This window comes from Topomyia yanbarensis, chromosome 2 (assembly GCF_030247195.1).
Source record: "Topomyia yanbarensis strain Yona2022 chromosome 2, ASM3024719v1, whole genome shotgun sequence".
NCBI lineage: Eukaryota > Metazoa > Arthropoda > Insecta > Diptera > Culicidae > Topomyia > Topomyia yanbarensis.
The window spans coordinates 63981428-64125606 of record NC_080671.1 but is presented as its reverse complement, the minus strand read 5'-3'; the positions used below and the strand labels follow the sequence as shown (position 1 = coordinate 64125606).

The following is a 144179-nucleotide window of genomic DNA, read 5'->3' as shown; positions in this document are numbered from 1 at the left end:
AATATTCCTGAGAGTAAATAAATGAAATGAGAACATTTTTTAAAAGCATTCATCAAGAGTGGTACTGTACAGTCGTAATCATCTCACGCTAATCATTAAAACATCAGACAAAGCAAAATGTTATTAACCATTCAGTTAGCACTTCCTATTTACGGTTTATAATAAGCATAATTTCTGCCATTACGAATGCATAAGGACTCTTCGAATTCAGAACGACAGCAGAAAGCAAAGAAATCTTTTCAAAGGCTAATTAGTAGCAATGGAAAAGAAAACTCTCGCCGAACCGGTTGGTTGGAGCATTTTTTTTTCTCGAAATACAGCTCAAACTGTAATTCAAAAGCTTGTAGTAGCAGTTTGATTTCTTTAGAAAAGTACACGGGTCAGACTAACTGAATCCAAAAATAGCGATAAGAAACGAAAACTTCCCCATTAATCAAACTGTTCAAACTTTAGTCTGACTGGCTGAAACAGATTATTCACTTGAGTTGAGCTCCTCGACGCAGCTGCACGCATCTATCATTTGGCAAATTTAACTGCTCTGCCAGTTTTCATTATCCGCCAGACTAAAGACTTAACTTAGGATGACTTAATGCAGTTTCAGTCGCGCTCCTAATGACCCAGCCGGCGAAGCAGCCCAGTTCATTATCTATTTCCCTATGCCAGCTGCATTTTTCCATAAAGAATGGCTGCCGCATTCAGGGGAAATTTAATTTATCCCATTTAGCTGAATCTGCTACGGCTGGGCTCTGGGGCCCGGATTCGCCCGCGGTGCAAACAGATGGTCCGCACATTTGTTTAAATTAAAACACACAAAACGGCAACGGAATGTCCCCCGAAATGGAGTGCGATTTCCGACAAAGTAATACTTTTACTCAAATGGTACCTTCAACTTGTTAATTCGAGCTTTTAGCACAATTTAGTACCCTTTGTTAACAGGTCGGCGGATGGCGATGACAACGCGCTGAACCATCCCCCTGCCCTAGCCCTTAGAGATCGTCTGGCTGGTTTGGGGCGCTGGGGGAGATACGCGGAAAAATATGCTCCAGCAGACGAGACTGAGTAGAGAATATTCTAAGCGGGTAAGCCTTTCACTGTTCTACTTTCATTTGAATTGTCGCCGTTTCTCAGCTTCCGCGGTAAAGCCCGGCGGTGATCAGATACTGACGGCAATAATATATGACCTAGCGATGCAAAACAGAGCGGCGAGGATGTAGAATCATTTAATATGATTACATTTATCGCACAGAGAGCATTTATCTCAATTTTGAACTTTTGTTAGCTTTAAATGTTAAGTGAACCTTACGGGCAGTGGGTTTGGTAAAGGACTTTTCTGTCAATAATTGCTGAGCTTTATTGTTAGTTATTACATTACAAACATGAAAACTTGAAATTTGTTGGTTTAAAGTTTTTTTAAACAACGAAATCCACTTTACGCTAGAAAAAATAATCTGCACAAATCATCGCTCCCGTTGCAAAATAATTATTTAAACATCTGCAGACTACATACGAAATTTTATTACAACGGTAAGTAGATAAAATCACAATAAATTTTGTTTATAGATTAAAGCAATAATGAGCGAATGCATATACAATGAAGTGCATCGGGAAAGAAGCTAAGAGATTCAAAATATGCAACCGACAAACTAACAATATCCCACGATTATTCGGTTCTAAGTGGACCGTGCCAATTACACACAGTCACAAACGGAGCACGGCGACCGACCAACCGTGCGATTTCCAATCTTACAGCAGAAATGTTCCGTTCCTTCCACGGTACCGGCCATTGCCGTCGCACCTATATCGAGGGAATTGTTGCTAGCTCGGGGCAATCGTTTCGAATCTGCTAAATCTCTCCAGTCGGAGCTTCGAAAGCTTCATTTACACTGGCACGATTCATTTACATGATTCGTTCGGCACACCCGAGCTGCATCTGATTATAAGATTGGAAATATTTACACATTTCTACAGCTGGAGCTAGCGTAGCCCTCTACGCCAGACACGATCCGGTCCTCTTCACTCTTTGCATTCTTGTAATTTGAATAAATGTCATTTTAAACTTCCTCTCCGGCAGTCCCCCAGTCCAACCCTTTGCTGATTGTACTGGATTAGAGAGGGAGAGGGTGCCTGTTGGAAAATTGGATAATCTATATGGTAATGAAATTTTCGCTTTTCCTGTAGTGCGTATAGCTGTTCCGACAAAGGAAATAAACAAAAGCCTGGTTCATTCAGATTCACGTTAACTGTTGGTTGGGTTGAAATGGCAGTCTGTGATGTGCGAGCGGTTCCGGCTTCAATTCGAATCGTTGGGTGTTGAACTTAATGCGTTTATTTTTAGTATCCCTGACCTATTTGTGTGGGAAAAAGAAATCTAGTTCCTCTGGAAGGCACCATCTTTATATTGATTTTCTATTATCTCTGCCATGTCCAGGGCATGCAATATAAAGCTAGAAAATTATTTTTTCGTTACCACGCTCTGGATCCAGAAGCATATGAAACTTTTGATTAAATAAAGTGCTTCTTATGTGCACGGAAAAAATCCTTTCATAAATTCATGACAAAAAGATCACAATTTCTTGAACTGAACGATTTACGAAAATCGTGACTAAGTTCCTGAAATTATGTATAATAAACCTCGTAGTCATGAAACTGTTCGTGTTTCTAAGAGACAAGTTTTCCCCAAATATATACAGGGCGTAGCAATCGAATGTTTGGTTGGGTTACTCTTCTTGTTTTCTGGATATGTTTGCCTTTTGTTATGATTCTTATTCATAATTTGGGTATGCAATGCATAGATAACAGTCAAACGATGTTCATGATTTCAGGTGTTTATTCGTGATTTTTGTGATTTCCCATCGCGTTACCGTCATGTCATGAGTTTATTCTCCGATTTTTCTGTCGGACTGACTGTGCGTGATTTCAAGATCTTTGTCGCGATTTGCGTAATATCCATTCGCGTTAGGGGCCGTACACTAATTACGTAAGGCTTTTTTAGAGCTTTTCAACCCTTCCCTCCCCCCCCCCCCCCAGATAAGAGTTCGTAAGATTTTGGTGAACTCTCCCTCCCCCTACATAAGATCTTATCATGATTAAAAATCGAATTGTTGATTCATCAAATAATAAGATAGCGATAGCGATATGTATAGAATTATTACATGGAAACTCATGACAAAATTTAACTGTAATCATCTGCAGAATTTTAAATGCATGCCAATCTCGCCCAGTAGAAAGAATAACTGTTGTCAGATATTCAGTAACTCCAATTTGGTCCACATGATCTGCTTTACTATATTCCACTTTTTTTGTTGGAGACGAATCACTGTGACCAGTATTTAGATCTATGTGCTATATTCCACTTCCTTTGAATCTATTTTCTTGTGATGTAGAATTTAAAAGAGTTTATAACCTTTTCTGGCAAGAATTTATTCTGAGTTCCAGCTGTGACGCTTATCGTACGCATAGCTCCGAGTTAACCATCTTCGAATTTTCTGGAATTAAAATACAGTTCACACTCTGGAAATATTCGACATTCAAGATCTTTGACAATCGCATGTTAGAACATTTTCCAGATACCTTGCGGGTTTGAATCGAACGTTTGAAAAGGAGTAAAGCCATGTCAAGTGATCCTCGAATTTTTCGCAAAATCACCGATTTTCATGAGATATATTTTATTGTATAGGGATTATGGTAAATAGCTTTTGGTATAAATATTTCGTTAAAACTCCATTTTTCTTTTGAGATATTAACCCTTAAACTTTATTGCATGATAAAATTGTAAATTTCATATCTCAAAAACTACTGAAGGTAATTGAATGAATTTTTGTATACTTGTGGAATGATATTTATACTATCTCATAAAAATATATTTTCTGTATTATTGTGTGGATAACGGTACTTTGCATCTACTTAAAAATTTCAATTGTACTTTTTCTTGTGTTCTTCACGCTAAAAAATTTCAAAAAGTATTTCAAATTACGCGTCAATCTTTTACCTTTAATAATCTGTATTGATAATTTTTCATTTTTGTTTCTGTCGAGAGTTATGGATGATTTTGTAACGGTGCGCTCTTTCAACGCACGGCCTCACTTTGATGCAGACGGCGAGAACTTACAAATTGGCAACGCCGCACGTCTCAACGTCAGAACGCGCATCGCGTAGGAAGTGTGCATCGCATGACTAAATGAAACCACATCTCTAGATTGGTGAAAAAACAAGCTTTTCTATACGGATTATCAAAGGCTAATATTTTCCGGATATTTTGAGATACTTTTAGATTTTTTTGACCGAAGGCCGATTTTTTTTGACATATCAAAAACAATAGTTGTCAAATGAATACTTTTTTATTATAATTTAATCTTACTAGAAATTAAACTTTATCGCAAAGAACCGAAACATAACTTATATAATACGCTTATGTTATTGCCATCTTCAAAGACACTTTTGTTATGGCATTTTCGTTTTTGACAGTGCACTACACCAGTGTAGTCGGGGCTATACTCATTCAAACTTGGGTGTAATCAGGTTATCTCATTTTTTGCATTAAACTGGTGTAGTGCCAGGTACAAACGAAAACGTTATTAGTCAATGTTATGAAACATTCATTATTAGTCTACAACATTATACAGGGAAATGGAACATTTTATGAAAACAGCATTTTACTGCACATGTTTATGTCCACTGAGTGATCTTACTTATAAACAACGAAGTGTCGTGCGAAAAAAAAAATTATTTTGAATCCGTTTTTCAATTGCATTGGCGTGTTTTCTTTATCGTTATTGCTTCTGTTAATTCTGTTAATTAGTGATTCTCCAAGTTCTAGTAAGATATTATTTACTTCATCAAATTTCAGTGAATCATCAACGATTTTTAATTCAAAATCAACGATTTTTAATTCAAAATCATGTTTTAGCGCAATACAGTATCCGTTTGGTCGAACCATACTTATAACAAAAAAAAAAACAAACGAATGTATTTTGAGCAAATATACCGTGCTAACATCTAGACAAAACCAACTGACGATAAATAGTGGTAAAATATGTCAATTTGCAAAAAAGTCATATCCATGCAGATTCAAACATGTCCACTGCTCAAATTTGCACAGCAACTGCCTTCATCCGAGCACGCCGGTTTGAGAGATTGAATGACAGAAAATTAAATAACTCCTGAAAAATATAACGCAAAAAACCATGCAACCTACTCGGAATACGTTCACCTTTAATAATCCGTACAGAAAAGCTTATCTTTTTGCTCTAGTATCAGAGATGGCAATTTTGGACATAAGATACGCTCTTCCAAAGCGATGCGCGGTAGGACATTGCGACATGCGGCGTTGCCAATATGTAAGGTCTCGCAGGCTGTATCAAAATGGGCCGTGCGTTGAAGGAACGCACCGTTACAAAATCATCCATAACTCTCGATAGAAACAAAAATGAAAAATTATCAATACAGATTATTGAAGGTGAAAGATTGACGCGTAATTTGAAATACTTTTTGAAAGTTTTTAGCGTGAAGAACACAAGAAAAAATACAATTGAAATTTTTAAGTAGATGCAAAGTACCGTTATTCACACAATAATACAGAAAATATATTTTTATGAGATAGTATAAATTTCATTCCACAAATGTACAAAAATTCATTCTATTATCTTCAGTAGTTTTTGAGATATGAAATTTACAATTTTATCATGCAATAAAGTTTAAGGGTTAATATCTCAAAGGAAAAAAGGAGTTTTAACGAAATATTTATACCAAAAGCTATTTACCATAATCTCTATACAATAAAATATATCTCATGAAAATCGGTGATTTTGCGAAAAATTCGAGGATCACTTGACATGGCTTTACTCAAAGGACAAAGTCGGTCTAACAACACGAAGGGGGGTATCAACACTTCTTAACTTGTAAGGCATATTGTGACTCCAGTTCCCGAACAGAACAATGTACAACCAAGGGCCAAAAAATTACTCATATTGTTTGATATACAAGGATTATATGGTACAAATGAAAATAGTTCCCTTTTCTTATGAAAAAAATATTTTCCTAATGGATTTATTGTTTTAAACTTGTTTTATGATATTACGTAAGAAAGGACAAACCCTCCCTCCCCCTCAGATAAGAATTTGTAAGATATTTTGAAACTCCCCCTCCCCCCATATGCCCTTACGTAATTATTGTATGGCCCTATGGGGGTTAATCAATTCCCAATATTGGTTCGAACCGGACTTCGGATAGCACTTATGGCGAGAAACGATGAAGCGACTATCGTCTTCGAGTGTCTATTTAATACTTGCGTTATATACATTAAACTATATACAGAATGCGTGTGCTATCTTGTGAAAGTGATGTGTGATCGTATCATATGCTACCTGGGATGGTTGATCGTGTGGTTGATTGTGTGATCGGGTTGAATACGATCTAATTATGGCAATGGTGCCAGATGCGCCACAATACTCCCTCCTTTAATTTTTTCAGTATCTTGGAGGGATTTTTACATGACGTCCTGATTTCGTCCGATAGACAGGGTGTTGGCAATCATCGATGGCTTTGGTGCTCGGGACATCTCTGGTTACCGTAGTATTGGTTTCTGTTGCTGGGAGAAATGCAACCTTTAGCCGATCGATTGAAATCGGGGAGTGTTTTCCGTTGATGTCTATGATAAAGACTTTCTTCTTACGGCGCAACACCCGAAATGGTCCTATAAATGGATGTGTTAACGGTGGTTTGATTGCACATACCTTTACGAACACATGACTGCAGTTGGCCAGTTCCTTCTGAACGAATATTGCGGCCTTCGAGTGATTTGTTGTTGGTGTTGGTCGTAGCTTTGCAAGGGTTGCCTTTAGATCCACGATGAACTCGGATCCAGGCTTCTTATTGGAGCTCTCGGCCAAAAATCACCAGGTAGACGTAGCGTGATTCCGAGTGTTGCTTCGGCTTAGGATGTTTGTAGATCTTCCCGGATTGCAGACCGCATACCGAGAAGGACGAAGGGTAAAGATTCCATCCATTTTGGGTTTGCGTGGCACATGATGGCAGATTTCAGCTGCCGATGAGTCCTTTCGATTTGCCCGTTGGCCTGGGGGTGATATGGCGTCGTTTTCAGGAGATAAATTCCTAGGATGATGGACAGCTCTCGAAAGAGCTCGGACTCGAATTGCCTTCCTAAATCGGTTGTGATGTTGACTGGTACTCCAAATCTTGCGACCCAGCCACTCATGAAAGCTCGTGCAACGGTGATTGCAGTCATGTTAGGGATAGGTATGACTTCTGGCCAACGAATAAATTTGTCAATCATGGTCAGACAATATGCGTTACCATCCGATGATGGTAGTGGACCAATCAAGTCCATGTGGATGTGTGCGAACCTTTCACTCGGCGTGTGTATTTGGATGATCGGCGACTTGTTGTGGCGGTGTATTTTTGACTTTTGGCAAGGTATATATTGCACAACAAAGTTCTTGCAGTCCCGATGAATAGAGGGCCACACATACCGATCAGTTACCAGACGTGTTGTTGCACGCACACCAAGATGTGAAGCACTGTGTAGTTTCCGAATTACCTCCGTACGGAACTCTTTCGGAACGAATGGACGGATTGCATCTGTTGAGACGTCACAGTACATCGATATGGTGCAAAGTGGTGATTTGAGTGTCTTCAATCTCAGTGTGGTGTTTAGCGGTGGGCTTTCTAGAAAAAAATTTAGTTCTGGGTCTGATTTCTACTGCTCTGCCATTCTTCTGAAATCAATTGGTACCTCTGTGTTGGCGATTGTTTCGATGCGACTCAGCATGTCGGCAACTTGGTTTGCCTCTCCTGGTACGTGGCGAATATCCGTCGTGTACTCGCTGATAAACGCGAGCCGGCGTTGTTGGGTCGGGTTTGCTCGTTCCGGACGCTGTTGTTAAAGGTTTGTGGTCGGTGTAGATACAGAAGTCGCGGGCGTCTAATGTATCTCTGAAGTACTTTACCGACACATATATGGCATACAGCTCCCTGTCGTATGTACTGGCCTTCTGCAGGCAGTTGTTCAGCTTACTTGAGAAGAATCCTAGGGGTTGACGACCTTCTCTGGTGATTTGATTAAAACCGCACCGATGGCAATTCCTGATGCGTCAACTTCCAATGCGAGTTTGGCTTCGGCAGAGGGGTGCGCTAGCAACACGGCATTTGCCAGGTCCTGCTTACATTTATCGAAGGCGGCGCTCGTGACTTCGTTCCAGACAAGTGGTGTCTGGTCGTTGCGGAAGTTTACTGGGATCATGGCATGCAGAGTTTGTTGGACATCAGCGGTGTGAGGAATGAACCGTGGATAGAAATTTATGCTGCCCAATAATCGTTTTAGCTGTTTGGCGACTATTGGGCGAGGGAACTGCAAAATAGCGGCGACCTTGGCCGGTTTTGGGTTGATGCCATTTTCCGTGATAGAATTCCGAGAAAGTCAACTTCTGGTTGACCGATTTGACACTTGCCGACGTTGATGGTGAGTCCGTTGTCCCGGAGGCGCTCGAATACCACTCGTAAGCGAGATTCATGTTGTTTTATGTCATCCGATGCGATGCAAAGGTCGTCGATGTACGGAAATATAAAATCCAGGTCACCGAAGATGTCGTGAAGAAGTCTCTGAAGCGTTTGGCCAGCGTTTCGTAGTCCGAATGTCATAAATTTGAATTCGAATAATCCGAAAGGGGTCGTGATGGCCGTTTTGGGGATGTCTTCGACTGCAACGGGGACTTGATGATACGCACGCTGTAAGTCGATACAAGAAAATATCTTTTTACCGTACAAAATGTTAGAGACATCCTGTATGTGTGGTACAGGGTAGCGATCAGGCACGGTCTGTAATCACCGCAGTGACGCCATTTTCCATTGGGTTTTTTAACCATATGGAGGGGACTTGCCCAGCAGCTTTTGGATAGCTGGCAAACTCCCTGCTCCATAAGAAACCTGAACTCCGCCTTGGCTTCAGTCAGCTTTTCTATCGTTAGTCTGCGAGGACGGCAGAAGACAGGTTGGCCAGTCGTGACGATGTGGTGAACGGTTTTCGCTTTCGTCGGGAGGTGGTTCATATTAAGGATCGTAATGTCCTGATATTCCTTGAGAAGGTCTGCAAATGGTGCGTTCACGTTGAAAGTGGTTATCATGGGTTCCGTGGCGGTCTGGATATTGTTGACTTCCAGAAGGGTAGTCCGCCGGAGACCAATATCGATAGTCAGACGTCTGGTACCGTAAGTGTTTATTGGGCTGCCGTTAGCAGCGAATAGTTGGTTGTATTTTGTTGGGTTTAGCTGTTCTCTTGGTGAGGGTGGGATCACTGAGATATCTGCACCGGTGTCGATCAAGTATCTGATGGATGACTGCTGATCGTGCACATGGATTCGTTGAATGTTGACTGTTTCGTTCTGGTTTGCAGTGGGTCTGAATCCAGGTGGTGAATTTACGTTCTGTGGTCGGGTGTACACATTGACTTTTCCGTCGAAAAAAATGCACGGGTTCTCTTCTTTTTGTTTTTCACATTTTTGTGCTTTTGTGGCGGTAGTGAAACCAGCAAATCCATCTGCGAGGGGCACGCGACTGCGATGGCGTCGGTTGTCTTTGACTGTGATGGCGGCTATGCGATGGCTGTCTTCTGTAGCGTTGTCTGCCACGGTTGTCACTGGACAATGCTTCATCCAAACGGCGGGAGAGTGCTTCAATCTGCTGTTCTAATCTTGAAATGGACGATGCGGATTTGGTCGAATGCACGGCTGCTACTTCTCCTCTCGGGGCTTCCATAATTTTGTCAGCTACCACTGCCTGCTCATCGAGGCCAACTGACGGCACGGCGGCGATGATCGAACGGACGGTGCTCGGTAGGGCGCGAAGCCACAAGTTGGACAATACGCTGTCGGAACAGCCTACTCCACCGAGACGACGCATCTCAGATAAAAGTACAGTCGGTGTTTGGTCACCGAGTGTCATTCCGGACAACAAGCTGGTCAGACGCTGATTTTCTGACGGACGAAAATGCGCAATGACAGCGGCTTTGATAACGTCGTATTTATCATTATTGCACTGGGCGATCACGTTGTAAACGTATTTAGCCCGTGATCCTAAGGCGACGATGACAGCGTTGAACCTAAATTTATCGTTCTTAATCTGGTTGACGCTAAAAGCGGCTTCCAGACACATGAACCACGTGTCGATGTCATCAGGGTCGAAATGTGGATAGTTGATTTTCGCGATGACGGTGGTTTCCATTGTCTGGCCAATGCGTTCTTCAGCATCACTGACGCCACTGCCAGCCATTTTGTTCTTGTCTTCACTCGTCATCACGAGAAGTTTTTTAATATGGTTCGGTAACAACCGGAGCTTTTGATGGACAAAACGTTGTCCGATGTGCACGGATTTATTCACTCGCGACGTTAAATACCAATGCTCGGTCGGGGTCACCAGAATATGGGGGTTAATCAATTCCCTATATTGGTTCGAACCGGACTTCGGATAGCACTATGGCGAGAAACGATGAAGCGACTATCGTCTTCGAGTGTCTATTTAATACTAGCGTTATATACATTAAACTATATACAGAATGCGTGTGCTATCTTGTGAGTGTGATGTGTGATCGTATCATATGCTACCTGGGATGGTTGATCGTGTGGCTGATTGTGTGATCGGGTTGAATACGATCTAATTATGGCAATGGTGCCAGATGCGCCACAGCCCCTTATTCATGTTCATGAATTTAAGGTCCTCAGTCAGGAATTTTGATATTTTAATCACGAGTAATGTGATTTATGTTCATGATTTCAGAAACTTTTTCGATGATTTTCATAATTTTTATTCACGTTGTCGTGAAACTTTAGTCATGAACAGCGGCGGATCTAAGGGGAGGGTCCTGGGGGTCCGGACCCCCTCCGAAATTATGTTACATGTTGAAAAATGTTAAATGAGTTTACAAAGAAATAGACAATGATTAGAGATATCTTCTAAGTACCACAAGCACGCAAAACAGATCGTAGATCATGTACTAGAAATCATGAACTAGTTCACGAATCCTTGAATAATATTTCATTATTTTGCGAACCATTGTACGAGCCCGCATGGTCAGACTAATATGTCGTGATTTCGTGAACTATTTGACGAGCACGGATATTGAACAGTAACTAATACATTAAGAATTATAAACCAGTTCACGAATACATGAATATATTTTACAATTTTGTGATACATTTCGCAGGCACGCATGGTCAGCTGTGACTGTTATACTAGGAATCATAAATCAGTTGACAAATTCATGAATATTTTATGATTTCGTGAACTATTTCACGATCACAAATGGTAAGTTTTGACTACTATACTAGGAATCATGAACCAGCTCGCGAATACATGAATAATATTTCATGATTTTGTGAACAATTTCACGAGCATAGATATTTGCTCGTTACTAATATATTGGAAATCATGAATTAATTCACGAAGATTGAACGGGATCATGAATAAAATTCTGAGTTTGTCCACAAGATAATATCCTTAATATTTTGATTTTGTGAACTAATCTTTCTAAATCTATGAATAACATCACGAATCAAACTTTGGTTTTATGAATAATGAGCATAAGCTTGATCAACCGTATAATTAGTAATTGATACTCCATTAGTGAACAGGACAAGCGAAAATTCACAGAGAATCAACGAATGCGGCCAGGGTGTAGATATCCATCATCAATTACGAGAGTTCTATACTTTAAAATGCCAATAACGGCGCGGGTCACGCCTTTGCAGTCATCGGGATGGGAAGGAATTTTAGTGTAGAGGAATTCCACGAAGATCCGTCTGAAAATAATTAACATCCTGATCGACCATCTTGGATTCCTATGAAACTTTACATATTTTATCGGCATGGAAGACTAAACATTTTCCACAATCAGTAAGATTATTTTGACTCAAGAGCAATTTTTTAAAAGAGCGTAAAAATTTCTACGTGCATTAATTTAATTTTTTTTTTGTTCGATTACTGTGTTTTATACAGCAAAACTTTATGAGGACGAGTTTGAGAATGAATATTTATGTGCGAAAAAATATACACTGCAAAAATTTTGTGTCATTTTTCACAAAAACAAAAATTTGTGTTAAAAATTTAAATTGTAAAAAAACTCTTTTTTAATTTTTTATATTTTGTCAATAAAACCTAAAGAGAAAAGAAACATTTTGAATGTGATTGGATGATGGAGAAGTTATCTGTAAAAAAGTTTTTCTAACAATAACTTTATAAATGTTTTTAAATTTCATGCTAATTGACATACAAAACTGTAATTTTATTACAGAATATAATTCTAACTCTCATTTTAAATCAAAATGCGTTTAACAAAAATCTTCCAATATGCTATAGTTTTCGAGATATGTGGAATTTTGTTCCAACAAAAACAGTTAATTCGTGCAATTATGCTCTTTTTAAAAATTATTCGTGTTACCCAATTATAAAATTTCAAGAATCTAATGTTTATCGTTCTAAAGACGTAAAAGAAACGTAAATTTTCAGTGTATTTGGATCATAGAGAAGCTTTCAATAAAAAAAATTTCCTAACAACAACTATTGACATATTTTTATAATTCATATTATTTGCAGTCAAAAATACAATTATCTTTTTGAATAAGATTCTAAACGCTATTTTAAATCAAAATGCTAATAAAAAAAATTTTTTGAAATGTGGTAGTTCTCGAGATATTGTAAATTTTGTTTTAACATATTATATATTATTGCATTATTGCAGTCAATAGAACATTTTTTCGGGCGTTTGGGGGGTCTAGAATTAACCTCCTCTCAAATTTTAACCTGCCTCAAAAATAGCTTATATACGAGTTATTCCGCGCAAATTAACCTAAACAAACCAAAACTTGGAATCGACCTTCATGGATTGGAACCAGTTTTGAAGAAATTGTTCATTTGAAACAAATATATAATAACCTAAATTATTGTGTCGTTTGAACAGCCCCTCAGTCCATGGGAACACTCTTTATTTTAACGAATTGCTTAAAAAATTAAAAAAAAAGTTTTTAGCGCCACTATTGCCAAATATGCACCTTTTTAATTTTACACTAAAAGTACATTTTTCTCGTTGTACACATATCAGTTACTGCAGGCCACATAAAATGTCATCCCAGCAAACCAGCAATCGTATATAAAAGTTTACTATAAATTACAAATAATGACAGACTAAATCAAAATTACAAATAGTGCTAGCAAAAATTATGTTTTGTTGTAAAAAGTTCACATAAAATGCAAATCTGTGATCGAAATACAATGTTGACTTGAAGTTATTTATTAGTCCACTACAACTTAAAACAAAATTGTACAGGCGGAATAATAAAGACAATTTTAAAACATTGTATAGAAATTAATTTGCAATTGGATTAAGTTGCAAAATCGTTTAAAAAAATAGTCACCTCCTTATAGCACTTCGCAAATTCTCCACCAGACTAGTTCAATATTTGAACAAAAAACAATAGGTTGTGATTTGACAGGTGTAGAAGGTATCATTGGAGTGCCATATTTAGGTTGGATTATGGTATTTTTAGATCGTAATCACAAAGTGATAAAAATGATCAAATATAATCGTTGTTTGACAGTGTATAAATAGATGAGTACATAGCGGCTATGCTGGGAATACGAAGATCTCAGGTTCAAAACTGGAAGTAAATCGTAGCAGGTAATTTTAATAATTGATGTTCCAGTAACTCCAACCTCACCCATGAAAAACATATCTACCAGTGTGGGCGGCAGAACTGTGTCTTATAACAGAATTATGGAAATTTCATCATGTTTTTTATTTTTATAATATTAGTTTTTAAAAAATATTTCTTGTTACCACATTGGAGACCTTAAGCTGCATAAACCTTCATGTGTGATTGTAAAGTTGATCATATCTAAACTCAAAATGATAAGCTAGATGATTGTATAATGCTTCTGATGAGATCAAAATTCGTCGTAAATCACATAGTTCTACTATACCGATTTGTTGTACGTATATGGCCTCCACTTTTGTTCACATAGAAGAGATCTGTGCATTTTATACAATCAATTCATATCGTTGAAGAGTGCAGTTAATCAAATTGCAACTTATTAAAGTGAATCAAAATGTTGGCTGGGATTATACATACATACATTGCTTAGTTGGTATCTGGTTATCTCTTGGGATAATGATGACATACTTCTCAGGATTCTGTTTGGATACCTTCCAGTATTCTGATCCAAGTTTTCTTAGCATCCCAATGGAATCTGTTTCAGATTTTCGATTCAATTTTTATCCGTATTTCTACGGTTTTTTCTCTGGATTTTGATGCAGGATTCTAGAGAAAAGCTTCTTAAATGTCTGATGGAATCCTTCTCAAGATATAACTCCGCTGAAGATTATGATTTGTTCCAGATACTGATAGAATCATGGTCCTATTTTCATTGAAATTCGGTGTAAATATCCTGCTCTGAGTTCCAGTGGACTTTGACACAATATTGCTCTTCTCATATTATCCCCTTCAACAATTGATTCCTGCTCAGAATTCCAATGGCATCTTTAACCCCCTGATGCCCTCTTGTTGGTAAACAACCACGTTTCTAAATGACTATAACTTTTGGTTTACACAACGACAAGTAAGGCTAATAAAATCGACTAAGATCTTTCATTTTAGCATTAAAAGCTTTAATTATTAGCAGTAGAACAGAAGTTATTACAATTAATCTGATTACGTTCCGCTGAAGCAGTGCTGCCAGGGATAGTTTCTGTTAATGGTTAAAATGAAATTTTGGAATATTTTCTTAGCCTGGCAATATTGTTGAAAACTGCTAAAACTTTCTAATTTAGATTTCCCTTAATTACCTTTTTCATGCAATAGGACTAGATCGGAAGGTAAATATTGAGCAGCTTCTAGCACTGCAAAAGAAGTACCTCTCTTTATTAAACCACGTGTTTCGTGTTTCTTGACGCCAACAGTTCTAAGGAAAAATAGTTTCGGGACCCTATACGTGGTAGAAAAACGTTGGTCCAGAAATGGTTAACGAGATTCTGACAAGAGACCCGGCCGTGACTAGAGGTGATTTCAATTTTTGGGTAGCTCAAGCAAAGATGGATGATAGGCTATGTAAAGAACCCATCATCTACGTACCCTGTAGTCCTTCGCTAGTGATAAGGATGAGTGGGAGAGTTTGGGAAGACTACACGCGAGATATTTCGATGACGAAAACATCCATGCTGAAAATGTCAGAAGGGACGTCTCGAACAGCGTTGTCAATCACCTCAGGCGAAGCCGAATCTCGAGAGAAGACGCTCGAAAAGTGCCGTGCAAAACAGCTGCACTTATCTTCAGCAGAGAAAGCTTCATCGTTGTCGAGAAACATTTCTGATGGGAGACCAGTTTCCTTCCTCTTAGTGTTAACAAACGACCAGAATCCCTTGGGGTTCCGACGTAAGTTCAGTTGTATGCGATTTACGTAACGTCTATAGAGAAACTTGTTATAACTGCAGTAATTGTTACTGGCGAGCGAAAAAAATCGCTTCGATAAAGTACATCGTCGATTAGTAAAAGCACGAAGTTCTTTACTACGCAAGCGTTTTAGTCTGCGTAGAGTTCCATTGGACCAAGGTGGTTTCTTGGCAGGTTGATATTTCGGGACTGAAGCTGCAACACATTCCAGAAGTAAACAGTTGTAGTGAGTTACAGCATAGTCGCAAAACGTTGCAACTCATTCCAGTTGATCCGCATTAGAGAGCGTCGAAGAGCGGAATAATCTGTCTTGCGAAAATTGAATTTATCAAAAATCGGTTCGTCCTCGTAACGAAGACATCGGCGGAACTTCAGCAAAACTTCCAAAGCAGGATGGCGATTGTCAAGGGGTACTAAAATTTCGGGCGCCTCCGCAACAGACCATTCACTTACTGCACTTTCACTGACAAAAACTAGGTCCAGAAAGCGGGACTGATGATTGGAAATTAGACTAACCTGTTTCAGTCTATGAAAGGCTATTCCGTCAATTAGGAGACGACTCGCAGGAGTGGAGGTCGAAGCAGTCGGGTCGAGGAATGCAAAATCGTGACCAGATGGAGTCCAAATGAGCCCGGGTTGGTTGAAATCTCCAAACAGGAACAATTCGTCAATAGAATCTGCGATAGAACTCAATATTACAGTCATGTTGCTTTTCCGGAGGTATGTAGGCAGCTCCAATGAAACAGTTTCTAGATGCTCTGCTAAGTTTCACCTAGACACTCTCAATGGAAGAGAATCTTCCTTCCGCAATCCGACAAGAGATGAGAATGTTCGAAACAGCCACAAAAACCCTACCGCCACGCGAGCGGGCACTGTTAGTGGTATTGCGATCAGCTCGGTACACAGTGAATGAATCGCCAAATAGCTGTACAGAGTTAATCTTAACATTCAACCAGGTTTCAGTTAGAACATAAACGTCATAGTATCCATCCATAACAGCCAAATATACATCGTTCACCTTCGTTCCTAATCCTCTCGTATTTTGATAATACACTCGTATCGTGTTGTTTGCATCAACCGCGCTTGGTGCACATTTTCCGGGGACGGTGGAAGTAACGAGGCAGGGAACAGCTAACCCGGTTTTTTGGCAGCATAATGAATTCACGGAACCGCATTCCAGCCGGCCATGACGCAGGATCCAATGCTAAATCCTTCAAACCGGAATCAAGCCCAACTTTGTAGGACACAAATGTCAAGTTGGTGATATCTTTTCCTTTGGGAACAACGACAGCAGGGTCCTGCGAGTTTAGGCAACGTGATACCATCTGCTGTATATCACTGTCGGTAATTAGCGGGTTTAAACAGGACAGACACAACCAGAACTTTTCCGGTGAAGCAGCTTGCACGATAGACGGCACTGACAAATCGCTTAGATCAATTGGCTTAGTTCCACTAGCAGCAGGTGTCACAATATCTGGCCTGCGGTCTTCCCGGCGGCATTTTACACCCAGTCGGGGCCAAGCTGGCTACCCAGAGATAGTTTTTATCGGTTGTGACTTACCAGCAAAATCATCTATTTTCCTGCTCAAATCAGCGACAACATCAAAAAGTTGTTGCACTTGCCCAGGCAAATCAGCTAGCGGCGGTTGATCGTTATTGGTGTCGGCAATATAAGACCGAATTGAACGGCCGTTCAACTCTGTCCTAGATGGGGGGCAATTAAACAGTGCCTTCCCAGCTACAAGTGCTTCCTTCATAAGACGAGCGTTAACACCACAACATTGTTGGCTAAATACGCCTCACAAAAACCACAGCAGATAGGTTCAAGGTCGCAGATATCACGTTTGCACATTTCTTCTCATGAAGAAATATGGTTAACTTGACAGTAACACAGTGCATATACTATTCCAAAGCATATGCAAGTACACAATAAGATATGAACAATTAAAAGGTTTAAAGATGATTTAATGTTTTATGAAAACCATTGAACATGTCAATAAAACATTTGTTCTTCGTGCTGATATGACTGCCACAAATTGGGTTTGAATTGTTCTTGCGAATTGTCAATTCTGAAGCCTCATATAGAATTCAAAAAGTTATCCTTCACTCAGACAAGACCTTGCGTATTCCCCACGCACATTATAAACCCAGTGGTTTAGATTGGTCAAATAAGCACTAAACAAACAAAGAAATTAGTACATTGTTTTGACGCGCGTCTTTGTTTTTTCCTGTTTTCAAGGATTTTTCTGAACGTGTCCACTGGAACATTGACAGAGAAAGGATGACCGGAACGGTGAGATTGAAGAAACAGTGAAAATTCACCTTTTTTATTGGAAACACTGAGAAAAGATATGTCCTCAAGCAGGAATCGAACCTGCGATCTCCCAGTCTCCAGTTGGGTGCGTTAACCACTCCGCCATCGAGGAACTGTGATGATGTCATCACATATTCCCAACAGTATCGTGATCACCGCCACAGAGTTAGCGTAAGCGAAGGCAAAAACTCGTTTATCCGCGAGAAGACATAAACACTTCACAAATACAACATTTCATTGTATCGTTTTCCTAACCTTGCTATCAAAAGCAACAACTAGAGATGGGTATTGTCAGAAACATATCCGTTAGGACTACATCATGATTCACATATGTTGTGTGAACTGTTTGGATTTAGTGTCCAACTGGCGCCGATTTGGTGTTATTTCGGATAGTTTAACTGACATCAAGTTGGTGTTAGTTACTGACGAGTGGAACACGAAACATTCAAATCCAACTTTTATAATGTTCAATGTTCATTGTGTGTGGATCGTGAAATGTTTGTTTTGGTAGATTGCAACCATTTCTACCGGGTTTACAGTGCCGAGAGAAATAGCTAATGTAGTCAACGGTTGATGATACGAATCCAAACAATTTGGTACGCATTTTAATGAGACTTGGAATATGCGGTCAAATCTGATTCTGTCCACTCCTAGTTTTGTCAGCCACATATGATAATATGTTTTATGGGTTCTAGCAGATAAGCCAAGTCAAATTCGAGTAACTCCTTTCTAGGGCATACTCTCCCAAAACAAACAAAATCCACAATAACATTCACCAAAACATGCACATCCAATGAATTTTATAAAAACATTCTCCCATAATTTGTGGCCTGCATTGACTGCAATCGATTCATGTATAAATATGTACATGTCATCACTTTGAAATTAAAGATATAGACTGAATAAATGCCAGCAGAAGCCAAAAGATTCCTCACATTTCCTTTCGATCATGTCCATATGAGTCTGTCTAGCTCTAGTTTTGCGTTCTAAGATTTTGTGTGGTTTACTCCAGAATACCTATCTGTCTTTCAATTTCAAATTCTCGTTTCCCTTTGTCATCAATTTGCCGAAAAATTCCAACAAAATCTATATCGAAGTACTCTGCTGAGTCTGCTGAAAAACAATTTAATTATCTTTGTTTATCATTTTTCTACCATCGGTGAAGCACTCAATCTAGAAGCTGAATTCAACAATGCCAGCCATACGAAACTGCACCATACTGTTGTGAGGAAAAAGAAAACTGGCAGATGACGAACATCGAGTAGATTTTCTTCCCTTCGGAGGCACAATCTCGTCCAGATGCATAGGTTTTTAAAATGACGAACAAAGGCTTCGTCTCCCAGCGAATTAACTAAAGAAGTTTTCCTCTTCTGGTCTTCAATCTGTCTTCTTCGACGAATCTCCATTGAATGTAGAAGAAGAAACTTTCCTTTCGATAGGATGCCAGTAGCACCATAAGCCTTGCCTTCATACAACATTGGTTTACGATATTGCTTCCGATCAGTGTAGCTTGAAATTATCAGAGATGACTACAAAGTAAAAGATTATTGCTTTAGTTCCAAGGACGACTTCTCGAAAATGAATGAAAAATATTGCCGCATCAAGACAACCAAAGGATGGAAAGATGATGACCTACTTACCTGCAGAGTAGCTTCCGTCAATACCCATCCCAACACATTCGACTCAATCACGAGAAAGAAAAAAAACAGACTAATTTAACATTCGTAATTTGATTGACAACTTTATTCAATCAATCTCGGAATCTATTCATCTGCGATGAATTCAGCCGATTTCCTCTAATTGATTGAGACGATATTGGCGATGGGTTTCCTCTTTCTGTTTTTTTTCTTCCCTCCTCGAAAAAAAGGAATAAATAGAGAGCCCAAACCCACCTACGTTGTGAATGCTAATGTTCCAGCTGGAAACCGAAAATTCTACTCACAGCACACGTCACAATTCCTATCGCTTCACTGCGCTGCTGCTACTAAGACAACCGTGCCCGAGTGGATGGGAAAGCATGGAGCAAATTTCGTCTCGAAGAGCACCACGTTTTTGCCAGCTCACCCTCACTCATCCATATTCATATGGATATAATTCATACAATCCAGTTTTACTTCAACAACCCGATTTTTTTACATCAAATGCTGCTACTGCTGCGAGAAAGGACGGGATGTAATCAACTCGGCTCTGTGGAGTGCTTTGTAGAAATCCTCCTCCGGCAAATCTGTCCGTCCATGGATGGGAAAGAGTTGGTAAACTGAGGCAGGCCAGAAACCAAAGGAACGTGTCTCGTGAGCAGGATTTTCAGAGTTAAATATTTTTAATGCACGTATGGAAATGCCACGGAGTGTGGCTTGAAGCCACGAAATAATGGTAATCCTTTTAATTCTACAGGAACTGGATATTTCGGGGTGCATGGTTTTTGATGTACAAAACCAACTATGTATTGAGTTACATTGAAGCTTTATTTTACACAATAGCCGAGATTTTGATACAACAGTTGTAAAATTGCTAGTTGTTTTGTTTAGAAAATTACTATGGATACTTATACGAATCAAAAACTTTTCAATGCTATGAACGCAGATGTTGCGCACTTAACCCATGCTATTACATTCCTCTATCTGTGATGTGGATATCAATCAAGCTAAAATCAATATCAATGCTAATCTGATGGTAAGCTGCTGGTCTCTCAAGCAGAACCGTCCACATCGGTATATTTTTGAGAACTCAAATAGTAATCGGGGGTAAGCATTTTTTTTTTAATTTTCTATATTAATGGTAAGATAACGAAAAATAAATTTTGGCGTGAAAAATTCCAGAAAAAAATTATAGTGCTCAGTTCGGTTTGGCTTAACGCAGGCCATTTTAAGTTCCTAGGCACAAGTGACATTTACATTTCTAATTAAATTCACTGTAGTAACTAATTGTTCTTGTTGTTCGAAAACAGTTATTTGCTTTTTTAAATGACGTCAGACATTGGATTTTATTTTGTTCGATTTTTTTTAAGCATACGCTCTTTATGATTGAAAGTCTTTATTGCTTACATAATACATCGATACAGATCAACTTTCTAAATGCAACAACAACTATGCCCAATTCTTAAAACAACTTTTACTTAACTTTATTTGAAAATGTAAACGATTTCTTGTTTGAAACTATTGGACCTGTTTAGAAATGGTTCGGTATCGGAAAATACCTAAAACAGTACATGGCTTAATTATATAATCAATTAATTAACTTAATCCTTTAAAGCTATCGTCGCGAATAATGTATGAAAAGGTCGTAATAAAATAAAAAATTGTGTTGTTGAAACTAAATTCAAAATGTCTCCAGATGTCGTATTTCAGAAAATTTTAGTTGTGAGCATTTTGATTTAAAATGGAATTTGGCATTTTCAAAAAAAGATAATTGAATTTTTGACTGCAAATAGTATGAATTATAAAAATATGTTAAAAGTTGCTGTTAGGAAAACTTTTTCATTGAAAGCTTCTACATGATCCAAATACACCGAAAAGTTTATAAATAAATATAAATATATAAAAATAAAAAAAAAATTGCTATTTAAATTTTCGACATAATATATTTCTGTGATAAATGACACAACATTTTTTTCAGTTTATATTTTTTTTCGTACAGAGTATTCATTTCCTGTAACTCCTCAGACAGTTTTGCTGGGAGTGGGCGTAGCGTATTGGTAAATCGATTGCCTTGTACGCAGCGCACCTGGGTTCGAGTCCCGACCCCGCACATAGGGTTAGAAATTTTTCATAAGAGATTTTTCTAACCCGAAGAGGCGAATGACCTTAAGGTTAAAACCTCTATAATAAAAAAAAACAGTTTTGCTGTAAAAATATAGTAATCGCACAAAAAATAAAAATAATTCCACATAGAAACGTCCACGCCCTTTTGAAAAATTGCTCTTGTTTAAAAATATTGCAATTGGCGGAGAAAATCATGGAGATTCATTAACCGATTAAAGCTTCGTTCAAATCGACGATGGTCATATTTTGCGGTCGGCCGGTGTCTCATGGAATCCCGCACATATCACTGTTGGTTTATTTATTAGTTTGTAGAGCTAATGCGAAGTAGGCACCCAACTAGAGGTATGATGAACATATTTTTAGTTCCGCACAAAAAAACCTGTTTTAATCCACCTAGCGGTGCAATTGTGACTTTCTCATCTCTCTAAACTATGGCACGGAGGCTTTTTATGTTCAACATAATTGTGGAAATGTCCATTACATTCTTAGTACACTTTTCACTTATACACAATGGCATGCCAGCCACGAACTTGATGAGCTACGTGTCGACGGTGAAACACTTGAAACAAAAAAATATCATACTCCATTAGCCTAATCAGCATTAGATCAATGTTATCTGCTTGCTAACTCATTTTGTCATGCAGGGGTGGGTATGTGAGGAGGGCGAAAGTCCCATGAACGAACGACTCCCCAGCTTAAATTGGTATGCTTTGTGATACAGTGGTGGTTTAAAGATGATGGGGTTGAAAGGGAGGGGTATGAGGGCTGGATGGGGTGGTGGTCTGAGAAGTGATTTAAGGAGATTTTTAAAGGAGGGGCGCGAACAGTAGAGGGGGGGGGGTGTAACCCCTCTCCGTAAACCATCAACTACGCCCCTGTTAAAATCCAGAAACCCTAAACGAGTCGAAAAAAAAAATTATTAGGTTGACGTTTTTCAGAGTGATTGCATAACCTTTCTATATGAGAAAAGCAAAAAGATTACAAAGATAATTAAACAAAAAAATAGAAAAAATGTGAAAAATCATTATTTGAAATCAGATAAATAAAACAAATGAATTAAACTAGTAATTTAATATGTGAAAAATAAGAAAAGTTCAATTAAATTAAATCGAGCAAATTAAAAAATTTTATGGAATGAAAAAAAGAAATAATTGAACAAACTAGGTAGCAATATTAATAAAATGAAGAAACAGAATATAATGCATTAACTGAAAAAAGAATGAAATGAATATATATTCCTTGTTTAGACGTAAGTTTTTGTTTTTTTTCCATTTTCAACAATTTTTATGAACGTGTCCACTGGAAAACAGATAGAGAAAGAATGACCGGAATGGTGAGAATGAAGAAACGGTGAAAATTCACCTTTTTTGGAAACACTGGGACAAGATATGTTTTCAAGCAGGAATCGAACCTGCGATCCCCCCAGTCTCTAGTTGGATGGAGGATCAAGGAACTGTGATGATGCTATCACATGTTCCCAACCATGTGTTTCATGCTCACCGCCGCAGCCTCCAATACCTCCTAACTGACCCATCGACCCTCAATGTCTCCTATAAGCAGATCGTCACCTCTCCCTCTCATCGATCGGGTCAAATCTCTCTCGTTATCTATTTTTAGGTCCAGTGGACTGCCCTCAAGGCTTGAGATATTTATTATCACTGTTTGCCCCCTTTCCTAGCTCAGTCACCGCCAGACTTTTGGCAATGAAAGAGCTATGGAGGGGCATGTTGATGTCTGCCCTCAAAGCCTAGTGGCAGATGCTAACGACAAATCCAGCCGTTGATGGAATTTATATATTCCTTGTTTGGGCGTGAGTCTTCGTTTTTTCCTTTTTCAAGGATTTTTATGAACGTGTCCACTGGAAAACAGATAGAGAAAGAATGACCGGAACGGTGAACGAACCTGCGATCTCCCTAGTCTCTAGTTGGGTGCGTTAAAACCAAATGAATGAAATACACTTATTTATTTTAATTATTTAATTAATTAGCTAGAGATTGATAAGTAGAGAAAGCTGTGAAATTTTTTAGACTCGTAGTATTCAAGGGAGAGCAAGGATGTGAAATATACAGATCAGAATACTAGAAGTAGTAAGGCCATTTGAAACAGGCTTAAATCTTACGTACCAATCTTTTGGCTTCTACTGGCAGGAGCCGAGTTTAGGCAGAGTCTGTTCCGATGATAAAGAAGGAAAAGTCTGTCTTTTCCGTGAGATATGTTGGTAAACTCGAGCGATTCGTAACCGATTCTGCCTCAGCTCGACTCCTGCCACTAGAATAAAAATAATTCGATTGTAAGGAGGTCTCCAATGACCCTGCCACTTCTAGTTTTCCGATCTGAATATTTTACGTCCTTGCTCTCACTTGAGTACCATGACAATAAAATTTTCATAACTTCCTCTACTTAGTAATCCCTAGCTAATTGAATGTCATTAAAAAGTAAAAAAGAAAATGTCGAAAAAAGGAAAAAATAAATTAATAAAAATGATAAATTCAACTAAATAATTGATAAATTAATTAAATTAATTGAACCAATAATTAAATAATCCAAATTAATTAAATAAAGAAAACTAACATAATAAATAAAATTATGAACTTACTGAACTGACTGAACCGACTGAACTGATTGAACTGACTGAACTGATTGAACTGATTGAACTGACTGAACCGACTGAACCGACTGAACTGACTGAACTAACTGAACTGACTAAACTGACTGAACTGACTGAACTGACTGAACTGACTGAACTGACTGAACTGACTGAACTGACTGAACTGACTGAACTGAATGAACTGACTGAACTGACTGAACTGACTGAACTGACTGAACTGACTGAACTGACTGAACTGACTGAACTGACTGAACTGACTGAACTGACTGAACTGACTGAACTGACTGAACTGACTGAACTGACTGAACTGACTGAACTGACTGAACTGACTGAACTGACTGAACTGACTGAACTGACTGAACTGACTGAACTGACTGAACTGACTGAACTGACTGAACTGACTGAACTGACTGAACTGACTGAACTGACTGAACTGACTGAACTGACTGAACTGACTGAACTGACTGAACTGACTGAACTGACTGAACTGACTGAACTGACTGAACTGACTGAACTGACTGAACTGACTGAACTGACTGAACTGACTGAACTGACTGAACTGACTGAACTGACTGAACTGACTGAACTGACTGAACTGACTGAACTGACTGAACTGACTGAACTGACTGAACTGACTGAACTGACTGAACTGACTGAACTGACTGAACTGACTGAACTGACTGAACTGACTGAACTGACTGAACTGACTGAACTGACTGAACTGACTGAACTGACTGAACTGACTGAACTGACTGAACTGACTGAACTGACTGAACTGACTGAACTGACTGAACTGACTGAACTGACTGAACTGACTGAACTGACTGAACTGACTGAACTGACTGAACTGACTGAACTGACTGAACTGACTGAACTGACTGAACTGACTGAACTGACTGAACTGACTGAACTGACTGAACTGACTGAACTGACTGAACTGACTGAACTGACTGAACTGACTGAACTGACTGAACTGACTGAACTGACTGAACTGACTGAACTGACTGAACTGACTGAACTGACTGAACTGACTGAACTGACTGAACTGACTGAACTGACTGAACTGACTGAACTGACTGAACTGACTGAACTGACTGAACTGACTGAACTGACTGAACTGACTGAACTGACTGAACTGACTGAACTGACTGAACTGACTGAACTGACTGAACTGACTGAACTGACTGAACTGACTGAGCTGACTGAGCTGAATGAGCTGACTGAGCTGAATGAGCTGACTGAGCTGAATGAGCTGACTGAGCTGGATGAGCTGAATGAGCTGAATGAGCTGAATGAGCTCAATGACCTGAATGACCGCAATGAGCTGAATGACCGCAATGAGCTAAATGATCTCAATGAGCTAAATGAGCTGAATGAGCTGAATTAGCTGAATGAGCTGAATGAGCTGAATTCGCTGAATGAGCTGAATGAGCTGAATGAGCTGAATGAGCTGAACGAGCTGAACGAGCTGAATGAGCTGAATGGGCTGAATGAGCTCAATGAGCTCAATGAGCTGAATGACCGCAATGAGCTGAATGAGCTCAATGAACTGAATGAGCTGAATGAACTGAATGAGCTGAATGAGCTGAATAAGCTGAATGAGCTGAATGAGCTGACTGAGCTGAATGAGCTGACTGAGCTGAATGAGCTGAATGAGCTGAATGAGGTGAATGAGCTGAATGAGCTGAATGAGCTGAATGAGCTGAATGAGCTGAATGAGCTGAATGAGCTGAATGAGCTCAATGATCTGAATGACCGCAATGAGCTGAATGACCGCAATGAGCTGAATGAGCTAAATGAGCTGAATGAGCTAAATGATCTCAATGAGCTAAATGAGCTGAATGAGCTGAATTAGCTGAATGAGCTGAATGAGCTGAATGAGCTGAATGAGCTGAATGAGCTGAATGAGCTGAATGAGCTGAATGAGCTGAATGAGCTGAATGAGCTGAATGAGCTGAATGAGCTGAATGAGCTGAATGAGCTGAATGAGCTGAATGAGCTGAATGAGCTGAATGAGCTGAATGAGCCGAATGAGCTGAATGAGCTGAATGAACTGAACGAGCTGAATGAGCTGAATGTGCTGAATGAGCTCAATGAGCTCAATGAGCTGAATGACCGCAATGAGCTGAATGAGCTCAATGAACTGAATGAGCTGAATGAACTGAATGAGCTGAATGTGCTGAATAAGCTCAATGAGCTGAATGAGCTAAATGATCTCAATGAACTAAATGAGCTGAATGAGCTAAATGAGCTGAATGAGCTGATTGAGCTGAATGAGCTGAATGAGCTGAATGAGCTGAATAAGCTTAATGAGCTGAATGAGCTGAACGAGCTGAATGAGCTCAATGAACTGAATGAACTGAATGAGCTGAATGTTCTGAATGAGCTGAATGAGCTTAATGAGCCTAATAAGCTGAATGAGCTGAATGAGCTGAATGAGGCGAATGAGGCGAATGAGCTGAATGAGCTGAATGAGCTGAGTGAGCTGAATAAGCCGAATGATCTGAATGAGCTGAACGAACTGAACGAACTGAACGAATTGAACGAACTGAACGAACTGAATGAACAGACTGAAATGAATGAAGGAATTTTGAGATTTAACCAAAACTAAACCGTTTATCCTTATTATTTGTGGAAAAGTTTTCGTAGTTTGTGAACATTTTCTTCTGTTAAAACAATAGTTAGGGTGGTTCTTATTTTGCCAAGATAAAGTATTTAACTTTTTAATCATTTTAGATGGAGTCATATGACTTTCAGTGAAGTTATAGAACAAGCTTTAGAAAAAAAAAGTTCCGAAGACATGTAAGCTCTCTCTATCATAATTTTCATTTCGCAACAAATTTAAAATCATATGCTAGGGTATTTCTTAAAAAAATGTTTTATTCGAATAAGTTTTGTGGTAATGATATAAAACTGAAATAGTCTTTAGTCACTTAATACTGTTTTAAAGCGAATAATTTGTTCCATTGCCCAAATATCTCACTCATTGGGGCAAACAAAAGGTAGCTCAACTTTTTCAACTAACATAATTCGAGGTATAATTGAGCAACAATGACGACCGCGATATTCTCCCTTTATCTAGCTCATTTAAAGATTGAAATATTTTGAAACAGACACATTACGATTTCAATTTCTATGAAATATTTGTTGATAATATTTGAAAAAGGAAAACCGCGCATCACAATGGAATGGGCTATAGTGACGCGCGGTATTTTACTATTTAAAAAATACCAAGCGTCACCATCAAATTCTGAATCGTACTACGTATAAAATGCTTATTATATGAAAATAACTTAAATTGTTTCAGAAAATTACTTCGATCAGTCAACAAGTAATTTTGTTTCAGTTAACCCTTAAATGCACAATATTGTTTTAAAATACCATTGCGAAAACCATCTCTAAATTATCACAGTAACGTATTGAAGCTGTGGGACAATTTTCACAAAATTTGTAAAAAAACAAGTTGATTTGCGCCTTCAAGGGTTATCAGCGATACATTCACCCGACTATACAGTTATATCTTCCGATTCCGGTCTGCAAGTATTTCGTAGGTAGTACATAACACGCCCGTTCTTAATTTCTGGTTATATATCACATAGTATTTCATCTGTTCCACAATTGAGCGAACGAGAATAAAAGTCGCAAGACTCAGTCTACTTTCTACTTCTGCCCAAGTCAGACGTACAGTCGAACCAAGTGAATAAAAACTAGCAACATCTCGATCTAGTGTGCATTGTCTCGAGAACAAAGGAAACTTTTATTTTATTCTTGCCATCATGAGTAAAGTTGACGAAAAATCTCTGCTCCGACCCAACACAGCGGTCGTTGACTTTAAATTCTGTTCAATAAGATTGAGTTTTCGTGAAGTGGAATACCTGCTGAAGGTGAAGATGCAGCTTAAGCTCAAGGAGGTTATGTATCTACAGTATCATCATCTTCGTAATGTCGTACTCATATCATTCAACACGTTAGCACAAGCTGAACGTTTAGTTTTGCAGAACAACTTGAAGCACGTGGCTCAAAGTGATAAAGTTGGAATTAAGATTCCCGTGTATATAGAAAAAGACTATGTAGATGTAAAGTTACATGACCTATCACCACGTACCCCTCCTGATCTAATCGCAAAATACATGTCGCAATACGGCGAAGTAGAATCAGTTACACGTGATACGTGGAGAAATTTCTTCCCGGGTACACCTAACGGTGTTCTTGTGGTGAGAATGCGGATCGAAAGACCTATCCCCTCCCACTTGACTATAAAACTCAAAACCCACGAAGCCACTACACTAAGGTTTTTGTTTTACACGGGGGATACGTACCGTGTAAAAAAACCGTGCAAAAAAAACCGCGTTAATTGCGAAATCCGTGTAAAAAAAACCGCGTTAATTGCGAAATCCGTGTAAAAAAAACCGCGTTAATTGCGAAATCCGTGTAAAAAAAAACCGTGTTAATTCAGAAAACCGTGCAAAAAAACCGCGTTAATTCCGAAAATCGTGCAAAAAAAAAACCGCGTTACATTCAATGCAAAAGACTTAGACGATTTTAGGAAAAGGGATGATTTCGGAGTTTTATCAAAAATGTTCTAAGTCCTTTTGAAGGCAAAAGACTTAGACGATTTTTGAACAGGTTTTTTTTGCACGGATTATGCAAGTAGCACGGTTTTTGCTTTTTTCAATTCCTTAGGTTTTTGGAAAAGTGGAAACGTCGGATCTTGAGGTTTCCTTTTGTCCCGCACTTTAACAATATGGTTGTTTTCGGTACAGTGTTAACGAGATCGATATCGATGCCTGAGGCCATTTGGAATACCAAGATGACGACTTCCGGTCTAACAGAATTTTCAATAACCCAATCAGTATGCATATTTTCCGAGCGGGCCTAACGAGCGCATGATAGAGATCAATGTCTGAGACCATTTTGAAATACAACATTGAGACTATCGGCTTAGCGATATTCTGTATAACTCACAACATGGAGTGTTTTGGAACTGGATTGACAAATATGCAGTTACCAGAGATCTGAGTATAAATATCCAGCGTAAAACAAAAAGATACATTTATTTTTGTATATTTTGCATTTATAAGATAAGAAAAATGTGCTCATGAATGGATTTACTCGAATTTGAATTGGTTCGTCCGCTAGAGCTCATCGAGCGAATCTTCATGCGAGACTCAAAGTCGAATCAAAAAGCTGACATAATCAGAGGGAAATAATAAAATCAGGTCTTCGCTGTATTATTAAGGGGGCGTCTGGTGTAAAGTGCTCAAACCGAAAGTTATTTTGTTTTACGATTTTGAAGGCAAGGAAACAATGCATCTTTTATGTAATGTTAAGCTTTAGATTTGTACGTTTATTCTGTACGAAAAAAATATTTGCGCGGCCTTATTCTGCGCGGCGTTTGACGTGAGACGACGAAACTCACCTCACTTTACGTGACTTTTCTCACCCGATTCTGAGAGTCGACTCGGGTGAGATGAGATTCCTCATTGCGGTTAAATGGGAGTCTCACGTCACCCGAAGTGACTCTTCAGAATTGGATGAAGTCACGTAGAGTGAGGTGAGATTAGTCGTCTCACGTCACACGCCGCGCAGAATAGGGTCGGCAGCCACGCAGAGCCACACATACGAGCGTTCCAGGAGTAGACATCCAACCATTTCCACGTCGAGGAGCGCCGCGGCTAACACGATGACTCTTGATAAAATTGTTTGACACAGGAAATTAAGTAAAATTTGTAAAGCTTAGACTTGTAGTTACTCGATGAACCCAAAAAAAGTTCGAGTTTAGGAAAATGGCTTCATGTAAACCGAAAAATCTCATATTTTTCTGTAAAATTCATGCTCTTTTCTTCAAAATAATAGAGAGAACAATTTTTTCATTCTGTTTTCTGTGGTTCACCGACAGGCTACACATATTGTGCATTTTCATAAAAAAATCAAGTCAATTCTTTGATTAGTTTTTGAGTTATCGTGCTCACCAATTTGAAAAACGCGGTTTCGAAAAAACGCTATTAAAGGGTACTCCATATCAAATTGCATCACGGAAAAAATGACGTGGAAAACAATCCATTTGGTATTTTGTGTTAAAAATTTGGGTGGAAGTAGTTTAAAGTGTATTGTTCACACTGTATTTTTATCGCTGTCAGTCTTAAGAAAATTGTTGCCGATAGATTGAAATCTGCGTGTGTCACAGCAAATACGTGCGAGGAATGCATGGCTGTTTAAAACAAAAGAAGTCACCGAGATTGCGGGAGACTATTCTAGAGGCTCAATACTAACAATTAAGCGGATAAAAAAGAAGTCGATTTTTTTGCCCACTACACCAGACGCCCCCTTAAGATGAATTAGATGTACACTAAAGCAGAGATGATGCTTATAGAGATGCGCGAAGACTGAAGCCAAAAGTTCCAATCGAACCCAAAACAACGGTTCCAAACTAGCAATGTAAACAAATATGGCGGATTTAGGAAGTAATGCGTGGGGAGTATTGAGATTGAAATGAAAAGAAATGCATGTCTGCATCCTGCATCCTCGACACATTTTTTCTAGTGCAACGAAAAACATGTAGACAGGCTCAGTAACGTAAATCAATGCGTTTCCAAGTTACATGATTGAGTATTGTGGGAAATATTTCAAAAAAGGAATTCGCCAAGCATTCATTAAAACTACAAGTCACTCGCTGTTTACACAATATTCCTGGTTGCCAAAACTAGCAGACAAATAATTTGTAAAACCGTGCAGCCAAATTTACTGTTTTTCTCGCCGCGTGTCTTTATATTTAAAACATCGTCTTGGCACTAAAATAGAAGTCACCATCTTAGATGAAAACATGACTTCCGGAATTGACATCCGGTATCTATTCATTAACGCTATTACAAAAATTCTCACATTGTTGTGGTAATTGAAAATTTTACTAAACCGAAGCAGCCATCTTGATTTTCGAAATGGTCTCAGACATTGATATTTGGCACCTACTCGTCAATCCCGTTCTAAAAATACTCATATTGATTGGGCTTTGGAGAATTCCACAGAACCGGAAATCGCCATCTTGAATTTCAATATAGCACCAGACATCGATATCTAGCGTCTATTCGTCAATTCCATTCCAAAAATACCCATATTGATTCGATTTTAGAGAATTCCAATGAACCTGAAGTCGCCATCTTGGCTTTCCAAATGGCCTCTGACACTGATCTCTATCATGCGCTCTATTAGGCCCGCTCTGAAAATATGCATGCTGATTGGGTTATAGAGAATTCCACTGAACCGGAAGTCGCCTTCTTGGTTTTTAAAATGGCCTTAAACATCGATATCTGACGTTCACTCATCAATTTCGTTCCAAAAATACCCATATTGATGGGGTTTCAGAGAATTCCACTGAACCGGAAGTCGCCATCTTGGTTTTCAAAATGGCCTTAAACATCGATATCTGACGGCCACTCATCAATCCCGTTCCAAAAATAGCCATATTAATGGGGTTTCAGAGACTTCCACTGAACCGGAAGTCGCCATCTTGGTTTTCAAAATGGCCTTAAACATCGATATCTGACGTCCACTCATCAATCCCGTTCCAAAAATAGCCATATTGATGGGGTTTCAGAGAATTCCACTGAACCGGAAGTCGCCATCTTGGTTTTCTAAATGGCCTCAGACATGAACATTTGGCATCTACTCGTTAATGCTGTTCCAAAAGCAATCACTTCCACTTTTCCAAAAATCTTCGAAATTCTTTGCATTCAAAATGGAAAAGCAGAAACCGTGTAAATTTCAAAATCCGTGCAAAAAAACTTGGTCAAAAACCGTCTAAGTCTTTTGCCTTCATAAGGATTTTTGCTAAAACCGTGTTAATTGCGAAATCCGCGCAAAAAAAAAATTGATCAAAAATCGTCTAAGTTTTTTGTCTCCAAAAGGACTTAGAACATTTTTGCGAAACCCGTGCAAAAAAAATTGTTGAGAAATCGTCTAAGTCTTTTGCCTTTAAAAGGACTTAGAATATTTTTGCGAAAAACCGTGTTAATTGCGAAAACCGTGCAAAAAAAACCGTGCTAATTGCGAAAACCGTGTAAAAAAAGCCGTGTAAAAAAAGACCGTGCAAAAAAAAAACCGTGTAAAAAAACCTTAGTGTATTAATCAAACTACGTTATGCACCCATGAGGGGCAAACTCCCACGTGCAAGTATTGTAATCAAACAGCACACCACGGACAACCTTGCGCGGAAGATACAAAGGAGAATGCATCTCTACCGATTGCCAACGAATCCACGGTAAACCAACCCAAAAAAGAGTTTTCTATACCAATACCTGAGCCATAAAGGGTTGCCAAATTTGTGGCAGCTGTTCAGTCCATATTGACAACTGCCAAAGCAGAATCCAGCACCCCAAAAACCACTGTAAGCAACATCGGAGATGAAGATAATAACAATGACGACGGATTTACATTGATCCACGGCTCCGTTAAGCTACCGCTATGGGCCGTGTCAAATAAACGAAATAAAAAAAAAGTCGCAAGACTAGAATATGCCTCGTGAAACTCGCTTTTAATATATTATAGTGTTCAAATCGGATAATAATTTCAAAAATATAAAAAATGGAGGCACGTGGAATACATGTTACTTTCGTATATCCCTAGTATAATGGGCACTGGGAGCATATGGGCAGGAATCGCAATATGTTCGAGGGACTCACTGCAAGAAAAACTAAATTCATTTCAAACTGTAAAGTGAATGCATAGATTGGTTATATTTATAAGCCTATTGCTGTCATCAAGATAGCAATAACTTACGAGGTACAAAAGAGATTATTTTCAACGGCAAGCAAAAAATGACCGTCGTCAAAAACTATCACCGTATATACAGTATACACGACAAACTTTAGATCCAAATTAAATTTTATCCTATTGATTCTCCAGCTCGTGTTTTGATATGGCTGCTACTGCCTTCAACGAGAGCAGGACATATTTATCAATCGTAGAGACGTAATCAGATAATGACACGTCAAGAAATACTTTAGAATCACTCGCAAACTGTTAGTAGCTCTATCATACCTAAACGTGAGCAGTCACTAGGAGCAAATACTGCTATCGACATATTGTCTTTTCATAATATTGACTCAGCTCTCGGGAGTGTTCTGTTGATTTTTTCATCACAATTTTTCACAGTAGATTTCAAACTCTTTCTAAAAAATTCTTTGATCTAACAGGATCTACACGACGCAGGTTTCCCACACAGCGACACATTTTATACTGAGTGAAAACAATAAAGCTGAAATTCCCAAACGTTGGGTGATTTGGAAAATACCTGGAAAGCAACAGCAGCAGCAGCACCATTGTATCTGTTGATTTCCTCCGAATCCGGTTGCTTGCATCCCCCAGACGACAAAAGCTGTGAACTTTTGTGCGTTCGTTCGAACAAAATGGCAAGATTCAAAACAAACACGAAAAAGCTCTTAGGAGAAAATATATTGGAAAAATTTATACATTTTATCGCTTGTGGTATTTATTACCAGCAAGTTTCACTGGTGCTAGGTGCGTGGGCGGTTGGATTACGGAGACGAGCTTGCAGGAAAAGGATGGTGACATACGAGTTTTAAGTGGTCTCAGACGCCGAAAAGTCAGAAGTTAGTAGGTCGGGAGCAAGCTAAAACAATAAAATATACCAAAGTTCCGCTTAACGATAAATATGGGATTGGTGGATTGAGCTGTTCAAACGTATTACTGTTTTAATTTTAAGGTTGTTTTACTTTGGAAAGAAACAACTCTTGAAAATAAAAGCAGCATTTGGGCAATAATGTTCGGCGTGGTAAGGATGTCTGCAAAAAATGAATTTACCACAATTTAAACGTGAAAGTATAAAGTTTATTCACGATCGGGCAAAAGGATTTCAGAGTATTGAAAAAAACTTTTCCGGACATTTGGCAAATCACACTTCTCTGAATCCATTACTGCGCTAGATTTAGCCCAGAGAAGAGAAGTACAGCTGCGCACAAAAAATCACGAAAGTCCTCACGAAACGGATCAGATTTATTCTTGGTTTTCTTTGCTTTGATATGACAGCGCATCCGAAAAAAAAAGAAACAAATCCAATTCATAAAATGACTAAACTATAATGAACATTAAGAGGGATTACAAATTAAAATACTGAATAAAAATTACTGAAAAAATGGTGAAACGAATAAAATAAAAAAATGAGCAGAAAACAAGATAAAAAACTTAACGATAATAAAAAGTGTAAGACTAAATAGAATAAATTAAATTATGTAAAATTAAAAATTTTAATGAAATGAATAAAATAAATGTGTGAGAAAACCGACTTAATCCTTCTAACAGTGAGGTTAGACATTTCTAACACTAAACTCTGTTGAATCATTAATTAGTTTGCAGAACTCATGCGAGCTAGGCACCCAACTAGAAGTGGGATGAACACAGTTTCGAGTGCTGCACGAATAAAAATACAAATAAACTGAATAGATTATAAAAAAATCAATAGAACAAATGAAATTTAAGAAGTATTCAAGCAAAAAATGATACAAAGTTACAATTTTCATAAAATGAATAAAATGATTTTTATAAATCAAACAAATGGAATAAAAAACTCAAAGTAGTTCAGCGAATTAAATGAAAATTAGATGAAATAGAAATGTGGTAAAATTAATAGAATAGATTAAACTGAATAAAGCAAACAAATTGGATGAAATGAATAAATGGAACAGCTGATCAGAATCAAAAAAAGTTAATAAAATGGAAAAACTGAGTATAGTGCATGGACTGGAAAAAATAAAAAAATGCATGAAATAAATAAAATAAAAAATATAATACATAAAATAAATAAAAAATAAATAAAATTAATTGAACATATAAAATAAATAATAAAATAAAACAAACAAAACGAATAGAGTTGATAAAGTGAACAAAAAAACGAAATAAAATTAATGAAATGGTTAAAATGAAAAATTGAGCGATGTTAAAAAAGTTATGAAATTTAGAAATTAAAATAATTTGTTTCAAATTATTAATTTGGATGAAATGAATAAAATGAATGATTGAAAAAAAAGTCAGATTATTTAATTGAATTAAATGCATAAAGTCAAAACAGTAAATAAAAGAAGTCGAATATTTGATATGAATATGTGATGAATAATCTGATCAGAATGAATGCAAAGAATGAATCGAATAAAATATATATAATGAACTCAAATGAACCAAAATAAAAAAGAATGCCAAATTAAATAAATGCTTTAATGAAATAATAATATATTAAAAATTAGTCAAATGTTCAAAATGAAAAAAAAACATCAAACGAATAAAATCCATGAAATAAATAAACTGTAAAAATGAAATGAAGAAATTGAAAAATGAATGAAATTTAAAAAGAAATAATGATTTAATTAAAGTAAATGAATAAAACGAATTGTACGAATTTGAGAACCACTCTTTCGGAGTTTCAGAGAAGGCGATTCGTGAAAGAGATAGGTGAAATATCGAGACAATGATGGCGATTATATTATTGTCGATAACACAGAAGCCGTGCATTCAGTCGATTACATTTCAGCCTCTTTCTAGTTTTCCTTGTAGCTTTCGGATGGTTTCGTTCAGAATTCTCGTTCCGGAGATATGGATTAATAAGTCCTATATAAACCAGTTCCATGAAAAAGAAACTTTGTTTAAGGAGGTCCTTCCATTTCTAAAACCATTTTTAAATTCAACAATATACCAATATTTTGCTTCGCTATCTTATGTAATGGTTAATTTAGAGTAACTGTATTAAAGGTACTATTTATCTATCAATTTGTACGTCCGATATATATCTTTGCGTTGGTGAGGGTTCGAGATTTTCAGGATAAAGTTTCTGCAATTCCACTGTTGAACAATGATCAAATCCGTGACCTAGTTCGATGAATCACCCATCAAAGGATTCATTCGCTAAAAGAAAGAGCATTTTGTAGGCAATCGCATTAAGAAGTTTTCTACTGCGGGGAGAAAGCTTATCAGGATGCTTTTAAGAGGGTCAGGAATACTTATAAATATAAAAATACGGTCACTGGTTTCTTTCTCCGGATACGACATGAGAAAATTTAAAGTTTATGTGTCCCAGGAATTTGGAACTCCTTTTTTGAGCTCTGATTTGTGAGATCAGGAGCTTCTTGCTTCGGTTTTGCACCAGTACTTTCTGTAGTTGTTATTTTTGGGGTACCATGAAGCGACACCTTCTGGCAGTTACAAAGAAGTTTAGGAGAAGAAGTGTTCTTCCTCCTATCATCAATTCTAAAATGTTCCCTCCTAGTTGTTATCAGAGACGCATTCGTCAGCCGGCAGGTTAGTATTGATATTTGTAGTGGACGGTGGCGGAACTCAATTTAGTATTGTTGCAATGATCGATTAGAAGCGGGCGCTTCAATTTCTCTTCGCGCTGTTTGTCACTCGGTACGTGTCGGAAGACCATTTGAATTTCCCTCATAGTACAGAACCTTTTCAACATCCCTTCCCCAAAGATCATCAACATGATTCCCACCGCATTTCCCACAACAAACCTTATCGCTACAATGGGAGGCTGTCTGTCCCAGTTGTTTGCAATTAGTGCAGTTCATGACCCGCGGCACAAAAAGGCGAACAGGTAAACAAATCTTGTCAAAGAAGAGTTAGCTTGATACAACAGACTCGCTGAAGGTCACCCGATAACAGTCTGAGTCTACATCTTAGCATCAGCTGCGACTGATGCTGAATGTAGATGTTTTCGGTCCAGTATATTTTTTTTGGCTGAAGCATAATGGCTTTACAACAGCCAACCCCGTGTTTCTGCTGATCCGCACAATTCAAACTCGAATCGGGACACGACGCCATCTCTTTCGTTCAAGTTTGCTGGTACATATACTCTGCACTCCTTAGTAAAATGCTTAGCAAAATATGTCTGTTTCAAACTATTTAGCACACCCTAGCTAATCAGGGCGAATTTTCTACATTTTTGTCGTGGGCAAACCTCGCTGCGTCAGGACTCTAGAAGTCTGCAATAGATTTTAATAATTTTGTGTTTGGCCCGGAAAAAAATTACAAAGGCTCCTGCTGAGGAGCATGGCTACAGCTTAAGCCGGGGAGCCGATTTCATTTCGAAAAGCATTAAGGTGAATCCTTGTCAACGAAGTTATGTTGTACGAACCTATTGGCCAGTACGGAATGATAGAATAGACAATAATGGGGAAATTAAAATAATTGAGGTACTTAACATGTATCTATAAGGCCCACAAGAAAAAAAACACCAATAGAAAAAAAACCAGGTCAAAGCTTCGAAGAGGCGGAAAACACACAGCATAACCTTGAAAGCAGGTCAGCATGCTCTTCACTATAGTTCATGGCGTTGCGCTACACGGACAGGAAAAAACGTTTAAACGGTTCCAGGGTCACCATACGTTTGAAAGCTAGAGACTTAAAAATTACATCCGTATGAACATGCGCTAGGGGAACTGGGGGGTAAGCCGGACATATTAAGGATATATTGAAATACAACATAGTAAGAGCATGTTTTTGTCTACATGTAATACACTATGTTGTAGCTTGTATGTTGGCTTTCGAGTGCCCAGGGGGATTATGTTACCAAAATCAATAAGAATTATTTTTAAAGAACTACAAAAGGACGAAATATCTGCACTTTTGCCAGACTGCGGGTGAAACGGATATATGGTGGGGATAAGACGGACATGTCGCAGAAAGGATGATCACAATACAAAATATTAAAATTTACTGTTTATAAAGGATGTTTTGGATATATTGTTTAATTCGAGGTGAAAAATCATGTTTTGGTGTTCGATTTAGAGTTTAAGCAAATGACTTATTTTCAAATATCGTTTTGCCGTTGCCATAAAGAGAGTTTTACAATCAGATTCAATGATCAGTCATAGTCACTTATACAAAACAGAAGAGTTATATATTAAATACTGACTTGGTAACATCAGTTCTTCGATTACACACAGCCAGAGTAGAGGACCTGCACAACGTCATCTATCTTTTCCATATTCTATAAAATCTGTATTTAACCTCACATTATCGTACATCCGTGCCTGAAGTTTGTATGGGATTTTTTGACAATTTATATGGAGAAAACCCGCTAGCTCGCATTTTCGCCGCTAGGCGGCACTGTATGCATCGTATTATAACTGTAAGTGAAAATAAGACAGATAATTTAATTGTATACAACTTTGCCGAAGACTTCTAGTCAATCCGACTTTGTTAAAACAAGTTATTAATCTTTCAGCGAAATGATGTCTGAGTCAGTTTTGCATGGGGCCTAGCAGTGCATGGTTGTGTATTAGGGTGACAATAAAACGACCATTTTTGAAATCACCAATCTACACCCCCTAGCGTCGTTCTAAATCATGAATAAATGCCACTGTCCAAATTTGAGCGAAATCGGTTAACTTTAACCCCTCCCCCAAATAGTTTAAAGTTTGCATGGGATTTTTGGCCAAAATGTATGGGGAAACACTCGCAGTTCACAAAATCGCCGCTAGAGGTCGCTGTATACTTCCGATCACTGACCTAGGAAGGAGTTAAGCTTTTGAAGATATGCTGAAGAAGTTTGTCGAAGACTGCAAGACAATTCAACCAACTGTTAAAGAGTTATTAACGTTTAAAGTTGGATACTGCTGCTTAACATTTGCAAAGGGCGTACTCTGCTTATCTCATGTATGTGAACCGCGAGTGAAGGTGGAACAAAGTTAGGAAAAACTCATATATCTCTGAAACGATAAGAGATAGAAAGTTATGATGTTCCACAAAGTTGTAGAAGAATAAAAGGACTTTTTGGTTTCACTAAAAAGTTTCAGGATTTCTCCGCAAGGTGGCGGTAGTGAGCCAAGCAATTTAAAGGGAATACTCCTATCTGTACAACGGTAAGAGATGGAGCATTTGGATGTTCTACAAAGTTGTAGAGAAGCAAAAAATATTTTCTTTTCTCATTTGAAAAATGCAGAATTCTACCACATGGTGGCGCCAGTGATCAAAATTTATTCAAGGTAATACTCCTATCCATACAATGGTAAGTGCTAGTGCAATCTGATGTTCTGCGAAGTTATACAGTATTTCAAAGGCTTTCGTGTCTCATTATTAAAATTGGAATAAGGACACATATATACTGTGTGTATGAAGCTTAAGGGGCTACATACCTTTTTTTATTTTTCAAAAAATCGAATTTTTTATTACTTTATCTGAAAGTACAACTCCTTGAGAATATTTTTCCAAATTTTATAGAGATCCGAGAAATAGATCGAAAGTTACAGCGCTTCCAAGCGTGCTTCGTCTACCAAGCGCAGTGGCAATTTTAAACTCGATTATCTCGAAATAGCGATTTAAAAAAAATGGTTTTCCCGTGATCACGATTCCTGAAATACCACTCAACCGATTGTCTTTATTTTTTTTAAATTGATCGTAATTAATTTTTCTCATACCTTAACAATTCCTTTTTTATGTTTGTTTTGTAGATGAGAATTTTTTAATACAATTTTAAAAGCCTAAAACAGCGATTTATTAGGAAAAACGTTCAAGAATGCAGGAAAAATGTTGAAATGTAGTCTCCGGTTATTCAACTAGGTCGACTAATAGAACCGACTAAAATTACAATTATTTTGTTCAAGATGTGTGGTTCGGTGCACGAAATTAGCGGTAACCAATCACGAACTGGTTTTAGTTGGGTGTTGTAAAATCCGTTTTTTCGGCTCGGTGCATGAAGCTAGCAGTAAAGAATCACGAACTAGTTACGGTCGGGTGTTTAAAATCCGGGTTTTTGTCGTGCATGCTACTCTCTAACTATCAGAAATGAAAATAATTTCCCCTGCTAGTAGTAGGTAACGACACAAATTGATTCATCCACCAGCCGTGCACAGTTCACAAATATTTTTTCCCAGTATTGTACAGCCCTTGGAGAACCCTGTACGCTCTAAACAGCTCTACACAAAAAATTGAAATAAAACTGTAGCGGACCTACATTTAAAATTTCTCATCATTTCAGTGTTCGGTTGGTGCATCATATTGAAGGCTCTGACCGAGATGAGCTGAAACTTTTCCCCATTTCCAAGTAGTTTTTTTCGAAAGATTTTTCAAAACAGGTTTTCGTTATTAATGCATGTCATACATACCTCAAAATTTTATACAACATTGTTGAACTTATTTTCGACAAATTCCGAAAATTGATTAATTCCATGCAGTATGATATGAAAAGATATGAGCGTTCCAAACCTTACACGACTTTCATCCCGAAATTTTGAAAAGGGCCCATATATTGAATGATAAGTCGTTAGCCACGACAAAAAGCGGAACAGCACTTCATAGTATAATGGGTTCCGCCGCGGTACAATTTTCGAAAAAGTCCACTTTTATTGGCTTACTTTGAAATAATGTCACTGTTGAGTTACTTAGTACTTTGGAATAGACAGGGCTCCAGAATGTAAATTTAGCAGGAATTTTATCTTTTTGTTAAAATTAAATGATTTAGCCTTACAATATGTTTGGCAAAGTTGTTGTACTTTACAAGCCCTTTATTTTTAGACAGAAGCTAGGGTGGTTCTAACTTTAGCAATATTTAAAATGAAACTTTTGAACTGTTCGAGATAGAGCTTGACTATTATCGATGAAGTTGTAGAACAACACATTTTAGCCAAATTTGCTGAAAACACGCAAGCTCTAGCTTTTATACTTTCCATTGCCCGACAAATCCAAATGTAAGCTGAAAGGTGTTCCTTAAAAACGGTTTTATTTCTATAAAAAGTTTCATTTTACACTAAAGTACCCTATGGACAGGGGTACAAGATTATTTTAAGGTGCATAATTTTCTTTAAAACTCCAACTACCAAAGATTTGTCGTTTGAAAGGTATGAAAACTTTTTTATAAACAAAATATAACTTTTTCATATAGCATTATCTTCGATTAGGATACTTAACATTAAATACCGTTGTTGTCATAAGATATAGCATGCTTTGTAGTATAGATCGCAAAAAATGGCAAATACAATATTTTTTACGTCTTACAATATTTACTCATAAAAGAGTTTATTTTTAGTAAAAAGTATATATAACTTTCTAAGGAAAGATGCTAGAGGTTCGATATATTGAGACAAAATGCTCTCCTTCAAAATATCTGAAAGTTTTTCTTAGGTGATCCTTATGAAAAATTAAAACTGCAAAAGTTATACAAAGAAAACCATTTGTAAGGAACATCCTATTTTTTTGGTAAATTTCTTGTAAAATGGAAAATACACGACATAGAGTTCCAGTGTCTTCGACCAAGTTTTTTAAAATTTTATTTTCTACGAAGCTCTATCTCGAACCATTTAAAAGTTAATCTTAAGATTTTAAAAAAATAGAACCACCCACATTAAAACGCTAGGTTCTATTATTCAAAAGATATAAGAACTTATAATATCAAAAATAGAATTTTTGTAATCAACTTTATGAACTTTTAGAAAATAACGTATTCGTTATTTTTTACTCAATTATAACTCTAGTAATGACCTTAGTTATACTTGAAAAAGAATTATTATTTGTTTGCCCCAATGAGTGATATTGTTATTGTTGGCGAAAAAGTGCTCATAACTCATCAGCAAAAATATTTGGATATAATAGTTGCCATGAAACAAGTTATTTTCCTTAAAACAATCTTAAAGTTGTCTGTAGACTACTTCACTTTTAAATCAATACCGCAAAAGTTATTTGACTAAAACAGTTTTTCTGATAAACACTAAGAAACACCCTAACCTTAAATTTTAAAATAAAAGTATAAGTTGTAAAATGAAAAGTATGATAGGTAGAGCTCACGTCTTCAGCAAACTTTTCCAAGATTTGTCGTTCTACAACTTCGTTGAAGATTATTTTGCTCTAGCTGGAATAATTAATAAGTTATTTTCTTGATCTTGGTACAATTACCCTATCTGTTTTTTTTTTTAACAAAAATAAGAAACCCACAAACTACGAAAACTTCTCCAACGACTTATTAAGGCTAAGTTGTTTAGATTTAGAAAAATCTCAAAATTCCTGCTAAATTTACATTCTGGACCACTGTGGAATGGTAATCCTTATTTCTATGACCTCACATGGACTACAATTCCAAAGGATTGTTTTGAATTGTTCAGTTTGGAAGTTTTGTGTGGTATCAGATACGACGAAAACTTGACCATCGGGTCTTCAAATGGGCGTAGTATCTTTTGCCTACTACCAAAATATCAGTCCTGTTCTCGTATAACCAATATCATTTGAATTGGGTTCGCAGCATATGGCACGCCTTGAGGCGACCAACGAGCACCGACGACAACAACATACACTATATTCCTCCGGCGATAGCGAGCAACATGCGCGATGAACCGCATAAAATATCCAGCTGTCGAGACGATCCACCCATTCTAAAAGATCTGCAAAAGCAAAATTCAAATATCTGGTGATGTGGTGATCTGGTGGGCAGGTAGCGCAATTGGCATGCACGCTTTGCTTATTAGCAAAAAAGGAGGATGCTGAATATAATAGAAGCATAGCGCGAATTGGATTGTAGCCTACTTAGGTATTTATCCCAGGCTGGCAATATTCTAGCACATTATAGTACTTGAGCCCTGTATTTCGAGCAGCCTATTTCTATGTTATAAGTGAGGCTAGATTTGATGAAAAAGTCACTAATTGGCATTCGAATGACCCTAGTAGTTCTCATCTATCACCAAATTATCAGCCCTGTAATCGTGCAACCAATGCCAGTCTAACTGGATTCACAGCGCATTGTGTACGCTTCTTCTGCGAGAGGTAATAAACGAGCACTAATGCGCGGCACTATATACGACATCTCTGAGACAAGAGCGCTCTTAAAGTTAGTCAACAGTTAGTTAAAAAAATTAAAAATGCTATATAAATGAATGCAACAGGAGAAATATAAATGGGGTTACGAAGAAATTTAAGAATATAGGTTTTATCATAGCATGATAGTCTTAAGAAAACTTTGTTACATGTTATGTATAATAAAAGAATCTCTGCACAAGAAATAGGAGTAAAAATTCGAAAAAATTAGAAAGCATTCAAAAGGTGTATTAAAATATATTCATACTCTATGCTATTTGCACCACTAAGCGGCCTAAATTATCTTTTTACAACGAGACACGAAAGCCTTTGAAATACTATATAGCTTCGCATAACATCAGATTGCACTATCTCTTGCCATTGTATGGATAGGAGTATTACCTTCAATTAATTTTGATCACTGGCGCCACCATGTGATAGAATTCTGCATTATTCAAATGAGAAAAGAAAATATTTTTTGCTACTCTACAACTTTGTAGATCATTCAAATGTTCCATCTCTTACCGTATACAGATAGGAGTATTCCCTTTAAATTGCTTGGCTCACTACCGCCACCTTGCGGAGAATCTTCAAAAGCTTAACTCCTTCTTAGGTCAGCGATCGGAAGTATACAGCGACCTCTAGCGGCGATTTTGTGAACTGCGAATGTTTCCCCATACATTTTGGCCAAAAATCCCATACAAACTTTAAGCTATTTGGGGGAGGGGTTAAAGTTAACCGATTTCGCTCAAATTTGGACAGTGTCATTTTTTCATGATTTGGAACGATGCTAGGGGGTGTAGGTTGCGAAAAAAATTTTCATATAAATCATTGTCACCCTATTGTGTATCAGTACTCGATTCTCACGAACTATACATTTTTGTGAAATAGTGGTTAAATTTAGTTCAATAGTATGTTCAGAAGAATTGTAGTACATGATACGAGTTATCTTTTAATTTTAGTTCCACCTGGCGCCAACATTAACTTTTCAACGGAGAGAGATAGAAATAAGGTGTCTTCTACAAAGTTGTAGGACAGGCATTTTTTTAATAATTCTTCCGTACATCTTGATATTCTATCACACTTCTATAAAAAGTGAGTGTTGGCACCCTCTATGCGATCACATGTGGAACTAAAATTTTCTAACCAAAGAATAACTCGTATTATGTACTACAATTCTTCTGAACATACTATTGAGCTAAATCTAACCATTATTTCATAAAAATGTATAGTTCGTGGGAATTGAGTACTGGTATACAACCAAGCACTGCTAGGCCCCCTGCAAAACTGACTCAGACATCACTTCGCTAAAAGTTGAATAACTTGTTTTAACAAAGTCGGACTGACTAGAAGTCTTCGGCAAAATTGTAGGCAATTCAATTATCTATCTTATGTTTACTTACAGCGATAATATGATGCATACAGTGTCACCTAGCGGCGAAAATGCGAGCTAGCGAGTTTTCGGCCTACTGAGTGTTTCATAATTCAAGGTTTTCCATAGTGATAGAGTACACATAAAATTCATTTGATTTTTTAAAGTTATATGCCCAAAACAATCCTACGTTCGGTGGGTGATGGAAAAATTCCTGTTTCTATCTCCGACTCTATGATCTGCATTATTGAACTAGAACAATTCAGTACCATTGTTTACGTATTGCCTTAAGTTATATGCATTCTACCCTTCCTGATTTAGATATTCAACTAATGGAATAACTATTAAACCATCTTATCGGGACGAAGGTTAACGTTTTACACTGACTCCGTGTCAAGCTCGAGTCGAGAACTTTGTCATATATTACAAACTCATCTGGAGTATCACAAGGTAGCATTCTCGGCCCACTATTGTTCGTGTGGACTTCAATCATGTAATAATGTTTTATTGTGCGAAATATCGATAATTCCGTTCACCTCCAATCACCTCCAGAGGAATTTGGGAACAAACTGTTGATTAGCGAAATTGATTAATCGAAACTTCTATCGATGTTAAACATACGTATACCACCGAGAGCGCCACGAAAAGGTTTTCTTAAAATGAAGATAATAAGTATAATAACTTAAATTTCTAGAAGATTCATACCACTCCTCTCAGTGACAAGAAAAGGATTATCAACTCCGCCACACAGCTTTTCCAGTTAACCCACCATCGGATGAGCCGTGTGTCCATCAACCCATTTACAGGAAATTTAGCAAGAATTGGTTATAAGGGAAATTGGCGCTTTTTTTCTCTCGCTGCCTGTCAATCTGTTGTCTGCTTTAAAGCAGCAACCACCTTCCGGCGTAGAGTAAGTCAGTCATCCGAGGAAGAAGATAACGGCACAAACAAGTTGGTATGTCGATCAAATTACTTCACGAGGGGAAAGTTAGTCGCGCTATGATGGAATTAATTTAATCAACACCGTTTCCGGAATTCGATCACCACTTTATCGCACTCAGAGAGGTTTTTTTGTCCTCTTTCTATGGCTCAACGGCCAGATTGCCAAATTCCATGTCAGGGGAAAAGTTTGCAGGGACGGGAGTTTAGATAAATCTAAAAGTTAAAACTTTGGTTGGTATACTCCGTTTCCTAAATTTTTGGTAGTAATATATGGAATGGAAACACTGGAGGTGTGGAAAAAAGTTCGATTACGTATCTTTAACGTCAGCTGCATCTGAAAAAATAGAAAACAGCATATGGCTTATTGAGCCAATTGCGTTTGATTGAGCTTGATAAAACTGATCGTCAGAGATCAATTTATCATTAAAATAAATGAAACAGGAATTTTCCATATAATTGGAAGCCAGCATAAGGATCGAATTTTGAATTTAAGAAAATATGGTTGCTACTATATTTACTTAGTGCAGTGGATTTAGTGATTTTATTTCATCTACGGAATTGGTAAAACATCTAAACAATAAATCAAATATTACTTCCGTTATGCACGTGTTAAGAATAGATTACGGTTTTCAGCACACCAAATCCGACAAACAAATGTCCAAAGAATGGAACAGGATCATCCACCGGAAAGCGTCACGTGCATTGTCAATTTTTCTCTGGACGATATCGGCAATACTACCAGTTTACTACCGATGGCAAGACGACTGTCAATGTTGGTAGCACCTGTTCGGAAGGGAGAATTTATGAATACCTAGCAAGAGATTTATTCCTGGTGATAAAAATTGTCCTCCATCCGTTTCGTTCTGCCCTGTACCAAAATAGAAGACAATCCCGTTCGCTGATATTCACGTATTGCTTACTCAGACTTTCCACATGGTTTTCCGACTGTTCGCCATCGTATGTGTTTCAACAGTGAACATAGTTTATACTAACAATAGATTTTCGGTCTAACATCCGCGCTCTGTGCATATGAGCAGAGTCAAAGCTGCCATTTGTTTGTATAAATATGTCGGTTTTAAAGGCTTTTTTCCCTACAAGGCATATTTCAACTATTGGCGAAAATAAACTTTTGCCGCCCTATCTTTTTAGCTATAAGAAAAAACCTCAATTTTGATCGATGCTGGATCGGAGTTTGAGAAAACAATCGAGTTCCAGTACCGCACACTGCAGATTTACAATCAATTCCACCAGATTCTGAAAGATTTGACTTGAAGCCTGCCTTCTGGCAGTTGGAATCAAACAGGCATCCAACCAGCACCGGCAACGTGATCGAACGAAATGAGCCACTATGGAGTTTGATGATGGCATCGGATGGCGCAGACACGCACACGCATTATGAGGATGGCTATGTAGCAAGCCATATACACATCGGTTGGATGGCTCGAATATGTCAAAAGAAGGTTGTTTAGTCATTCATGGGTGAAACGTGACATTCGGTTCAGATTGGACTGGAATACGTGGCTGTTAGATACGTGATTCTTACGCACGGGAGCATTCCCTGTAGGTTGGCTGATTTTATACCGTGATAGCCACTGATGCTATAACGAAGGCAAACATCGGGATTTGAAGCAGCGGCTGGTGGTTGTTGAATAGGTATTTCATAAAAACATATTCAACAATATTTTTTTAGCTTCATTTATTTGATAACTCGGAGCGTAAGATTAACCGAAACGTGGCAGAGTGGTTTGAAATATGTTTTTGAGGAATTTATTTGGAAGGAGCTTAGCACCCACATTAGCGAATTTATATGTTCTTCAACCTACATGGGTATTGAAAGAGCCATCTGTTACCGATATTCCTTTTCAATGAAATTGATTATAGTAGGCTATAGAAAATCTAGATTTAAAACAAAAAGAGATTGTGCATGAGTGTCTTAGAGAAAGTTGTAGAGGACATTTACATAATTTTTGCTGAAGAGACCTTTTCTCTGTCGCCTATACTTATTGATTTCTGGTACGTTTCCTGTGGCGAACTCCTTAAATTCAATTTTTAAGCCTAACATTTTTGTTTCTAATTTCGCGCGATTAAAAGGTTCAGAAATATTTTTCAGTGTGGCAAAATACACAAATTTGCTGAAAAGACAAAATCGCTGTGACTCATTGCAAAAGACTTGCGATAAATTTTGTTTTTATTTTTTCCTGTTTTTGGACCTGTATAACTGTATTACTAACTGTGAAAATTCCAACATTGAAAAAGGTGCTTCGTTCGCGGTATGAGAAGGGGATGCGGCGCGGTTGGTCTTCTGTGCCGGTGCAATGTTACGATTGCGCATACGTCAGAGCGAGCCCCAAAGAATGCTCATAGATGTTTCCCTTGTAAATCCGTCAACGAACCGGCGCCAGTAGCCACGTTTCTTGTATTTTATCAAACTCTTCATTCGCGTTTCTAACGTCGCGTACTGCCAATAGCTAGCCGGTGTGTCGTCCCGGAAGGCCTTATACACGATGATCTTCTCCGAGTATAAATCTTTGCCTCACTACGGATTGGGAGAACGTGTTTGGGTGTTCGCGACGGATGCTTGTTTAGTCTTTGCTTGGTTCGCGCTGTCGAGAATCAAGCCTGCCAAAAACCTGTACTTTTCCTTCGGAGAAAGTTTTTCAGTGGATTCGATTTGATCAGATATTCCGGCAGCATAGCACTTCCAATCAATGCTTCGTGTGAGGTCATATGAAATATTTATAGATTTCGATGGCTTTAAGCCGTTTGTGATTAACCGTTATGTGTCCGACGCGGTACCCGGGTACCTTTTTAAGTTTCAATTAATGCAATTCCCTTGTTTTATCTATAACTGGAAATTGAAACTTTGTGACATCTTAGAACTTCACTAACTCAAGCTTCGTGACATCTTAGAACTTCACTAAGTCAAGCTTTTGGGTGAATAATACTGTTGACATAGTAAAGGGGAGTGAGGAGGGGCTCCTGATTTTTTTTACTTCGTAACAGGCCGACGTGGGTACCCGGCTACCCACAAAACTGAAATACCAATAACTAAGGTAATTTCCAACCGATTTGATACTTTTGGGCGTTTTGGATTCAGGAATTCATCCACTTTTAGATTTGGTAAAAATGAATCGGGTTACTTCACTTGGTTCCCATAAATCCGGATTTCCAGAAACAGGTTCCAGTGCTGAGATACTATTTGTGAACTTCAATGAAATACTAGCAATATGGGTATCAAAATTCTTGCAATTGCATCAGTAGGCTGTATCTCGTGGTTTTGGAACCATTTGGTGATTTGACCCCGGAACGGACATTCCGGAGCGGGTTCCCGTGGGGCCGTGAGTGGCCATTTTAATTCCATTTTTCAAATTACCATAGGGTCCCGTAACAAGAAATAACATACTTCCGAGACAATTTGAAGAGTTTTGATACTCATATTGCTAGGACACTATTAAATCATTCCCTAGTACTGGAACATTGCTCCGGAAAATCCGGATTACCAAGAACCAGATCCATTCATCCGGTTACATTTTACAGAATCAAAAAGTGGACGAGTTCCTAAATCCAAAACATCTGAAAGTGTCCAAATCGAATAAAGGAAGTCAAAGTTATGAGAATTTCAATTTGTGGCTACCCGGGACCCACGTTGGCCTATTAAAGGTGTTTTTTTTTGTTGGACACCATAACTGTTAAGACTACAATCGATCATGGATGGCCACTAACGTGTCGATTACAGATTACCTTCCACGTGTAATCTAAGCGCAGCGATGTCGTGCAGAGGTACAAGTCTAAAGCGCTCGGGCGCGCTGGTGGAGATGGAATCCGTGTCATTTCACCAGTATTTAAAATTGTCGAACTTGGGTTATCGCAAAGATCGTGAATTACAGAGGACCGGTTATCATCATAGAAACAATCCCATGTCATACCGTTTCCTAAAGCTAGTCGTGGTGTAGGTAAGGATTCTATAATGTCGTGTAGCCGTCGGTTCCCAACCGAGGCGTTAGGGGGAATCTATGTAGAAGTCTTGGATTTTTACTTGACAAGCGACAACTTTAATACCTACTATCGAGAAAAGGATAATTCTGTAAAAGGAATAGCAACCACTCCTCCGTAGGGTGTATCTCTATCGCAGTTAAAATCGTGGAAGTTGAGGTTTACATCGAAAGTTAACCAAGTTTGACATAATACAAATATATGGCATCGCAAGCTATTTATTAATATCGCAAGATATAATTATTGAAAGAATCCCTCGTTAGGAGGCTGGAGTGCATATAGGTTCGTTGAGAGTGATGGCGTAGTTCTCTTTAACATTTATGCGAAAGAACACCATTTTAGCTTATCCCGGCGTAGTTTGCAAACGGAACATGCTGAGATATCAGGCACACTATCATCACAGTAAAGACACATTTCAGCATTCTTACTGCTCGAATCGTCCATGTAGTTTGAATCGCACTTTCCACAGTGGGCCTTATTGCTGCAGTAGGTGGCTGTGTGGTCCAATTGTTTACAATTTGAACAATTCATGACCCGCGGTGCAAACCGACGAACAATCAGATGAACCTTGTAAATACAAGAAGATGTAGTTGGTTAGAGCAGTTCCAGCGAAAGCCATCCGATAAGAGTTTGATCGGGGGTATGTTTTTGAACTATCTCTCGCGATTACCACTGAGTTCAAACGTTTGCAATCAAGTATTTTCAACGGCTGAAGTAAGCGGTCTCTACAATAGCCAATCCTGTCCTGCAGCAGATTCTCACATTTCAAGTTCTCATCGTTGGCCACACCTTCAATTCCTACCCTTACAGCAGGAATATATACATTAAAATTCCACGTAAAGTACTCACAGCAAGTAATGTTAATGTAAAACAAATTGAAAAACGAATAAAACAAAAAAACAAACAACTGAAAAACGGAAAAATATTAGTAAAAAATATAACGATGGGTAAAAGTGCAATAAAACAAAAATAACAACCAATGTACGGGGACGTAGTGTAGTTGGTAAATCGATTGCCTTGTAGGCAGCGCACCTGGGTTCGAGTCCCGACCCCGCACATAGGGTTGGAAATTTTTCATAAGAGATTTTTCTAACCCAAAGAGGCGAATGACCTTAAGGTTAAAACCTCTATAATCGAAATAAAAAACAACAACCAATATATATAGGAGCCTGGGGATATTAAGACCTTGGGGGTAATTCGGACCCCCTCGATTGCTCAGAAAATCGTAAGACTTTCTAACTGTCGTATGTATTCATGGAACCGCTATTCTAAAACATAATTTAGTCTGCTGAATCTCATTCCGCAGTTTGTTTAGAAAGGAGATATAACGTGTTTCATTTTGTTGCCATCCTCAAAACAAAAATAATTATAATGCTTAAACCGTGATCAAAGCAACAAATAATGGTGAAGAAATAACAGGTAAGTATTTTGAAAAGCTTAAGGGTCCTATTTCATGGACTCTGCACACACGGTTGCACATGCCACAGAAAAGAAAATTCACGTCGCACCATTCGACAGCTGTGACTAACGAGATTAAGTTTTTTTCAATGCCATTTATCTTTTCGCTTCTTAATGAGTTTCTCCAAATATATATTTCCTAGGTAAACATAATTCCGTTGTAAAAATATATAACGGTATGAATTTGATAAACGAACACAGAAAACTAGACAAAAAAAATTCAAAGATTGCAGAAGCCGAAAATTATAAAAACCTGTTTTAATCCTGGCTGGTTTATGTTAAACTTAATTTTGGAAATGTCTATTACATTCTTAGTACACTTTGCATATATACACAATGGCTTGCCAGCCACGAACTGGATGAGCTACGTGGCGACGGTGAAACATTTGAAACAAAAAATATCATACTTAATTAGCATAATCAGCATTAGTTCAATGTTATCTGCTTGATAACTCATTTTGTCAGGTGGGCGTGTAAGGAGGGCGAAAATCCCACGAACGAAAGACTCCCCAGCTTAATTTGGTATGCGTTGTGATATAGTGGTGGTTTAAAGATACACATACAGACTTTTTTCTGATCTTGACGAACTGAGTCGAATGGGATATGACACTCGGCCCTTCGGGCCAGGATTAGGTTGGCGTGTTTCAGAATGATTGCATATAAGAGAGGCAAAAATGATGAAAATAATAAAAAATCGGTAAACACGGTATGTTTGGTAGAACAACAACAATCAAAAAAAAAATCGGCATCTCTAAAACTTCTGCATGTGATATAATGGGCTTTTCCCTTTGATTTTAAAGTATAATCAAAATATTCTATAGCGGGCTCCAGAGAAACTTTTTATTTTAAAGTTTTTTTTGTTTGAAATCGTAGATTTTTCAATGAAACTGGTTCACCTTTTTGCCCCTAGGTAGTACTATAGACATTCAAATAATACCAAAAGTAAGAATCTAATAGAAAATCTCAATGTCTACACTTTAGTAGAAACCTTCAACTCTATCTAGAATCGCCAGAGAAAGCTATTAAAATTTTATCAATGTTTCCAGATTTGCTCGGGTCCTACTGGTTAAGAAGCCGATTTCCAAAAACATTTTCGTTTGTGAAAATATGTACTTGTCGCATTTTAACAGTGTATGCAGAAGATCTTGAGTGGTTATAAAGTCCCACCTTTAAGTGGAAAAACATAAGTTCAGGATCTACCGGTTTATGCACACCAATGTTATTATAACAACAAGGAGATATAGAGAATTTGGTTCAGTGTATTCCCTCCGATTAGTTGTTTACATAAATCGCTTGAACTATTTTTACTTTTTGACGAAAATTGTGTAGTTTTTATCGTTGTTTGTCGTGTTAATCGACTTAGAATTTTGTTTTTAACATTGTTATTGTGCAGTGTGAAAGTGTCTCCTGTTTGCTTTTGTGTTGCGAAAAAACCAGCGAAGAACGCAATTGAGTGAACTTCTGTGACTTAACCACTAAAACTTTCCACTGAACGCAGCGCCATCTATATTTCATTGTTCGCATTCTCAGATCGGCACGCATTATGGCAAGTGCATGCGATCACTGCGCGAAAACCGTCAAATCGGATGACGACTTTATCGAATGTATGGGTTTTTGCAAAAATGTGGTACATATGCAATGTGGGAAACTACTTAATAAGCCGTTTTTGAAAAAACTTGCGGAAAAGCCAAATTTATTTTGGATGTGCAATGAATGTGTCAAGCTGATGAAGTTTGCTCGCTTTCGCGACACCGTTTCTTCACTTGGATGTGTAACCGCTGGGAAAACGGATAACGTCTGTGCTGGAATAAACGCCGAGTTATCCAAAAATAACCAGCAAATTTCGCGCCTCGCTCGAAAGGTTTCAATATTTACTCCAGTCCGGCCAAACTCCGGTTTCTCTCGACCACCTCAGAAACGTCGTCACGAGGATGGCCCTGATCCGAGCAATATTCTTGTTGGTGGTCGAAAGCTAGTCGATAATAGAAACATTGTTACGGTTACACCTCCCGCTTTCATCCTAGCGTTAGCAAAGAGACTGTCGAAAAAATGTCTAAAGAAGGACTAAATTGTAACGAGGAGATAAAGGTTATTCCGCTTGTTAAAAAAGGCATAGACGTCAGTACTTTGAACTTCATATCCTTCAAAGTTGGAGTTCACCCAAAGTACCGTGATGAAGACAGCCGTACCCAGAACATTTGGAGCCCGCCGACTGATTTTTCACCGCCTCCAGAAGAAGCATGTACTACTCTAATGCAACCCGGCCCATCAATGGTCCTGCAGAGGACTCCGCAACGATTGGCCATGCCACTATATCAAGCTACACCGCCCTTGTGAAAGAGTATCGATGCCGATCGCATACTGGGATGCAACGCAGTTGGCACTATGGAACTAGGGTCTTCTAAGCCGCCTTTCTCGGCAAGTATTATACAAATTGTAACGATACAACGGTTGAACCGATTCACGCTTCTAGCTCATCGTACGAGTCTCGCCGTAAGCTGCTACCACCCCGTTCCTGCTCTCCGCATTCCGCCATCGGGTTTCAACGCATACTGGGACGCACCGCAGTTGGCACTATGGAAGCCCTCGATCCCCCCGCCACAGTCGAGCACTTGCAGCCAGCGATCATCAGTCGCCCCGGTCCTGTGTATGGGATGGGTGAAAGGGTCTTCCAACCTTGTTCCGACATCTTGTTATCAGATGCCAACCATTTCTCTCGACGACGACGATAGTCGTATTTTGTGGCGCGACGCAGTTGATTCGGGATGCCTCGAATCCCTCACCACAGTTGACCAAGCGACCGTGAACCGTTCCGATACTGTTCGTGGGATTGACGAAAGGATCTTCCTACATGGCAACATGGCTTCGCTCTCTGCTGTACCTGATCCGTCCTCCAACAACATCGAGGTTTACTACCAGAATATTGGTGGCTTAAATTCATCAACCTCTATTTGCTCGCGACCACAAGTTGCTGTTACGACGTTATCGCCTTGACCGAGACGTGGCTCGACAACCGTACTCTGTCTCGCCAGGTCTTTGATTCAACATTCGATGTCTACCGCTGTGACCGCAATGCCCTCAACAGCCACAAGACATCAGGCGGTGGTGTGCTTATCGCCGTTCGCCGTGGTATAAAAGCCCGAGTGATCAACGATGACCGGTGGGCGAGCTCCGAGCAAGTGTGGATATCAGTGAAACTTGCCGATCGCAATCTGTTCCAGTGTGTTGTGTATTTTCCACCTGACAGAATTCGTGATTCCAGCCTGATCGATGTACATCTTTCCTCCGTTTCTTTTATCGCCTCGATCGCCGCCCCGTCTGATGATATTGTTATACTGGGCGACTTCAACTTACCTGGCTTGACGTGGTACCAGGTAAGTAATGGTTTTCTACGATTGGATATCGAAAAATCTGCGCTTATTAACAATGCCAGTTGTATTTTGGACAACTACAGCAGTGCAACTCTTCGGCAAATTAATAATGTCACCAACGAGAATGGACGCACAATTCACCTTTGCTTTGTCAGTGCCCGGGACTACGCTCCGTACTGCTGCACTGCACCGACTCCTTTAGTCAAGCAGGTGCGTCATCATCCCCCACTACACCCAAAACGCGAACCGTATGAATTACATGCGAATAAGCATAATTCTAATGAGAATTTTGCATTGTAACTGGTATAATGCATATAAAGCGATATTGGTCCGGGACAAAAATGCATTAAGGCGATTACACCACAGAAACACAAACCCACAGTTGGGAATGTATTAGTGAATTCAACGATATCGGAGTATTAGTATTAAAATGACTCCGCACTAATACACATGTAAAGGACATCTCCACTCGGATACATGTTCGCTCTGAAAATACTAATACACGCTCAAGCAACAGTTTCCATTTCATCTTTCTACTGATCACATGCTGCATATTGGAGAGAACAATTTATAGCATCATTAAATTGGTGGGGTGTGGGTGATGATTTTGTTTTGATAATATGTTGAGCTTTCGGCGTTCTCTAAACCCTAAATTTACCAGCGATATGCGACTTCTAGCCACTAGATAGGTTCATAAATAATGATTAATGATTATTTAAGCGCACTATACGCAGGAGAAAGTTATCCATATGGAAACATTAGGTTAACAAGTTAATTCAACATTTGTCGGATAGAAGCAGTCCGCCAATCATTTCTGGCATTCCTCATATTAACAGTACTTTCAGGTGATATCATATCAGTATTTCGCAGTAAAAGTATCTAAGTTTAAAGTATCATAAACTATAAGGGCAGTGATGACATGGTTTTGCACTTTTGAGCTGTAGTGGCAGTTACTCATTTCAGTTTGTATTATTTCCCGAACATGCGAATCCAGCGCACATCATCGCCCTGGGCAACGATCATCGCAAATCAATCTGAGCACAAATCATTTTCTTCCACTCTTCTCTGAAGCACAGAATGAGAGAGCGATGATTTTACTGCAAACACCATTCGCTATGGGAAAATAACGCGTATATCACACACTCTCGTGAACGTAAACTGTTCACGCGTTTAGTGTGGTTGGAATTGAGCTGTTCGCAGACAAAAAAGCGTAACTGTGTATGAAGACAGAAGTTCTTACAAACACCACTGAGGTATTCATGTATAGAATACACCACCTTTTTGGCAGACTCAGCAAGCAAAACCAACTAATACTTTTACATGCGGGCAGATAATATGGTAGCGTGTATTCTCAATCAATTTATTTCATCATGAATCAAGCTGTGTTGGTGTAATGCAGTAACTATGATTGGTCTACAATGCGAAGAAGGCATGATTCTAATTCGGAATATGCACGAAAGGATGTAATGCCTTTTTTGCATTGGGAAATTGTTTTGGGTGTACATCTTGTATTCGCCGGTAACCTAGGAGTGAATTTTGAAGACGTCTCAAGCTCTATTGTCTACGATTTTAAAAACGCTGACTACGACAGCATCGTTGGCACGCTGTTGGATATAAACTGGGACGAAAATCTTAACAATGACGACGCGAACGAAGCAGCGATGACGTTTTCTAATATTCTTAACTATCTTATCGACCGCCATGTGCCTAAACGAACAATTAGTACCGATGAACACCCTCCCCGGCAATCAACCGTCCTTAGGCGTTTTAAATCTGCCAAACGAGCTGCATTTAGAAAATTATCGAAGCATAAGACACTTGCATTACGAAATCACTACTTTCAACTCAACCACGAATACAAACAGCAAAGCAGACTCGGCTTTTTTAGACACCAGCGAAACGTCGAGCGTCAACTGAAATCCAAGCCCAAGTCGTTCTGAAAGTATGTTAACAAGCAGCAAAAAGAATATGGTTTACCATCTTGTATGTCGTTTACTGGAGTTTTAGGCACCGACACTAAAGAAATTTGCCAACTGTTCTCCGACAAATTTTCAAGCGTTTTTTGCAACGAGCGCCTGCCACCACAACAAGTCGCTGCTGCCGCCAATTTAACTCCTTCTCTAGGACGAACCATCAACCGATTTTGTGTTGATAATGCTGCCATTCTTGCAGCAAATGCCAAACTGAAAGCATCTTGTTCCCCGGGTCCAGATGGTGTTCCCTCGATTTTTGCCAAAAATCTTCTTGAATTACTTCGGCGAGTCTTCGAGCTATCACTCACCACTGGTATATTCCACATGTTTCCAGTTCATAAAAATGGAAACAAATCGAACATTGACAATTATCGGGGAATCTCGTGTTTAAGTGCCGCATCAAAACTGTTCGAGTTGGTTGTGTTAGATCCTATTTTCTTTCACTTCAATCACTACATTGCAGATGACCAACACGGTTTCATGCCTAAACGATCGACAACAACAAACCTGCTCTCGTTCACAACATTTGTAATGGATGGATTCGCCGACGGATTGCAAACCGATGTTATTTACATGGATCTATCTGCGGCCTTCGACAAAATTAACCATGATATCGCAATAGCGAAGCTGGACAAACTCGGCATTCATGGACAACTTCTGCGCTGATTTCGTTCCTACCTTGATGGAAGGCAACTCCAAATCAGCATTAAGGACAGTCTATCTGCACCATTCTTCGCTACATCCGGCATATCGCAAGGAAGCCATCTCGGTCCAGTAATATTCCTCCTCTACTTTAATGACGTCAATTTCACATTACATGGACCCCGCCTTTCTTTAGCCGACGACATGAAAAATTTTCAACAAATGCGGGATAAAACCGATGCCGAGCTGCTTCAGAGGGAACTGGACAGCTTTAGTACGTGGTGTGATCTAAACAGAATGGTTTTAAACCCGAGCAAATGCTCAATCGTTACGTTCACGCGGAAACGCCATCCGACTCAGTTTAACTACCATTACCTAGATACTCTCACATCAAAGATCTCGGAGTCATCATGGATTCGGCACTAACATTCAAACCACATACTTCATACATCGTGGATAAAGCATCACGACAGCTTGGATTCATCTTCCGAATAGCGAAAAACTTCAGGGACGTATATTGTCTTAAATCGCTTTACTGTGCGTTGGTCAGCTCAACGTTAGAACATTGTTCGGCTGTTTGGAATCCGTACTACCGAGGCTGTTCAACGCAGGTTCATACGCTTCGCCCTTCGGCATCTCCCATGGCGAAACAGAGCTATGAAAACCGTTGCCAGCTAATACACCTTGATACACTCAGAACTCGGAGGGACTGCTCTCGAGCCTTGTTCGTCTCGGACTTACTCTCTGCCAGAGTGAATTGCCATACAATCCTCGTACGTCTGGATCTGCAAGCTCGCGTTCCAGCTCTACGTAATAACTCTCTTCTGTGAGTTCCGTTCAAGAGAACCAACTATGGTTGCCAGAGCGCTGCTACCGGACTCCAGCGAATTTTTAACAGTTTGGCGACGGCCGTTGGCTTCATCCGGACGCAGAATGCGATAAAAGCGAAAATGTTGGCAATTTTAAAATGTAATTAGTTTAAGAAACCACCACTGGGGCCAAGGGGTCTGTTGGTGAAGGTAATAAACATAATCATAGAGAAGAGTAAATAAAATTTGAGCAAAATTAGTACTCTTTTTAAAGATGCAGGCAAAAATGTGCCAAAATCCAAGAAAGTCAATCTTTGTCAAATGTCTGCACTCTTAAACACGTATCTCCGGAATCGGAATTCAAATCGACACAATAGTAGGCAAATCGGTCCAGCCATCTCTGAGAAAAATGAGTGACATTTTTGACAAAAACCACATACATACACACATACACACAGACATTAGGTTGAGGTTCAGGTTCAGGAGGTAGTACAGGTCTGCGGAGGGTGTCGCGATTGCCAAGATCAATGGTGTGTTCTATTGTAGCTGCTATGCCCCACCTATGTGGCTAATAGAACAGTTCAACCAGATGATCGATAGGCTTTCGTCTGACATGGTGGGTCGGAAGCCGTTTGTCACAGCGGGTGACTTCAACGCTTGGGCAGTGGAGTAGGGCAGCCGCTGTACAAATAGTAGGGGCCAAGCGCTTTTGGAGACGCTTGCGAAACTCGACGCAGTGCTAGTCAATGATGGTTCCGCTAGCACATTCCGTAGGAATGGGGTCGAGTCGTGGATTGACGTAACGTTTGCCAGTCCGAGTCTGGTCCCAGACATGGACTGGAGGGTAGACGAGGGCTACACCCATAGTGATCACCTAGCAATACGCTTCAGGATCAACTATGGTGTGCAGCATCCGAGGGTGGGTAATCCCTGTCAGGTACGCGAGTGGAAGACCAATCATTTCGACAGCGAAGTTTTCACCGCGGCCCTGGGACTGGAGGCCAACACCGACAGTCTAAGCGGGGATGCGCTGGTAGCTGCTCTACCACGCGCGTGCGACGCCACTATGCCGAAGAAAACCCTGCCAAGAAATGGCAGACGTTCGGTATATTGGTGGAGTGCAGAAATCGCAGCCCTACGATCTGCTTGCCTACAAGCTAAACGTAGGATACATAGAGCCCGCACTGAGGAGGTTAGAGTGGAACGACGTGAAGCGTTTCGTGCTGCGAAATCGGCCCTTAATAAGGCCATCAAAAGCAGCAAGAGAGCGTCTTTTGACAATTTGTGCGAGGAGGCCAACGTGAATCCGTGGGGCGATGCCTACAGGATCGTGATGGCAAAGACCAAAGGGGGCTCCTCACCCCCCGAACGGTCGCCAGAACGGTTGGCGAGAATTATCGAAGTACTCTTCCCGTCCCGAGCCATAAGTCCCTTGCCCCTGGCGCCGCAAGGCTCGGCGGGTACAGACGACATGGTGGCCCCGGTGACGAATGAAGAGCTACTTGCAGTAGCTAATTCTCTAGCGGTGAATAAAGCTCTAGGGCCTGATGGAGTTCCAAACAGCGCTCTCAAGACAGCAATCATGGCGAACCCGAACATGATCAGGTTGGCTATGCAGAGATGCTTTGACGAGTGTCGTTTTCCGGATAGATGGAAAAGGCAGAAGCTGGTACTGTTGCCGAAGGCCGGGAAGCCGCCTGGTGACCCATCGGCGTACAGACCAATCTGTCTGATTGACACGACGGGCAAATTGCTTGAGAGGATTATCCTCAACAGGCTAACTCCATACGCAGAAGGTACGGAGGGCCTGTCAAGTAATCAGTTCGGTTTTCGAAAGAGAAAGTCCACGGTGGACGCTATCAACTCAGTGGTAAGGACTGCCGAGATAGCGATACAACGGAAAAGGCGAGGCATTCGATATTGTGCGTTAGTGACACTTGACGTGAAGAACGCATTCAACAGCGCAAGCTGGGATGCCATCGCGCTCTCGTTACACCGGCTTGGTCTGCCGGTGGACCTGTACCGGATCTTGGAAAGCTACTTCCAGAACCGTGTACTATTATAGGAGACCGATGCCGGTCAGCTAAGTGTTCCTATTACCGCTGGAGTCCCGCAAGGTTCAATCCTGGGCCCGGTATTATGGAACCTTATGTATGACGGGGTTCTGAGACTAAAGTTCCCTCCGGGTGTGAAAATCGTCGGTTTCGCCGATGATGTCACCCTGGCGGTCTACGGGGAGTCAATCTCCGAGGTAGAACTAACGGCGGCACACGCGGTAAGAATAGTGGCGGAATGGATGAGCGCGAGAGGCCTAGAGCTCGCCCACTACAAGACGGAGGTGGTTGTTGTTAATAACCGTAAATCGGTACAACAAGCAGTTATCCAAGCGGGAGAAGTTGAGATAACTTCAAAGCGGAGTCTGAAGATTCTTGGGGCCATCATAGATGACAAGCTGACCTTCGGCAGCCATGTCGACTATGCGTGCAAGAAGGCTTCGACGGCTGTTGCGGCATTATCGAGGATGATGTCCAACAGCTCCAAGGTGTGCGCCAGTAGACGTAGGCTACTGGCAGGTGTCGCCGTATCTATCCTTAGGTACGGTGGACCGTCCTGGGCGAGGGCACTGGAAGTAACCAGTTACCGTCGCAAATTGGAGAGCACCTATCGCTTGATGTGTCTCAGAGTGATATATGCTTACCGCACGGTATCACACGATGCATCCTGCGTGATAGCGGGTATGATGCCAGTCGGGCTGGTCATCCGGGAAGACGAAGATTGTTTCGAATTGCGTGGCAATAGGGGAGTCCGTGAGCGTTCCAGGGTGACCTCGGTCGCCAGATGGTAGCGCGAATGGGACAACTCCTCGAGAGCTAGGTGGATCCACCGGCTGATACCTAACATATCGAGCTGGGTGGGAAGACCCCATGGGGAAGTTCACTTCCATCTGACACAATTCTTGTCAGGCCATGACTGTTTCCGACAGTACCTCCACAGGTTTGGGCACGCTGATGCCCCAGTCTGCCCAGACTGCCCAGGTGTTGACGAAACTGTGGAGCACATACTATTCGTATGTCCCCGCTTCCACGTCGAAAGAGGTGCTATGCTAGACGTCTGCGGCTTGGACACAACCCCTGATACCCTTGTACAGGGGATGTGCCAAGCGGTAGAGAAGTGGAACGCAGTTTCGACTGCTACCACTCAGATTGCCTGCAGGCTGCAGAGAGCATGGAGCGCCGAGCAGCAGGCGAGGAGTATGACTAACTCGGGTGTGGTTAGCTAGAGCTGAATGGGTTATGTGCGGTGAAATGAATGAATGGTATGCTCATGCTGAGGCAAGGGTGGCACAGCGGTAGCAACCGCAATAGCCACGCCGATGCATGGCGATAGAGCGAGTGAATTTGCGGATTGTAGACAGAGGTATGGTCTGCCCATGCCGAGATGGGAGGGTCGTAACGTAGAGTATATTGCCGGTACCTATCGCTACTGACACCTCAAGGCGTGGCAGAGGAATGTAGGGCGTGAGTGAGTGCGAATTTAAGGTACGAGTGAGAGCGTACGTTAAGTACGGCCATCCCCCCAGAAGTAATGCCGAAAGGTAGTTCCTGGGGATAGATGGCGGAGCCAAATGAAGTTTAGTCGGCATGGTCCCCTGGTTGAGCCCGACACGCCCCACAGTGGCCGGAGGCTGGCCAAAACCTCAAAAATTTATTTTTGAAATATTGATATTTTATATTTTTCCTGAATTTCTCATATATTGAATAATATACATTCAAAATTTTATGATCATTGGATAAGAACACGATTTTTAACACGAGTTTAAACGTACCAAAGTCCGGATTTTTTTAATGATTTTCATTTCCGAAACCACCATTGCTCTGTTCACTTCAAATGCATGTTGCTCTTTTGATTTTGGTCCGATTTTAGCACAACTAGCTTCATTGTGTAGAGGAACGGAAGAACTTTGTTAATAAGTAAAATACATTTGGTAAATTTGGTGGGAACTATGACTTTTTAGTTTAAATATGTTTAAGGTGGTCAGATCCAAAATACTTTTTTCACTAATGTATTCTGTACAAATTTCGGAATCATTTCGGAACGGTCACATAGTATACATTCTATGTGAAATTACCTCTACTTTTCGAATATCATGGTCTTGTTCTGCGCCTAGGTGCGCAAAAAGGTTTAAGGCGATTTTGAAGCTTTGTTGCTGATATGGAGACGCATGGTGTTTTGTGTGAAAAAGTTAGACAATCTACAGTAAACTAACACATTATACAATGGATTTAAAGTAGTGTTCTTCATTTTTTATGAGATTGCTGACATTGCTGAACAGTAACGGAAAATCTATCATGAAAACGGGATCATAGTTATAAGAAAGGTTCAATGACACTGTATGGAAAAATGCATTTAATATTTTACGACTTTTGACATCAAAAATGAGCTCAGCACCTCAAAATTATCTTAAATTGTGATTTTCAGCCAAATTAGGTAACATTTGAGGTTTTGTCCGACTTTTGTTTGAAGAGCCGCCACTGTGCGCCCCCAGTACACCCCGTGTGGTAGCTTGGATAACTACCAATAACACGTGTACTGGGTTAGGACGTAAACGTCTTCTCCATTGTAAAAAAGACATTAGGTTGACGATTTTTAGAGTGATTCTTCCTATATGAAAAAGGCAAAAATTTCTGTGTGATCGCACTGTTAAATCCGTAACTCCAGAACCGGAAGTCGAATCAACTAAAAAATAGCAGCTAACGGAGCGTTATACCGTTCATTTGAAACTAAGCCATCTCTGAGAAAAGTGAGTGAGATTAGAAAATACATACACACATACATACACATATCGACTTCTGCTGATTTCGACGAATTGAGTCTAATGAGATATGACACATGGATTAGGTTGTCGATTTGCAGAGTGATTGCATATCCTTTCTACAAGAGAAGGGCAAAAAATGGATTTCATATTGGTGAAAATTCGTTTAAATGTTACATTTTGTAAAATCTACTACGATCGATTTCATTAAACTAGAATATCGCCAAAAGATGGCGCTTTTTATGCACGTAAACATGTATATGATAATGACCCAGTAATCCTTGCTTATGCAAAAAATACTTATCGATTACTTTCTGCTTTAAAAACGATGAAAAAAATCAATGATCATAAAAGTAAATCGGAGTTGTAAATCTAACGTGGAATGTATATATGCAGAAGTTGGAATCATTTTAAGAGACGATGCAAAAATTGAGGATTGTCAATTTGGCCGGAAGATACTTCACCAAACGTATTGCCTTTTAAAGAAGAATTACTGTGCTGGCCGTGACTTTGAAACTACTTTCTAAGAAATTCTACGATGTTTTGCAAATGGTACTGCTATAAGGTAATATTATCTGCGCACGTTTACATTCCGACAGACTCTTTCCGAATGCGATACAATACCCGCGCTGGTGCGGATCGTAAAATGCTTTCTCTCTAAGGATAAATTTATACGACCTGATAAGGTGAAAGCTCATAAACATGCTTCCAACTTTTTGCAAAAACGGTGAGTTTCTTTAGGGTGTAGGCTGTTCCCTGTCGTTTTCTTTCCCAGATCCCTCCCGTCAGGTGCTTTTGATGATGCGCTATGCCGGAAAGCAATCTCTAACTTGATGACGAAAGTACTCAATATATTCATCCCTCCAGCGAGCAGCTCGCAGTGAATGTGTCCCAGCCCGGCTCATAAACGCTTAATTTAATTTGCATAAAGCACTCACCCGTCGCCGACCAAGAAACGAAGCTCGACGTTGCAGTACACTAATAATGCCTAGCATCTCTGCCAGCCGAGACGAGGCGAAGTAGGTATGCGATGAGATAAGTGTTTTTCTTTAATTTCCTGCCTCTTGTAGTGGCGAGGGCAGTCATGGCAGTACCATTGTGAGTGCTTCAGGAGTAAGCAAGTGTGAAAAATGCAACTTTATCTTACCATTGTGGGAAATTGGGTTCTGGCAAATAGATGACAGCCAGTGGAGTTGGAGAAAAAAAAAGTTTCCTGCAAACTTATTCATCGTCAGTCAGTGAATGAATACGAGGGGAAGCGAGTGAGATAAAGCAGCTTTCAGTTCGCCTGGCGTGGTGTGCTATATTATCCTAGGAGTGGTCGTTCTACTTTCAGTGGCTATATAATACTGACGCTGTTAATCCAATTCTCGGACTTATCAATGCTACTCCTCTTCAAGCTTGGGGAACCGGTACGCTTTAAATTGTTTGAAAGCTTAGCGATATTTTTGGAGCAGTCCGCTGGTAATGTTTGAATTTCAGAAACGCAACCAGTTGAGCGAACCACCATCCTGGAAGTTTTGTCCTAATCACTAAAACATTAAAAATAAAATCCAAATTTCATTTATATCGTTTGTAGTAGTACGGAAAAATTCAAACGGTGCTTGGCGTTTTTGATACTTCTTGCATAATTCTTCAATATCTATTCAAAGTGAAAGTAGACCAATCATTTAACCCCATTTGTGGTTCAAATTGAAACTTAATATGACTTGTATTTAGAAATTTTCGAGTGAATGAGTGAGCGAGTCATCCACATGGCCGCTATTATGGAATCTCAAACTGCGAAACTATGCAGCATATTCCACATAAAGGTAAACCACCGTACACAAAAGTCTCCCAATCGTCCCCCTTTCATCTGTGCGCCCACTTTGCTTTGTACTTCGGAAAGCGCACTTCAGGAAAGTATGTTTTTAGGTTTCTATACCGAACCACTCATTGGACACGAATGCATAGCTACATGCAACCAGAGTAGAGTACAGTACAGTACAGTAGAGTAGAGTAGAGTAGAGTAATGGAAACATGCTCTGGTTACGAAGTGCGTTGCCTATCGTTGTATCAGACCAGCGAAAACAATTCCTAGAATGAGGGGCTTCACCATTAGTAGGATTCCCGACTATGACATAACAACACACACAAAAGAATCTGCCCTGCTGGCAGCCATCCTCGAAAGGAGCCGTTGGTGTCGAAACATTCACTTGGACTCGTCGAAGGACACGTAAAGCGTTGATGACAAGAGTTACGATGACGACCTAGAAGTGATGGTGATGCTGTTGCTGTTGGCTTCTGCTGCCGTTCTCTGTATTTGAGCGTAGGTGTGTGTGTGTATGTGTGGGTATGTGATCCCTCAAGATGTGCAACTGTAATAAGCATGAATCTTCTGAAAGCAAAAGATAGCCAGGAGAGGAGAAGTCATCGAAATGATGGGAGACGGTAGGTGTGCTGGATTAGAGAAGTTACACTACATAAATACATTGGCGGTATTATGAAGGCAAACAATACCAGCAATGAGAGAACCGGATTATTATTATACACAACAGAAATCCTCTAGAGTGCACCCCAGAGAGCGCGGCTCAGGCACGTTGGCAGTACCAGCAATCTGAGCCGGTTTGGAAACCAGCACCGGAATTCACGTGTCACCCAGTAAGAGAGAAAGACATAGGGTGAGCTGGGTAAATGTGAAGCCTAAGTATCGCAAAGGAGGTATTGTTTTGCTTGGGAATTTTCTGGGGAGAAAAGTTGGATAATGGTTTCGCAGGAATGGTACTTATTCGGGTTAGTCTAGAGCGATGGCTTTTGCACCCGTTGACTGAAGATTTGTGCATACAATGCACTTGTACACGTGTTTTATCCCACGATGAGACTTTGCGACGAATCTGCTGCAGCCAGTGCTGAAAAGTAGGACACGAAGCAGCATCGTGTTCGCTCCAATTTAAGGGTTTTTCTACTGCAGTTTCAGTGTTTGCATTCAGCTTGATGTGCGATTTAATACCCTTTAGAAGGGCATGAGTGTGGTCATGGGAAATATTTGTTAGCTTACATGATTTTACACTGTTTACCGAGCGGTGTATTGGTATAAGTCAAAAGAAGTGTTCATTTAATCTATTCAGTACTGAGTGCTTAAAGATGTTAAAGCGTCAATGTTACAAAATAATTTTTTTAGCAAATGATGATTATGTTTGTTTTAAATTTGGTTGTTTGAGGAACATTTCACATTTCAATTACTGAGTTATTCTTGAGCGTATCAATTCCTATCATGAATTCAAAATTTGTTTCTTTTACAGGTATAACTCGATAGTACGTGCATTTTGCCTTGATAGTACGTACACCTACCAATAAAATTATTTATTCGTTTGATTTTGTACCTTCAATAAAATGCGACAAATTTTACAGAAGTTCTACGGGTTTTCAACTTCTGCATACTTTAGAGATGTTTTGACAAGGGCTCTGTGCTACTCAAAGTAGTTCCTCAAACTCCAACAAAGTACCCTCAGGTATCATTTACGCGGTTTTTATTGCGTGGTATTTTTTACGCGGTTTTTGAAATTTACGCGGTTTTCATTCACGCGGACTTTGAAATTTACGCGGTATCCATTAACGAGATTCCCATTAACGCGGATTCTTAAATTTACACGGTCTTCATTTACGCGGATTTTGAAATTTACGCGGTTTTCATTTACGCGGTTTTTGAAATTTACGCGGTTTTCATTCACGCGGATTTTGAAATTTACGCGGTTTTCATTCACGCGGATTTTGAAATTTACGCGGTATCCATTAACAAGATTCCCATTAACGCGGATTCTTAAATTTACACGGTCTTCATTTACGCGGATTTTGAAATTTACGCGGATTTTTGGTTTTCTTTTAGACGGTTTTCATTTACGCGGATTTCGAAATTTACGCGGTTTTCATTCACGTGGATTTCGAAATTTACGCGGTATCCATTAACGAGGTTTTCATTAACGCGGATTCTTAAATTTACACGGTCTTCATTTACGCGGATTTTGAAATTTACGTGGTTTTCATTTACGCGGATTTAGAAATTTACGCGGTTTTCTTTTAGGCGGTTTTCATTTACGCGGCCTGTATCCCCCGCGTAAAAAAAACTGAGTGTATTCCTAACTTTACGTAAGATATAAGTGCATCTTTTGAATCTGTCAAGTATGAATCCTATAAGCTTTAAGGACAGTATCTTGAAAGTCTTCAAAATTCGGGAGATTGGTAACTTACAAGGATCCCTAGAACTTCAGATAATTTGTGCGAAGCTCTGATCGGTCACAGCTTTTATCACACTTCAGAGAATTTCATTGAACTTTAAGGATGACACTTCGAAGGTTGTATGAAATTTAGGAAAATATTTAAAACTTCAGAGATTTTTTTTCCAAATCCGCGCTCAGTAAAACTGCACATAATTTAACTAACCGTAATACACGAAATGACGAAATATTACCGTGTTCCGTTTAATTTTACATGATACATATATTTACATTCGCAATGACATAAAATTACGCTTACTTCCATTTAGAACAAACGCCATATGTTGAGTAAAACTACATGATTTACGAAATTCAATGTCAGGCAAAATTAAAATCAAACGTAAAACTAAGTCATTTTTGATGCTCGTATACATCAGGGTCAGAAGACGTAAATTTACGCGATTTTTTCTAGGTGTGTGAATAGAACTTCACGAAAATCGTACGAACTCAAGTGAAATCTTTAGAATCTCTGGAATTTGAAAGTTCACGAAACATCAAGAATATTCTAAGGATTTCTGGAAAATCTTTCAAACATCAAGGGGACACGTTTATGAAATTCTATCAATCACCAGAGAAATGACTACGAACCTCTAGTAAATTTCCTGAAGCTTACAGTCAACTTCATTGAAGTATGTCGAGAAAAACTTACAAAATAAGGAAAGTCTGACCAATAACTTCTGCATGGTTTATGTACGACATGCTCCGCAAGTTTCATATTCCTAATGACAAATAAATCTGTAAAATTAAAAGAACTTTCCCAAACATCAAATAAGGTTTAAGCTACTTTGATGGTACACTATCTAGAGCGATGATAAAACGGTTTTTGCTAATTGATTTTCAAATATTATGTACATAAAATGTGAGTGCTGAACTTTTCGGACCAAGCACTCCTAACGGCTTCGATGAATGCTCGTATGACGCGCAGAGTTGGACAATCGCAACCAGGGCCGTAGAAAGCCATGTCGAACCCCAAGGCTTGTATTACTGCCGGGCCCTTTTAAACCTAAGCCCTCTAGTTCATCATGAGTTAGTACCCCTTCAGCCATGGGAAACTCGTGAGTCCGTTGCTTCTATTGTCTCCGGTTGACTTATATTGCCGCATCCACAGATAGCGTGCCAGACAGGTGAATTTCTACAGCTTCTTATTCCGTGTGTAGAGTTTTATTCCTCGAAACGAAACGAAAAAAACACATGAAACGTCATTTTGCTCGAAACTGAATGAAATGCGGGTATTTTTAAAGTCACTTGTTCTGAATTGGATAAGGCATGACCAGTTTTATTATTCGTAGAGTTATTTCGTAATTTCTTCTCACCACATACAAGTCACTGGTGGCAAAAAAGTTCAAATTACAACACTTTAGCGTGAATCGAAAGGCGGTTCTTACTACCGACTAACTCAACGAACTGCCGACTGCCTAGATCTCTTCCGGGCGTTACTAACTAAAAAACTGACTAACTTAATTTTCCCAAAAAACTTTTTAACACTCGCGTTTAGATTTATTTCGCGCACCTCTGAGGAAAAAAACTGACGCTCTTGAAAGCATTTCTAAATTCTCTCACATAATGCACTTTTAGGGGGAAAATTCCTTGAAAGCGCTACTAAAATACAAAAATGCAAAAATTATCCATTTTAATCACTGATTAATTAAGGTCAGTCTACCTTCTCATCTCGAACAGAGTAGAAGCTAAAAATAGTTCCGCTAAAGATACACGGCAAAAACAACTCCAGACGAATTGTGTTGCTATTGAAACGTGCAGATTGTGCTCAATCGGGGAGAAGTTAACGCCCTGCAAATGAACCATATCAAACATAAAGAAACACAGTCGTTTGTTTCGCTGAACAACATGCAGCACATCAATGAAAGCGATCATGTTAACAGCACCATCCTTGTATATATAGTTAAGGGCTCTAGAAAGATGCGCTTACCTGAATTATATTCACACTTCCATGACATAGTGATTGACAAATTTATGTCAAGATGCGGAGAAGTGGCTTCCATAACAGCGCATTTTCGCGGGTATCTCTAACGTTGTTCTTGTGGTGAGTACAAACCAACTCCTTCATACGTAACCATTTTATGCAGATAAACCGAAAATGGGACATTTCATCAAACAACACTGGTTATGCACCCACGGTAGATTCCTATGCGCAAACTCTGCAAAAAGACACTGCCCCACAAAAAAAAACATTGTGCAAAAGCAGCTAAGAAAAGCCCGCCTACTATAACCGAAACAACACACCATTATCTTATGCCAAACCACAAACGGTTACAAAACCAATATCTACGGATCTGACAGGAACAAATATTCACTTAATAACAATCGCGCCCAATGTCTCCAGCTCAACGACCGGCACCACCATCAAAGAAGCGAACGTAGAGGAGGACGGATGCATTTGTTTGTCCGCTCGCATTCCTGTTTGACGCTCTATTGCTTTGTTCGAATATACATTAAATTGGCTTCTCAATCTTTTATAGTACATTCCGTCGATTCAATCAATAAAACTTGTTTTTAACTTGTACACAAAGTATACAACTTTCTTATGAACGTTTGTTTTGACAAATGTCAACTATCAAATAAGATTTTGTTTACGCTTTCATCATAACAAGTTAATAAGGCGAATGATTATAAAGAAATTACTATTGCTATTTTTATTGCTCTTCTATGAATACCGGGCGTGTTTGCCCATCTTCCGGGAAAACACGGGCCCCCAAATACGACCCGGGCCCCAGGTTAATTGTCCTGGCTGACCCCCCCCCCCACCATTCATCGGGCCTGATCGCAACTAAACGAGAGTGTGCTTCTGCGAGTGATTAAAAAAGGTATAGTAAGCATGGCGTAGTTCAAGGATTAAGGTATGACACGGAACTATGGTCAGGGCCGGCGCAACACTTTTTTCCCGAGTGGGTAGTAAGATTCGGAGTGATTGCTACCCGTACTGACGAAAGTTCAGACATGGCGTGCGTAACTGAAAATGAAAATACGTTTTGGTGGCCATTTGGAAACACCCTGTGTTAACGGGCTGTATGACCAATGGCTCAGCGAAAATGTGTTTATTTATTACTGATACTACAAGGAGCATTTGTACAGCTAAGTACCATTCTTTTAAATTTTGTTGCATTAATTTTCCATTCCCTGCGATAGAACTGCGATTTGGTAAGCACTGAAGCCCGCATGACAGTGTTGACTTAAAAGAAGGTAACTCTGACAACTGACATCCTTTCAGGATTAATGGAGGATGATTTGAATACCGAATAAAAATAAAAATAATACCAATAAATCTCCTTTTCAATACAAATCATATCCATCTAATACCATCTAATAACTATAACGACATAATCTAACTAAACAACACTCGGGCGTGTGCGAAGAAATATTTTGTCTACGTACCTGTCCGGGATGTAGAGATTGATGGTGTAGTCTCCAAGAGTGGCCTTACTTGCGAAATACGGGGTTGGCTCCTTTCAGATTCCTTCGCTTCAGTCAATAGAAATTCTGGAATCCAAACGATTGCGGTCGCAAAAATCGAGGAGTATAATAAAACGACTTAATTTCCATCAGCGTCATTTCGAGCCTTTCGCCGGATCTGTTCTTCCAAACTTTGTTCTTTTGAACGGGACTCGTCTACCTATTCGCCCTTTTGTACCTCGAGGCACGAACTGCCGTCGTTGTAAATAATGGGTCCCTAGAGTTGCCCATTGTAGAAACAAGGCACAGTGTAAAAAATACGGAGAGATTCATAAAAAGTTTTTCTTCTGTGGAGAGACTTCGCATGAACTGTCGACATATCGCGCATATAAATCATACGGGAAAAACTGAAGCATTCATTTGAAGAACGCTCCGAGAATAAATGCTAGAGAGGGCTACGCCACCGGCCACGACTAGTTTCTTCGCTCCCTTGTTCACTAAAGAGTGAGATGCTGATAATCCCACTGAAGGAACATCTTCTAATGCACCTATAACTTTTCGAGAGAGGAGAATCATTTTCTCTTCTAAGATTCCTCGGCTTGAGGTTGTCCCTTGATGGGTGCTGGTACAAAAACGAAGTCAGTTAAAAATCCACATGGAACATCCAAAACTCCAAGTTTCCATATGTTTCAGTCCTATTAATTTCCTGGTTAATATCTAACGCAGATCTTTCACAATTTTAACATCATTCGTCGGGGCCGAGAAACATGATGGAGGAGTGTTGTTGGGGACCAAAACGTGCTATTATTTCAATCAAATTAACTTTTACTCAGTACCAAGCGTTGAAGTTCTCGGCTGTCAAATTGGAATCAAAAGCAAATACTTATTGTCATTGTTTCCATTGTATGCGAAAAGGTCAAATAAGGACTTTTAAAACATCGAATAGCTCGATTTTTTTTTCCAAATATACGCGACGTTAAAATTTTTATGAAGGCTGAAAAAGCGGTTATTGGCACCGCTTCGTCGACGGAATAAGGAGAGAAACAATATTTCGACTGGTAGCTACACCCGACGTTGTGTGTTCGATTCAAACTTTGATCGGAATACACGGAAACAAGAATATTTTTTCAGAGACAACAGCATTATATATAGATCCACATTTTAATGATAGACGTTTCGCAATGAAATAGTGATACTGTATATAAAAGTAATGATTTGAGTTCTTTCGCATTGTTCCATTCCGGGTAATGAGAAAGGGGGCACTTAGATTAGAATTGTAATGAGAAGGCGGACACTTAGACATTAGAAGGTGATATTTAGGAAAGATCGAGAAGCTTCAACGAGTTTTCAGTATTTCTTGTCGGGGGACGCTCGAAAATTCGTATCATTGCTCGTATTAACAAACCTTGTTTAAAGAGGATGGATGAAGGTCGTAACTTCCTTTGGGTGATATCTCGGGTCATGTCCAACCATTATACGTTCAATACGCTTCTCCGACGTATTGGGGTCGTAGATAGCGGTCTCTGTGCTTGTGGTGACGGTTATCTGGTCGCGCGCCTAGTGTTCTTGCGCCAGATCTCCGTTAAACGAATCGCTTCGGCCTGGTTCCAGTACGCGATATGCTGGTTATTCTCAATCTCTCCTATATATCTAGTATATACATATTCTTAAATACGATAGATATCCAAGTTTAGTTATCTCTTCACTCTTGGTTGACATACCAACAGCTACTTGGAAATCCGATCTCAAGAGTTTCTAGCGTATTCAAAGAGGCCAGCCGACGATCCGGTTCATGATGTGCTGACAGTGATCTTCTGTTTGTCAAAAAGCTGCAAATTTAATTTCCTTTCTTTCCTGTCCTGTTGTCCGCCCTCTCCTCACCTCCCCTTATATAAACTTTTCTACTTATGTTGGAATCAATCCCTCTTGTGTATGTCTTTTGTCTTCCTTATAAAAAGCCTACTAGTGTTTCTCCTTGTTTCAATTTTCAATCAAATGATTTTTCTTGCAAAAAAATTCTGATTGTGTATCTAGTCTTTAAAAATAGTTTTTAGTCTGAATAAAATTGCATTATTTTTTGTATATCGACCTGAACTAATTGTTTTAAGATGAAGATGTGGCAAAATTTATTCTCTTCAGTATAAATATAAAATATAATTTCAAATTTCCAGCAAATCCTACCTATTATCCCATATTTTCAATAAATTTAAATTGTCAAGTAAAGAAATTTGTATCTGATTAAAAATATGAAATTGTTGTACATCGATAATATCAAACGCATGCATTTTGTGCGCGAGATGCATGCGTGGTTAGTCTCAGGTTCAGTGTTCCGAAAAAAGCCAAAATTGTTGCCGTTGTACTACCCATACTACCCACGTGTTTCGCCGGCCCTGACTATGGTTTATATATCTTTCAGCTCATATATTGTCATAGCTTTTATTTAAAATTAAATCGTCTTCAGAAATTTATTTAATTATCTTTCTATAATTTCTTACAAAATTCATAACTTTTTTAGCGACTTGTCGACTTGTGGAATTAATCCTGTTAAGACAGATGTTTTCCGTTTAATTCCACTATAGAACTAATAATGAAAAACTGTTGCTTTTCACTATAAATCAGATACTAGTATTTCAACAATTACATATAGTCTTCTTCAGTGTTCAATATCAGTCACTGATATTGAACATTGAAGAAGACTATGTAATAGTTGAAATACTAGTTTTTCATTATAATTTTATAGTGGAATTAAACGGAAAACATCTGACTTAACAGGATTAATTAATTACCCTTTTTTACCAAAAATATAAGGAATAAAAAAAAACTATATGTAATCCCTTTAGAAGAAGAATTGTTAAAAATATCGCGCTCAAGGAAATTCTATGAAATTCAAAGAATTTATCCGAAATTCTCAAACATCCTACGATATTCAGAGAAATCTCATCGCTTTCAGTTTTTTATATCAAATTCAGGCTTTTTCTTACGAACTTCCGAAAAATCGTATTCACGTCAAAGAACGGGTCCGAAGAAAAGTTTCTACAAGCCATTTTTGACCATTCCGGTTGTAGGAAACCAGTATTCTAAAGTTTAGTACCCCGTGATAGAACAGTGTTTCACAAATAATTAATTTAGTGATAAATAGTATTTTTGTAAGGTTTCATTCGATAAAAACATAAAAAATGCGAGCGGTGAAATTTATTTTTGTGATTCGATAGTACGTACGCTTAACGAAGCGAAGAAATGTACGTGCTATCGAGGTATACTTGTAGCAGTATATATTTGAAGCAATGCTAGAATGGGTTAATAGACTGAATTTGTCTACAAGAATCACAAATCTTAGGATTTTCTTTTGACATTAAGTTCGAGCTGGTGTAATGGGGATGGGGTCACTATAAGATCGATGCACCAACAATTCCATAGTTAGTATAATAATTTTGAATTTCTTTGAATCAAGTTAAACGAAGTTTCAAACTTCTGCACTTTTGATGGTGCCATATTAGTAGGTAATTGTCTTAGCTTTGATAATAAGACATTTAATTGGAGCATATAGAAGATTGAAAAATGATTATAGGTATGATATGGCTTTGTATCTACAGCTGCAGTAATTTGTTTACTTTTTGCTTTAGATCAATCGTAGAATGATTTTGCTATTGGAATATATTTCAAACTGTTTGAATTCTATGTTTTGGGTACAAAATCCTCATCATTATTGCTCTTTTGCACTATTTTTAAAATATTAACATATTTTAAAAATAGTGCAAATTAATAATTTCCTTTTTTATTTCGACTATATGTTGCAAGATTTTCTTTTTTATACTTTAACAACATTTAATTAGCTAGAGATTACTGGTTAGGAAAAGTTATAAAAATTTAGAGCCAGAATACTCAAGTGAGAGCAAGGATATAAACTATACAGATCGGAAAACTAGAAGTGGCAGGGTCATTAGAAACAGGCTTAAAATCTTACAGGCTAATCTTTTGTCTTTACGAATCGCTGAAGTCTACCAACATGTATCTTAGTAAAAACAGACTTGTTACTCTTTGCCGTGAGAACCGACAAAAAAGAAGCCAACTAATATCACCACTGAAAACCTGTCGACAATTAGCATCAATGAAATGCTGCTGTTCATCTAAATTTGCCCTTCGAATGCCGGGATAGATTTTTATTAGACTATTGTCATTGCGCTTACAGTGGTAGCGGGTTTGCTACACTGTGTAACGGTGTTATCTGCAGCGACTATCCACCGCTATTGCAATTAGCAATTTCCGGCATCTATTCGTCAAATCTGTTCCAAATCTGTTGTTAGAGAAATTTTCTAGTAGGTGGCAGCGATATTGGATTGTGAAATGACGTTAGATCTCTAAAACTAATTATAAAGATATTCTAATCATTCAGAAATCTCTTTCTTGGAATTTAAAATGACATCTTTGTATCACAAAAAATAGATCCTAAAAGATTGGAAGCTTTGGAAATGGTGTATTCTATGTATTTCTTGAAATCCAGTTTTGAATCTAGTAGAACTCCCATCCCGGACGGTTCACGGCGAAGAACACTCCCCAAGCAGCACTTGTAACAAGCAACGACAGCGATTAGTTGCATAAGCAAAGGCTTTTACACTTGCGCTTTTTGGGTTGCTAAACCAGCGCAATAATGTTTGCCGTATACCTTTATGTAACGAATTATGTTGCTGCAACTGCTAGTCAACAACTGGTGTTGCTCGGGTCTGAGAAATATTGTGGTCGAATTTGATAATGGAATGTTTGCGGGTGAAAGAGCTGACTAAGCATTTAGAAGCATTCAATTGCATCCTGTTGACATGGCACTAATATATGAATATACCCAACCCAGACTGTAAAAACTCAGAATCGATGGATGTTTTAATGAGGTGAAATAGTTTTAAGTCGACGGCAAATGATAGTTTCATACATTTATCGAGAGATTCATGTCGTTGAGGTAAAGCAAGAATAAGAACGGTTCAAGTTGACTACCCTGAGGAACACTAGAGCTGGCGGCAAGTGGAGTCCCCAATTTTTACAACCGTTCTCGTCCAAATTGATAAGAGTGAAGCCAATTCAAAAAAGAGCTGCCGAATCCAAGCCTGGCTATTTTTGGAACATATATCTGGTGTCTGATCTTGTCGAAAGCTGCCTAAAAGTCGGTGTATATGTGGCATCAACTAGTAGTCTTGCTTGCAAGAAACGGATGATGAAGTGTGTATGATATTAAGTTAGTAGAAGTTGATCTAGAACAATATTTTCCAATAACTTTAATACTGCACATAAAGAAGCTATTTCGCTATAGTACGAAATAACGCTTTTATCTCCTTTTTTTGAAAACAGGAAAGATATAAGATTTTTGGTAGCATGAGATATATCAGAAAATGAATGCACTGGAATGAATTTTGCATATTTTTTCCCATAGCTGATCATGCACATGAAGGAATCTCATCAACTGTTATAAGAAGAGCTCCCAGAATTGCACTCGCAGAAAATTACCATGTGAAAGCTTACAACTGGTAATGATTAGTTTTACACCAAAGTACATCACAAGCCACAGATGTACAGATGACAATAAAACCTCTGCAATCAGTTAAATACTTGTGAAATTTGATTACTTATATCGGAGATTGAAAATTTCTCATTTTCGAGCATATGTTTTGCTTTGGTCGCATTGTTGATTCTTTCCTGTGTGCTGGATGTATAAGGATTGATTTAATTCTGGTAGTGCATCTGAAGCAAAATTGATGATAAATGGATAAATGATCCTATTTCTGAATTACGCATTATAACAGTAGTACAATCCTAGCGTTTAACAAATGCTTTTATTGTTAATTCATCATATATAAAAAATTTTAAAGACCACTTAAAATAAAGATACGTATCAGTGGAAGTTTTAATACATTAGCGACGGAAAAACGAGATATGAGGCGGAAATTGACCGTTCGTATTTGTGGTCGGTTCACTATGTGAACAAGGCGAATTGGCGGATATTTCAAAGATGAAATTTTATTTTAACTAAAGGTGGCTTTACTTATGTCTAAATATGTTCAATATTTATATATCACTAATAAATATATCTTGAGCTTATTTTTGCCCACCTTTGTAGTCAAATTGCTATTGTCGTTATCTAGAATGCTTGTTTCGAAAGCAAAAGTTACAAAATAGGGTCATAATAGGCTCTTCTGCCATTATGGGTACATTACCCTATATGACATTTTAAAATTTGAACCACCCAAACATTTGCACAAGCTTCCCGTAAACCTCAACAAGAAGCTGAGAGGAGTGAGATATTAATTTTCTTTCTTGGCAATATCCCTGACCAAGAAACAGAGAAGAACCTTTGGTTGTTATTAAATGAATTGCGTTTACGCCATTTTAACATTTTATCCTCGAATATTTTAGCTAGTATACATTGTATTTGCTTGATCGTCATTTTAAACGACTGTATAGTTCACAGGTAGCTGCAAAAAGTTATTCGCGATTTAAGAGCATCCCGTCATTATTTTTTCTTCGAAAACAAATATTATACATCTGCGGTAGACCACACTGTTGCCCGGTCGCGTCGGGTCGACATTTTCGCGACACAATCGACGGACGCCACCACAACGGGACCACCTGCTGTATTAACTGCGGTTCAATCGTTCGTCAATTTTGGCTTACCCGAGGGCATGTCAATATTTAATAAACTCATCAGATACTTTTAGCTGTTGCGGTACTGATAACGGATGAGGAAGCCCTCCATCTCTCCCGCTGTCGCTAGGAGTTTTGCGATTTACCTGCAACATAAATAAAGCATTGAATTACTAACTAGATCTTTAGCCAACAATCGACGCTTTTTCGATGTCGGACGCAGCTAACGCTTGATTCAGGATTGTAAAGAGGAACCGAAATGAAGCTTTGGTAAATAATGTGAATAGCGAAACGGATTCATATTTAAAGGACTTAAAAAAAACTGTTGCGTAGTACATGAATTGTGACATTCAGGTTGGAAACGTGTCAATACAGTATATTAAGTTCATGGTTCATTGAAAAAAATTGAAATAAATCGTTCTACACGTACTAATTAATCTCAACCGTTAGTGAATTATTCACTTGACTGTTTGGATTGAACTGGTTGACTTTTAATGCCTCTAACTCAAATAGCGTAGTTTGTATTTGAAATATTTTAGTTTCATTGAAAAGGTGAGAAAATAGGCTATTGAATGGTGTCCTCATATCTTTCAGTCAGTAAGTTTTTCTCAAATATTATTCTCGAGAGGTTCTCAACCATGAACCAAACACCGTGTATATCAAGCACAATCTATTTAATCTCATTTGTTAGCTAACGATAGATTTGAGTAGTTTTCCATAGATACAGCCAGAGTAGTTCAAAACAATCCTCTTCCAGAGTTCTCGGAAATGTTGCCTTGTAGGCAGTAATCACTCTATAATTGTATTTCGAACATACACCGACAAAGTGCTTAACTAGCACAATGAAACAATAGCATTGATGTCCTTCATTATCCGCTCATCTCCCGGGTTTTGAAGCGTGAGCAATTAGAGTGTAATTTTCATTATCGTGCAATAATGCGGAGTGCATTCGACCATTTCAGAGCATCGAATGGACATACCTACATATTAAAAATGAACAGTATCCGTTTGCTTCTGCCTTGGCGGCGGGCGTTCTGATCGGGAACAGCAAGTGGTCCGCAGTGAACACATCGCCGCATCGTGTCGCGTCGCCGACAGCTGCCTCCCGAGAAGATACAAATGCAATCGTTTAGCAAACAATGCGGGAAATTAAATTGCTAACGACCACCAGCAGCGTAAGGTGCGGCGTAATCTCGCAACGGGCAGTAATCTGCCAGGGTTGCTTGTTTCAACAGCCAACGCCCAACAGAGTAGATCGCAGGATGCTTATTATTACTGTGAGCCGCTGCTGCTCGGGTGAGACTGTCGTGGCAACTTCTTGATGGGCACTAATTGGTGTGGGTGAATAAACAACTACGCACAATTGTTAAGGGGAAGGTTGTGCAAATGTTTGGGTAATCTAAATTTGGAAATGACATGTACACATAATAACCGCAAAGTTTGATAAAAGCAAACACTATTTTCAACTCTGTTTGGGGGTAAAGATATATTGAGAGGCAGAGAGCAAGAGTGGGTTAAAATTTCGTTCAGAACAATAGTGGGTTGAAATATTCTGTTAAATCAGAAATGGTACATTTATCACACCCTCACTCAATAGTGGGTCAAATATTAATTAGCACAAAAATGGTTCGACAAAAGTTTCGTGGCAAAAAAGTATACAATATCAACCAATTTTAACACAAATAAAAAAATACATAGGTTCATAACATGCGTAAGGAATATCGCTTATTCGGACATGTGTGTGATGAAAATTCATTATTTTTTTCGACACCAATATATGGTGGGCCCAGCCGCTTCTAGGCCCATGCCTCCCATGCTCTTGCATTGGTTTGCTTTAATTTAAGCAAAGGGAGATGTTTATTGTTATTTATTGTTTATTTGCTTTACCTTCACCAACGGACCCCTTGGCCCTAATGGTGGTTACTTAAACTAATTGCATTTCAGAATAGATAATATTTTAGCGTCGCCTCACTGTTAAAAATACGCTGGAGTCTGGTAACAGTGTTCTGACGACAATAGTTGATTCTCCTGAACGGAACTCGCAGAAAAGAGTTATTGCGCAGAGCTCAAACGTAGCTTGAAGATCCAGAGTGTCGAGCTATAGGTATTAACGGACACCGGATTTCGTAGGTCGGCAGCTGAAATCTGTTTTGCCATGGAAGATGTTGGAGTGTAAAGCGTATGTACCGGCGTTAAACGGCTTCGATTCTGTTAATGCCGTTCTGGTAGTCCGGATTCCAAGTAACAGAACAATATTCTAGTATTGAGTAAGCCAACGCGCAATGGAGTGGTTTTTAAACAGTATACGTCCCTTAAATTTTTCGCAATTCGGAAAATTAACTCAAGCTGTCTTGATGCCTTATCCACGATGTACGAAGTATGTGATTTGAACGTTAGTGTCGGACCCATGATAACTCTTGGCGTCAAAGTGTCCTGGAATGCTCTAGTCGATGAAATTGTAGTTAAACTGAGTTGGATGGCATTTCCGCGTGAATGTAATGATGGCGCATTTACTCCGGTTTAAAGCGATTCCGTTTCGATCACACCGTGAAAAAAAAATCACGGTGTGATCGAAACAAATCGATGCTTTAGATTTTTGACTTTTCGACAAAAAATTATTTGAAATTGCAATAAAAAAAATCAAAAATCTGTGTATGATGAAATTAGAATAGCGAAAATTCTAAGCTATTTTATTTATTTAATATAAAATATATATTTTTACCAAATCAGACGATCAGACCCGGGCAGGCATAACGTAGTTGGTACATCGATTGACATGTACGCAGCTCATCTGGGTTCGACTCCCAACCCCGCACACGTGACTAGAGATTTTTTTATAGAAATAACCTGAATGAACAAGCGAATGACCCTAAGGATAAAATTTCTATAATCGAAACAAAAATAAGATCAGACTTGGTAGGTTTAAAAAAGTTAAATGATTTGATTAGAAGTCATAGACAACCGTCTTGTCGCCACTGCTGGATTATTATCGAAATTAATTATTAGAAAGAAAAAGAAAACTTCTCAAACTTGTATTTAGGGTGGCCGGTTTTTAGATGTGAATTCCGGTTCTTCGTTCAGATAATTCGGATTTCGCCCGGAAGAATCCAGTGGATTATTTTTTGGATACACCTAAATATGAATGGCACAGAAAAGTGATATGCTTTACCAAAACAATACACTCTACGGTGATTGTGAAGAAAATATGATATTTTTTCTCCTAGTGCATAGGAAATAAAGCAGAGCATACTTATGTGTTTTTAAGCTTTTATATATTAAAAAGCAATGGAAGCGTTCTAAAATTCTGTTCAGTAATGACTTTAATTCAAAATATAACTGATTTCAGCGCATATCTACGTATCTCTTGAAGGCTATCCCCTGTTCAGTAAAATTCTCTTGGTCAAAGTACCACTACCACTATTTGAATTCGAAATAACTCTAACAATTTGAAGAAAATTGAAATCCATGGTTTGTCGTTCATTGTTATAAAATCCATAAAAATAATGTTCAAATACGAGATGATACTGAAAGTTTTTGTCAATTAATGGGATATAAATTGGATATAATGGATTGTCTACTGATTTGAACTCTAACGCTATTTTGCTAAATGATTCAAAATATTTTTTCTAGAACTAGATTTAAGTTTTTGCTTTTCAGAATGTTTTTCGATTAAAAAAATCACAACTTTGATATTTGTCAATGGTTTCCCATTAATAGATGCTTACTTTATAAACTTTGCGATTAATATAACTAAATGATTCCGACAGTTGTGATTTCATCTTTCATAAAAATCCCGAATTTTTTCCACTTTTTGAAATCTTTTCCTAGAAGAAAATTCCACAATCTTTGATTTTCAAAACCGGTTAATCAGAGCTTCATACCGAATCTCAAAAATAATTTAGAATTCAAAACTCGAAAACTCATCCATAAAATTGTGACGAATGGTCACGTTTTTTGGGTTAAAATTCATCAGAAAGCATTCATCTCATTATGAAAGAAATTTGATAAATAATACATTTAAACTTTCAATATATAACTCGATTTAAAACGATTTTATTTTTATTTTTGTGCTTTTTACTAGAAATCAGTTACAACATTCTTATAACATACTTCAAAGTCTGCTAACACACCAACACAAATAACAGGAAAATTTACGTTTTTCGTAGGATTATGAAAGTTTTCGAAACTAGCATAGCGTAAAATCTACCCACAATCCTTATTTGAAATTTGATCCATGTTTCGGTATTTTTTCCATTTTCTTTGTTTTAGTTAAAATTTCATTGATCGATTTTTTTCAAGTTGTAGATTTTTTTGTATTTCTGTAATTTTTACATTCCGCCTTTTTTAACTATTTCCATCTTCATATATTTACCATATTTTTATTTGATCCATCTTTTCACGATATAATTTTTTTTCCTTTTTTATCACTACCACTGACTTTAATTTATAGATTTATTTATCTGTTATTCAATTTTCTTTGCAATTTTTCGATAGAATCCTATTTTCTTCATTTTATTTGTTCTATTGTTTCATATTTTAATAACCTGCTTTTTTATTTGTTTCTTTTGTCAATTTGTCCATTTACTCCCCTTATTTCTTATCATAACCTTTTTCTATTTTCTCTTTTTCTCCATACTTTATTGCATTTTTACAAGTATTTTTACTGTTTTTTTAAATTCATCCTTATTTGTCTTATTGTTCCATTATTTACCCTTTTCCTATTTTGTTCCATGTTCTCTAGTATTTAGTTTTACGTAGTTTTATCTTCTCCCATTGTTAACTTAATATAATTTTATTTATTTTTTCACATTTTACCAATTCTTTCATTCTAATTATTGTTGTTATTTTTTCATTTTTTCCATTTAACCTATTTTGAAAGTAATTTTTCTGCTGACCATTTTCCTATACGTTTACTTTTAATTTTTATTTATTTTTTGTTATTTCCATACAAAACATTTGAATTTTGACATTACCCGTACTTTCTCTTCATTTTACGTGTAGTTCGTTGTTTGAATTTATTTATTTTTTTAATGCTTTTTTTTAATTCTCTAAAACTTGAAATCTATTAATTTCTTCTTGTTATTTTCTCCATTTTGTGTGTTTCTATAGAATACCATTTTGGTTTTTCTAATATTTTTGTTTTCTAGTTTGTCAGTTTGCTTCGCTTTTCGTCAATCCATACCTTCCAAATCTCTTTATTTATTTTCGTCTTTTCATTGTTCCAATTTTTCGAAATTTTCCGGTTAGTCGTTTTTCTTAATTTTACCATTGTTACTTTATTTTTGTTTTCTGTGTTTATTCCACTAATTTTATGCGCTCTTAACGTTTTTTCACTTTTTCTATTGCATTGAATATTTATTTTTCTTGATGTTGAATATATTTTGTTATTTTCGGTTCATCAAGTTTTTCAGTTTATGAATTTTTATATTAATGTTTGGTTTCTTTCTAGTAGTTTTTTTTTCATTTTCATTGATTACTAAAATTTTCCTACTTTTACCCATTTTTTATTATTTTTACCTTTTGTTCAACAATATTCGACTTCTTTAATTTTTGCAATTTATTTGCTATTTTCTTTTAATAGTATTTTTTTTCTGTTTTAGTTTTTCTCGATTATACATATTTTTACAATTTACTTTAGTTTGTTTATTTGGTTGATTTTGCTATTTTTTTTCGTACATTCTTTCAATATTCAGTTTGCCCATTGCCTTTTTTATTTTTCCATTAATCGTCGTTTAGATAATAATTTTAATTTATGTTATTGCTACATTTTAAATCTTTCCATTTTTTTTTTTACTTTTACTAACATTATTGACAAAAATAGCTCTTTTCAAAGTCACCAAAACTTTTGAAAAGGTATTTAAAATCCTTCAAAGTATAAACAGTTCTACGATTTTTCCGTCATTGACACTACAAATAACTAGAGCAAAAATTGGTACATAACTATAAAATTTCAGTGAATATCAGTTAACTCCAATGAATTTCAAACTTTAGCTTTTTGGTACTCGGGCAATATACAGTGGTGGGGCCCGTACGTTGGACCCCCCGGGCCCGCATTTTCTCTCTACGGCCCTGCATATCATCGGGGAAATAAAGGCGGGGTCCTTGTGACGTGATATCTGCGTCATTAAAGTAGAGGAGGAATATTACTGGTCCGAAATGGCTTCCTTGTGGGATGCCGGATGTAGCGAAGAATGGTGCAGAGAGACAGCCTTTAATGCTGATTTGGAGGTGCCTTCCATCGAGGTAGGAACGAAGCCATCGCAGGAGTTGTTCATAAATACCGAGTACTGGGAGCAGGTTGGTCGTTGTCGATCGTTTAGGCGTTAAACCGTGTTAGTCGTCTGCAATGTAGTGTTTGCAGTGAAAGAAAAAAGGATCTAAAACAACCAGCTCGAATTGTTTTAATACGGATTTTCCCGGATAATTATCTATGTACGATTTGTTTCCCTTTTTTTGTGAATTGGAAACATGTCCGCTGCTTTCCAGCAGGAAGGGAATGTTCCAGTAGTGAGTGATTGCAATCAACTTCACGCAATTAAGTTAGGAACAGCCCCCCTCTAGCCGGCAATTTTTTTCCAAGCCAGCATTGTCTTGTATATTTATTGGGGCTTTAACCTTGTCGGTCATTCGCTCTAGATTCAAGCCAACATCTCCTTTTGTTAAAATTAACAACCCAATGCAAGAGCATGTGAGGCATGGGTCTAGAAGCGGCTGAGCCCACCATATGTTGACTACTGTCAACATCTGTACATCAACGTAAGGAACCCTCCTGGTTAGGAATGATCGATTCCGCGCGCAACTAAAATATTGTAATTTGTTTCTCGCATCAATAAAAGCATTATATATGCAATTTCATATTAATTTTAATGGTATTAAAATAATTTATATAAGGAAAAAAAACGAAAAAAATTGAAAATTCCATTAAAAATTCATGTGGTTCACTTCAATTCATTTTCGGGTTCATTAATTTTTGTTGGATCGATTTAAAATTTTGCAGGTATTTTTGTTAGGTTAAAAGGAAACTTTTTCAGCCCGGCGCTCGTTGATATGACTATCTTCAATTTCTTTCTTGCAAATCGCGGCCAGACTAATATTCATTTACCTCATTGAACAAATTTAGTAATAAAAACGAATTAAAGAAACTGAATTTTGAACAAATTTTGTGAATACAATTATTTTCATGTTCATCGCAGAAACTTGATGTCTTCAAAGGAACTTTCCAGAATAATTTTCTGAATCTAGTGCTATAACATAACCATTAAATTCACCAAATAGTGAGATTGAACCATTCAGGTATAATTCATTACACTGATAATATAAATTCGTAAATATAATGAAATTGATCATGCACTGCACGAGTTCATTCGTCTTTTTGTACAACTAAGTATTTTCGTGCATTATAAATAGTAGGTTTCGTTCATTTCATAAACAAGAATGGCTGCTTTCATAAATTTTCACATATACAGTGCACATTGCACGCATGTTATCGTTGATAACGACATTATTTTTCGTGAATGAAACGAAATGTTTTGTTTATTTTAATAAAAATTTGTGTATATTCTGAACAATTTTTTGTTCACACGAATTCATTTCGTTAATCTAAGAGAAGTTTTCGTATTTAATAGCATATTATTTTTTATGAGAAAAATTGAAATTTACTCATACAAAACCAACGAGCTGTTCGCGAAGGCTGAACTGAATCCGCACTGCTCCGGATTCTGGATCAACTGGAAGCGAAAGAGGTTCAGGAAATCTTCCTGAAACCGGCGGACACGGATACTGTTACTAAGTAGCCGGACTAATACCGTCGTGATGATCAACAATTATCTGACGTATAGTAACAAGGATTCCATATTATTCCTCCATCGAAGTTCTTATGACGTTAACGGTTTGACGAATGGTGCTCGACTTACGTATATACCAGCGAACAATTCGTTTATCTTATGAAACCGTTTCGTAATAAACTTTTTGCCTTTCTCATATAAAGAAAGGCTATGCAATCACTCCAAAAATCGATTTTTCAACCGCGGCTCGGAGGGCCGAGTATCATATCATATTCGATTCAGTTCGTCGAGATCGCAAAATGTCTGTGTGTGTATGTATGTGCGTATGTACGTGTGTATGTATGTGTGTGTCAAATAATGTCACTCAATTTTCTCAGAGATGGCTGAACCGATTTGCACAAACTCAGTTTCAAATGAAAGATATAATGCTCCTATAAGACGCTATTGAATTTTTAGTTGATCGGACTTCCGGTTCCGGAGTTACGGGTTGAAGAGTGTGGTCACAAAGCAAATTACCATATAAACTGGTAACACTATGATGTGCGACTGATGTAATACATATTCAAATACGTTCAACACTACTTGGATTTGCAGGTCTAGATCAACAAAGACCAATTAAAGTAGTTTTGACCACATTGGTCACCTATGACGGATCTTGATGCCCCCTGGGAACTCGCAAAGCTCCCGAGATAAAGTTACTCCTATTTTCCAGCAAACTCTTAACCGATGTTTACAAACTTGATTTCAAATGAAAGATATAATACTCACATTAAATGCTATTTAATTTTATTCAGTTCTGACTTTTGGTTCCAGAGTTACAGGTTGGTTATTGCGCTCACATAGGAATTTCTCATATAAACCGGTACAATCGTAATACCTCATAGCTTTAAAATCTATTGAAATGAACATCAAATTACTTAGATTCGCAGGTCTAGATCACTGACGGCGAATCAAAAATTATTGGAATGTATTGTTCACTATCGATTATTCCGGAAGTCCCGGGGTTCCGGGCAAATTCCAGATCTAAGCCACTTCTGTGCATTTCACTAACCTAGTCTCAAAGAGAAGGTATAACATGAAGTTCGGTGTTAAAACCTCCACTAATTATATCTCTTCCCTTTTCCACCATTTAGTTAACGTGAAGACAACATTGAACTCACGCTGCTTAAGCTATGCAAATATTATATTTTGTTTCAAATGTGTCTGTATCGACATGTTGCTTATCAGGTTCGTGACAGTCGTGCCCTTATGTATGCTCGTCAAGTGTAATAAGAATGTAGTAGATATTTCCACAGTGTTATATTGAACATAATCAGCCATTAAATCATAGTTTGGATAAATGAGAACGGCACAATTGTACCACTAGGTGGATTAAAACAGGATTTTTATTACGAGTTTTTAGTGGTTTTTACGAAAAACTCGTAATAAAAAATAAAAGTGTTTCAATAGAACTACGAAAGATTCATCATATGTACTAAAAATTTGCATATTTTATGAAAATTGTCTGTGCGAAACTAATTCGTAGCGATTTACGAATATATTCTGTTAGTGTGCAAGCGTTTTTTTTGCATTTGCTCAATCAATTAGTTGGTGATAAAAGACATGTAAAGGAGTTGTCGTTAGTTCGAATCTCGATAAGAAAGGCTTTCAGGTATCAGCAAAAGTATGTAAAGTTTGCATAAATATGATTAGCTTGTTAATTGTTTTAGGTTTCTTTTTACAATTTTGTTGTAAGGCCCTTCTTTCAGATAACATTTTCACTTCCTGAATTTCAGGTCACATATGAAATGAATAGTGTAAGAATGGTTAGATCTCACTATTGGGTGAAGCATATAAGTTTATTGACTTCCCAACAACATTTATGTAATTCAGAAAATCATTCCGAAAGATTCTTTCGAAGATTTCAAGCCTCTGCGATGAACTTTACTCTTTACTGTGATCAGTGCCGTAGCGTGGTCTTCTGGCGCCCTTGGCAGAGTCTCAGTTTTACGCCTCTTTGATGTTCACTTTGGCTTTCTTTTTCAGTTCGAACTTCAAACAATAATATGTGTACATGTAAATGGCACACCTACCTATGTCCATCGAGATTTGTCGCCAAAGGCTCTGAGCTTCCATTTAAATTCAAACACATTGAACTGGGCTCGACCATACCAATTCTTCTTTCGGCTCAAAAATAGTCCACGAAGTATTTTAATATTCCACAAGACGCGGAAATATTCAGCTGTGCCAGATATCTCGAAAGTTCGTCTAGATAAGCTCAGAATTGCGATATTTTATCTAAAGTAAACAGATGACGGTACTGGCGACAAGACTTTCATGACTAACTAACGCGTTTATATGCCCGCTCCCAAAGTTTAGATCGATGGAGTAGTTATCGATTCGAGCTTGGCATGCGTGGATCTACTGAAGGTAGGGATTGGTTTCTTTAATAACCCCTTGCTCCAGTGAGCGAAGATTTTGAGTGACAATCGCACCGAGCGAGACTGCTTTGCATCTTCTTCGACAAGGATCGTCGGCATGGTTCCGCGCGTCATGCATGCAGTATTGCTCTAATAACAAGCAAATGAGTTTTTGTAACAAGTAAACAGCATCTGGTCTTAGACAATTGAGAAGACACAAAGAGTTTCCAACGCTTCCAAGAACACCAAAAATCTCATGTGATGATCAAGCAGAGATTTAACTTATTCAACTTAGTGCAGGATTGGTTGGACCTAGCTTGGGAATCGGCAAATTTGTGATATTGCGGAACTCCTTCCGGCATAGAGGAGACTTCAATTTTCATGGTACGGCATCGGGTTATCTTCTCGATGATAATTGATCTAGCTTACTCTACGGTCTTTGATACAGTTTTAAAAAGGTGGCCTGCTTTACTGCCCATGACAACATTTCCGTTCCCCTTGTTCATATGAAACTGAGAAAACGAGAGGACAAAGTTTGTAAAAATTCTCGCTATTTTTATTGAAATTTGAAGTCATTGTCTTGTTCGTTGTATAGTCGGGACTAACAGGACCGTAGCATAGTCTCCTGGAGTCTTTGGTAGTCTTAGTTATACGCCTTTTTACTGCCTGCTTTTGGCTTTACATTGCAGTTAGACTTTCAAACAGTAATTTTTTGTGTACCTCGGAATGATACTCCTATCCTGACTGATTTCATGACTTTACCTCACTTATTTTATAAAGCAGATTAAGATTTTAGCGCCCCCCTAAGGTTGGCGTTCTTGGCGGTGGCCAACCTGGCCAACCGCACGCTACGGCTCTGACTGTGATATTTCGGGTTGAATTGTAGCTGTTAATCCACACATCATTTGTTCATCGATTTAAAATTGGCATTTGACCCAATCGATCGAGATCTGCTATGGCAGATAATGCACGAGTACGGTTTTCCGGATAAGCTAACACGATTGGTCAAAGCGACGATGAATCGGGTGATGTGCGTTGTTCGATTATCAGGGACACTCTCGAGTTCCTTTGAATCTCGAAGAGGGTTACGGAAAGGTGATGGTCTATCGTGCCTGCTGTTCAACGTTTCGTTAGAAGGTGTAATAAGAAGAGAGCGGGGATAGACACGAATGGCACGATCTTCAGGAAGTCCGTCTATCTTCTTGGCTTCGTCGACGAAATTCACATAATGGCACGGAACTTTGAGGCGATGTCAGAAACGTACATCAGACTGAAAGCTGAAGCCAGCAGGATTGGACTTGCCAACAACGTTTCGAAGACAAAATACATGAGAGGAAGAGGTTCTAGAGACGACAATGTGAACCTCTCATCCCGAGTTCGGATTGACGGTGACGAAATCGAGATGGCCGACGAATTCGTGTATTTGGGCTCACTGGTAACCGCCGACAATGATACCAGCAGAGAAATTCAGAGACGGATCTTGGCGGGAAATCGTGCCTACTTTGGACTCCGGAGGACGCTCCAGTCGAACAAAATTCGCCGCCGCACGAAGTTGATTATCTACAAGACGCTGATTAGACCGGTCGTCCTCTACGGCCACGAGACCTGGACTATGCTCGTTGAGGACCAACGCGCCCTTGGAGTTTTCGAACGAAAGGTGTTGCGAAGAATCACGCATACCGCAAAAATAGCACGTTTGCGGTGGGCTGGACACGTCGTAAAAATGTCGGACAACCACCCGGTGAAGATGGTTCTTGAGGACGACCCTACAGGAACAAGAAGACGGGGCGCACAGGGAGCATGGTTGATCGACCAGATAGAGGACGACCTGCGGACCCTTCGAAGACTGCGAGGCTGGCGACAAGCACCAATGGACCGAGTGGAGTGGAGACGGCTTCTGCATACAGCAAGAGACAACAAGGCTCTAGCCTAAACGGTAAGGTAAGTATGTTGGACCGATACAATGCTCGTTGAAGAGGTCTAATAGGTAGTACCTGTCCAACAAACCACATATCAGTGCGAGAGGTGCTTTTCTTGGGGTATTGTTTGCAGAGTTTGGTTGTTTTGGTTCGGTAACTGGAAACCTGGTTCGAATGGTTGCTGCAGAGACACAAGAGAGATTGTCCAAGGAATACGATACGTTTTTGGTCGATTGCAAGATATCCCACTGAAATGCACCGATTGGAAATTCAAATATAAAAGACCTCGTAGACAGGCTGACCAGCTATCCAACACAATATAGTTCTCGCGCGATTCGCGCTGGTGTCGTCGACAAGGGCCAAAAAGATGAAGCCAAAATCCGCGTCAGAGACAGCATTGTCGACTTCTTACTACGAATGGAGAAATTTCTAATGAGCATCGAGATACTGGACGAGAATCAAATCGAGGTTCGCCGGGAGAAGCTGAAGGCGAAGTGGAAAGAGTTAGAGGAATTTCATTGTCAACGCGGCGGCTGAAAATACGGATCCGAACTGCATTGTGTGCAGCGAACAACATTCGATTGCTAGGTGTCCACTCCAGCGTTCGACAATTTACCTGTGGATAAACGGCTGTAGTTCACCAACTCTAAACGTTTATGCAGCAACTGTATGGGACGTAATCATTTGGCACGAGATTGTCCGTCGAAATACTGGTGCAGAACTTGTTCCTTACTATGCTGCACCCTGGATTTCTTGGTTCTGGTACAACTCCTGTGACGGATTGAGCCAGTTCTGCTGCTCCATCATCTTCTGGCAATGCGTCGAGCTCTGGTGATTTGGTTTCAAGTTCGGTCGCATCCATTTCTAACATGGCGATGGGGTTCGCATGTTTGCTAGCTGACGGTGATCCTGAAGATATAGGACAGGTGGAGACGAACGCATCTCGCCAGAGCTCTGCTGGATTCCGGTTCACAAGCTAGGGAAGTCACGAAGGCAAATTTCTTGCGAGGTTTCTATGGTTGTCAGCTCATGCACAGTGGAGTTTTCAATGTCGATGGTTTTGGGGCAGGTTACGGGCAATCAACCTTCTACGTCACTACCATTAGCACACTGGAAACCTGCTTCGGACATGAAACTAGCTGATCTCGAGTTCATTATTTTGGGGCCGGGTTTTATTACGATTTTTACCTACTCGATGGTGGCCGGCTACAAATTAGAAGATTCGACAACACTATTCCAGTATTTGTCAATACGGTTTTCGGATGGCTAGCTGTAGGCGAGACGGATTTGAATGGTGGGGCATCGAGAATTAGTTGCAACTTGGCGATAACTGAGCCTCTGGACAAATCCATCGAAAGATTTTGAGCCATCGAGGAGCTATCGGAGAAACCACCACGAACACAGGAAGATGTCGATAGTGGACAATATATTCAATGAATGTTTGATTGGCAATCAATGATCTAGACCTGCGAATCGAAGTAAATTGGTGACCATTTCAATAGGTTTTAGCTTCTGAAATTCCAATGTGATATTACTAACCACCCTGCAACTCAGGAACCAAAAATAAGATTCGAAGGAAATTCAATAGCAGTCAATAGGATTACTGTATCTTTCATTTGAAATCAAGTTTGTTAAAATCGGTCAATAATTCGCTGGGGAATAGGTGTGATATTCGCTTAGAAACTTGGCAAGTTCCTCGGTGCCATCATGAACCGTCACATGTGGCCAACGTGGTCAAAGCTATTTCGATTGATTATTAGTGATCTAGACCCACAAATCCAAGTAATGTTTTGCACCCATTTTAATATGTATTACCTTATTTAGACATCATGGTGGTACCAGGTTATATGGGAATTTGTTATGCGATCGCACTCTTCAACCCGTAACTCCGGAACTGGAGGTCGGATTAATTAAAAATTCAATAGCAGCGTTATACCTTTCATTTGAAACTAAGTTTGTAGAAATAAGTTCAGTCATCTCTGAGAAAATTGTGTGACACACACACATGCACATACATACATTTTCCGATCTCGACGAACTGAGTCGAATGGTATATAATACACGGCCCTCCGGGCCTCGGTTTAAAGCTTCTATTTTTAGAGTGATTGCATAGCCTTCCTTTATATGAGAAAGGTAAAAAGCATAGGAAATTGCAGAAATGTAATGCTTTCAATCCCCTCTTTCCTCCCGGTAAAGAAATCGACAAAACAAAAATTTCTAACAACACTCACTACTCTGAAACTCCAGAGCACTTGTATTCATGATCATCACTCGGCACTTTCATATACGGTATCTTTCTTTTTATGTCCCGCAGGGACCAACATTGTCAGAACAATAAAAATTCTTCCACCCCTTCACGGGAGCAGGAGCACACTAGCGAGAGATGGGGTTCTGCTTTTGGGGACTAATCGACCACTTCGAAAACAAAATTCCCGGTTCCAGAAGAACAAGCATACAAACACACCCAAATCACTGCGACAATGACCGACCCCTTGCTGGCAGCGTATTCGCAGTTTTGGACGTTGGACATTAGCATAATAATCGAGCCAACACAGAAAAAGCGGGCATCCGCTGTGAAAGCGAACCATAAAATCGCGGTCCTCTCACACAAGCGAACAAGTGCCAAGAATCGTTACGTTCCCTTTGAACATTTCCCAATTCGACGGCGGCGGAGGGGGTCGCACTTTTGTTTTTCGCTTTTTGTTTGCTTGTCTTCAGATACATTCGGTCCGTCGAGAGCGTTTCACCGTCCTGAGCTTTCCCATTTCTGCGCAATTCAATAAACAACCACCCAATGAAGGCAATCAGTCTAACTTCGTTTCGGAATTGAATCTCCGCTTTAAGTTGGGGGCAGTCAAGGTGCCAGAAATCAGAATTCCCAACCGTCGGATCTATCCTTTCCGAGCTGGAAACGGGAAAAGTGTTCATCGAATGGAGGACATTAATTTTGCACCGTGGGGGGATATTCCACCGAAGGCAGGAGGAAGTAAGTTTCCACAGTTTGGAAGGCAACTGTTGGCAGGTTGTTTTTCACCTGCACTGTGTTGATTGACTCGTGGTTGGTTGCGTGACCGACGCGACGGAGGGAAGGGAATCGTACGTTTCGTACCCTGTCTGCCAATCACGAAATCAATTCAGACAAATGGACAGATTACTAGGGCGTAGAGATTCGGTTGGTAGTAGAATGAAGTGAACCTAACATATTAACGAAGATTAGTGATTGATTGAATTTAAGGTAATGGCAAATAACAAATGATAAATCACGTATTCATTTGAATATTTTTCGTGCGAGGCCTTTGAATTGCTTTTTTCAGGTTCGTAAGGGTCCTGCGAGTAAAATGAGCGCTTTCAACGTGTTCTTTGTATTTTATCATTTAGGGTATTTAATAATACACTAAGGTTTTTTTTTTACACGGTTTTTTTTGCACGGTTTTTTTTTACACGGCTTTTTTACACGGTTTTCGCAATTAGCACGGTTTTTTTTTGCACGGTTTTCGCAATTAACACGGTTTTTCGCAAAAATATTCTAAGTCCTTTTAAAGGCAAAAGACTTAGACGATTTCTCAACAATTTTTTTTGCACGGGTTTCGCAAAAATGTTCTAAGTCCTTTTGGAGGCAAAAAACTTAGACGATTTTTGATCAATTTTTTTTTGCGCGGATTTCGCAATTAACACGGTTTTAGCAAAAATCCTTATGAAGACAAAAGACTTAGACGGTTTTTGACCAAGTTCTTTTTGCACGGATTTTGAAATTTACACGGTTTCTGCTTTTCCATTTTGAATGCAAAGAATTTCGAAGATTTTTGGAAAAGTGGAAGTGATTGCTTTTGGAACAGCATTAACGAGTAGATGCTAAATGTTCATGTCTGAGGCCATTTAGAAAACCAAGATGGCGACTTCCGGTTCAGTGGAATTCTCTGAAACCCCATCAATATGGATATTTTTGGAACGGGATTGATGAGTGGACGTCAGATATCGATATTTAAGGCCATTTTAAAAACCAAGAAGGCGACTTCCGGTTCAGTGGAATTCTCTATAACCCAATCAGCATGCATATTTTCAAAGCGGGCCTAATAGAGCGCATGATAGAGATCAGTGTCAGAGGCCATTTGGAAAACCAAGATGGCGACTTCAGGTTCATTGGAATTCTCTAAAATCGAATCAATATGGGTATTTTTGGAATGGAATTGACGAATAGACGCTAGATATCGATGTCTGGTGCCATATTGAAATTCAAGATGGCGACTTCCGGTTCTGTGGAATTCTCCAAAGCCCAATCAATATGAGTATTTTTGGAACGGGATTGACGAGTAGGTGCCAAATATCAATGTCTGAGACCATTTCGAAAATCAAGATGGCTACTTCGGTTTAGTAAAATTTTCAATTACCACAACAATGTGAGAATTTTTGTAATAGCGTTAATGAATAGATACCGGATGTCAATTCCGGAAGTCATGTTTTCATCTAAGATGGTGACTTCTATTTTAGTGCCAAGACGATGTTTTAAATATAAAGACACGCGGCGAGAAAAACAGTAAATTTGGCTGCACGGTTTTACAAATTATTTGTCTGCTAGTTTTGGCAACCAGGAATATTGTGTAAACAGCGAGTGACTTGTAGTTTTAATGAATGCTTGGCGAATTCCTTTTTTGAAATATTTCCCACAATACTCAATCATGTAACTTGGAAACGCATTGATTTACGTTACTGAGCCTGTCTACATGTTTTTCGTTGCACTAGAAAAAATGTTTCGAGGATGCAGGATGCAGACATGCATTTCTTTTCATTTCAATCTCGATACTCCCCACGCATTACTTCCTAAATCCGCCATATTTGTTTACATTGCTAGTTTGGAACCGTTGTTTTGGGTTCGATTGGAACTTTTGGCTTCAGTCTTCGCGCATCTCTATAAGCATCATCTCTGCTTTAGTGTACATCTCATTCATCTTAAGGGGGCGTCTGGTGTAGTGGGCAAAAAATCGACTTCTTTTTTATCCGCTTAATTGTTAGTATTGAGCCTCTAGAATAGTCTCCCGCAACCTCGGTGACCACGCTGAACTTCTTTTGTTTTAAACAGCCATGCATTCCTCGCGCGTATTTGCTGTGACACAAGCAGATTTCAATCTATCGGCAACAATTTTCTTAAGACTGACAGCGATTAAAATACAGTGTGAACAATACACTTTAAACTACTTCCACCCAAATTTTTAAGAGAAAATACCAAATGGATTGTTTTCCACGTCATTTTTTCCGTGATGCAATTTGATATGGAGTATCCTTTAATAGCGTTTTTCAAATTGGTGAACACGATAACTTAAAAACTAATCAAAGAATTGACTTGATTTTTTTATGAAAATGCACAATATGTGTAGGCTGTCGGTGAACCACAGAAAACAGAATGAAAAAATTGTTCTCTCTATTATTTTGAAGAAAAGTGCACGAATTTTACAGAAAAATATGAGATTTTTCGGTTTACATGAAGCCATTTTCCTAAACTCGAACTTTTTTTGGGTTCATCGAGTAACTACAAGTCTAAGCTTTACAAATTTTACTTAAATTCCTGTGTCAAACAATTTTATTAAGAGTCATCGTGTTAGCCGCGGCGCTCCTCGACGTGGAAATGGTTGGACGTCTACTCTTGGAACGCTCGTATGTGTGGCTCTGCGTGGCTGCCGACCCTATTCTGCGCGGCGTGTGACGTGAGACGACTAATCTCACCTCACTCTACGTGACTTCACCCAATTCTGAAGAGTCACTTCGGGTGACGTGAGACTCCCATTTAACCGCAATGAGGAATCTCACCTCACCCGAGTCGACTCTCAGAATCGGGTGAGAAAAGTCACGTAAAGTGAGGTGAGTTTCGTCGTCTCACGTCACACGCCGCGCAGAATAAGGCCGTGCAAATATTTTTTTCGTACAGAATAAACGTACAAATTTAAAGCTTAACATTACATAAAAGATACATTGTTTCCTTGCCTTCAAAATCGTAAACCAAAATAACTTTCGGTTTGAGCACTTTACACCAGACGCCCCCCTTAATAATACAGCGAAGACCTAATTTTATTATTTCCCCCTGGTTATGTCAGCTTTTTGATTCGACTTTGAGTCTCGCATGAAGATTCGCTCGATGAGCTCTAGCAGACGAACCAACTCAAATTCGAGTAAATCCATTCATGAGCACATTTTTCTTATCTTATAAATGCAAAATATACAAAAATAAATGTATCTTTTTGTTTTACGCTGGATATTTATACTCAGACCTCTGGCAACTGCATATTTGTCAATCCAGTTCCAAAACACTCCATGTTGTGAGTTATACAGAATATCGCTAAGCCGATAGTCTCAATGTTGTATTTCAAAATGGCCTCAGACATTGATCTCTATCATGCGCTCATTAGGCCCGCTCGGAAAATATGCATACTGATTGGGTTATTGAAAATTCTGTTAGACCGGAAGTCGTCATCTTGGTATTCCAAATGGCCTCAGACATCGATATTTGGTGCCTACTCGTTAACACTGTACCGAAAACAACCATATTGTTAAAGTGCGGGACAAAAGATCCGTCGTTTCCACTTTTCCAAAAACCTAAGGAATTGGAAAAAGCAAAAACCGTGCTACTTGCATAATCCGTGCAAAAAAAACCTGTTCAAAAATCGTCTAAGTCTTTTGCCTTCAAAAGGACTTAGAACATTTTTGATAAAACTCCGAAATCATCCCTTTTCCTAAAATCGTCTAAGTCTTTTGCATTGAATGTAACGCGGTTTTTTTGCACGATTTTCGGAATTAACGCGGTTTTTTTGCACGGTTTTCTGAATTAACGCGGTTTTTTTTTACACGGATTTCGCAATTAACGCGGTTTTTTTACACGGATTTCGCAATTAACGCGGTTTTTTTTTTGCACGGTTTTTTTACACGGTACGTATCCCCCGTGTAAAAAAAAACCTTAGTGTTTTTAAACTATTTATATATTTTTCGTTGGATTCCTATTTCGTCAGAAAAACGAGACAGTTTTGTAGCATAACCAAATGATGTCAATAAGATTGACGCTTTCTACAGATAAAAAGAATGTAGCGTGTAAGTTCTTTTACGGCTGTTGGGGCAGGATTTCTGTTTGGGACGGGATTACCTTCTTATTTTGCCGATCTCGTTTTCGGGAAAAGAGAATCATCGGCGGGACGGGAGCACTCAACTTTCTTCCACCTTTAGCAGCCTATTTATTTCAGGAACAGCGGATCATCAACAGTAGGTATCACTGAGTAAGTAACCTTTCTTCTTTCAGGAACAGCGGTCAATGACGGGACGGGAGTAACCAACTTCCTTCGTTTAGCAGCACTTCTTTTCAGGAACAACGGATCATCAACGGGAGCAGCAAACGGGTAAGTAACATTACGGTCTTCCAGCGCGGAGCACAGGCACGGGTAGGTATGCAGTATGGGGCGATAAATATCACTACAAATTTATCTTTAGGGATTTCTGCACTTATTTCGATCCGGTACGATTACTGTCACTTGACTGAATGTCTCAAAATTAGTTTATTACGTACGGGTTTAAAACTAAACTTGCAAGTATCGGTACAAAACGTTGTGATGTTCGTCTAGCGGGTTTATTAAATTTGAACTGTGAAAATGTACTGTGCTGGGATTCTTCTTCCTACTACTATTTATGCACTTATTGTTCGGAAACAGTCAAAATACAACAATTTTAATTTAACGTTGAGAGAGAACTGTTTCCGAAAAATGTAAATAAAGCAGCATAAATCTTACTGCCTAAGGTTTACACACTGCTAGCGATAACGGGGGGATTGAAAATATGCATGGCTGCCATGCTGTCTGAAATTACACCAGGGCAGACACTGCGCTGTCTCTACACTGAACCAAACAACGGCTTCCGGAGTAAAATGATAATTATTATCTCATGCACATACTAAAATATGAAACCAATGACTGAAACCAATGTGTCACTGACACAGTCGATATTGTCGCACAATCATGAAATTCGGCATTCCGGTAGTGTTAAATCTAGTGTATTAGAAAAGTATAGTAAACAGAAAATACTCAAATTGATATTTTGAGGAATTCAAAGTCACGTAACCTATTTTTGCCTTTCTCATATAAAGAAAGGCTATGCAATCACTCCAAAAATCGAATTTCAAACCGAGGCCCGGAGGGCCAAATGTCATATCCCATTCGATTCAGTTCGTCGAGATCGCAAAATGTCTGTGTGTATGTATGTATGTGTGTATGTGTGTATGAATGTGTGTGTCAAATAATGTCACTCAATTTTCTCAGAGATGACTTAACCGATTTGCACAAACTTAGTTTCAAATGAACGCTCCCATAAGACGCTATTGATTTTTTAGTTTATCGGACTTCCGGTTCCGGAGTTATGGGTTGAAGAGTGTGGTCACACAGCATATTCCCATATAAACTGGTAACCCTATGAAGTCCGAATAATGTAATTCATATTCAAATACGTTCAACATTACTTGGATTTGCGGGTCTAGAATACTAATGATCAATTGAAGTAGTTCTGACCACATTGGTCACCTATGACGGATCTTGATGCCCCCTGGGAACTCGCCAAGTTTCCGAGCTAATGTCACACCTATTTCCCAGCAAAATATTAACCGATGTTTACAAACTTGATTTCAAATGATAGATATAATACTCCTATTGACTGCTATTGAATTTCATTCATTTCTGACTTTTGGTTCCGGGGTTACAGGTTGGTAATTGCGGTCACATAGGAATTTCTCTTATAAACCGGTACAATTGTAATACCTCATAGGTTTAAAATCTAATGAAATAAACATTAATTTACTTCGATTCGCAGGCCTAGATCACTAATGGCGAATCAAAAATTATTGGAATGTAGCGTCCACTATCGATAATTCCGGAAGTCCCGGGGTTTCAGGCAAATTCCAGATATAAAGCCACTTCGGTGATGACAACAAAATTTCACTAACCTAGTCTCAAATGGTAGATATAATATGAAGTTCGATTTTGAACCTTCCATCTACCCCTCCACCTCCTACCTCTCAACCCCCAGCCCTCTCTCGCCCCCTCCCTCTCAGAACAACCTCCCACATGTATTCCCTTCATCCACCCCGTATATTGAAATAAGTTAGATGATTCCCGATGCATCCTCCCTCTCCCACTAATTATATCCCTTCCCTTCTCAACAATGAAATTAACATGAAGACAACATTGAACTCACGCTGTCTAAGCTATATAAATATTATATTTTTGTTTGTTTCAAGTGTGTCAGTATCGACATGTTGCTTATCAGGTTCGTGACAGTCGTGCCATTAAATAATAGTTTGGATAAATGAGAAAGGCACAATTGCACCACTAGGTGGATTAAAACAGGTTTTCCCAATTCGTTTCCTGAGGTATATACTAATGAAGTTGTTCAATTTGTATAAAAGTGCTTTCAACAACCATCATAATCCACCTAACGGTGAGATGAGACATTTCTTACACATATCAAATTGGGATCATTCATTAGTTTGCATAATTCGTGCGAAGTAGGCACCCATAGTGGTAAGATGAATACACTTTCGAATTCAGTACGAATGATACCTCCAGTAGAATTAATTAATTAAAGAAAATCAATATAACAAACGAAATCAAAAAAATATTTAAGCAAAAATTGGATAAAAAGTTATCAAATTCATAAAATGTGTAGAATCAATAATATAAATCAAAATAATAGAATAAATAAATTAAATTGATTCAGCTCATTGAATGAAACATTGGGCAATTTCAAGAAGTTTCAAAATTACTAGAATAAATTAAATTGATTCAAACTAACAAATTGGATGAAAAAAATAAAAGGAAGAACTGAAAAGAATCAATAAAAATAATAAAACGAAGAACTGAATAAAATGAATAAACTGGAAAAAAATTAATGAAATTAATAAAATAAAAAAAATTAATAAAACGTTCAAACTGAATAAAATGTATAAAATGTATGGGATAAATAACATGAACCAAATGCATACAATGAGTAAAATAAAAAAAATTAATGAAATGAATAAAACTAATAATATTAATAAAAGGATCATTGAAATGAAATAAAATAAGTGAACAACATTGATACAATGAATAAATCGAACAAAATATATGGAATGAATGAAACAAAAAATGGATGAAATGGATTATATGAAAGGAATGAATAAATTGAATAAAATAGATAAAAAATTAAATCGAGAAAATAATAAAAGCAATAAAATAAATTAAATAAATAAAATAAAATAAATAAATTAAATAAATTAAAAAAAATAAATAAATTAAATAAATAACATAAATAAAATAAATAACATAAATAAAATATATAAAGCATATCGTAGTATAGCACGAACTCTTACCTAAATCGTAGAATTCGCCACAATCTACAATGACGTTGACCCGCTCATTTACACACACCTGGCCAGTAGAGTGGCTCGACATATGACATTTTTCAGTACAGCACTTTTTAAGTACTTTATACGGTTCCAAATTCATGTGCAAAATTCGGGAGCGGTTGGTTACTTCCCGGGTTTGCGTATTGCGTTCAAAGTTTGTATGGAATTTTAAATGGGGAAATCAATTATTTTGCATTTACATCTATAAAGATCGCTATTTCACTCAAAATGAAAAACCAGCTTTATAAAACTATAGTTCAAACCTTGGTTAACAACTTTGTCGAAGACGGTAACTAGCTGCGAGTTTTCAAAAAATAGTTATAACGATTTTAAAATTCATTATTTCTTCCAACACTGTCAGTACACCACCGACACCGAAACTTTAAACTATTGAAACTAACTTAAAATTTCTCAACAACATAAATATTTCGCAGGGAGTCTGGACCCCCAGGACCTCTCTACTGGATCAATCCCTAACTAAGAAAACAAGAGTTCGTTTATATATCGATATACCGTCTAACTTAGGCCCAAGTTGCTGCTAGTTACTGACGACATGCATTCTAAACCCAAAAAGCCAACCTAATAACGAAATATTTCTTTTGCCTTTCCATTGAGAATTATCTTCCAACTTATCATGAATTATAGAACTCACATTTCGTCGAAATTATTTCAACATTTAAGGAAAATAATATTTGCTGAAGTATGCGCTGATTTATATCGCTTTTCGCCCGTATCGCTAACAAGCGAATTTACGCGGCGATCGGTGAAAAGTACAATAAAGAAGAGTTATTCCTCGCGCATACAAAAAGAACTAACTCAACAGTACTGGAATCATCCGATTGTATGATATTTTTGAAACTCAAGATCGACAAGTGTTCCGCTCATTGCCAAAAAACGCAAGTGTAGTTGATTTTGGGTATTGAATGTTTTCTTCCTCTGTTGGCGAAGTATAATAGTTTTTGAGTGGTAAAATAAGCGACCGAAATTAAATGGGAAGTCTGGTGTAGTGAACAATGAAATCGACCCCTTTTTTATCCGCTTAATTTTTGGTATTGAACCTCTAGAATAGTCTCCCGCAATCTCTGTGGCCACGTTAAACTTCTTTTGTTGTAAACAGCCATGCATTCCATATTTGCTATAACACAAGCAGATTTCAATCTATCGGCAACAATTTTCGAAAAACTGACAACGATAAAAATACAGTGTAAATAATACACTCTAAACTACTTCTGTCCAAATTTTCAAGAGAAAATACCTAATCTGTCATTTTCTACAGCGCTTTTTCCGTGATGCAATTTGATGTGGGACACCCTTTAATAGCGTTGTTCTAGAAACCGCGATTTTCAAATTGGCGAACACGATAACTGGAGTAATTCTTCGTCAGTTGATAGTCTCGATTAATATCTGATCGTTAGCTAGTTAGTCTCCGCAGCGTACCCCGTACCCTATGTACCCTCCGTCTTTTTAATCTGTATATTCCAATGTAGTGAATTACCAAGAACAACAAAGCGCGATTTTCAAATTGGCGAACACGATAACTCAAAAACTAATCAACGAAGTGACTTGATTTTTTATGAAGGTGCCCAATATGTGTAGTCTGTTGATGAACCACAGAAAACTGAATAAAAAAATTTCTCACTATTATTTTGCAGAAAAGTGACCGAATTTTACAGTAACGGTTTGCATGAAGCCATTTTCCGAAACTTGAACTTTTTTTTTCTTTTTTTTGTGGTTCATCGACTAACTACAAGTATAAGTTTTACAACACCTATTGAATTTCTCGTATCAGACAATTTTATCGAGAGTTATCGTGATCGCCGCGGCGCTCCTCGACGTGGAAATGGTTGGACGTCTGCGCTTGGAATGCCCGTATGTCTGCGTGACTGAATTTTTTTTTCGTGCGCAATGAATATATAAATAAATCTGAACAATACGTAAAAATCCATTGTTACCTTGCATTTAAAATCGCAAACCAAATAACCTTCGGTTTGAGCACTTTACACCAGACGCCCCCTTAAAAGTCACAAGGACAGAACACACTACGGTCAACCGGCTTTAAATATATATAAACGCAAAAATCAGAAAAAATTTCAAGCGTGAAAATAGAACTGTGATCCTTTAGTATAACAATCACATTAAAAATCCTTATCCGCAATACTTGGGAAGGATGAAGCTCCAGTGTAGAAACCGGTTAAAGATAAAAGATTTGTACGGAAGAGCATCCGTATATCGTGCCATTCTAAAAGTTTCAGCAAGTCGACTAAAAAACTACTTTGTAAGAATCGAATATATTTTTTCCAGTTTTTATGCCGAAGGCTTTTTTATCCAACTCATACAGAGGAGAACCCAGGTCCGTTTTTCATGCTTGAAGTTTGATCCGATTTTCACATCCTAATATATTTGAAACGGGTTTTATGAAAAATGTCTAGTGATTGCGACTTTAATTTTCGGTCACTTAAACATAAGTGTCTACAACATTACAACATAACTGCAACATTTTCAACTACATCACACTGTACTGTCAAAACAACGACTGTTCAGCTATTTATTATGTCCAGTAATTGTAAACCAACATTCTGTATTGACAACGAGGAACAAGAAAACAAAAAAGCATATTCGTGACGGGATCGGGCATAGCGCAGTTGATAATTCGTTTACCTTGTGTGCAGCTCACCTGTGTTCGATGCCCAACCCCGTAAATAAGGTTAGAGATTTTTCAAAGTGATAAACCGAAAAAAGAGGTGAATGACCTTATGGTTAAAACCTCAATAAAACGAAAGAAAAATTATATGACCTGAACAAACAGGCTACATTCCAATCTTTTTCTTCGGGAGAGACAGAACAGGCTTTGCGTTTGTCCGCTAGCCGAAAATAAATGTTCAATGTCGCTATCTCACCAGCAAACCAAAATTTTTGAATTTCCGCTGCCATAAATTTAGGCGCGCACACAAATGGTGTGATAGTTAAGATTTAATGTTTATCTCACAACCATAACGGTCTGTTATGCTACTGATGAGACGAAGTCGAAACACAAATTCCGATATTATTTAAGGAAAATTTGTTTAAATCCACCTAGTGGTGCAGTGGTGGTTCTTTTTCAACTCTCCAAACTATTAATTCATGGCTGGTTTTAGTCATCAATAAAATTGTGGAAATGGCTATTCTAATGGCTCGCCAGCCACGAACTACGTGTCGACGCTGGAGCACTTAAAAAAATTCACTTTATTAGTTTAAGTAACTAGTTCTATTTTGTCTTCGTGCTAACTTACCAATTTAGTCAATGTGGGTTTGATTGGGCATTAGTGCATTAGTTTTGCATCTTTTAGATAACATGCTGATTCCAATTTATATGGGAGTTGCATGCGTGACCGCACTGTTTAACAGACTATGAGAAAGTTGTACCATTCATTTGAGACTAACTTTGATAAAATCGGTTAGGCTATCTCCGATGTGGGTCCACTGATGTACAAATGTTGGTCACATACATATATCGGGGCCTCGGTTGAAAACCCGATTTTCAGAACGATTGCATATCCTTTCTACAGCAGAAAGGCAAAACATCGATATTTTACATCATCGTTATTTTACAGTTATTTTTCAGGTTTAAAGCATATCACAAAAATATTCACACCGCGAAATTAATTCTTCCCTGAGTTAATTGGGTCTGCTTGAAATTACAGCCGAAGGGCTCATACTATTGTTTCCATACCTCAACAAATAGGTTACACCACGAATGTTTTATGGAAACAGAATGAAAATTACGTCGAAATGCGACGTGCCGAGACAAAAGATTGTTGCAATAATTAAGGCTGCAATAAATAATGTGTTCAATATTAATACTACGTTCACATGAAAAGCTGTAACGGTAACTGTGCTTTTTGGTGGCAGTGTAATTCCGGTTTGAAAGCAAGAGATGATTGTTCGCAAAACTTTAACAGATCTTTAATTCATTAAAGTGTGCATGAAGACATGCTAGTAAAATTTTCCCGATGAGTTCTAGCTGTCCCCTAGAGAAAGATTTATAATGCCTCGTAAAATTTCCAACTGTAGTGAGATGGACAACTTGTCATAAACGATTTGTAGCCTATGTCTAGAATAAATCTTTTAGCAAACATCAATTAGGTAGGAAATGCTTGCCTAAAGAAACGACCTCATTTTCCTTCTTTGTTATATAGGAACAACTCGTACCACGAATGGAAATCTATTCCGGCTTCCGCCGTGACCTATTGTTCTTCGTGGAGTAGATATCACTGCCTGCTTGTGGAAAGAGAGGAATCTATTTTTCCCAGTCATGGCAGGGCAGATTTCATTGCCCTTTTTTCATGGACCCACAGATTGGGGACCGGAGATTACACGAATAATTTAAAACATGATTAAGTATGAAAAATGGGATTGCTTCGGAGCCCGTTCCTACTTATGTAGGAGGACATATTCCAAATGAAGGAGCATCACATAGTCCTACGTGTTTGCAGACAGACACAGAATGTGCTGAATGAAGCGTTTTTATCGTCCCTGCCTGGTTACAGGAACTACTGTGTGATAGGTAGCATCATGATGGTGATCCGGAGCGGGGGGCTCTACAATCAAATCACAGCTGTTTGTTAACTAAAGATGGTTTAAACTGTACATACAACATAATGAGTTCAAATCAAAATAATGACAAAACACTTAACCGATGGAAACATAAATAAGCATAGAAATTGGCTTCTCGTTTGCCTGCAGCCCGGTAACTGTCCGGGTGCCCCTGTCAAAATTAATAACAATAAAATACGGTAAGGTTCAGGTCCCTTTCAGGTCGGGTTATTTTGTTACTGCAAAACTTTCATATCTCGGATAGAAACTAGTTTGTCATGATCATTGTTCTGCTGACCCGTAGCCGTAACCCTTGATGGGCAACTGAGTATGCAGTTTGCACGTATAGCTATTCTGTCCCAAAAATCAAATCTAAGAAGGATCTATGCAAAACCCTTGCTTTACCACACACACCGACGCTGACCTGCTCCGGTTGTGCCACACTTCTTCCACCAAGCATTAAGTAAAGCTGGGTCCGAAACGAGAGTCACGAATGAGTTGACACGTAGAATTAACGTCGGTCGGGTGCTGTGTTGTTCAGTGACATTGTGGGCATTTTATCCTGAATACATTGAGTCTACATTACACTGTACACAATACCATTTACCAGTTTTAGATTTATGGCGTTCAGAAAACATTTAATTGATGTTTTGTTTGTTTCCCTACATAACGGAAGAGTACTTCTACCGACTAAAAGGTTTCACACTTTCGAAAATTGATTTGGAACAAACTGTCTCACCAACGACAATATTTGTGGAAGGGGACACATAACTATACAATCCTCATCAGCAAAACCATCGTCTGCGGATAAGGCGGTAGAACCTCGCACCTATAAAAGCGTGTTATGGTTTCGGTCGTAAAGTCATAACTAGATAAGATATTGTTCTGTCCCGGTGAAGAGTCCTTGTGTGTCCTTCTTACGTGAGTGTTGGAAGCGGAGCTATGGGGGGACACGGTCAAACTCATGTTGAAGGCATCAGCTATCGGAGCCAGCTTGGAGCCAACAGATGGGTGGTTTGGGTGAAGAAAATGGGTTCCCACTTCTTGCTTCTGGTGTGTAAAAGAGAGTAACAGTGAAAAGCTAACAGTCCTTTCGAGCTATTATAATTCATAAATCTGGTCTCGGGTAGAAGCAGTATTGGCTGGCTATTATCGCATAAATGTGGTAATAAGTGTTTTCGCACACTTACCGGACTTCGAAGTTCAGAGGAGATGATGATTTTGATACGGCTTTTCGAAGGTCTACCATTGTTCTGCGAGTAGTCCTTTGCTGTGTCAAGATACCATGAGTGCCCCACTCGACTAATGGCTGTTTGTCGCCAGTTTCGATGAACAAACGCTTTTCACGCTGCACGGTGGTTCAGGATAAAAATTTTGCAAGAATTTTAAATGTTTACTAAAACTAGTTTTACCTTATCACGCCTTTGAGAAAGTTTAAGTAGATTGTGAGCCCCCTCGTTTTGTTTTAATAACAGTTAGGGTGGGTTTACTTTTTACCTTTTATTTTAATTTTACCTTTTTAATAATTTTAGATGGTGTCATACTCCAGCCAAGTTGTAGAATAACTAATTTTCAAAAAAAATTGCTGTAGTGTACTGTATATATAAGTTCCATTTATCAAGTTTTTCATTTTACAAGAAATTTGAAATCGAGGTTTTAGGGTTTTCATTGTAAAATGGTTATGTTCATATAACTTTTGCGGAATTGATTTGATTAATTATTTGATTTATTAAGGCGTAACTATAAATTGTGAATTTCAGTTTACAATTAATTTTCTTGTATTTTTATAGTTCTGCGCTTTTCATAAAGCCTATTAGATGTGCTCTTATCGCGAGGTCGTTGCTTAGAATGGATTCGATTTGATATGTTTTATTTGATCGATTATAATTAGGACATCTGATAATACTAGTACACAAGAAAAATTAAACTTAGAGAAAAAATTTGAATTGAAAGTGGTTCACATTTTAAAGTCTATACTGGCATTGCTTTATCATTATCTTTGGAATGTAGAAAACGACCAGATGGGTCTTTAGTGGATTCACGGCTTTCACGGTCTAGAAATAAGAACGGCTGTTGTATACTGCCCGACGTTTCGGCCACTGGTTATGGCCTTTCTTTGACGAAGAACGATAAGATATTTCCCTTGAAAAAGGCCAAAACCAGTGGCCGAAACGTCGGGCAGTATACAACAGCCGTTCTTATTTCTAGACCGTGAAAGCCGAAAATCTACTTTATCATTATCCCTATGAACCATATTTATGAATCAACAGTAAAGCAGTTCGGAATCGCGCATTGATTCGTATTCCACATGATCAAACCAACAAAAAGCATCAGACAACAACCAAGCAGAATGATACTAGTGGCAGAAAACGCATCACAGCAAAGTCAGGATAACATTGAACCCTTTTAACCGTTGCACAAATATTTCAGCTCAAGTTTCAATTTATTTTGAACAAAAACAAGGAAGCATAAAAAGTTTGGAAGGGACCGAGTCGTAGCGAAAAACAGAACGCGATGGCCAACAAATCACTATCTGGCAAGCGTTTTGCGGATGTGGACAAATGATTTGATTTTTATCACATTTGGGACCGTCAACGAACAAATCTACAAAAGTAAACCCCTCTAAATTCTACTCTACCACTATGGCTTAAACTTTACTATAGCTTAAACTATTACCGAACCAATTTGCTTTTGGTCTAAAAGAGGTGATTTTTTTTGACATTCTAGAACTTCGCCTTATCATACTCAATTCTTTTTGTCAATAATAATAATATTTTTTTTCCTGATAAAAAGAAACCTTGAGATCCTGAAATAAAATGATTTAAATTTTACAATGTAGTTTATATAGATTAAATTTGAAACCTCAATTTACGGTCTCTCGTTTGACGCCATAGAATGTGGGCCACTTTCGTTACGGAGGATGGCTTGAAGTAAACAACAGGTCTGTTAGGTAAACACTGTAGTTAAGCGCCGTAAGATATTAACCTTAGAATGTTGCACTGGGGTACAAATGTACCCCACGCCTTCTTGGAGACGTATGACAACGAGAATTCGGCATTTACCGACCTGGGACCACAACCATAATTCAATTTAGAATTCCTAGTAAGAGTAGGAAAAGGTGGTATTGCCAGTTTGCTTATAGCCTTCGTGGAAGCAGGTGTTAAAGTTTGCGTGGGGTACATTTGTACCCCACCCGATCAGAAACACATAACAGAAATATTTCTGAACTGTATCTCGCTTTGTTACTTGTTATAGATTTCTGTTATTTTAACTACTAACGAGACCTAATTTATAACACAATATCTTATACAAATTGTGTTTTGTTATAATCTTGTTATTTCATTCTGATCGGGCAGGGTACGGTTGCCGTTAGTGTTTCGGCAGGTTTCGTGCTGTCAGTGGAAGTGGGATTCGTGACAATACCAGTCTAAATACTGGTTGTTTTACTACAATTAGTATTATATAATCGTTTTTAATCATTTGTTTAATTGATTTAACTTAATTTTGAAGTGGAACAAGAAATCGTTCTGATTTTTGCTGATTTTTTTTGTTTTATTGTTTATTTTTTTATAGTTTTTCAAAGCAATGGCTCGCAAGTATTATTTGCGCACAATAACTTCTGTAACAGTAACGTTGCGTGTTACCAATGTATTACTGGTTAGAAATATTTTTTCATCTCAATTTGCACTCCATTTCGTGGTATTTTCCAAAACCCGATTTTTAAACTTTCGTCCGCGTCCCTTATCATTTATTTTATAAGGTGATCTTTGAAAATGAACTACCTTGGTTATGCAACTAATTTTTGCGATCTTATTTTATTGTCAATAATTAAGTAGTCTTCATTTTTATATACATATATATATATATATATATATATATATATATATATATATATATATATATATATATATATATATATATATATATATATATATATATATATATATATATATATATATATATATATATATATATATATATATATATATATATATATATATATATATATATATGAACATATTCTGTCGCATGTAATTTTAAATGTTCTTTGATTTGATGGCAGTGTAAGGGAACACGTATCCGCCGGTCATTGTTAACCATATTTCTTGAGCGTTTTTTCAAAACGTCATATCTGCAATGAGTTACTCTCTTTGTTTACTTTCTCTTTTTACGGCGTCACTATAACACTTTTCACTTATTTTACAGTACAGATCGAAAGACAGTGGTTTTAATTAGCATATTATGCAAAGAGTTGAGGGATAAATGTTAAAATGACCGAATTATTAACAGAAGAGAAAGTAAACAAAGAGAGTAACTCATTGCAGCTATGACGTTTTGAAAAAACGGTCAAGTTTTCTTCATGAGTATAAAAATATTCTAGCTTGATTATTGACGTAAAAGGTGACAGGTTAGTTTCTTTTCGTTCTTATTGTTTTCAATCTTGTTCTAATAATTAGTGTAAAAATTAGCGTCTTCGATGATATATTCGACATAAAAAGCTGGTCGTTTCAGGTATTTCGGTAGTACTTATTTTATACCGTCTTTAAGCTCTAGCGGCCGTTAGTTCAGTGAGCCATTTACGCGAACTCCGGAAGAGTAACAACGCGCGCGAATAATACTCGGTATCTTATTCTATTGTTCGCGGAGAAAGAAAACAATATACAATTGTCAATTTTTGTTATATAAATAGAAAATTTTATCTACGATGAATAGCGCTTGCATTGCGAAGTCTTCAATTACATAGGTATTACCGCATCTATTTTGACAGATCAATTGAAACGCTAAGACTTTTCATAATATTGAACTCTTTTTTAAATATCGTGTTTCACCGGAATAAAAAAAACAAGGAATAATAAAATTGTTCACATACCGTCTGATTCTATTAAACATAATCAACACTCCCGACTGTTGGCAATCCGGAGCTGAACTTGCTTTTTTGCAAACCGGGCATTTCCAAATTAGTTCAACAAACGATAAACCAATCAAATTTTCGGTAGCCGGCTGCCCAGAGCAATAAACACATGATAACACTTATGAGAGTTGCATAGATCGTACTACTTATCAAGGTGAATCCAGGTTTGTGTAACTCTTTACCCCATCCTACTAACAAAAACTCCTTCCGGTGGCAAACGTGGAGATGCAGAGCTATACACGGTCTCCATAACAACGTTTGCTACACTAACATTCCTTTCCTTCCCCGATCACTGTAAGGACGTGACCGGCGCCGTTATTAACATTTGAACGTATAGAATTCTCGAAACGTGCACATTGAGGATGGATAGCTACTCCCAGGCCCCATTCGTTGATTCTCTGTGCAATTTTGCTTGTTCTGGTCAATCACGGAGTAGCAACTACGAATTGTACGGTCATCATGCTCATGCTCATGCTCATGACTTTTAAAATATGTCTCTTAGTAGAATTCTTAGGTTGAAACACGATTCTTCGCTGCCGTATTCTGCTTTATCATTTTAAGCGCTATTATCTTTACCTTAGCGTGTCTGAAATTTCGCTATTTTGGAAATTCTGCGCATAATAGAGTCACTTGCTAATAAATTTTCAGATCAACTCAGACTTTCTTGCGTGTAAAATGCCACCTGGCGGAGGAATCTATAACTATGTATTTGCTTCATTTATTTTGATGGTTTGTTGGTCTATTTGGCTCAAATTTCGAAGTCTTAGAGTGGCATGAAGAACCATGCTAATATGTTCAATGATGGGGGTCCCTTTGTTCAATAGCGCCCAGGGGTCTCGAGTGGTCTTGGGACGGTTCAGGAGGTGCCTTTTCCAAAACATATAAGTATCGATCATATGGAAAATTTTAGTGTTGCAAACGACCCAAGTTAAAAAAGTGAATTTTAGCCATTTTTTGAAATTTTTAATTTTTTTTACAGCGAAACATTTTTTTTCGAACCATTCCAGAACCAGAATCTAAGTTGACAGATAATATGTTTACGTTAATTTTAAGCCTAATATCACTAAAATGATGATGAAAAATGTTGATGCTATGGCGCATGGAGCAATGGTGCATTAAGCTCCAAATCGGCAAATTACGGTGGGAAAGTCATGAACCTGAAACTGTAACCCAGATGCTGAGGAAACCTCATTGTCTCATCATGGATGACAAGACTTATGTCAAGGCGGACTTCCGGCAGCATCTGTTGCTATCGTTCTTCACCGCCCAACACAAGTTTGATGTTCCAGAGGAACCAGTAAGGAACTTTCAAAATGCGCTAAAAATGCACGATTTGGCAAGCGATCTGCACATGTGGCAAATAGAGTGCGCCGTTCGTGACTACCGGGTCTATAAACGGTGATACTTCTCTCAAAGAGTATCTAAAGAAGCATTTGCCCCATCTGTTGAAGCATATCGAGAGCCCTACGATCTTCTGGCCGGATCTAGCTTCGTACCACTATTCATATATTGTTCTGGAGTGGTACGAAGCCAACGGGGTCAGTTTCGTATCAAAGAGCATGAACCACCCCCAACGCAGCGGCACTAAGGCCCATTGAAAAATACTGAGCAATTATGAAGCAGGCACTACGGAAGCATCTAAAGGAGGTCAATTCTGAGAAAGACACGAAGAAAAAGTGGGTTTGCTTACAGAAGAAGCTGTAGGCAGATGTTGTACACATCCTAATGAATGGAGTTAAGCGTAAGGTGCGAGCGTACGGTTATGGTATTGAAGTTGAAGAAGACAAATATTCCAAAAGCTTACTAATGGATTATATTTTGTTGTCTGAGAGTTTGAAAAGGATCGCTCCACTAGAAAATTTTCTACATCATTTTTTCCGTGATAAAATTTGATGTGGGGCACCCTTTATTAGCACTGATCTGTTCTGTCTGATCTGTCTTGTTTGTAATAAATGAGCCACAATATTGTGTTTAATGATGTTTGTGAGAAACGAATAAATAGCAGACGGTAAAATAAAACCTGCCGTGTGCTGCTATAACAACCAGCATAGGCACGTGAATGTGGTGACAATCCTTTGATAGCTGTGTTGAAGAAACGTATCAACAACACGCTTCAAAAGACAGATTATTGAAGCTTAGCTTAGATTAGCTTAGTTGACCGCCCGTGAGTTTTCCGTGACTGATCAAAGCCTGTTGAAATTGCATATTGAACCAATTGTATGATACTTGGGAGTAGTTCATCATATTCAACGTGCAACCTAAAGAGACTAAGATTATAGAATGATCAATAACGTAGATGGCCACGCCCATACAGGTCAATTTTGGAATTGGAAGGAATGTTAGTTCAACACTTGTGACTATTATGACTGAGGAGTTCTCTGCATCACCCACAAGTGTCACAGGATAGGATTGTTGTTAGTAGGTAGGGGGATGAATCAGGATATATCTTGGTAGATATTGTGATTTAGCTAAGTAGCCACGCGCTTTGTCTTTTCATTTTAGATCAAAGTTTCAGGTGTGCGACCTCTAGTAGAAATATGAATCCATTCAAATAGGCATTTTAAAAATTATTTTTCCGTGGGGCTTGATTAAATTATATAATAGAGATCTATTCATCTATAGACAATATGATCTTAGCAATATGTACGAAGTCGCTCGCGATCAATTTCCGAGAATTCGAAACGAACAATTTGAACTCCGAACAGCCGGTCATCGGGAGTAATGCTTCTTATTAACACTTCAATAATCATTTTCAAAGTTTGCAGTACAAAGAAAGCGTACAAATGTATAAAAGATATCCCAAATGAATGTTAAAAAAATCACTGCGAAATGTTAGTGACAAGTTAGTATCTCCACTCTCCCTATCAGACACATTCTCATAATTGGGTTAAATACCAATTGCAAATAACATGTTTATTATGCGTAGCAAATATAATAAACACTACGACAGGGGATCCCTAGGTGATCCAGAAGAAGAATGGTTGGGAGAACAGCAATACTAGCAAATACCGACTACCATATGAGCGGCGCAAATTCGAACGAGTGACATAGAGTACTGCACTGGATGATTTTGAAGAAAGAACCAGGAGTGCGATTTTATGAAGTTTTAGCTTCCGATGGCCCTACATTTTCTGACAAAGTGAAGTTCTGGAATGTTGAGATTTTTATCACTGTTTAGGAAAGCAAAAGTTTCATAAAGCTAGTGTCAGGCCTTCATGAGACCTCAAGAGGAGGTATTCATAAATGTAGATTTGTCAGCAGACGGTTCCAGATTTAATAAAAAACACCTTATTTAACACATCTACAGATCGCTTGCAACATAAAAAACTTTTTGTGCAATTCGACAGCTCCATCTTAGGCCAATTCAATAAATTTCCTACATGAAAGTTTCCTTTTATAAAAACACGGTTTTTAAACCAAGCTTTGAAAGTTAAACCTTGGCGTGGAAGTGCCGGTATACAGAATATATTATGTTACTTAGTGTAGAATTAGGTTTCGTCCTTCACGGCTAATATACAACCGCCAGAAGAAACTTAAAACGTTGGTACACAATCGGGAATGGCGAATCAGAAAAGGTGAGTATATGTCAGTGATTCATTAAATACAGAATGGAAAGGGGGTAATATGGAAAACCTTAAGCTTCGCCCAGGTTAAGTCTTCGGTACGGAGCAATACCTCGACCTAGGAACTCCTAGCATGTTGTTAGTCGCCTCTTACGACATGAGGTTCTATTCTTGGCTGAAATAGTGCAAAAAGATTTCAGCCCGCCGGACACCACATGGCTTGCTTCGAAAGACAGATTATTGAAGTATGTTAACTGCCGATATAAGAATATTTGTCCCATATTCTATGGGATTCCCATAGTATATACATGGCACAATTATGCGTAGTACGGCAGTAAAGTCCATAGAACTTATAAAATCGAACGCAAAGAACAATTTTTTTCAAAAATTTTCGATATTTTTTCGAAAGAATCTAGTCTAGTCTAGTCTACAAATACACAGCCAACACATGTAGGGATCCTGGAAAATTGCAGACACAATTTTTCTTGTCATTATTAACATTTGTGGCACATATGGAATGACACAAGCATTAAAGCGGCCAGTCCAACTGTGCAGCGTACAAAATGAAGATGATTCAAAATGATGCGGCAATCAAACTATTCAATTAATGAAAAAAATAATCAACGAATTATTTTGAACCTTGAATAAGGAAGAAACGTGGACAACCGTACACAACCGTTTCAATTTGATGGGGGGTTTGATAAATCGTTGGGAGTGACTTTGCTAAGAGGGTTAATGTCACTCCTTTGATTCCTGGGATGGGACAGCGGTATTTAGCCCTGTCCTGACTAATGAGCCAAGGTTATAGCGCCTTTACTCCCTCTTTATCAACCTTATAGGCACGAAAAAATAAATAATCAAATTATAATAATAATTAAAACATGTTGTAAGAAAGAAAGATCTCACTAAATTGTCTGCTTCGTAGAATCCTTGCACCAATAATGAACGCCGTCTCTGTCTGGTCGTTAATGATGCTGTGTGGTACAGTGGTTCTCTTTTCGTTCCAGACAACGGAGTTGGTGTTCAAGGCTTTGGTGTTCATTGCTAGACACAGTACCATTCATCATTCGTTCCATGGTAACAATCATTTTCAGCGGCAGGTAGCGATCCTAACTCTTGATATCTTGATTCTTGGGGAGGAACGCATCTGACACCCAAAACCTTCCGCAACTAGTCCGACTCATCCAGGAAACTGATATTCCTGAACAAACCGTCCCAGGATGGCTACAGGTAACTGTTCAAAGTGGTTACTGTCACCACTGCCGGCTTCCGTCAACCATAACTGCAAACGCAGTTCAAACAATGATTTGGCAATTCTCTGTCTTCACACAATGAATAAATACTTTTCAAAACTGCAAGGACTGAATTTTATAAATGAAAAATACGTGACAGGTTATGAAAACGCGTCCGTCTTTCGCCAAAGCCTACTCTGTTTTTTCCGATATTTTTTCGAAAGAATCTGGAAAAAAATTAAAATAAGGTAAATTAAGGTAAAGATCAAACGTAAACTTTTTCATTTTTTTTCAAAAGCTTTTTTCAAAAATAAAATAAAACTAAAATCAAATGAACCATTTTAGTACCCCAATATGGCCGCTAAAGGATTGAGAGTTTTGGAAAAATGTTCTGCTAATGACAATTTGATTTTTGGTTGGTGACAAATTTGGCATGCTTATTTTATTTGGTATTTAATTTGAAGCAACACAAGGTAATAGTTCACCCGTTTCCCTTTTTGGAAACAAAATTTTTCTCAGCAAAGCCATTTGCCTCGACCCAAATGTCGAAGCGGAAAAGGACAATTTTCTAGAACATTTTCCGATTTTAGGACAGAATATCAATCGACCAATAAGTGTTGTGGTCGGAGGCTAGTCTTCCTGGTATTGGGCTGGCAATTGCCTTCATTTGTTTCCATACTATTATATTGTTTACAATTGGTTGATCAAATGAATTATTCACGGATAACAACCGATATCTTGGCTAGTAACTGGTAATTAAATACTAGTGGGTGGTCATCCAAGAAGTCAAACTGTTGATTATGTTATGTCAGCTTTTTATTTAAAAACCTATAACGAATCATATTTGAGAGTCTTTAAAACTTTCAACCAAAGAACTAAACGTCCATTGAATAAGATTTGATTGGTTGCTTTATTTCTGAGTTATAATCTTTTTACCACTGTTGGACAGTTACTGTCGGCAAACGGAAATATCGCAAAACCACCTAATCCCTTTCAAGTTATACAACTCGACGATGAAAAAACCATCAACGAACGACGTCATGTGGGTAAAATATCGAGGACACGTGAATCAATTCAAAATTGCGAAGGTTGCAGATATTGTACTCTTGTCGCGCAAATGATTTATACCCATCTTTCCTCATAAGAGAAAGGGCATAAAATGTACACATGATTTTTATTCCACACACCCATGGCAACGAGATCTACTATATAGAGCTGATTGGCTTTGTATTAGACTTTAAGAAGATACTGTTTTGAAAAATAACAAAATAAAATAATTTGGTAAGATCGTAGGAACAATTTTATCGGGAAACACAGTTGAAAAAACTGGTATTTATTTTTGAAATACTGCCTTAAATTTCCAATCGCACCTACAACATTGATAAAACTCTCCGCACGGCACGAACATAAACAAACGAAGGACCTGACCGGTCATTATGCATGGTCTTTGTTCACATTATCATAATTTGAAGGAAATCCTCCCGGTCAAACATAACGCAAATGAAATTTCCGATGCCAACATTTACCCCCACATCAAACTTCAAACAGTAGTCCGCCCGCCTGATGCCTTGAATGATTCCTTAGATATTCCCCGGCATGTAACTAGCAGTCCTTCTTTCTGAACATAGATACCTGCATGCCTGTCTGCCTGCCAGACTCGAAATGTGCTGGCTGTGCTCGCCCTTAGTCTCCCTAATTTCCTTTTTATCATGCTCAACGAGTGCTTCCTCTCTGGGGTTTTATTGAATTCGCCGTAGAAAAACTCGACACTGTGCAGATGATGGAAGGAACTGAAGGGGAACGTGATACAATGTAGGTGGCAAAGGGAGGTTTCCTAGCAGTAGTATCAGATTATTTTTCGTTTTGAATGGGATGAATAATGTGGTTGGTTTCCAGTTTAAAGCTGAAATGAGCAAAACCATGCAAGCTTTTTTTTTCTGATAATATTATATTGAATAAGAAACATGAAAAAATAACATTGGTAATATTTTACTTATTCCAAACAGGTATCTGTTAGCGGATGTTATGAATTTTAAGAAATTTAATAAACTAACAGGTATCTGTTAGCGGATGTTATGAATTTTAAGAAATTTAATAAACTAAAGCGTGCTTGAGGTACAAATTCTCACAGTAAAATCGATCCTGGGAACGCTGCAGTTCAACTAGTCGCATCATTTCCAAAAGACTTAACCCCACAAGAGCAGCACGGATCTTAAACTTTGTAGACCGAGCACTCAAAATTCTCCTGGTTCTTCCTGCTCAACATCATTCATTGGCGATGGACTTCCACTGGAATCGAATGAAGATGTTGGCTAAGTTCCGGAGAGCCAATCCAATGCCAAACGCGTAGCGTGTATATTTCATTTTATTTTATTCTCATCCTGAAATAGCCAACCTCTTTCATCAGTCGGTACTGTAAGAGTGTAGGTGGAAAGTTGTTCTTGGAAGAGAAAAAAAAAATGAACCGCAAAAACCTTTCGGTCTCATCATTATTTAAAAATTGAAACGAAACCATGTGATTCAATTTTCCTATCTTTGACTCGTTCAAGTCAACTGAACTGTGGGAATCTTCCGGCATCGTTCATCTGCCAGCGGTAGCTGGAGGAATTTTTCCTTTGCATTTTACCATCTTTTCCGCCGCAACTTTTAGGGAAGAAAAAACACCCACTCTCATGCCAGGGGATAATCTTGAGGCAGGATATGGGTATTCAACGTTGCCAAAAATTACTGGGGGAAAATCATGTGTACCGGAATCGGTTGGTTAGTGGGTGGTGCACTGGAGAGTGAACAGCTGGTAGTACAATACATTTTTTCACTACGTAGGGATAATTTGTGGATGCTTTAATGTACGTGTTCTGATGTTTAGTTTTTTCAGTGTAGAATGCATTATGCTTTTCATTAGTTTCACGCAGAGAATCTTAATGCAGTATTAAATATTAAGTAGAATCTTAGATTGAAGTTAACGTGCACGGTTAATACTTCTTCTTAGTCTGATTTTGGTCGTTCTTCTATTCTCTAATAGTCTGATTATCGGATTCCCGAAAACTGCTAATCGTGAGTAATCGTATTTTTAGTTTTTCGTTCAAAAAATTTACGAATTAGGAATATAAGCTTATCGAATTTTATATGAGTTTCTCAAATTCTGACATTATCTCAGATTCTCAAAGTTATCTATCCTTGGATTACCTGAATCTAGAATTACTGGATTGTTGAATTTTCGTTTCCTTGAATAGTCAGAATATTCGCCGACTTGAAATTTATAACAGTCGGTTTTTTGGTTCTATGTTTGTTTGATTCTCTAATTTATTATTTCCGAGATGGTCTAATACTTTGATAATCTAATGCTTCAATTCTCTGATTCTCTGAAACTCTGATTCTCTGATTCTCTGATTCTCTGATTCTCTGATTCTCTGATTCTCTGATTCTCTGATTCTCTGATTCTCTGATTCTTTGATTCTCTGATTCTCTGATTCTCTGATTCTCTGATTCTCTGATTCTCTGATTCTCTGATTCTCTGATTCTCTGATTCTCTGATTCTCTGATTCTCTGATTCTCTGATTCTCTGATTCTCTGATTCTCTGATTCTCTGATTCTCTGATTCTCTGATTCTCTGATTCTCTGATTCTCTGATTCTCTGATTCTCTGATTCTCTGATTCTCCGATTCTTTGATTTCCTGATTCTCGCATTCTCTGATTCTCTGATTTTCTAATTCTCGGTTTCTCTGATTCTCTGTTTCTCTGATTCTCTGATTCTCTGATTCTCTGATTCTCTGATTCTCTGATTCTCTGATTCTCTGATTCTCTGATTCTCTGATTCTCTGATTCTCTGATTCTCTGATTCTCTGATTCTCTGATTCTCTGATTCTCTGATTCTCTGATTCTTTGATTCTTTGATTCTCTGATTCTCTGATTCTCTGATTCTCTGATTCTCTGATTCTCTGATTCTCTGATTCTCTGATTCTCTGATTCTCTGATTCTCTGATTCTCTGATTCTCTGATTCTCTGATTCTCTGATTCTCTGATTCTCTGATTCTCTGATTCTCTGATTCTCTGATTCTCTGATTCTCTGATTCTCTGATTCTCTGATTCTCTGATTCTCTGATTCTCTGATTCTCTGATTCTCTGATTCTCTGATTCTCTGATTCTCTGATTCTCTGATTCTCTGATTCTCTGATTCTCTGATTCTCTGATTCTCTGATTCTCTGATTCTCTGATTCTCTGATTCTCTGATTCTCTGATTCTCTGATTCTCTGATTCTCTGATTCTTTGATTCTCTGATTCTCTGATTCTCTGATTCTCTGATTCTCTGATTCTCTGATTCTCTGATTCTCTGATTCTCTGATTCTCTGATTCTCTGATTCTCTGATTCTCTGATTCTCTGATTCTCTGATTCTCTGATTCTCTGATTCTCTGATTCTCTGATTCTCCGATTCTCTGATTCTCTGATTCTCTGATTCTCTGATTCTCTGATTCTCTGATTCTCTGATTCTCTGATTCTCTGATTCTCTGATTCTCTGATTCTCTGATTCTCTGATTCTCTGATTCTCTGATTCTCTGATTCTCTGATTCTCTGATTCTCTGATTCTCTGATTCTCTGATTCTCTGATTCTCTGATTCTCTGATTCTCTGATTCTCTGATTCTCTGATTCTCTGATTCTCTGATTCTCTGATTCTCTGATTCTCTGATTCTCTGATTCTCTGATTCTCTGATTCTCCGATTCTCTGATTTCCTGATTCTCGCATTCTCTGATTCTCTGATTTTCTAATTCTCGGTTTCTCTGATTCTCTGTTTCTCTGATTCTCTGTTTCTCTGATTCTCTGATTCTCTGATTCTCTGATTCTCTGATTCTCTGATTCTCTGATTCTCTGATTCTCTGATTCTCTGATTCTCTGATTCTCTGATTCTCTGATTTTCTGATTCTCTGGTTCTCTGATTCTCTGATTCTCTGATTCTCTGATTCTCTGATTCTCTGATTCTCTGATTCTCTGATTCTCTGATTCTCTGATTCTCTGATTCTCTGATTCTCTGATTCTCTGATTCTCTGATTCTCTGATTCTCTGATTCTCTGATTCTCTGATTCTCTGATTCTCTGATTCTCTGATTCTCTGATTCTTTGATTCTCTGATTCTCTGATTCTCTGATTCTCTGATTCTCTGATTCTCTGATTCTCTGATTCTCTGATTCTCTGATTCTCTGATTCTCTGATTCTCTGATTCTCTGATTCTCTGATTCTCTGATTCTCTGATTCTCTGATTCTCTGATTCTCTGATTCTCTGATTCTCCGATTCTCTGATTCTCTGATTCTCTGATTCTCTGATTCTCTGATTCTCTGATTCTCTGATTCTCTGATTCTCTGATTCTCTGATTCTCTGATTCTCTGATTCTCTGATTCTCTGATTCTCTGATTCTCTGATTCTCTGATTCTCTGATTCTCCGATTCTCTGATTTCCTGATTCTCGCATTCTCTGATTCTCTGATTTTCTAATTCTCGGTTTCTCTGATTCTCTGTTTCTCTGATTCTCTGATTCTCTGATTCTCTGATTCTCTGATTCTCTGATTCTCTGATTCTCTGATTCTCTGATTCTCTGATTCTCTGATTCTCTGATTCTCTGATTCTCTGATTCTCTGATTCTCTGATTCTCTGATTCTCTGATTCTCTGATTCTCTGATTCTCTGATTCTCTGATTCTCTGATTCTCTGATTCTCTGATTCTCTGATTCTCCGATTCTCTGATTTCCTGATTCTCGCATTCTCTGATTCTCTAATTCTCGGTTTCTCTGATTCTCTGTTTCTCTGATTCTCTGATTCTCTGATTCTCTGATTCTCTGATTCTCTGATTCTCTGATTCTCTGATTCTCTGATTCTCTGATTCTCTGATTCTCTGATTCTCTGATTCTCTGATTCTCTGATTCTCTGATTCTCTGATTCTCTGATTCTCTGATTCTCTGATTCTCTGATTCTCTGATTCTCTGATTCTCTGATTCTCTGATTCTCTGATTCTCTGATTCTCTGATTCTCTGATTCTCTGATTCTCTGATTCTCTGATTCTCTGATTCTCTGATTCTCTGATTCTCTGATTCTCTGATTCTCTGATTCTCTGATTCTCTGATTCTCTGATTCTCTGATTCTCTGATTCTCTGATTCTCTGATTCTCTGATTCTCTGATTCTCTGATTCTCTGATTCTCTGATTCTCTGATTCTCTGATTCTCTGATTCTCTGATTCTCTGATTCTCTGATTCTCTGATTCTCTGATTCTCTGATTCTCTGATTCTCTGATTCTCTGATTCTCTGATTCTCTGATTCTCTGATTCTCTGATTCTCTGATTCTCTGATTCTCTGATTCTCTGATTCTCTGATTCTCTGATTCTCTGATTCTCTGATTCTCTGATTCTCTGATTCTCTGATTCTCTGATTCTCTGATTCTCTGATTCTCTGATTCTCTGATTCTCTGATTCTCTGATTCTCTGATTCTCTGATTCTCTGATTCTCTGATTCTCTGATTCTCTGATTCTCTGATTCTCTGATTCTCTGATTCTCTGATTCTCTGATTCTCTGATTCTCTGATTCTCTGATTCTCTGATTCTCTGATTCTCTGATTCTCTGATTCTCTGATTCTCTGATTCTCTGATTCTCTGATTCTCTGATTCTCTGATTCTCTGATTCTCTGATTCTCCGATTCTCTGATTTCCTGATTCTCGCATTCTCTGATTCTCTAATTCTCGGTTTCTCTGATTCTCTGTTTCTCTGATTCTCTGATTCTCTGATTCTCTGATTCTCTGATTCTCTGATTCTCTGATTCTCTGATTCTCTGATTCTCTGATTCTCTGATTCTCTGATTCTCTGATTCTCTGATTCTCTGATTCTCTGATTCTCTGATTCTCTGATTCTCTGATTCTCTGATTCTCTGATTCTCTGATTCTCTGATTCTCTGATTCTCTGATTCTCTGATTCTCTGATTCTCTGATTCTCTGATTCTCTGATTCTCTGATTCTCTGATTCTCTGATTCTCTGATTCTCTGATTCTCTGATTCTCTGATTCTCTGATTCTCTGATTCTCTGATTCTCTGATTCTCTGATTCTCTGATTCTCTGATTCTCTGATTCTCTGATTCTCTGATTCTCTGATTCTCTGATTCTCTGATTCTCTGATTCTCTGATTCTCTGATTCTCTGATTCTCTGATTCTCTGATTCTCTGATTCTCTGATTCTCTGATTCTCTGATTCTCTGATTCTCTGATTCTCTGATTCTCTGATTCTCTGATTCTCTGATTCTCTGATTCTCTGATTCTCTGATTCTCTGATTCTCTGATTCTCTGATTCTCTGATTCTCTGATTCTCTGATTCTCTGATTCTCTGATTCTCTGATTCTCTGATTCTCTGATTCTCTGATTCTCTGATTCTCTGATTCTCTGATTCTCTGATTCTCTGATTCTCTGATTCTCTGATTCTCTGATTCTCTGATTCTCTGATTCTCTGATTCTCTGATTCTCTGATTCTCTGATTCTCTGATTCTCTGATTATCTGATTGTCTAATTCACTGATTTATTAAATTATTTCATGTTTACCCGATTATCTGGTTTTCTGATTCCCAGATTCATTGCAATGATTTTTTTACTCTCAGATTCTATAGGTTGCTGATTATCTGGTTCTTTGATTTATTGAATATAGATTTAATTCTCTTACTCTTCGATTCCTTTTTAGTTCTTCTATTCTCTGATTTTCTATTTGTCAAAGTGCTGATTTACTGATTCCGGGTTGTTCCTGTCTGATTCTTTGATTCTCGCACTATACGACTCTCTGGTTTTTACATTCCCTGATTCCGCTTACCCATCAACCTTAATTTGCTCTTAACTCAATATTAATCGAATCGCATCGCACTCAAGTGCTACGTCAGGCGAATCCTCTACGCATTATTACCGGAATGGTTGTCGTAATTCAGCACGTTTTATTGGCGGTCCATCTATTACACTTATATGAGTACTAAACTTCAACCCACGCACATCCGGCATCAGCGAACCCTCCCGGGAAAGGGCTCTTACGCGTGTCACATCCACACTATTCGACAGAAGCGCACACCGGTAGCAGGTGAAGTCCATCAGTACGGGGGACAGTAAAAAAAATCATTTTCAATAAAATAAGAGATTTCCGTCGAGCGGTCGGCGAGGTCAACCGTTTCCCATCAAATGTGGTCCTGGAAAATGGGTTTCCGCTGGCGATGGAATTGGGCGGTCTTTAGAGTGTGCTTTCCAACCATTCAGTCACATTAACCCATCAGTCGAGGGGGTTGGACAGCGAAGGACATCACGGTTGGACAGCAAAGGACATGTCTAGCAGACCCTCTTGAGCTGTTACAACATTGATGGCAGCCGTGGCAAAATTGTTTCGCTTGTGAATGACTGGTTGTTATGGTGGTCGGAAAGTGGGCCAGACAGGGATTGCGAATGAGTGCGAGAACCCAACGTGGTGTAATCGAAAATCTGTGTGCGTGTTATAATAAAATCTCGACGCTACAAATGCCTATCGCTCTGGAGCCAGAGGTCAAGCTTAGAGGACGGGTAGAGATTGGTTGGATGGGCTGAGTATTGGCGGAATGGTGGAAACTGACATCCGGGAAAGCAATTTTGCGCTATCGTTCGGTTTTGGGTAGTATTTCTTAATGGTTTTGACGCTCTCGGCACACGAAAATTGGGATTCTTAAAGAAGATTCATGGTACGTTTGGGTTAAAGCGGTCCGTCTAATGTATAATATTAGTTTATTGGGCCTGTCAGCAGCTTAGTAACGGAGACTAAGCAAACTGTCCTTACATGGGAAATAGGTGGATCAAAATGGGAAGCAAATTCTAGCACAGGGGGACAAAATCTTTTTCTGTGGCATTATATGAAGTTTCCTGCTGATTCAAAGAGTAGAGTATAAATATAGGGTAAATAGCCAGTTTCAATTACCTTCCTTGAAGCTGTTGGTTAGAGCAGCGTATTCCATCTTAGTTCAACGTATTGGCTCAATTGGTTTGGCGATAATTGGGGCACTCGATTCGTGTCTTCGTTGCGCTCGAACACGAGCATTTCTTCGTTTTCGGCCCTTTTTTATAATATGTTGATCCTTAAAAACGAAGCAAAAATGTTGATGACAATTTATACGCATTTTATCGATTGTAGGCCGAGTAGTGCGGAATCTTCTCGAATATAGGCTCTTTACCCTAATTGGTTTTATTGGTCGAATCATGGCAATTTCAAGTTGGAAGTTCCTCGTTTTCGCTTCTTTTTATTTTCATCCGAGAAATAGTGTTCCTTAAGTTTGTTTTTGGTGTGTTTATGTTCGCGTGGTGAAATCCAAAGCGCTTCACCATTTTTCGCTTATTTTATTTTTACTAAGCAATGTGTCTTAAATCTTTATTTTCACTTCATTTTAAATGGGTGACATTTTGGAAAAAGAATATTTTCAACCTTAAGAAAAAGCAAACAAACATGAAAGTCAAACGCACGGCATTCTGAGCTAGGCACATGAAAACCATCCCAAATACGTGCGTGCATCCTAAATGAATTGGGATATCTGATTCCCGATACAGTCCATATGATTAGTTATTTATTAATTGATGCATGAAATAATTTCGAAACATTTTGAGCAAATCATGTCTCAAAAAAGGGATCTGCTCATGTGGCAAATGGAGTACGCCGTTCGTGACTACGGGACTGTAAACGGGGAGAGAAATGTCTACAGAAACGTCTGCTTCCTCTGTTAAAGCAATACGATGTCCCTACGATCTTATGACCGAATCTAGCTTCGTGCCCCTATTCAAATGTTCTCCTGACGTGGTATGAAGCCAACGGGACCATTTCATACCCAAGAACATGCCCCCCATCCAATGCACCGGAACTAAGGCCCATAGAGAAACACTGGGCAATTATGAAGCAGGCACTACGGATGCATTCCAAGGAGGTCAAATCTGAGGAAGACATGAAACAAAATATGTAGCCAGATGTTGTACAGAATCTAATGGGTGGAGTTAAGCGTAAGGGCTAAGGTTGTTTTTTAACATAATTTAATTGTGCATAGACTGAACTATAAATGTTTTAAAAAATCTCTCCTCGAAAACATAGAAGCCTTAGGTTTAGAAAACTTCCTTAATTTAAAAATCAAACATCTTAATGTCCAAATCTTTAACTTTATTGTTTTAACCTTCAATAAATGCCTCCGACTTAACTACTTACCTCGTTGTAGAAGGCAGGCAAAGTATTCCCCATCAGGAAACGTGGGAATGATCGTTCCTCTTCCAAAAGCTAGTGTCTCATCAGGCTTCTCGCAGGGTTATTCAAACTCTTCGAAAAAGCTGCTTTCCGCCGTCTTCTGGCATCTTACTTGAAGAACAGTTCGAAATTCAGCGCTGTTGGTCCACCAATCATCAACTTACACGAGCTACCAACATTCTCAAAAGCGACAAGTCTATCTCTTAAACTATTGCCATGGCCCTGCTAGACGTCGCAAAGACATTCGATAACGTCTGGCTGTACACGCTTCAACGATACAATTTTCTTATCTCCTGGTGGAAACCTTCAAAAACTACCTTTCGGCCAGAATATTCCGCGTATCATTTATTATAGTCAATTCCGTTGCGCAAGAAATTTACGCGGGTGTTCCACAGGGAAGCATTTTAAGTCTCCTTCTATTGAATCTGTTCACCTCAGATATATCCCCTCTCGCTGAAAATGGAACTTTGTCGCTGTTCGCCGATGATACCGCAGTCGTCCACAAAACTGGGGTCATTATAGCACTAACGTCAAAGTTCCAACAAATCGTGAATACCCTGAACGATTACTTAAATAATTGGAAGATTTGTATCAACACGGCAAAGACTCAGACTATACTTTTCCCTCACTACTGCTACTGCTACCGCTACTGCTACTGCTACTGCTACTGCTACTGCTACTGCTACTGCTACTGCTACTGCTACTGCTACTGCTACTGCTACTGCTACTGCTACTGCTACTGCTACTGCTACTGCTACTGCTACTGCTACTGCTACTGCTACTGCTACTGCTACTGCTACTGCTACTGCTACTGCTACTGCTACTGCTACTGCTACTGCTACTGCTACTGCTACTGCTACTGCTACTGCTACTGCTACTGCTACTGCTACTGCTACTGCTACTGCTACTGCTACTGCTACTGCTACTGCTACTGCTACTGCTACTGCTACTGCTACTGCTACTGCTACTGCTACTGCTACTGCTACTGCTACTGCTACTGCTACTGCTACTGCTACTGCTACTGCTACTGCTACTGCTACTGCTACTGCTACTGCTACTGCTACTGCTACTGCTACTGCTACTGCCACTGCTACTGCTACTGCTACTGCTACTACTACTGCTGCTGCTACTTCTACTGCTACTGCTACTGCTACTGCTACTGCTACTGCTACTGCTACTGCTACTGCTACTGCTACTGCTACTGCTACTGCTACTGCTACTGCTACTGCTACTGCTACTGCTACTGCTACTGCTACTGCTACTGCTACTGCTACTGCTACTGCTACTGCTACTGCTACTGCTACTGCTACTGCTACTGCTACTGCTACTGCTACTGCTACTGCTGCTGCTACTGCTACTGCTACTGCTACTGCTACTGCTACTGCTACTGCTGCTGCTACTGCTACTGCTACTGCTACTGCTACTGCTACTGCTACTACTACTGCTACTACTACTGCTACTACTACTACTACTACTACTCGGGCAAGTTTTTTCTCCCATCGATAGCCGGGTTAGAAACAACAGCAGCAGCAGGCAGGTATATTAAAACACTGTAATAAACTCTGTATTTGGACACCACAACCGTGTGTATAGAAAACGGCACACCGTGCCGGTCAGTTAAATAGATTAGATTGTTCTCAAATGTACCGCTCTTAGTCGAGTGTTTTCAGCTTTGGGAATCACGATGAAGCCTGCACCCGTATTAAAGCGGCATCCACATGCTGCGTGTGAAGATTTATGTATTTATGTGTATATTTAACAACTAACGTCCAACTGACAATGAGTCTTATTGAACTAAATTACAAATAATTAACCTAAAGTGATAACAAACGATTTTGAAACTGTGCAGAACTAATTACGAAGTCGAAGATGTCGGTAAAATCGTTGAAGCGACGGGCCATTGCTAGTATCGGGCTGTTGGCAGCGTAGTTAGTGTTACGCATTTCAGTCTGCAGCAGTGTTCGAGGACGAAGGACATGGGTTGGTGCGTAGATGCTAATTTGTGATAGGAGATCGGGAACATCATATTCGACAAGAAGAAGCTTAGATACGAAGGTAGCTTGCGACGCGTGTCTACGATCTTCTAAAGCGTGCAGTCCTAGTAATCGACAACGGTCCTCGTATGGTGGCAAGTTCATCGGATCATTCCAAAGCAATTGACGTAACGCATATCTTATGAATCTGCGCTGGACGGCTTCAATTCTTTGGCTCCAAGTTGCATGGTAGGGGCACCAGACGACGATTGCGAATTCTAACTGTGAGCGCACCAGTGAACAATACAACGCTTTGAAGCACAAAGGGTCCCTAAATTCGTTGGATATTTTGAACATAAAACCTAGCAGTCGATTGGCTTTGTCAATTATCGCTGAGAAGTTATGGGAGTACGTTAGCCTTTCATCAACGATGACTCCCAAATCTTTTACATGATCAACGCGTTGCAGCTGAGTTCCAGCGATGTTGTAGTTGAAAGTAAACATGTTCCTCGTTCGATCAAATCTGATAACAAAGCATTAAACAAAACTAAGCACCATCCTGTTTCTTTTACACCAACTGTAAAAGGTATCAACGAGATACTGTAGCTCACGGCAATCGGTTTCTTTCCTTATAACTAGGAATATTTTCAAGTCGTCGGCGAAGAACAGTTTCCCTCCACGCATTAAGACGAAAACCACATCATTCACGAACAGTGAAAACAGTAGCGGACCAAGCGTACTACCTTGAGGAACTTCAGAATGGTTGGAAAAGGACTCAGATTCATGGTCACCAATTTGAACAACGACTTTACGGTGAACAAGGTATGATCGAAGCCAACGGCAGAATCGGGCAGTACATCCAAGTTTATCAAACTTCGTTAGCAGTATCTTATGGTTAACAGTGTCGAAAGCAGCCTTAAGATCTGTGTAGATCGTGTCCACCTGCAGTTGTTTGGACATTTGTTCTGTACAGAAGGATGTGAAGGAGACCAGTTTTGATGGATGCGGTTCACATATCCTTTGTACAGTAATTTATTGTAACAGCGGTACTCATTACTGACTATTGCGAAAAAGTTCTCGAGAATAGGGCATCGTCGATTTGTGTACGCACGTAGAGTTTTGGCACGAATGCGTTTCAGAATCATTGCGTTCGACAGGGGAGGCTTCCTGGTAATTTGGAACAGATTTTTCAACACAGTCAAGGAGTAACCGATTATAGAGCTCAACTGCAGCTTCTACATCCACTTGATCAAGTAGTACACACCAGTCGATCACCAACAGTGAGTTACGGCGTAGAGTTACTAGAACAGTTTTGCGAAAATTACGTCGATTCACAGCTAAAGCTTCTTCATATAGTGGTGAACTAATGGTGGAAATGCCATATTTCTAAATCGGGATGATAGTTATCCAAAGGAACGATCACACTGGAAGCTTCACTCACAGAACACTCAGGCAAAGCATTCTCATTGACGAAGACAAGGTCAAGAAAACGAGATTTATAGTTGGAAATCGTGCTTACTTGACTTAGTCCGTGAAAAGCCATCCCGTCCAGAAGTAAGCGGCTGGCAGTATTAGGATAACGGGTTAGGGTAAGCATACCCGCGTCCAGAAAAAAAACCTACATGCGTCCTGGTTGGTTGAAATCGTCAAGGACTACCATCACATCGTTTGTATCTGCCTGAGAAGAAGCTCACTCTATGGAGTCTAGATGGAGCTGCGTAATAAAGCAATCAAGTCGTTTTTCTGGAGGAATATAGCTCCAATAGAGTAGTTCTTCGTTTGCGTAGTACTCTTCATCCAAACTGCTTCAATGCTTGATGAACTATCCACACCAAACTCGCAGCAGGCAAGTGCGGAAGAAACAGCAATCAAAAGTCCCCCGCCGCGACCATGGATACCGTTACAAGCACCTCGATCTGCATGATAAACCGCGTAAGAATCTCCGAAGAGCTGCATCGATGTAATACGATCATCAAGCCAAGTTTTCGTCTAAACGTAAATATCGTAGTCACCGTCAAGAGCAGCCAAGCACAAGTCCTCGACTTTCGTCCTTAGCCCTCTGACGTTTTGGTAGTACAACCGCAAACCATCGACGCCAAGTGCCAAGCGGGACGCACATATTGCAAAGACGTGATGTACCCGATGGCAAGCTGGAAATCAGAAGGTTTTCTGGAAGCGGATCGTCATTTAAAGCAAAATACTCGCCTGAAAAGGGAGTTGGACATACCCACTCACGACCTCCGAACGCAGGGCCGCGCCGGGACGACTAAGCTGGTCGCTGGCTGGTAGCACGACTGCGTCGGAGCGCTCGGGGGGCTTCCGTAGTGCGGCATAACAGGCCTCCCGGTGATGGCAGCGCAGCGTAACTTCATTTGTGCAGTATCGGCGATTACGGCGTAACGGTGGCAAGTTGTGCAAGAAAGAATTTCTGAAGCCGGCGATGTAACGTGTACAGCTACTTAGTCACCATTGGGTTTTCCAAATTCTCAGTATGATTATATCCGCTTGTAGTTTGGAGTTTGGTTTAGCCCGGGTAAACGATTGGGTTTTATTGACATGTCGATGTATTCGCGAAACAGCAGGCCCTCGGGCCAAGTAGACGGAGTAAGTGCTATCTGTTTCAGTACTGGATCAAGGCCCATCTTAAACGACACGAAGGACAAATTTGTCGTGTCTTTGCCCTTTGACACTAAACGCACGATATCAGTGGTACCTTCAACATTCAAACAACGAAGAAGGATTTTATGGACGTCACTGTCGGTGATCATAGGGTGAATTGATTTATTTATTATCTATCTTGAGATAAGCTACATTTCGTAGCTATATCAGAAACACACGAGAGCAATACAAAAGTAAACGTCAGTAAATGTTTAGACTACTCCTGATGCAAACTAAATGTGCGTGTAATTTGGCACACAGACCGACGTCGCTTAGCTCAAAAGTCGTAATGTGGATTTTAGAAAAGTTTCACTCGGTCCGGCAATAAAGTAAAATCTGACTTTAACGCTAAACAAATGTTTTGTGATTGAAACCCGAGACCAAAAAGCCATCTTTGAATCAATGAAATTAATTGACGGGTGTGAGCCATAGTTAGCTAGATTCTTATCGAAACCCTTCGCATTTGAGGCAGCGAGTTCAATAATAGAGAATCGATTTTACCGATCACTTCTTTTGGGTCTCAAAATAATCGCCGTTCTGCAGAATTCATGTTAGGTTGTTCAAGAATTTGGGAACATATTTGTTTCCGTGCCATCAAACTCCAGTTGATTACCATAACCAATAATATTGCAGCTATGGGGGATCCGACATGCCCCCAGCATCCACACTTTTATCTAAGAAGAGCTCCGAACTGATATTGTAAATATTCTGCCATTATCCTGTTAATGGGCTAAACCTGTGCTTTGACTCAAATCACGAAGCGATAAATAAAGCTACCAAACCCATTATCGAATGAAAGAGCCAAAACAACGTGAATCCTCGATCCCCCGGTGAGATACGGTACAGTGTAAACTTCCCACTATATCTGTTGATTAGTTGTACCACACCGTCGTAAACCATAAACATAATTATACGCACTTTATTACATTCTTTCCGGTTTCAGTTGGACCTTCCCAACAGCAGCGGATTATTTATGTGTGCGGATGCAAAGCCTAGATCAGCGCTCCGGCAGGCATGCCCGAACCAGACGATCTGCCTGGCTGGTTACATGTGCCGTTAGGTACTCGTTAGCTGCCAACCGAAGGTACCGAGCGGCACCGAGGACCGGTGAGAAGCGAAAGGATGACTTTTATTATCCGTCGTTATAGTGTCGATTCAGGCGGCATAAATTTTACGGCTCGGACCGATATTTTAAGCGGGAAAATCACATTAGCAGTAGTTGCTAACAAAACACCGCCCGTTTTCACCACCACCATCCGGTTCACACCCAACAAACCAAGCCAGCTTGGAACTCCATCTATAAACCATCAGACCGTGTGTGTCCCGTTCATATTCGTGTGTCAGGATCAGAACCGAACGACGAGAAGGGAAACTTTTTATTGTTCAATCCTTAATCATCGTATCCGGCTGACTGGCTGACTTTCACTAATAAAATAAGCTGCGAAGCTTTTATCGTAACTTTCTGGTAGTTCGACTAGGTTCAGTGTTTGTTTTAGGAAACAACCCGCTCCAAGTCCAAATGTGACTTGATGATCCGAGTGCGGGTTGATTTTATGCGTCACTGCCGAAAAGCCTGTTCCTAAGTATGTTTGGGTACCCCCTTTAATCAAATACTCCGAATCCAAGCAAGCGAGAGCACGACCATTAAGCAAATTGAATTTCCGCGTGTAAAAATTGACACAGGCTTCGAACACGTGTGTCCACCGACCGAGCCGCTGTAAAAAGTCACGCGGAGAGGTTCCGTTAAGAGTGACTGGTCCGGAACAGTAATAATTTCCCGTCCCTCAGGTATACAACTATTGACATTTTCCCGAGCTTCGAGGGGTGCGTTTGTTTTTATTGACGCAATCAATCTCCCTCGCTGCCACCTGGAAGGGAAATGATGTGCGGAAACTGTTCATTAGGCAGTTTATTCATAAATAAGGGTTGGTTCGTCACTTTAGGTGGGCTGATTTGGATCGTAAATCAAGTCGTTAAACGAAGCTTTGAGTGTGGGCTGAATGCGCACGTTGGATGGAAATCAATGGACGGATGGAGAATGTTCACCGATCAACTTATTTCCAATACCTTAGTTTATTAACAGTGCTTACCGCAGACTGTGGCTCCAATCTGTATAACGTATACCAAATATGTGATTTTAAGAGCCATTCAATTAAATTTCAGATGTCTGAAATCATATTAATTAGTAATCAATTTTGAAGATTCGGCATTTTCGAGTAAAATTCCTCGACACGTATCCTTCTTTGTGAGTTTCTAGTCTAGTCTACACATACACAGCCAATACACGTAGGGATCCTGGAAAATTGCAAACGTTCGCCTACAATTTTGTCTTGTCAATATTAATGTTTTTGGAATATATGGTATGTGACACAAACATTAAAGCGGCCAGGCCAGCTGTGCAGCGCCTACAAAGTAAACATGAATCAAAATTATACAGCAATTAAATTATTCATTTAATGAAGAATTTAATCAACCAACTCTTTCAAACCCTAAATAAGGAAGAAACGTGGACAACCGTACCGACCGTTTCAAATTAGTGGGGATTTGATTAATCGTTGGGAGTGACTTGGCTAAGAGGGTTAATGTCACTCCTTTGGTACTAGGTTCTTGGGATGGGACAGAAGTATTTAGCCCTGCCCTGGCTAATGAGCCTAGGTTATAGCGCCTTTACTCGCTCCCTTCTATGTGAATTTGGTGGAGTCTGGGGAGATTGGACCTACCTTGTGATCCCACAATTCGCAATAACGTGTTTTATTTAGCCCTTAAAATGTTTGTAGCAAATATTTATACGCGTTTCGATTTCTTGCACAGTGCACCCAAAACGCAACCTTTTTTGAAAAGTCTGGATGTCGTTTACCAGAAAAGGTTTTTCTTATGTAAAAAGGTCTGAAAAATGATTGCTAGTATTTACACCGACTGCACGGTACACTATCATGCCCGTTTTGCCTCAATTCCCCCTATCGTTTCAGTTTATGTTCAAAACTGAATATATAGCTCGGAAGAAAGCTGAATACGACTGACAAAAATTAGTATTTATTATGTAGAAAAGTCCAAAGAATCGATTGAAGTTAATTAGAATAATCTCACAAAACGTATACTCCCATTTTACCCCAATTCTTCGCAAAACTAATGTTTGAAGTTAATCCTGGCTTTATATTTCGGTAAAAGAATATATGCGGCTGATTAAAAGTGATGATTCTTATGTATAAAAATCTAGGTTATTGTTTGAATAAAGTTAGACTGGTCGCCCAAAACGTATGTACACGTTTTATCCCAATTCCTCCCATGACTCAAGTATAAAGTTAAACCTGGCTCACATTTCAGAAAGAGGCTGAATGTGGTTGATCAAAAGTAGTATTTCTTATGCAAAAAATTCTAGGGAATCGATTGAACATAGTTAGACTGGTCGCCCGACGCGTGTGTACCCGTTTTACCCCAAATCTTCCCATATCTCAACTGGAAAGTTAGAACTGGCTGTGCCTCTTGAAAAGAGGCTGAAGGTGGCTGATGAAAAGTAGTAATTCTTATGTAGAAAAATCCGGGGAATCGTTTGAAGATAGTTGAAATGACCGCACGAAACGTTTCTTTCCATTTTACCCCAATTATTCACATAATTGTTAGGTTTGGCTCAATGGTATGTTCAGAAGAATTATACCACATAATACGAGTGATTTTTTTGGTTGGAAAATTTTATTTCCAACTGTGACCGCATAGAGGGCGCCAATACTAACTTTTCATAGAAGAGAGATAGAATATCGAAATATTCGGAAGAATTATTGGAAAATGCCTGTTCTACAACTTTGTGGAAGACACCTAATTTCTATCTCTCTCCGTTGAAAAGTTAATGTTGGCGCCCTCTATGCGGTACAATGTGGAACTAAAATTTTCTAACCAAAACATGACTCCTATTATTTACCACAATTCTCCTCAACATACTATTGAGCTAAAACTAACGGTTATTTCACAAAAATGATTAGTTCGTGCGAATCGAATACTGATACACAACCATGCACTGCTAGGCTCCATGCAAAACTGACTCAGACATCACGTCGCTAAAAGTTTAATAACTTTCTCTAACAAAGCCAGATTCACTAGCAGTCTTCGACAAAGTTGTAGACAATTAAATTATCATTCTTATTTTCTCTTACAGTGATAATACGACGCGAACAGTGCCACCTAGCGGCGAAAATATTAGCAAGTGGTTTTTTTCCATGTAAACTGTTGAAAAATCTCATACAAACTTCAGGCATGTTGGTCCGGTAGCTAGACTTGTCCGATTTGCCTCAAAGTTGGAACAAGTACTCCTGGTAGGACTAGAAATCGACTGAGGGGTGGACGGATAGGGGTCATTTTTTTCCTGTCATTCTAGTGGTGATACATCTTACTCAATATTTCAGATAAAAAGCAGAAAGCGGTTGATCAAAAGTAATTTTTATGCCAAACTCTTGTGTTGAAAAATCCGGGAAATCGATCGAAGATGGTTCGAATGACAACGGACAAAACAAGTGTATCCGTTTTACCCAAAATTCTTCCAATAACTCAAGCGTGAAGTTAAACCTAGCTGTACTTCTCGGAAAATTCACGCCGAAAACAAATATTAGTAAAAAAAGCCATCTTCTAGAAGCAATGCAACAGCTGATGATTTGCCCGTATGCTTTTATGGCATCACTTCATCAAAGCTTCGTCCTTTTTTATAGCATCGACATTACGTCATCGTAAGTATTTTATAAACGGCGACACCTATCAGAAAGTTTGATGTCTAACTTCAATGTGTGCAAATGCGCATGTCCGATCTTTTAACGGTGGGAAAGCTCGGTTGTCGGACTTGTTTTCATCAAGGATAAAGCACACGTTTATTTTCTTGTTCAGAAGGACTATGGCTTTCAACATTAAATGCGATTTTCGCCTTTGAAAATGATTTGAGTAGTGTCTGTGGTTAAAAAATGAGCTTAATGTCGAGTTACCAACTGATCCAAGTTGTTTTTTGGTAACTGCGATATGGTGCTTATTCTGGAATGAGGAAAGCGAATAGCACAAAGCTATGTGCGACTATTTGTCTTGAAAACCGGAAGATGGGGTTGATAATGTTTATCTAGACAATTCTACTTTTGTTACATTCAGATCAAATTAGACTTTTGACCATTGAGGATTTCTTAAATTAATTGTAGGGGATAAAAACGAACACATGTTTAGCTCAATATCATAAAATTTTATACTGTCTAAGCATAATCTGTCGCCGGTTTTAAAATTCGATGGTTTCAAAGAATTGTTGCTTAAATTTTAAAAGCTGAGTTATTCATAAACGATCGTCATGAGGACTGGTTTCACTCAAGGAAGTCACATGGAACAGCTGATCTTTAGTTTATTTATCAACGATCTCTAAATTAATGAATCATGTGCGGAAAATTGCTCCCTCGGGATGACTTGATCGCTTGAACTCTGGCGGACTCCGAACCGGATGTACATTGTTCCCGCAAAATTTACTACCACGTTTGCAAAACCAAAGCCACTACAGATGCAATCACGCGGAAGATTTCCCATCAACTGCTCCAAGGTTAACGACTTTACTCTCGTACAGGTGATACATGAATGAATCAAGGTTCGTTAGATGATTTTCCTAGGCAGTCCAAGGAGTACTATGCATCATGTTGCAAACGATTTTGGCATGTTGCAAACGATAACCGACACCAAAGAGCCCGTTCACAAGTCCTGGTTTCAGAAATTGGAGTCTCGATGATCTAGAAACATGTCATTGCGGTCCACTAATTCAGAGCGTTGACTTTGCGAAAACTTTCGAAAATCTGGACTTCTGACCGCATAATAGCATAACAATGATAATAGCCAGATATTGACGAAGAATTCTGGTGGTTTCTGTGAATTGAGAAGTGTACCTTTTGAAAAGGCGCTGGAAGGAGCTTGCTTTGATGATGGCAGAACCTTAGCATACCCTTGTAGAAACCGGATCATAACGTTATACGCAGGCATCTAGTCCACCATATCGTGTGATGAATTTGGAGGATCGTGGTCAAGCTCCTACGAATCGACAGCGTTGCAATGCCGATATCATCCCCGCTTTGTGTTCGAGTCTATGGATTCCCACTCATAATCGGCAGTAATGTAAATACCAACCACATAATTTGAGGAAGCTCAGATATCAATTTGAAAGGCACCGAATTTATGGACTGTTTAAGCAGCACAAATTTGCACATTCTCAATGTAGTAAATCACAAAAAAATTGCACGATCTGCCAGAGAAGAGGTGTTAGATGTAACTCTCTGCTCTGACTGTATTACGCATGAGTTGGCAAACTGGCTCGTACCCAACGAGCTCGAACCGCCGTCTTTGATCGTTTGAAAGCCTAGACGTAGAAACCTCTTGCGGTTCTACTGTGTAATATTCAATTTTGAATAAGTGCTAGGGAAAAATGTATTTAATGTGTATTGAAGAAACCGTTGCTGCATGTAGATGCTTTCTGGATTTTCCAGGAATTGAAAATTGAATCATATCAGATGTAGATGTACTGGTAGTAGCGAGAAATGTGCTTCTTCTAATTCCTTAAAAATGGGAAACAGATAGATTAAAATCAAAGAAAAGAAACACAACCGTAGAGGTACTCTCTTCAACAATGCTTCGGCCCATTGTATAGAGTCTTTGAGTCTCAATACTTATCGAGTGAACAAAAGGGCTGGAGAAAGGTCACTCTTCGATTGCGCTGAAGGATGATCTGTTAAAAGATCTTCACGGGTGTCTCCTTTCAATCCCTCCTAACTCATTCATCCCCAGCTTCAGTCAGTTTGGCTAGGTATGGTATTGTTGGGCTCTCTCCGGATAACGAACAAAGCTGTACCTGGCTGAAATAGAAATTGGAGGACTTACCACTTCCTGAATCCTGCTCTTCAGGTAAATGACGAAAAGACAAATCATGGCAAGGCACAAATCTCCGATCAACATGGGGAACGTTCCATTTGAGCCAGACGCTACTGATTTCTGACACGTACAAATTCAATCATTTTTGATATTAAAAGGTAATTAGTATTACATTAGTATTCCTTAGGGTGTTGAAAAAAAGGTATCTATTCGAAACAGGCCAAATTTAGTTAAATGTTTTTGATTCGCTGGTCTATTTTTCAATTTTTTTCCTAGTATTGGCAAATTATTTTTGTACGTGTTACAATACAGTTTATTTATGAACTTTCTTTTGCTTCAACATTTAGTTCATCATACCATAATCACCTAAAACATCTAACTTAACGGACCACTTCAGGCAAAACTGCGTTTATTCGACGACTCCACAAAACATTTTCTCTGTATATATCGCTAGAATTTCATTGAAAGCTTCTTAGTACCTAAAATGAAGTTGAAATAATATTTAGGAATGTACCGAAAATTGATAGGTGTATTCATTACGAAGATATCCTGTCCAGAAAATTTTAGACCCTGTATAGAACCAATCAACATGGATCATTTTGGTACTTCAATTTTCTAGTCAGTATATCTTCGTAAATATATAAAAGATAACACTGAACTTACCTTGATCCCTTCGTGACATTCCAAGGAAGCTTTTCCAATACACTGCTTCACCAAAAAGCACTCAAAAATTGGAATTTCCTGTCCGAAAGATTTAGACGAATAGATGTTTATTTACATCCATATCGGCAACACTATGGCGTTTGCAATAGTTTGCATGCACAATGTGAACTCGGATAAAGCATGGTCAAAATCGAATATCGAATATTGTAAAACGTACTTATTAGAATATAATCACATATCCATATAAAATAAACTACGAATAGTGCGTTCCGTTTTGGTTATCAATAATGATATGCATTTTTACCAATTTATAGCGAAGAAAATTATGAAAACATGCTTGTATAAATGACCATTTATAGTGGTACATTTGTTACATTGTGAAAACATTTTGCATAAAAAGATATCTCATGGCCAGCTAGCTTCAGTTTGGCTTATTTGTTTACTCAAATGGCATGACTTCCATTGACGTCAATCCTTTTATCTAGCACGCTAGTTGAAAAGGGTTTATATCAGTTTTAGAAAACCAATGCTGCGAAAAATAATGAAATGTTGATTTGTTGATTTTACACATGCCACTAAAAAGCAATGCTGTGCATGAACACGAACAATAATGATAGCGTATAATGAAAAGGCTTAGCTGTTCATAAGAAGTACTGAAAGCCGTTGATTTTTCGAACCATCCACATCTGTCTTACTATCCGATTAATGACAGGCGGCTGTCCCGAACAAATAGTCGAAACTAAGAGATTCATGTTCAAAATTATATTATTTATTGTAACTATTACAACGAGCTTTCGGTGAGCTCTAGTTTTTCAAATGTTCCACCGATATCAAGCATCTGTTCATGATCGAAATTTTATTCATGTTGCAAAAGTTCTACTTATTAGTCAGCTCATACATAGAGTACAGGTATAATACCCATGATCGCATAGTTGTCCCGTTTTCTATGGGATTTCCTATCTTTATGGGACTGATATGCGATCATGGGCAGTATAGAAGCAAGAACATTTTTTCCGGATAGCCTGTAAGCAGTTGAATAAAAATTCGTAACATGTCACCATATCACTCAATTTTGCATATGTACGAGAATAACCTTTATATCCCTGTTTGCACACAGTCCAGCAAACATCGTAAGCTGAAGGCGTTTTTATTGCGAGAGAGTAAGCTGAACAAGAACTGTTCAAACCATTAGGGATGATCCATAAATGACGTAGCATTTTTTGAGTGATTTTTAACACCCCCCTCCCCCATCGTAGCATTTCGTCACAAAATTCTATATACCCCCCTGATAATTACGTAGCTTGACGGTAACCCTCACCCCCCTCGTTGTCCCCGTAAAATTTAAAAACGATGTTAGTTAGATGAAACGGGTAAGATTGTCGTGACATCAGGTCAACCCCTATTCCCCTTTAAAAAAGCTACGTAGCATGACATGACCCCCTACCCCCCCTGTCGTCACACATCATCACAAAATACAAAACTCCCCCCTCCCCCATATAATGCTACGTCATTTATGGATGGTCCCTTATATAACTAGATTGTTTGTTGAGAAGGTCCGTATACCGATTGCTGAAAGTCTTCTAGGTAATCATAGCGCCGGTTAGCGGTACCCGAACAAACGTAAAACCCATAATTCCTCCATGCTCATGGTCCAAATTCACCCCCATTGCATGGTGTTTTGATAGTGCTTGAAATTGATTCAACCTATGAAAACACAATCAGCATGGTCCGAAAATTCTCATATAAAAACCATATTTGGGTTTATTCATGGGTTTTCGAGCCCATTTTATGGTTCTGAAATTTGGCACGGACCATATTCAGGGTATTTTTATGGGGTAAAATGGTGGTTGAACCCATGTCATTTGAAAACGACAGATATATTTCTAGCACACATTGAAAACTTGGATGTCAGTTATCCCTCAAGAATCTGATCTCAGATTTACACTGAACTGTTGTGGGGTCTGTTCAAGAGCTTTGAGCAATATTCATGTTTTTTCAAACATCTCGAAGGTGACATTGTAACATGACCAGAACCTACGTACAGGCCCGTAGCCAGGATTTTGTTTCGGGAGGGGCTTGAAAATTATTGCATAAATGTATAAATTCTGATGACTTGAGATAGTCACAGTAAACTGAATGTAATTATGAAATGTTCTTAGTGAAAACAATTACATAACTAAGACAATAGACACTAAAAACCCTAAAAATATGTTGTCTGTTACAAGAAAAGCTATAGTGCATCGACGAATTAAATTTGATTATTATTAGTTTATAAGTTAGAAATTTCTCTCAAGATTCATCAAGAGATCAAAGTATTTAGGGCTGATTGAAAATGCTACGCATTCTAGACTACACGTTTCAAAGGTGTAGAAGACGCTAAATTGGAATGAGTACAAAAATATCCAAAAACCCGCCTAACGAAACTTTACACGCATTTGCTAAACAGGAGAACGAAACCAACGTCAAGGTTGTCTCCATGGATAGGAATATATCAGTGTGAAATCCAAGTTTATCGTTGCAAAGAATGTCCGAACAAAGTGAACTTCAACTCCTATTTTCATGATCAGGCTACTATTACTAGTTCTGTGACTTCATCCGAAGTATGCGTAATTATAATCCTGAGAAAAACACATGTTTTTTTTCATTTGACTCTCGTGGGGAATGGGTTAAACGCTATCTTCGACAATATTATCAGGCAACTGAGAATAACTATCTATTTATTTATTTAAGTAGATTCTTTTTAGATACTTTCATATCATTGGACTTATGAATTAAAAATATCGTAGACTGATTTTCCTAGATCCCTGTAACTATAGTAAAAGTCAAAATGTAAAGTGAGTGCAAAGAACTACTGATTCCACTACAATGCAAGAATAAGTTCATTAGCTCATTGACGTTCAGACTTTTGCAAAACCGTTGGAACTTGAGAAGATTACCTAGATTAAGTAAATATTATATTTGAACATTTGAAGGTATTATTTCGGATTTCATGGGTTTTTGGACAATGTAAAATATATATTTCAATGATTTAATCTACTAATGAAAACTACCCAGAATTTAATCTACTGAGCGAAACTGCTCAGAACTTGTTCACTAATCGAAAGAAAATTACTTAGCACTGATTCTGAATGCTTCTAATTTACGTAAAATTAGGTAAATATATCACCACCAAAATAACTAGAAACTATAAACACAAGTGAGCTTAATAATTTCAGCATCACTTGCTTCCGACACATGGAAGAGAACACATCGCACTTACATCTAATTTTCAAAAGAGGCTTTCTTTTAGAGTTGTCTGTTTTCAAATCACAGCAAATTATCCGTTTCCTGTGAAACTTTATGTCAATTCGTCAATTTTGACTTTATGTTTGCGAATGTCTGATTTGTTCCTTGCTTCTCGCTCTCAATAATTATCCTTCCGAATGGATTCCATTTCTCCCAAATATGACATTAATCTGCGAGTAAGCGATATCCGATCTTGTAGCGGAACATTGATGTTCTCATCGTCCATATATAGGAGGATCTTAATTATAGCATTGTCACTTTCAACCATGTGTTTTAAGTTGTTCGAAATGAATGGTTTCATCTGGGCTAATTTGTTGAGCGCTAAATGCCTGACATGATAGAACTCGCTTCTGAAAGTCCAACCTCCATTTACACCTTCAGGAAATGTTCCACATTATGAATACTCGGTCCTAAGCGAATCATCAATAATTTTATAATCACCGTATTTGGCTGGAGCACCACTTCTTGCTTCTCGACAGATTACTACAGCAACAATTATAGTAACAGTTTCTTTTATTCTTTAGGCAAGACACACAATATAAAAGTTACTATTTTTATCGTTCGCGTCGCACTGGCTCGAGTAAAAGCATAAAGTGACTGAATTTCGTGACCATTGCCTTTGGTGGTTAGAAATAGCCTTCTTCAACTTTTTCTCAAAGATTTGTTCAAACCAAATGAGCAACAAATTTTGTTAAACATCGCCGGTTTTTGAAATTCATTTTTGAAAAATTTCGGGAGGGGCTTTAGCCCCCTAGCCCCCCCTCTGGCTACGTGCCTGCCTACGTAAACACTCTGATTTAATTTGGAGCCATATTGGTCAGTTTCGAGTAATCTAGAACCGATTTTGGGGCCCTTGTAGAATAAGCTGCATTTAGCTAAGCGCTCGTTACTCCGTGGAAAATGAATTTCACTATCGCGAAACTCTCTAGCTGTAGTTTCAACCGTGTATACTCCGTGGTGTTGCAGATAAATAACAGTAACTACATGAACAGGGGACCAGAAAGTGGTGGTGTACCTAGATGCTCCAATACGTGTTATAAATACTTTACATAAAATCAGTAGTTAAATTTCAATGGAACTTTACTGAACATTACCTAAGAAAACATCGATTTCGTGATCAGTGCACTGCAGTGCACTAAACTCGAATCAATATTCATGGTTCCATTCGTGCCTTGAAAACTTCTTCATGATACCGAGTATGTTAGTCACGATTCACCATGTGTATTCGTAAAATAATTCACAAAATCAGAAAATACTTTTCACTTTCATGATAAAGGTAATAAAATATATAGTTTTATGCATGATATTCACATTTTCAGGTTGACGATTTCACAGAACCCAGTATTGTTCATGGATCCGTAATCTTGTGCTTGCATGCTTGTGAATAAGTTCGTAAATTTTGAAAATTATTTTCACTTTCATGCAACTCTGCACATAGCCTTGAAAATTTCACGTGGACTATTTTACAAAATTTGACATATGTTTCATACATATAATTTCATTTCACGAGCTGTTTCATAAAAAATTGCATTGTTGTATCCAACCAGTCATAGGTGCGACCGGTAGATATAAGAAAACTATTAGGATCCTGAACGTCGTTCTTTATTAAATAAGATTCAGCGAATACTACGCTGAGCGCAAAAAATACATTAGAGAGGCACAATTCGTGGTAATGAATTGATTCACAAAACTATAAAATATCGCTTATCGATTACGCTTCCATGATCCCGTTCATATTCCTCTTCAAAAATCTGATAGCAAACTCAACAAAAAATCATGATAACGTGCAAAGAAGCTATGAAATTCGTGTTTAAGCTCCCAAAATCATGAACGTGAATCACATTACTCTGCTAGAGATATGAGATGGTAAACTCATGAACAAATATCATGATGATGTACTTGATATTACGAAAATCGTGACTAATCTCTTGACATCATAAACATTGTTCAATTCTCGACTCATTTAGTCGATGTAGTTAATACAAACCAGTGTTTTTTAAATTATGAACTAGAATCATAAACAAAACGGAACATATTCGGGACGCAACCACAGTGATTATACCAAATATTCGAGTGCAACGCGAACGCCATGTGTTATTGGCGTGAACTAGTTTTGTAATTTTCTTTTAGAAACTGGTGTCAAAGTAGTTATAAAGTAGAGATTACATTCCTTAGATAAAATAAGGTGTCATTTGTTTCTATGCAACCATTGGTTGAAGCATCTGTTCCACTGCAGTATACCGTTAACCATTTCATTGATTTGTTTGTGCCCGGAAAAATTACTGATGACACAAAAAAATGTTTCGACCAGTGCGACGCTGTACTCTGTCTATTGAGGTTGTATACGCTTTTTGCAAACCATGTTCGTTGCTATACATAATATAACAAACTGCAAAAGGCGATTTTTTCAAATAAAACGCTAGATTTTTGCTTGGCATGTCTTGTCAAAACCATCAAAGCAACCAACAGTGTTCCTAGAATATTTTCGCTGCCAACGTATTTTTTCCATTGAAGTGGTCCCTTAAACTGATTATTTTAAAACCACCTTTGTGAATAGTCAAATGTCCATTATTTACCATTTTCTATCGAAAACTCAGTGCTCGAGAAATACTGAAAATTATTTAATTTTGATGGTTGCATCGAATTAATTATTTTAATTACGACTGTGTTGATTTTAACTACATTTCAATGTCAAAAATGGTTCTATGCATGTATTGAAATTACTTCGACAAGTTTATATTTTATTGAAACCCGAATAGTTCGAACATATAGAAAAGTGAATCAATGCGAAACGGGAAAATAACTAGATGAAATTATTGAATATTACATCTTACAAACAAGCGGATTGTACGACTAGAACCAATACACCACACACCAAAAAAATATGAATTTTATCGTTGAAGTAATTTCAAACATGACACAATTTAAGAAACCGTAATTCACGAAATGACGAAATATAACCGGGTTCCGTCTAATTGTACATGAAAGATGTACTTTACATGCGCAGTGCTGTAAAATTACACTTATCATCATTTAAGGTACTCACCATATGTGCAGTAAAATTAAGTGATTTACGAAATTCAGTGTCGTGTAAAATTAAAATCGAACGTAAAACTGTCATTTTTGGCGGGAGATAATTTACACTATTTTTTCTAGGTGTGCAACCTCTATTGAACACAAGATTAAACCGAACTCATTTGATTCCTGAGACTTTTCCAAAAAAAATCACTTCCCTTGGTTTAATTTGTTCAGCGAGTATTGGAGTTATTGATACGTTTTTCGTTTGATTTGCTCATTGTGAAACGGATACTCTACCAGTGCCGAAGACTGCACCCATAACCTCCATGCCAATAGCCAGCATTTCCAGCAGGTAATATCTGCAAGAAATGAGAGTGTCGTGACTACACACGGGCTGTTAATTGAAATTTAATGATATTCAACGGAATCACGTTCGGATGGGGAAACACGTTTATGGCGTTTTTACTATGTTTTCTGATACATTTTAACCCTTAAAGGCGCAAATCGATTTTTTTTCAAATTTTCTGAAAATTGTCTCACCGCTTTAATACGTTACTATGATAATTTTAAGATGGTTTTTACAATGTTGTTTTAAAACAACATTGCGCATTTAAGGGTTAAAAAAATTCAAAAGCGGAAGGGAAAATGAATCGAGTTTTTTGTATATTACTTTGATCTTACGTAACAATTTTTAGTTGCATACCTCTTCACTACTCCCTTCCGGCTCTTTGGAGTTGCCAATGCAAAAAAATAGATGATGAGCGGTACCAGGGATTGGCACTCGTACGTTAATATCGTACGAAAAATTCGAAAAGAGTCTTAAAGCGTATTAATTTATGTGGTCCATGACCCCTCGTTTTTCAAATAATCTAAATGTAAACAAAATGGTGGGTATTTGAACAAAAAAACATCGTTTAAAAAATCGTTCTAAGGGGACATTATCACTAAAACGATCAAAATCATACTGAATCTTGGTGCATTGTTCAAAAAAAAGTTTCAATGATGAATACTTGAACTTTTTTTTGTTTTGTTGTCTTTGTTTCAAATATGCATGATTATTTTTTTTTTTCGATAAAATATATGCATACATTTGGTATGTAGATATTAACGTGCAAAGTGGACATATTTTTCAGTTGGCGGTCTGGATTGCAAGAAAATGACATGGTCGATTTTCAAGATATTGAATATTAAAAATAATTTTAAGCTCTTCAATGTAAACCTAAAAAAGAAATCTTTCGCCCTATTGTTGGCTAAAACCAATAAAAAGGTTTTTTTATTTATTATTTTTGGCCAAAAATAGCGAGAGAATTAAATTTGCTTCTACCGTTTCTAAATATCTAACAATTGAAGTTTCAGAATTGTATTGCAACGTCAGTTATTGCCGCTGTACTGACTGTTATAAACGAATATGTATCATATTCCGTAGAGTAAACGATTACCATAGATTACGATTCAAAAGAGTTTATAAAAGCAGCCATTGCCAGTGTTGCTCCTTAACGGGTTATTTAAGGTGGAAGTTACCCTAAAAATATTGCAAAATTTGGAATACCTTTTTAAATATAACAGATAGAAAGTTACTTTGTTCCGCAAAAATATGTGATTTAACACTGCAAATAACTTTGTGCAAGATTCCAAGAACGTAGTGAAATGACTAAAAAAGTTATCATGAAAAACTAATTTTAAATTTTAACTTGAAAACTATTACAGTTAGAATTATGGTGTCTTCAGCCATTTCTTTTGTAGTAATATTTTCTACAATTTTGCCGAAGACACAAATTTTCTATCTCAATTAGTTCAGGAAATAATTTTCGTATATCACTTATAGGTGAAATAATCATTGAACAATATATTCTTGTAGATGCACAATCATTAAGGCAAGAACTTCTCCGAAGAAACTATATTTCTAAAGTTAACGGTTTAGACGCTATTAATTTTGAGAGGCTGTGATTTGATAGGTTGTTGTTGTTAGCACCTCCCATTTGACGATGATCTACATCTGAGACTGGTAACACCACTTATAGGGATAATTTTGAAAAAGAATTTTAGGTTTATATTAAAAAGCTTGAATTTCCCGTGCGTGTTAATATCTCTCAAATGCACGGAT

General features: G+C 38.5%; 2 protein-coding genes and 1 non-coding gene across 3 annotated transcripts; all 3 read right to left on the bottom strand.

The window, feature by feature from the left end:
* Positions 1-7714: 7714 nt before the first annotated feature.
* Positions 7715-10281, bottom strand: LOC131679511 (uncharacterized). The gene is made up of 5 exons (XM_058960248.1): positions 9509-10281; positions 8895-9411; positions 8440-8742; positions 8084-8365; positions 7715-7891 (listed from the first exon to the last, which is right to left on the bottom strand). The coding sequence occupies exons 1-5, from the start codon at positions 10279-10281 to the stop codon at positions 7715-7717; spliced, it is 2052 nt and encodes a 683-aa protein (XP_058816231.1).
* Positions 10282-17802: 7521 nt separating this feature from the next.
* Trnas-gga (transfer RNA serine (anticodon GGA)) lies at positions 17803-17875 on the bottom strand. The gene has a single exon. It is a non-coding gene; the product is annotated as a tRNA-Ser (tRNA).
* Positions 17876-24214: 6339 nt separating this feature from the next.
* On the bottom strand, positions 24215-125111 carry LOC131679510 (uncharacterized). The gene is made up of 3 exons (XM_058960247.1): positions 125024-125111; positions 89415-89590; positions 24215-25456 (listed from the first exon to the last, which is right to left on the bottom strand). Exons 1-3 carry the CDS (start codon positions 125109-125111, stop codon positions 24215-24217), a joined length of 1506 nt encoding a protein of 501 aa, XP_058816230.1.
* Between the last annotated feature and the right edge of the window lie 19068 nt (positions 125112-144179).

What these genes read in the sequence shown, in the direction of transcription:
- LOC131679511 (XM_058960248.1), bottom strand. Translation starts at nt 10,281, where the DNA reads ATGGCTGGCAGTGGCGTCAGTGATGCTGAAGAACGCATTGGCCAGACA. An exon ending in CGCCACAAAAGCACAAAAAT is followed by an intron (nt 9,412 to 9,508) that starts GTGAAAAACAAA and finishes ACCTGGATTCAG; the next exon opens with ACCCACTGCAAACCAGAACG. An exon ending in GTCAAATCGGTCAACCAGAA is followed by an intron (nt 8,366 to 8,439) that starts GTTGACTTTCTC and finishes GCTATTTTGCAG; the next exon opens with TTCCCTCGCCCAATAGTCGC.
- LOC131679510 (XM_058960247.1), bottom strand. Translation starts at nt 125,111, where the DNA reads ATGGGAGAAAAAACTTGCCCGAGTAGTAGTAGTAGTAGTAGTAGCAGT. An exon ending in CAGTAGCAGTAGCAGTAGCA is followed by an intron (nt 89,591 to 125,023) that starts GTAGCAGTAGCA and finishes CTATATCTTCAG; the next exon opens with GATCACCGTCAGCTAGCAAA. An exon ending in GAAATCCAGGGTGCAGCATA is followed by an intron (nt 25,457 to 89,414) that starts GTAAGGAACAAG and finishes GCGGTCATTCAG; the next exon opens with CTCATTGCGGTCATTCAGGT.